The sequence below is a fragment of the Vipera berus genome (assembly GCF_964194415.1).
Source record: "Vipera berus genome assembly, chromosome: 5".
Classification (NCBI taxonomy): domain Eukaryota; kingdom Metazoa; phylum Chordata; class Lepidosauria; order Squamata; family Viperidae; genus Vipera; species Vipera berus.
In genome coordinates this window covers 75,203,359-75,347,537 of record NC_138207.1, presented here as the reverse complement: position 1 = coordinate 75,347,537, position 144,179 = coordinate 75,203,359, and the positions used below count along the sequence as shown (strand labels likewise).

At 41.7% G+C, this 144,179-nt stretch overlaps 1 protein-coding gene across 1 annotated transcript; it reads right to left on the bottom strand.

The window, feature by feature from the left end:
• Positions 1–31,621: 31,621 nt before the first annotated feature.
• On the bottom strand, positions 31,622–101,041 carry KIF20B (kinesin family member 20B). Its single transcript, XM_081328444.1, has 33 exons — positions 99,436–101,041; positions 98,314–98,400; positions 98,098–98,217; positions 97,810–97,948; positions 96,158–96,342; positions 95,788–95,833; positions 95,156–95,350; positions 94,258–94,369; positions 92,121–92,189; positions 91,877–92,023; positions 89,072–89,234; positions 86,762–87,070; positions 83,737–83,876; positions 82,514–82,655; positions 81,403–81,628; positions 80,247–80,308; positions 79,644–79,763; positions 73,888–74,017; positions 70,026–71,145; positions 66,918–67,056; positions 60,890–61,012; positions 60,460–60,517; positions 59,979–60,104; positions 57,099–57,238; positions 55,774–55,929; positions 53,218–53,385; positions 50,766–50,918; positions 47,723–47,821; positions 45,453–45,653; positions 40,969–41,058; positions 39,926–40,073; positions 35,116–35,258; positions 31,622–31,809 (listed from the first exon to the last, which is right to left on the bottom strand). The coding sequence occupies exons 1-33, from the start codon at positions 99,580–99,582 to the stop codon at positions 31,741–31,743; spliced, it is 5,472 nt and encodes a 1,823-aa protein (XP_081184570.1). The 5' UTR covers positions 99,583–101,041; the 3' UTR covers positions 31,622–31,740.
• Between the last annotated feature and the right edge of the window lie 43,138 nt (positions 101,042–144,179).

Genomic DNA, 144,179 nt, shown 5'->3' with positions numbered 1-144,179 from the left:
CATTTTAAAAAATGGGTGGGATGGTAGAAAGGAATATGCAGAGCAGAGTTGGCTAGAAGAATAATTGGGTATGGGATACACTAAAAAAAATGTAGTTCCCATGTTTTGTTGCAGGATCTAACAATGCCTTCCAATGCTGTCCTCGCCAGCCATCTATGAAATATTATAATCATCATCATCATCATCATCATCATCATCATCATCATCATCATCATCATGGCTTTTTTTGTCATAGAACGCCCAGAACGGAGTTCCGGCACCTTTTTTGGATGGAACCTTGTAGGGTAGGCAAGGCATGTATGACATGTGTGAGTTCCGGCACCTTTTTTTTTTTTAAAAGCAATGATGATGATGATGATGATGATGATGACGACGATAACAATGACAATGACAATGACAATGACAATGACAATGACAATGACAATGACAATGACAATGACAATGACAATGACAATGACAATGACAATAACAATAACAATAACAATAATAATAAAGTTGGAAGATAACTTGGAGGTCATCTAGTCCAAACCCTGCTCAGGCAGGAAACCCTATACCTGTGGTGGCGAATCTATGGCACGCGTGCCACAGGTGGCACACAGAGCCCTCTTTGTGGGCACACGCGTTGTTGCCCCAGTCCTAGGCCTTCAGCTGGTTTTTATAAAACCTTTTCACTTTAGGCTTCCACTGCCGTGTGCAAAAAAAAAAGGTTCAATCAATCAATTAATTTCAATTTCTCACGGGAAAAAAAAGATCTCGCAAAGTTGGAATTGATTGAACTTTTTAGTCCCACCCAGTCTGCTGTTACCACTGAAGCCATGCCCCCTAATAGGCCATGCCCACCCAATGGGCCACACCCACCTGGCACTCGACGATACATAAGTGGGTTTTGGGTTGCAGTTTGGGCACTCGGTCTCTAAAAGGTTCACCATCACTGCCCTATACCATTTCAGACAAATGGCTGTCCAGTCTCTTCTTAAAAACTTCCAGTGTTGGAGCATTCACCGCTTCTGGAGGCAGGTTGTTCCACTGGTTAATTGTTCTAACTGTCAGGAAATCTCTCACATTCTGCCTTCTGCATCCTTGTTCTGGTCTTGGTTTGAGGGGCTACATGATTTTCTGGTTGAGACCTCAGTTTCCTCAGTTCAAATTCTATCCCTATTTGCATAGGACAGGGGAAAAAAATTAAAATATTTTAGTTTCAATTTTTTTTCTTACTTGCTTTTTTTGCACCACCACATGCTTCCTTGAAAATTTGCTTCCTAGCTGCGCTTGTAGAAAAGCCCAAGTTGTACCGTATTAAAAATCATTCAATAGCAAGAAAAGGCATTGAAATACATTTGTTTTAGGAAGAAGAGAGAGAAAGAGAGAGAGAAGCTGAGCTAAAATGGAAAAAGAGGAGGGGAAGTGGTTAAAAAAAGAAAAGAAAGTATCTTCCTTTTATTAAAAAGGTAAAGGTAAAGGTTCCCCCGCACATGCGTGCTAGTCGTTTCCAACTCTAGGGGCCGGTGCTCATCTCCGTTTCAAAGCCGAAGAGCCAGCGCTTGTCCGAGGACGTCTCTGTGGTCATGTGGCCGGCATGACTAGACACCAAAGGTGCACGGAACACTGTTACCTTCCCACCGTAGTGGTCCCTATTTTTCTACTTGCATTTTTATGTGCTTTCGAACTGCTAGGTTGGCAGAAGCTGGGACGAGTAACAGGCGCTCACTCTGCTATGCGGCACTTGGGATTCGACCCGCCAAACTGCCGACCTTCTGATCGACAAGCTCAGCGTCCTAACCCACTGAGCCACCGCGTTCCTTTTATTAGCATGCTACAAATCATTTAAACTAAAGTAGCTGCAGTGCATGGAGCAACGATTAAGCATTAATACTGTGAGAACATTTAGAGACAAAAAGTCCATGAAAGTTCTCTTGAAATAGTAGAATTGTATTCTACTCCTTCTAGCTACAGCAAAATTAATTCTTTTTTCCAAATATTATGTGTGCTAATGCAAAAATCACAGTGTGAATATTGAGAGCAGACATTTGTTTTTCTGTTTCTTTCTCTGAATGAGTTATATACAAATTACTAACCCCACAAAAGAAACAGAACTGACATTTTTTTTACACCTATTAGTACAATTCTTCCTCTAACTGGGAAAAAAAAGCTTTAAAACAGCAGCAGCTGAAATTCGGGGTAGACAAGGATCTTTTTGCCAGGCATTTCATAAAAATTAGAAAGAAGTTTTGATAGCTCCTTTAATTTATGTCCCTGCCAATGGGGGGCTGACCCTAATTGAAAAATTGCTAGTCTTAAATTGAGATCAGGAAAAGGTCAAGAACAGTTTGATGCTGAAAGTCTTCAGTGCTGGGACTGTTCAAATGATATATTTGACAGGAAATAGCTGTGTGACAAGCTACTGTTCCTTTCATTTTTATTCCATTCACCTAGGTATAACTGGCTTTAAAACATGCAGAGAATGTGGTTTCCACCCTAGACTGTTCTATTAATCTTGCATACATTCACTCATTGATTGTTGTTTGTTTTCCTCCTATAAGGATTGGCTTTGATGTAAGGAAATTTACTTATTTGTTTATTAACTCAATTTATATAGTGGCTGTTGTGTCAGTAGTTAAATGGGAGTGGTTTTCCATCGGCGGGAAAACCCTGAGCAGGGGTTGGATGTTGATTTCTCGGCGGGAGATTCCCGGCCGGGGGTTGGTTAATATTATTTTGCCATTAAGCATATATAGGGCCTTACTGACGGGGTTCCTCAGTTGACTGTTTGTACAATAAATAAACGTTATCATTGATTCACCTCGCTGTGTACGCTCGTCAATCCGAACATAACAGTGGCGACGAGGGTGGGATCGACGACGGAACAGCGAAGGAAGCGGCGAGAAGCTAGTCAACCGAAAGCAGCTGATCGCTGCAAACAAAACAGAATGGCGCAAGTCGGATCTCTGAAGGAATTCGACCCGAACTACCCCGAAGATTGGGAGGAGTATGTCGGCCAGGTCGAGGGGTTTATGCTGGTAAACGACATAACCGACGACCGGAAAAAAGCGGCTGCACTCCTCACCATCAGCAGCACACCAGTTTAAGGGGTGCCGTTGGACTGTGTCAACCGCTGCCAGTGTCCAGCGTTTCTTACGCCGATCTGCTGGCCAAGCTAAAGGTCCATTTCACACCAAAGAGATCGGAATTATATTGGAGGCGAATATTCGAGAAACGGAGCCAAAAGCCCGGCGAGTCGATAACACAGTTCGTGGCTGCAGTCAGAGAAGCAGCCCTGCGCTGCAAGTACGACAACCTTGAAATTAGAATCCGCGACAGAGTGGTCCTGGGGCTGCGAGACGAACAATTACAAAACAGGATAATCGCAAAGCCCACAGGAAATCTGCAAGAAGTCCTAGACGAACTTCTCACTTACGAGTCGACTGGTAGACGAGATCCCCCCCCCACAACAGCATGGGCGCCTCAGCAGAAATTAACCTAGAGAGCCATGTGGACGGCGGGGAGGTGGATTTCCAGTGGGAAGCCGACGTTGATGAAATTGCCCGAAGGTTCGGAAAGATGGCGGCGAGACCCCCGCGCACAGACAGCTCTGACCCCGGAAAGAGACAACAACCTCCACCGCAACAAAGATCCCAGAGGGACAACCAAACCAGACCTCGAGACTCAGAAGCAAGATGCGGTAGTTGTGGTGGCAACCACCCCCAAGCAACCTGCCAATTCCGCAATGCTAAATGCAGGAATTGCGGAAAAACGGGCCACATCCAGGCCATTTGCCGTAGCCGACCGCGCGACAACCGACTCCATGACATTGACGCATGGCCCACAGGTAAGGTAACCCCCAAACGTAGTGGCAGAGAGACCCCCAGACCTTTGGCACGCACTTCCAACCGCGGGGAGAGGGTGGGAGTCAACCACGTAGGGAACCCCAGGATCAACCACATACTAAGGCCTAAATTAAAAATAGAAGTCCTCATGCAGGGCATTCCCTGCAAGATGGAAGTAGATTCGGGGGCCTCAGTATCAATCATTTCGGGCAGTACCTTAAAATACATAGAAAGCAGAAGCGGCCAAAGAATTCCCCTGAAACCGACCCGAATCCAGCTAGCTGATTTTCAGAAAACTCCCATAAATATAAAAGGGAAGGCCACAGTCAGCATTAGCTACAAAGGATTTAGGGGCCCCTTAGATATCTTGGTTACCGAAGGCCAGAGAACCAGTTTAGTAGGCCTCAATTGGTTCTCGGCACTCGGAATTTGGGTGGGGGGAATTAACACTATACACCGTCGGACCCTCAAATCCGTCTGCGATAATTTCGCAGATGTATTTGATGGGTCATTAGGGAAGTACAAGGGCCCCCCCATTAATTTTAACTTGGATCCAGCAGTTAAGCCCATTAGGCTTAAGGCCCGGAGGGTGCCTTTCACCCTGAAGCAAAAAATCGAGGCCGAACTAGATAAGCTAGTAGGCCAGGGCGTGCTGGAACCTGTTGAAGGAGGGCCCTGGGAGACACCAATCGTCACTCCCCTCAAACCGAACGGGGATGTGAGGATTTGTGCCGATTATAAAGCTACCCTTAACCTAGCAATGAAAAAACATGCTTACCCGGTCCCGACGGTGAAACAGGTCCTCGCGACGATCCAGGATGGCGCCATCTTTGCCAAGCTTGACTTGGCGCAGGCGTATTTGCAACTTACTGTGTCTAAGGAAGCCGCCGAGGCTCAAACGATAGTTACCCACAAGGGGGCGTTCCGTGTTCACAGACTTCAATTCGGCATAGCTGCAGCTCCAGGCATCTTCCAAGAGGTGATGGAGAGGACCTTAAAGGGCATACCTGGTGTATGCCCTTACTTCGATGATGTCCTGATCGCTGGAAAAACTGAAGAAATCTTAGCTGACAGGCTGGAACAGGTACTGGAAAAATTTAGAGATGCAGGGCTTAAGTTAAAAAGGGGAAAATGTTTTATAGGTGTTAAATCCACTGAATTTTTAGGATACAGAATTGATGCACAGGGCATACATCCCACTGAGGGGAAAATAGAAGCAATTAAATTAGCACCAGAACCCAGAAATAAGGCGGAGCTCCAAGCTTTCCTTGGTCTAATAAATTTCTACCACGCATTCTTGCCACATAAAGCAGCCATAGCTGAACCCCTCCATAGACTGTTAGACAAAAAGACCCCTTGGCAGTGGCAAGAAAAGCACAAACACAGTTTCCAAACCTTAAAGGACATATTGTCCAGCAAGTCCACTGTCACTCACTTTATTGAGAACAAGCCAATTTATCTTGCCTGTGATGCCTCACCTTATGGGGTGGGTGCAGTCATAAGCCACATGGATGCCCTGGGACAACAGAGACCAATCGCATACTATTCCAGAACCTTAACCAAAGCTGAACGGAATTATGCGCAAATTGACAGGGAAGCATTAGCCATAGTGGCTGGTGTTAAAAAGTTCCATGATTACCTTTATGGTAGGGACTTCACGATATTTACTGACCATAAATCCCTGCTAGGCCTGTTCACCACAGACAAACAGACACCCCAAATCATGTCGCCTAGGATGCTCAGATGGTCTATTTTTTTAGCAGCATACACATTCTCCATCAAACATAGGCCTGGGAAGGAGATGGGTCATGCTGATGCCCTCAGCAGACTACCACTGTCAGATACTGGACCAGACCCAGCACCTGCAGGGCAAATCCTTTTGTTACAAGAATTACCTGAATGCCCATTGACAGCTAGGAACATCGCATCAGCCACTAGTAAGGACCACATACTTAGTAGAATATCTGCTTGGGTCCAAGGTGGGTGGCCCAACAAAAATCCTGACCCCAAATTCACACCTTATTTCAGGAGGAAGGACGAATTGTCATCACACCAGGGGTGCCTTTTGTGGGGCAATAGGGTTGTCATTCCAGAAGGACATAGGAAGGCAGTTATTGGTGAACTGCATGAGGGGCACCCAGGGATTGTGCACATGAAAGCCCTAGCCAGAAGCCACGTTTGGTGGCCAGGGTTGGACACGGCTATTGAGGAAAGAATAGCTGGGTGTTACCAGTGCCAGAGGTCTAGGCCTGAACAGTCACACAAGCCCGTACACAAGTGGGAGGTGGCTCGAAACCCATGGTCCCGCATTCATATAGATTTCGCCGGACCATTCCAAGGCCTAACATTCTTGGTTGTTGTTGACAGCTACTCCCGGTGGTTGGAGGTCGTGCCTGTAAGGTCCATGACTTCCGCCAAAACTATACAGGTTTTGAGGGGACTCTTTGCCACCCATGGGTTACCTGACGTGATTGTCTCGGATAACGGGCCCCAATTCACATCTAATGAATTTCAGGATTTCCTCAAGGCCAACTGGATTAGGCATGCGACATTGGCACCCTTCCACCCCTCCTCCAACGGATTGGCTGAGAGAAACGTCAGGATAACAAAGGACGCACTAAAAAGAATCATCCAAGGCGATTGGCACCAGAGACTGGCCCAGTTCCTGTTGGCCCAACATACGACACCCTGCACGGCCACAGGGAAAAGCCCGGCTGAAATGAGGTGGGGCAGACGGTTAACAACCAAATTAGACAGACTCCACCCAGACAGACTACCTGTGGAACCCGAACTGGACAGTTCAACCCGGTCTCTCAACATCGGAGACTTAGTATGGGCCAGAAACTATGGACAGGGGGAAAAGTGGACACAAGGGGTAGTCATTGACAAAACTGGGCCTCTATCTTACATTATTGAGGGGGAAGGGGACCGGCTGATTAGGAGACACATTGATCAGCTGAGGAAAAGGTCTCCTGAATTTTTGCAGGCCACAAACGATAGGGATGTCCAAAACCACAACAACATGAACAGACAAGACCAGTGACTCACAGCACCTGGTGGGGAGGGGGTAGGAACACAAACCAGAGAGGCGGAGCCATCACCGCAGGGAAACACCACCTCAATGTTTGCGGCACTCTTTGTAACACAACAACCCACAGGTGCCACAACAACAGATACACATATACAGACAGCAAGGCCTGAAGGGGAAACAAACAACGGAGCGGGTAGTACGTCTGGCAGATACCCAGCCAGGGTTCATAAGCCACCCGATTACTTAAAGGACTATGTTAAATAATAACACTTATCTGGGGGGGAAGGGGTGTTGTGTCAGTAGTTAAATGGGAGTGGTTTTCCATCGGCGGGAAAACCCTGAGCAGGGGTTGGATGTTGATTTCTCGGCAGGAGATTCCTGGCCGGGGGTTGGTTAATATTATTTTGCCATTAAGCATATATAGGGCCTTACTGACGGGGTTCCTCAGTTGACTGTTTGTACAATAAATAAACGTTATCATTGATTCACCTCGCTGTGTACGCTCGTCAATCCGAACATAACAGTGGCCCATCTTGCTTTTATGTGACAATCCTAGAACAGGCCAAATCCAAAAATGCTAGGGAATTTCTAGAAGTCTAGCACTCTGACAAATCAGCCATCAATAGACACATAGACATTAACAACATCTATAGACTACGCAAAAGAGACAATCAACCAGCCCGCCCCCCCAAAAAAGATTCCAGCATCTCACCACCAGCAATCAGCATTCAGATCACCATAGATTAACTCCATAGTCAACTTCAGACCAACAATCAAGTAAACAATACCCCAATGAAGAAACTACCAAAGAGCCATTAGTAAACAGCCCAGCCAAAGAATCTCACCCACCCACTCAGACAGGAAGACATCAGAATATAAACAGACAGCAAACAGCACTCCTTACTAGCACTGGTGATGTTTCCTAGTCAGGGTAATGAAACATCTGCAAGAAAACAAGCAAGCTCAGAGAGCACCAAGGACCCCTCACTTCAACCCTGAGCTACAAATATTCTCCTTCATAGGGTAGAAACAATTGGGAAGCAACTATCCCAGAAGCAATCCAGTCCTAAGCTGTGAAGGGCTTTAAAGCCAGCACCTTGAATTGAACCTAGAACTGTGGTGGCGAACCTATGGCACGTGTGCCACAGGTGGCACGCAGAGCCCTCTCTGTGGGCACATGCACCATCGCCTCAGTCCTAGCCCTTCAGCTAGGTTTTATAAAACCTTTTTGCTTTAGGCCTCTGCTCCTGTGTGCAAAAAAAAAAGGTTCAATCAATCAATTTCAATTTCTCGCGGGGAAAAAAAGATCTCGCAAAGTTGGAATTGATTGATTGAACTTTTTAGTCCCATCCAGTCTGCCGTTACCACTTCAGCCACGCCCACCCAATGGGCCACACCCACCTGGCACCCGACGATACATAAGTGGGTTTTGGGTTGTAGTTTGGGCACTCGGTCTGAAAATGGTTCATCATCACTGACCTAGAAGCATACCAGAAGCCAATGCAACTGGCAGACCAGTGATGTCATATGCACCAAGCAACTGTCTGCATTGCTGCATTTTACACCAGATTGAAGTATCTTAATACCCTTCAAGGGCAGCCCTACAAGGTGTATGTTCTGAGTGGTATGATAGCCAAACTGATGTTAGTTCACTATTTCTTGACTTGTGAAGCTACTGTGCCAGCAATTCTGCAGGTATCTTTCTCAATAGCTGGCCTTTGTTATATATTACTCCCTGGATTTGGAGAAAGGGGAAAAATAAAGGAGACAGTTTCTAAAACGATACATGTACACGGAGACAAGCTCCAAAAATAGCTCCAAACCTCCTGGGGAAGTGCAAAGAGTATAAAGTTTCATTGCAGTTGTTAGGAAATGGGTGGTTTGAGTTCAGCAACCAGGAGGTGAAAAATTCCTCCCTCAAACAGGAAAAGAGGTGTCATAAAGCTGCAAAGGTGCAGCAAGAACTTCCTGGAAGCTTCATTTTAAAGAGTTCATTTTAAAGAAGCTTCATTTTAAAGTGAGCATTGCTTTACTGTAAATTAGAACAGAATCCACAATAAATTTATTCATCTCCAAATAGCTGGTGAGGTCATGCACGCCATCCACTTTCCTGCCAATTGTAAAGTGCTCCTGTACCAGCTGTTTGTAGGCAGGTTTCTTCTGTTTTGGGTGGGTTGGACAGAGATGGATGCTTATAGACTCAGATTGATTCCTGCTCTATTCTTTTTGAAGTGAAACATATTAACTTTGACATCAGCTGGATTAAATGGAGAGAGCAAGCCAATGCCCTCTTCCTCAGGTTCATCGCTTTCCATTGAGAAAAGATTAGTCCTTGAAATCCATAGCATTTAAAGAGGCTTAATTTTAGGTTAATTGTTTGTAGGGGGCTGCTTCTTTCCATATATGCCTGGTTGGTGAGAAACTGCACGACTTCTTGGCCCAGAAATTTGAAGATGTAGACATTATGCACCCTGAGATGCCTTCCCCAATATGGTTAATAATAAGATCTGGCAACGCTAAAAGCAGAAAAGTTGACAAAAGAGGCAGAGGAACTAATTCTAGAGGCACAAAGCCAAGCCTTGAGAACAAATGCATCCAAAGCCAAAATTGAGAAGAGAGTAACAGACCACAAGTTCCACTTCGGCAAAGAAGCTGAAGAAACAGTGGACCAGCTGCTGCAAGAAGATCACACAAACCGACTACGAAGAATAGCCTGACAAAATCTGCAAGAAATACCATTTGCCTGCAATTAAGCACTGATGAGATCATGAAATAGAGCAAGTAATGCAAAATGAAGATGCTAAACTGCTCTGGGACTTTAGAATTCGAACACACAAGTATCTGCCACACAATACCCCAGATTTAACAATTGTCAAAAGAAAAGACAAAAAAACTCTGATAGTGAACATTGCAGTCTCCGGAGACAGCAGAATAGAAGATTAAGAATTGGGGGGGGATCACAAAATATATCAATGACTGCAAAAGAAAGCAAAGATAATACCATTAGTAATAGATGCCTGGCATGCAATCCACCTGAACACCATCAGCATTGACTGATTCACCATCAGTCAATTGCAAAAGGCAGCCTTAGCTGGTGTTCCTTACATCATGTGATGATCCCTTTCACACATCAAACTACAACATTTACCTATCCTAGGCCCTTGGGAAGGTTCGATAGGTGGATAAAAATGCCAAATCCAGTCTAAATATCTGGCTGATTGTGCAACGAACTATAATAATATCTAGATTTCTTTTTTAAACAAAAATTTTCTCCGAGTCAAAACTTTTTCCTGTTTAAACTATAGTAGCAAAGAGGTTCATTGTATTCAATGCAAGATCTCAGTATTGAAACTGTTGTGCAGCCAGTTCTTTGCACGCATCGAGCGAGATGGAAGGTTCAAAACAGCAGCATGCTTTATTGAAGGTCAGAACAAACAGAAGCAACAAGGGAGCTGCTGCGCAGTTATTTATATGGTTGGCTGATAGGCAGCGACCAATAGGTTTGAAGCTGAGGTTTCCCGCCCAAAGACCTACTTAGCCGGCTGGAGACAACCAGTCTGGGCCAGCTAGCAACCTTTACAAGCATACACAACTAGCACTTAGCAATTGAATTAACAAACAGTGCAACTCCAGCAAACACTTACAACATATATAAAACCCAACACATTACAGAAACAGTTCAATTTCTATATGGATTAAGCAGTGAATAAGAGGGAGGGAGGGAGGGAGGGAGGGAGGGAGAGAGAGAGAGAGAGAGAGAGAGAGATTGCAGTAAAACAGAGATGTGGCTTCAATGTCCATCTTCTTCCCCAGTGTTCAGGACACGTGTCATGTTGCTCTTGTTGACTGGCAGTAAACACAGGTTGAAGAACCTTTTGTGCCAAGCTGAACAGCAACTGTTGCCATGTTTATTTCATTGTAAAGCGAAGCATATTCTCTCTCTCTCCAGAATGCACCTCTTGCAGAAGAAAACTAATTGTATTGCCAGCTGTACCAATAGAAACTGATGGCTAAGCATATAGAGCTAGAGGTTATTCTGACATTTATAAGTTCCAAACTCTCATTTCCTAAGACAGGGGTCTTCAAACTTGGTCCTTTTATGACTTGTGGACTTCAACTCCCAGAATTCTTCATCCAGGCACGCTGGCTGAAGAATTCTGGGAGTTGAAGTCCACAAGTCATAAAAGGGCCAAGTTTGAAGACCCCTATCCAAAAAAAATGATTTATTTGGGGGGGAGGGCAGAAGGATGACACACATTTATCACGTTCCCAGTTTGTTAAGCTAAGAGAAAGGGGGGGGAATCAATTGAAAAAGCAGCAAGGAAGACCATAGGATGAGGGTAGGAGGAAATTGTAGGGAAGGAGAAAGTTAAGCATCTCTTGCTATATTCAGTTCTCAGGAAATGTACAGTTTTTAATTAGCTTATCAATATGGTATATTCTTGAAATCTGCTTGTTTAATGAGTTACCAGATCTGGGCTTTAGACAAGATGCCAATCAAGAATTCTAGTTATCTCCTTGCTGACATCTCATGGACATCGGCATTTTTTGCAGCCCTATTTCTGTGTTCCCAGACCACGTGGACGTTGTAATTACCTCATTTAATAAAATGTGAATATGACTTTCTCAAGACATATCTTTTGATCTTGCTAACCACAGACAAAGACACCCCACTACCCTATCCTATCATTGCATTGCCTTCTTGCCCCAGCTCATGTGCATACAATCTTTAGTTGTTCCAGTTTTAAAGTCATGCTTTCTATTTTTTCCCAATACAGGAAGTCCTTGACTTCTAACCGTTCATTTAACAGCAGTTCAAAGTTAAGAAGGCCTTGGAAAAAAGTGACTTATGATCTGTCCTTAAAGTTATGATGATCTCACAGTCCTGTGATCACAGTTCAGACAACTGTCTTGCTTAGCAATGGAAATTCCAGACTCAGTTGTCTTGGATTACCTATATATACACCTTCTTGTAAACCATCTTTCAGTTCTCACAAGGAGAGACACAGGGCTCCTTTGCTATACCTAAGCCCAATTTTTTTAAAACAACTGAGAGAGGAGTCATCATCTGATTTTGCAGTTTAAGACTTTTAAAATCAGTGTTGTCCTAAGGCTAAGTGTTGTCCTCCCACAATGGCAAACGAGGGAAAATTTGTCACTGGGGTATATTGATTGCTAGGAAATTTGGCAGACAGGACTCATTAAAACAGCAGGCCCCGTATTACGTTTTATCACATACGCAGGCCATTTATTCAAGTGCTATTTACCAACTTAGCTTTCCCTTTCTTCTAAAATATCGGCTTTCTGGGCCAAAAAGAAGGGATAGCCACTATACTTACTTAAAACTTAACTACATGGAGCTGTGCCTTGTGGGAGAAGAAATCTTAATCGAGGGGCAGTAAAGAACAATCTTTCAGGGACGTGATAATGATTCTCCTGTTGTTTTTGAAAGGCCACTGATGAAAGAAAGCAAGTGCATAATGTTCTGTGGACGGCTGGATATCACATTCTGTTTCATGGATGGTTCTAAATGAGCTGAACAGGCTTGTTTTGGTGAACATTTTGACACTAAATTAAACATGGAAAATTTGAGCCCAGCACAGCAATGTATTTCTGATAGGCTTGGATATTATTTGGTAATTAAAAGTGTCTAGGATATTAAACACAATGGCTAAGATTCTACTCAGCTTCTCAGTACAAATCTGCATTCTTTATAGCTGAATATCTCTGCAGAGAAGACTGTCTCTGAACTAATAAGGAACTCCGCTATCAATGTAGCTTTAAGCCATGGCCTGTTTTTGGCACACTGTCACAGAACTCAAACAAAAAAACAAATCATTGCATGTATTTTCGGAATCAGCCTTCTAGGTATTTTTTTTTATTTTTTAAAAAAATAAAATAAAATACAATGCAGAATATTTTCCAGACTGGCAGCTGATGTCCACTGTGGGACTGAAATTAATCAAAACACAGATTGTGAAGCACATGCTATGCATTGCAATCCGTAATTCAGACATGATTGCCATGTCCATTTACTAGAGGGAAACATCTGTTTAATAAAAAGTTGATGTGTGCTGCTCTCCACCACCCACTCTATAGCCTTCTGTGACGCTATCACTAGGGATCTGTTTAGGAATTGCTTCTTTTTCCTCTGGGTGACATCAATCCAGCTATTCTAGGATTGGTCCCTCAAAGTATTTCAAATACTGTCCATTCTTCAAGAAAGTCTGTTATTTCTGGAACACCAGATCTAGAACAGGGTCCCCAACCCCCAGGCTGCGACCCAGTACCCAGCCAGGACCCATTCAGAACCACAGAAGCAGTGGGCAAGCGTGCGCTCAGCTCCATGTCCACGAGTGGTTAGCAAGTGTACACATGCACAGAGCTCCATTTGTGTGAGCTGTGCGCATGTGCGCTTGCCTCTGCTTGCACAGAAACATCCTCTTCTCCCTCCCCCCCCCCCGTCCACAAAGCTGGAAAGGTTGGGGAACACAGGTCTAGAACATCATGAACTTTCTGGTCTGAATTACTAAATTTCCAAAAAATACAAAAAACAAAAAAAACTACCAGGTGGATCCAGATGGGAAAAACTGAATAAACAGAACATTCTTTTTCCAGAGTGGAAATTTTGCACACACCTACTATCTACCAAGGGACGCGATGGTTCAGTGGGTTAGGACGCTGAGCTTGTCAATCAGATGGTCGGCAGTTTGGCAGGTCGAATCCCGAGTGCCGCGTAACAGAGTGAGCGCCTGTTACTCGTCCCAGCTTCTGCCAACCTAGCAGTTCGAAAGCACGTAAAAATGCAAGTAGAAAAATAGGGACCACTACGGTGGGAAGGTAACAGTAACAGGAAGGTAACAGTAACAGGAAGGTAACAGCCTTTGGCATCTAGTCATGCCGGCCACATGACCACGGAGACGTCCTCGGACAAGCGCTGGCTCTTTGGCTTTGAAACGGAGATGAGCACTGGCCCCTAGAGTTGGAAACGACTAGCACGCATGTGCGGGGGAACCTTTACCTTTACCTTACTATCTACCACTTCAGGTTTCCTGTGTGTTTTTTTTTCTAAGCAAATGGGTATACTGTGAAACAATATTTTGCATTGTACCTCTCTACTGTTTATAGTGTTTAATATTTCTGGGCTCTCAAATAAGTCTTAGAAAAAAGGATTCTAATTTTTTAAAAAATTAAATGAGTATCTTAAAACAAATTAAAAGGAAGTAAGGCAGGGAACCTGGCAGCCAACAAAAGAAGTGGTTGCACAACCGAAATAGAATGCACTCAGATACAGATTATGTAATACTGATGCACATTACATATTTTGTGTCATTTGCATAATGATATTGTTTTATAATATCATTGTGGCTTCTCCCAGACACATGAAATCAGGTAGTGAATAGATACTCATTTGAGCCTGGCTAGACACAAATATCCTAATATTAGAGCCACTTAAGTGTTCTCCATTTAGGCTTTAAATCTATCATTAGGGTAACTTCTGCTGAAACCTTTTGTCTTACTACTGCTGTTATATCAACAAAGGATGAAACCAGAAGATACCTGGACCATTTATTATATCATCAAGCCATTGTAAGCTTTCTTTTCTCAAAAATGTAAATTGGGAAAAACAAGGCTCTTTATTTTCATATTTTCATATATATATGTGTGTGTGTGTGTGTGTGTGTGTGTGTGTGTGTGTGTGTGTGTGTATGAGTGTGTGTGTGTATATATATATTGTTTGGGGATGTGCATTGTATGAAAGACAATAAGGAAAAGCATACAAAATTTGTATTCAGCATCTGAGTCTTTGTAAAAGCATTTTTGTTATTCTCTCTTTGAAACTGTGTACCTTTCAAAATATGCCATTCATCAAGAAAAAATTCCACCCGGGTAGATGTTTCAATAGAATAAGCCACCAAACCTCATAGCACTTGGATTCTGTTGTGCTTCTGGCACACATTTGCAAGTGTTGGTAAAGGACAAAAGGCTGCAGACAAGGTACTCCTAAACACACAGCATCCTTTCTATAAGGCAGGGCTTTTCAACGTTTTCACCCATTGTACCACTTTTAGGATATGGCAACATCCGAGTACCACCAGTCGCCTAGCAAGGTGTCAAAAACTTGATGACCAAAAAAAAAAGAAAAGAAAAAAGTGATGAAGTACAGGTAGACCTTGACTTACAACAGTTCACTTAGTGACTGTATGAAGTTACAGTGGCACTGAAAAAAGTGCCCCCCAAGCCATAGCCGAGCAAGACACCTGCCTGCCCGCCTGGCGGCACTCTTCCTCCTGTCCAAGGTTTTCATTGTTGTGAGAATTTCTGTTGAGGATTGGCAGCGGGGGTGGGGTGGGGTGTGTTTTGTTTTTATTCCCCCCATCTGCTGGGTGGTTGCTTCACATGACCCTGGGACACTTTGACCATCATAAATATGAATCAGTTGCCAAGCATCTGAATGTAAATCACAAGACCCTGGAGATGCTGCAATATTCCAGCTGATTGGCGCTTCTTCTGGGCTCAGAAGTGCCAGAATCAGCGCCAATCTCCAGCTGGAGCCTGGTGCTGATCCTGGCGCTTCCGCTGAGCCCTGACAGCCCCAAAGAAGCACTGATTCTGGCACTTCCACTGAGCTCGGACAGCCCTGCAGCTCCACCCATCTCTTGCTCAGGCTTGTGCGGTGCTGCCACCGGTTCAGCTCATTCCCCTCCCCCGTTACCACTTTTCTAGGATGGTTGCATACCACCTGCCAGGTGCCAATGTACCACAGGTGGTACCCGTACCACTGGTTGAAAAGCCATGCTATAAGGGCATGTTTTGCACTCACATTCCAACACAGAAATGAAATACAGTAAACTGAGCTGATGCTTCGCACAATCTCATGAAACTGGATACAATAGCAATTAAAATAAGGGGGAATATCAGCCAAATTTGATATCTGTAAAGTTTTGTACAAATGAACTTAATCTGCATGTTTAAGAGACCCAGATTATCTTCCATCATTTTTGTAGGAACTCATGCTTCCTCTTAGAAGTCTGTAGTCTGCAGATTTGGGGGGAAAGACAGGGAATAAGTGAACCAGGGCTTTGCTGTCTCTTTCATAACATGCTTCTGAATTAAATTTTGTTCAAAGACACTTCCCATGATTGAAGTATGTAATTTTTGCTCTCCATTTGACATCCCTTTCACCAAAGTCAAGCTTTTCTGGATGATTTTGCCTTCCTTAGATCGAAATGGCCCATTAACTCTTTATTTAACAATAACAAGAATAACAATAATAGAATTGGAAGGGACCTTTGAGGTCTTCTAGTCCAACCCCCTGCTCAGGCAGGAAACCCTATACCATTTCAGACAAGTCTCTTCTTAAAAACTTGCAGTGTTGGAGCATTCACAACTTCTGGAGGCAAGTTGTTCCACTGGTTAATTGTTCTAACTGTCAGGGCGTTTCTTAGTTCTAGGTTACTTCTCTCTTTGGTTAGTTTCCATCTGTTGCTTCTGGTCCTGCCTTCAGGCACTTTGGAGAATAGCTAGACTCCCTCTTCTTTGTGGCAACCCCTGAGATATTGGAACATGGCTATTATGTCACCCCTCGTCCTTCTCTTCATTAAACTAGACATACCCAATTCATACCCAATTTGTATTTTACCAGTGCAGTAGTCTATCATTTCACCCCAGTTATTTTCTTTACTGGCGCAGAAATAAAAAGGATTGCAAGGTAAACTCCAACTATAAACCGTACAGTCCTTGCATATTTCAGATCACCTAATGATTAGACAAGGATCACATAATCTGATTGTATCCCTGTCTTGCATACCCAACAGCTAGGTCCATATCTTCAAAGTCCAACGGTGTGAAATAGGCAGCCTGCTTTTAGGATGCAAGTGGGCACAGATGAACGTGCATAATTTAGAACTTGGCACAGTCAAGATTCGAAACAATGGACCAAGTCCATCACTTCATGCCATCTGCTTCCAACGCATAGAGGACTGTGTGGCCAGGTCAAGAGGATGTGATTGAAGAATGGAGCAGCAGGGACAGAGGATCTCTTTTTCTCAGTACATTTCTAACAGCAAAATGACTTGAATATATTTAATTGTGATTGCAATATATGAAACTAAACATTAGGGGATGCATGCTTCAAAAATAATCAGAAATCTTTTGGACTTCATGCAGGCGATTATAGTGCCTCTGTGCCAGTTCTCACAAGTTTTTGCCAGGCTCGTATGCAATCTTGGAGAAAAAAATTGCCATTACTTTTAGGAATCCGCCTACTGAGTTAACCTAGTCTTTTAGCAGTAGCACCTTTTTTTTCTCAGCTTGTGAGAAGCTTAAAACAAGTTGAGCAACTTTGCTGAGTAGCGGTAGACTACATCTTCCAATTATAAATGTCAAAGCATTCTTGGGCTACTCACTTTCTCTAGAAAGGAAGCAATAGCAAACCACTTCTGAAAACTCTTGCCAAGTAAACTGCAGGGATTTGTCCAGCCACTTTCTGAGAATCATTGAACGGAAGAAAAATAAATTTCAAACTAAAATCCAACTGAGTCTGCATGGTGCAACTCAAAAGTCTTGAAAGCCAATATACTTGAAGAAAATTTCCTCTCTCTCCCCACAATTGCTACAATTTAAAATAGTACAGTACGTCCTTTGAAATAATGGGCTGCAGATGTTTGACTCCAGTTTCTCTAATATTTTTCAAGTTTCCTGCCCGGAAACATTTTCACACTGAATCAAAATGTAAGGTCCCAAGCCCTTACTTAAATTTGAGATACCATTAAAAGTCTGATCAGACAACTCAAACGGAGGCTTCTTGAGGAAACAGAACTTTATTTTCAATCAGAATAAGTCCTGGGTGGGAACACAATCTGAAAACTGGCAGAGTTGCCTTCAGAAGTGCCACACCTTAGAAAGTTAGTAGAATTGCTTAATAAACTTTGTTAGCCAATGAAAATGAGACAGCAGAGCTATGACATCATAAGGAAGACATCAATCATTCCTGTGCACTCCCTTATTCCCTCCTTCAGTACATCCCATCCATGTATATACACACACACACACAACATACACACAAAACCCTTGGCTCTGCCCCTTTATCTACAGCATGTTCTGCTTTGCATTTTCAACCATTTCAACATTAGCAATCAGGATCAGTTGCTCAGCCACTAAGACTCCATGTTGCAAGATGCCATTTCCCTATTCAACCAAAAGTCATGGCAGCAACATAATAATAATAATAATAATAATAATAATAATAATAATAATAATAATAATAATAATAATAATAATAACAACAACAACAACAACAACAACACAGCAACATGCAGCAGTGCAGCAAAACAAGGGATCCCAAGAACTGATCGATGTATTCATGAGCCAAAGGGAAAATGTTCTGCTCCCAAGCTCTGCAGAAATCCAGCTCTAAAAGTGGAAACCCAGATTAAGCAGGTTTCCCACTGAAGTGCAACTGAAGCAAAAATAAACCAGCTTAGCTGTTGAACAGCGATAAGCTTGTGGGATCCCATGAAGAATCAATTTGGGGAGCAGGGCAAGCACCTCGGGAGATAGATCCTGCAGGAAGTTTTCTATTTTGAGTATTTAAAAAAAAATACAGTACATCTACAGTACTTTTTCCACCCTGCACTGTGAATGTTTCCATCTTATCTTCAATTAAAACATGACAACAGCTAATGTTTGTGTAGTATTATTTTAAGCAGACTGTGTTTTTCTATTGTTGTGACTTACATGACGTTTAGAGAGCATTTTATGGCCAATTCATGCAAAAAACCACATAATCCCAAAGGGTTCACATACTTTTTCTTGCAACTGTATCATTGGAAAGAGGGCTTGTTTGATATAACTTTGCTTTCTAATTCTGTCTCTTTTATGTAAGAAAGGGAGAGGTCAGCTTGAGTGAAATACTTATGGCCTCCCCACATGCGGTGTTTGAACTAACCCAGCGCAAGGAGATCAAGATTGCTCTTGTCATTCTTCTTTGTCAGCCAAGGCAGTGCTCTTTTGGTGTGGGACAACTCCAATTGGGAAAAAAGAAAGAAGATTATCATGATGGAGCTCTAGGAGGGGCAGGCAGGTGTGCATGCATGTGCACGTGCATGAGCACCTGTTGCTCCTAGGAGTGTGGCTGAGAGGACTCATGACACTTGCACAAGTGAAGCCCCAAGTGCCCGTGACATTCGTGCGAGTGGGGCAATGAGCCCCCGTGACACTTGCAAGGCACAGAGGATTTTATTATAGCTACCTATATACAAGAATCTGGCCAATTAATGGTCAAATTTAAATTGGTTCTAGTTAAGGGTCAACAGAATTCACAAGGGCTGGAAGGGCAAAGGGTTGGAAGGGTTGGGTTTTATAAATCGGTCTTAACTTTTTAATCTGTACTAATTTATTACGGGCATTGCTGTTTAATTACTTTTTAATTTTTGTATCTTGTTTTTTATTATGTATTGCCCTGTTCACCTCCCTGAGTCCTTCGGGAGAAGGGCGGTATACAAATTAAATTAATAAATAAATAAATAATAAAGGGTTGGAAATGCAAAGATTCCAAACTGATGACATGTTTAACCCCACCCTCAGCTCACTTTGCTGTTCTACATTATCTCAGATTTTGGACTAGCATAGAACTCCAATACTAAAACTGCTAAGTTCAACTTAAGGCTGTTTCCGGTATGGGCTGAAATAGAAAGGAAGACAAAGATATCAGCAGAAAAAAACACTGCAAGGTTACATTTCTCCCATCATCGGGGGCAAGGGAGGAAAGGACCAAAATAAAACATGTCAATGGAGATTCTCAATCATCCAGGTCACGATTGTCCCAAGGTGCTTTTTTTTCAAAAGGCAGCTGGACTTCGTTTTTCCTTGAAGACGTTTCATTTCTCAACTGAAGAAGCTTCTCGAATGAGAAAACGAAACGTCTTCAAAAGAAACCCAATTCCAGTTGTCTTTTGAAAAAAGCATCCCTGGGACTAAATAAAACCTGCAAGCAGAGTTCTTTTAAAAACAACGTTGGCCGTGATATTATTTTGTACTGTAAATGGGGCAGAAATCTTGCTTTTCAAGACCATCAGAAACATTTAAACTGAATAAAAATGCCTTTTAAGTACAGAGAGAAATCTTCCTCAATGGCTATTATGAGACATAAGTACTACTATCTATGGCATTGCTATTGCAACAAGGGACCCTGGTCCCTAAAATGTAATTCCAGCAGAAATGTTTATCTTTACTTAAAAATCTGTGAAGTCCATCTTTGCTGCTTCCAAGTTTCAATTGGTTATTTTCCCCTCCAGAGTAGTGAAAAAAGAAATCTCACTTCAGAGAGTTCTATTATAGAACAAACATTCTTACAAGACCCTTGTATCAATTCACTTTAATTTGCTAGCAGGAGAGGCAATGAACTGACTGCTTTTTTGTTGAATGATGACATGCTGCTAATATAGAATGGCTCCATTTGATTTCTCTTTCCCCCAAATTTAAAGAATATAATATGAACTTGGTTTAGGTTTTGACTTAGAGTCCTGAGGGAAGCCAGCCATTTAGATATGTAAACTACAGTTTAGCTCAGAATATTTGGAAAACGGGCTAATAAATACGGCTAAGTACTACTTGGCAGAATGTAGAGAGTACAGTAGGTGACCCTGATGAAAATATGCAGGAACCACAATCAGACTTGCAAGATTCCCTTATTATAGCCAACCTCAATAAAAAAAATAGTTTTAGCCTTCCTCAGGAGTTGATTTCCTGATCTGGTTTACCTAATGAGGCTGACATCAATCTTGAAGATCTGATGTACAAACTTTATGGTCTTGCTTATAATCCAGTGAATTAGTGGGATATCTGCCTGAACCACACTGCCAAAGGCGGTCTTGATGTTCTAAACTTAAAAAATGTTTCAACTCCTTTTGTTTAGGTAATAGTTCCTGCATATTTCCATCAGGGTCCTGTTCCTTACTTACTGCACATAATTAGGAAACCCAGACTTTACATATTTTTAGTGCAAGGTAACTTTCACAGCCATACATTCCCAGTTGCAATGTATGGCTGTGAAAGTTGGACCATAAGAAAAGCTAAGCACCAAAGAATTGAAGCCTTTGAACTATGGTGCTGGAGAAGACTCCTGTGGGTCCCTTGGACTGCAAGGCGATCAAACCGGTCAGTCCTAGAGGAGATCAACCCTGACTGCTCTTTAGAAGGCCAGATCCTGAAGTTGAAACTCAGATACTTTGGCCACCTAATGAGAAGGAAGGACTCACTGGAGAAGAGCCTAATGCTGGGAAAGGTTGAGGGCAAGAGAAGAAAGGGACGACAGAGAATGAGGTGGCTGGATGGAGTCACTGAAGCAGTAGGCATGAGCCTAAATGGACTCCAGAAGATGGTAGAGGACAGGAAGGCCTGGAGGAACGTTGTCCATGGGGTCGCGATGGGTCGGATATGACTTCGCAACTAACAACAACAAGCAGATCTAGATTGCTTTTCAAGGAAAGCCAGGGTCAAGAAACAGACAAAACAGGAAATCTATTGTTGTTGATACTGTTGATGACAGAAACTTGAAAATCTGTCTCAGTGTCTTGGTGCTCCATCTTATACTAAACAAAGTCAAGGCAGAGTTATTTTGAGTTTCTTTCTCACATTTTCTTCTTTGTCAAGACTGGGTGATCTTTTCTAAAATTTCACCCTTGGCATTTAGATCTTTCTTTTCTCTTCCCAAGGCCAAGTCTATCCAGGCAGCCATTAGATATTAACAAAAATTATTATTTCTGCACTCTGAATATTTTCAATCTGACAGCCTTATCTCAGTGGGTCTGGCTGTCTACTACATAAAACCTATGTGGGAACAGGTTTACAACAGACGAGATGGTACTTGGAAATAAAATTCCATGACCTGTTATAACAAGTTTGTAACAATTCATTTTTTTAAAAAATCACTCCTAATACATTGAATGCCTGGTCCTTTTATTTAATCTCTCCTGATTTTAAAAAAACATGTTTTCAAAAGGGGAAAAGATTGATTTGTCCTCTAGGCAATGTTTTGAAGTGTACAAGTTCGGCTAGTGAGCCGAGCTTGAAGAGCGTGCACACCCAGACTCTGCAGGATGACACTTCTTCACAGAATTTAACATTTAAGATCATTCACTAAGCTTTCCTTACTATTTTAAATCAATACTTCGAGCAGTTAACAGAGAAGAGAGATTTTAAAAAGACTTGCTTCAAGAGGCAGCATGTTAGTCCCCAATTTATTCTGTTTTCCCAATATGACGGTTAAAGATTAAATACCCACATCCACCCCTCTTTCAAAGAAAACAGAGTCTTTAATGAGGTAGAAAAGTGATAAGAACGAAGACATTGACTGTGTTTCTCAATCTCATAGTCCCAACAAAAGGCATTAAGACAGCTGAGAGACCAAATTGGAGTATATCTATCATCAGGTCCAGCCAGGGAGTGTCATCTGTTGGAGCCCATCCTGTGGAGCCCTTGAAGATCAGATTAGTCTTGACCCTGCTGGCTTTTTGCAAGTCCCTCAAGACAAGGTTTTGCCAATGGACACGGGGACCCAGAAGCATGGTGGAGACGTTGCAGTAGCTGTACCGATCATTTTGATGAACAGGATTGCCTCAACCATGTTATGTATTTTTACTGACTTTTATATGATTTATATTGTTTTTCTTATTTAAAAAAAATGTTTTATCAGTTTGTAAGCTACCCAGAGTCATATATATGAAGGGGCAACTACATAAAATTTGAATAATAAACAAACAAACAAACCTTGCCTTGTGGATCAGCCTGAAAAATGTCAGGCTGTTTTAATGAATAGCAGAGAGATAACATGAAGCATGTCTTCCTCTCAGTACCATTACCTCATCAAAGAATTGAGCTCATCTCCCTGAAATTGAACTTATTCTACTGCTCCTATGAGTCAATGAAGCTAGTGGAAACACCTGGGACATTTTATTTATTTGATTTTTATGCTGCCTTTATGAGTTTATAAGTAATTCATGGCACCAACCATATCTGGTACTTCTTTCTTCTCCTATTTTCCCCACAACAATAACCCTGTGAGTTGAGTTGGGCTAAAAGCATCTGGCCCAAAGTCACTCATGCTTAGGAAGGACTAGGATTCACAGATTCTTGGTTTCTAGGTCAGCATGTCAACCACAACACCAAACTGTTGGTGACACAGCATGATGGTAGCCACAGATGTTGAGTGAAGGTCTGATGGGATCATCATCCTTTGGAAGGGATCTGACCATGCTAAGCAGTTAAGAAGACAGGCCAACTTGGAATCCTTTTTATTTTGATGGCTAGCCATTTCTGTTGGCAGCCAGCATGTCAGAATCCTCTCTGCAGCTTTGAGGTTTCTAAAGTTGGGGTGGAATTTTGCTGCTAGTTTATTTTCTGGAATGTTCCAGCAGGATGGTGTCTGTTCAATGTGATTGTTGATTGTTGCTGAACCTATTTCCTATTTTCTTTGTTGTCTTTGGTGACTCATTGAACTGTTTGTTCATGTCTTGCAGGTATCCTGGACCCTGCTGGTCAGTGTCATGGAAGGACTCCTCATTCAACTTTTCTGTGATCCAGATCATGACAACAATTTTTATCCACATGGATTTGAAGTATGCCTTCTGCACTATTTCATTATGAAAAGTCTGATAAGATGGATCATCTTCCAGATCTTCTGTTTCGTCTAAGCCTTGGATAGAAAGTATCATATTATGGACAATCTTGCATGTTGCAGTTGGAAATAAGATATGAGATAGGGTCCTTCTCATTGCCTGCTCCAGACATGCTCAGGATTATGGGTATCAGGCTGTTGCTATTCTACGAAATCTGCAGGTCTCTGATGTTCTCAGGGTTGGGGCAGAAAAGGCCTGGGAACTAGTGCAGCTTGTGTTATGTACTGCCTGGATGGGGTATTCACAGGGTACTGTATGCTCAGAAAAAAATCAAGGTGGTGGCCACAGCATGCAATTCAACCTTTGCCCATTTTTAATGTGCATTGCATACCTGTGAAGATTCCAGCTTCCTTGGGTGGTGAGATGGCTGGAGGCTTTTTCAGGGTAATTGATGGGATTTAAATTGCAGGATATAAATTGTAGTAGATAGAATTTAAATTGCAATGAAGCCTACGAGCAGAGGAGTTCTAGTTACCATGCTATGGAATGATCTTTAAAGAGAGGCCATGTGAAATATTGCAAAGAGGCTAGGGCAGAAATTGTCTTTTCCTCAATAAGAGATGGACATCAAAAATGAAGAGAGATGGCCCAATAATTGATAGTTTTCCCCAACACAGCAACATAGCCTTGGTGGCAAAAATCCCTGAAAGAAGCATTTCAGATTCTTCAGAGAGACTCTAATTAAATTCACTAGAAATGAGAGTGGGGAAGTCCTCTTCACCACTTCTAAGATACTCTACTTATCCTAAGGTAAGCATTAAAGATCCAAGAATTGAAATCTCTACAGTTCTCACTTCGTTGACTTGCTGAGTGGCATGGGACTTGACAAACTGACAGCTGCTGGCATGAAATTTAGAAATACAGCTGGAGATGTTTGGGTACTTGGCCACATTTTATTTCAAGTGTTGCTGCTTATTTACTTTTGGAAGCACATAATAGGGTGTGGAATTAGTTCAACCATTTCAGTATAAGTCAGTGTTTTTCAAACTTGGCAACTTTACGTTCTGTGGGGAGTTGAAGTTCAGACATCTAAAAGTGGCCAAGTTTGAAAAACACTGGTGTAAGAGGCTCCATTGATTGTGTTTCCCAATTTGGATTTGTTGCTGGTTATGTTTGCAGGAAGTATGTTGGCGCATATCCTTCCATCTTTTTCTTACCTAGAGAAGACTTAGATGTTGGAAATAGGGGGTCCATATGTGCACACAGTATATACCCTGTTTTTAATTGGAGTCAAACATAGTAGGATCCAATTTCACAACGTGGTAATATTTCAGGCGTGTGTGTATCCATGGTGAGAAATGCTAGCCTTCCTCAAATATTTATTGTTAGTTTTTTGTACTCTCGGGTTAGACAAAGCTTTGTAAATATATACATACACATTTATGGATCAGGTCCTCATCTTCTGCAGAAACTCTCTTGACCAACTTCACAAAATAAGGCAGGAAATTTCAATAAGCTTAGAATATGATGGCCAGATTAGTCAGCTGAGTATTGTCCTTTGTTGTTATCATCCAAGTGCTTAAAATATCTTCACCTTCATTTTTTTTAGAAACATAATTTAAAGTATTATTAATGGCTTAAAACTGGGGCATCTGAAGATGTTCTTAGGAAGAACATTGACCATTTATTGGGATAACCATTTGAAGTCCTGTTCTAGATGTCATTAAATTTGGAATCTGTGCAGCCTTCTCAGATGTAGTACACTTCTGGAATTATTATTGTTGTTGTGTAGCTGGTTCTTTGCAGGCATTGAGGGAGATGGAAGGTTCAAAACAGCAACATGCTTTATTGCAGGTCAGAAGAACACAAGCAACAAGGGAGCTGCTGTGCAGCTATTTATACAGTTGGCCGATAGGTGGCCACCAGTAGGTTTGAAGCTAAGGTTTCCCGCCCAAAGACCTACATAGCCGGCTGGAGACAACCAGCCTGGGCCGGCTAACAACCATTACAAGTATGTGAACTAGTATTAGCAATTGAATTAGCAAACAGTGCAACTCCAGCAAACACTTACAACATATATAAAACCCAATACAATTATTATTGTTGTTGTTGTTTCTATTCCAACTCCAACTATGGGGTACTTTTACTTACTTACCGTACTTACTTACTTACTTACTTACTTACTTACTTACTTACTTACTTACTTACTTGATTTCAGAGAGTTTCTAATTATAAGTGAGAGGATTCATGTGTTGCTCAACCAATCAAATTATTCCTGTATTGCTCCTATTTGCATGCACTGTGTTACTTCATTGTGTTTGTATTGCATTGGGGTGTTTGTGGTTGTTTATAGTAAAAGAGTCAAGATTGTGGCCACAGCCATCTTTAAAGGGCAGGGCTTTGACTGCATAGTTGTGGCCACTCTCCTGACATTTTTGGCCCACTCCTTGCAAACACCCCTGTAGTGTATTCATTTAAGTAGGCTATGCGAGCTGTTTGTTTCTTAAAAGACTCTCCTCAGAGCATTCAAAGGTATTCCCTTCCCAAGAAAATTTCTCAAGCTAGGTACAGAAAGACAAATGGTTATTTGGTATTTGGATGTTTTTGTCTTGTGCCTCCGCGGATCAGAACTGATAAACATCTTTCAATGCTGAAAAATAATTTTAAAAGACTAGATAAGGTAGAAGATGCCCATCCCTCTTCAGTTCTCAAGGCTTGAATTTTGCAAAGAGTAAAGAGATTATCTGAGCTGGCAAGGCTGTAGCAAACACTAAACAATCTGCCACCCTGCTTCTTTCTCTCTCTTTAATCTTTGTTCCATCAAGGAGGTCCATTTTGCCTCTGGGTGCACTTGAGTGACATGTATGTGCAAGAACCTCATCTTATGCCCCATGGTGTAGTTAACATTAACGAGATAACAGCATGGCATTTTAAGAGGTCTAAATATTTGATTAAGGGCAGAAGGAAGGGAACTGAACATATTATGCAGGAGGAGCATGAAATGAAAAAGGGGGAGGTGGACTTTACTTTCCACCTACCCCCCACCCACATTTTCCCCCTCAAAAAAAACCCCCAACAACAATAGGATTAAAATTGCCTTTCGTTGCACGAATACCTCTGGACAAATTAGGGGGGAAAAATCAGGCCCACATATCCACTTTGGGGTTTTGAAGAACCAACCAACCAGATAGGTGGAATGTAGAGCATTGTACAGTGTTACATTTTTCCAAAAGACTTTGAAGAATCCTACTTCCCTGGAGGCATCTTTAAGGAACCTCCTCAAATGACAAAATAATAATACAGCTGTGTGTGGTTGTCAATTCAGTTCTAAAAAGGTTCTTTAGAAAACATGGGTGTGTGAATGCAGGACATGCTGATGACTCATTTAAGCAGCTTTGGGATAGCAAGGAAAAAGATATGGCTGATTTAATGAGTCAACAGAAGTTTCATTTATTTTCCCACACATTCTGAAGAAATCAGATCAGAAGCACAAGACTGCCCTCCAAAGCCATATCCTGCTATTGAAAATCTTTGTAGTACAGTACATGATCTGGCTAGACGTATTTGCAATTTTGAGAACATGACACAGCTGCTGCTACCCCCAGATAGCTTTTACAGTGAGCGTGACTGTCACTTACCAGAAGTCAAACAGATGAAGATGTTTCCCTGCAACTCTCCTGTGTTCTAGCATCGTGTTGCCCAAGGAGCTTGCAGGGTATAGTTAAGAAAGATGGTGCTCATAACAGTGCAGTGGAAACATGTAAAAAAAACAACAACAGGTGGAGCTTCAGGCACAACATCATGGCTGCCACCTTGATATTTTTTTTACCATAACGTGCAGACACACTGCTATTTATTCTGTGCAGGTGTGCAGGCCCTTTCCAGAACAGTCCTGGTTCTAGCCATTCAATACCGTTTTCTTTTGTAGAATGGCTGTAGAGCCAGTGTCTTTTCTGTAACTATTCTTCTAGATCATGACTGTCAAACTCATGATGTCATGTGACGTGTTGCGACATATCTCGACTTTTTTCCCCATTGCTGGCAATGGGGTGGGCGTGGTTTTGGCGTGACACATCCGGCCCATGGGATGCACCTGTTCTAGAGTCTGGTGCTTTGCTTTGCTACCTTCCCACCTGTTACTACTTTTAATTAAGACTCTAAACAGGCATTAAAGTCAACTGGTGCAAAGAGACTACTGAGCACCAATGAAAATGGCTCCAAGCACGAACTTGCTCACCAGCATCATGCTGCCTGTGCCTAATTTACAGAAATGCCTCTGAGTTGTAAATTCCCGGCTAAATGACTATAAATATGATCATCCGCAGCTAAGAGTAACATTTAAAATATAAACCACTCATTCTACTTTCTTGGCTAAGTTTCAATATTTGAATGTTGAAATTAAGCCAACTGTCTTTGTTCCTATAAGGACATACTTTAGAAACCCCATAAGCAAAAAGACCTGTGCTGCCATATGAAAATAACCAATTTATATTAAACAAATGCTTTTCCTTGAGTTAAGGTCAGTTCCTGGGGACTATATTTGTTTGCTTTGGAAACTGATAAAGACTGCTCAACTCTACTATAACTCTGGGTGGCATACAGTATAAACAACCAGGCAATGCAATTAAAATAAAACATCCCTTCCCGATGGCACTAGGGTTGTTTTTTTCTTGGAAACAATCCAGAAATAATTTGCCAGCCTTTTTTTTAATGTTTTCTAGTCTGTAGGCCTGAGATTTCCTAGTGGTCTGCTTTCCAAGCAATAACCACGCCTGACTCTGCTAAACTTTTTCAAGGTTAGCTTGGTGCTGCTGCCTATGTTAGAGAAAGCCATTTTTCTTCTCCTCCTTGGATAGTATGCCAAGTAAGGGATGAAAGCAGTCTTTTGTCTAGAAAAGGACGTAAAGTTTTATTAGACCAACTGAAGTTCACAAGTACGGGATGTGCTTTGGAGTTCTTCCTAACCCCTTAAGCAAAATAAGGAGTAAGGACTACATTTTTTTCTTTATGTGGCAGGAGGCAGAGTAAATTAGATTTCCTTTCTTTAAATTTAAATTTAATTTCAGCTGAATTATTAAATACGGTAGCTTTAATCATTTTCTCCTTCCGACGCATTAAAACATACAGATTTGGCAGCAACTTTAAAAAGGGTCACCTCCATAGGTCATACCCAATTTTTTGAAGACAACAAAAATAGGGAAAAACAGAGCCTGAATTTAATTACAATCTTCAGACAAAACTTGTGTTTGCTTGCAGGCATTTAGAAACAAAGCTACCAACAAGATTTCATCAAGTTCTGGAAAGGAAAGTAAATTAATATAATGTAAACATGTTTATAGATCCCCATCTCCCTGCCCAATAAGGTCAGGGAGAGCCCTTGATCATCAAGCTTCTTATAAAAATACTGAAGATTTATATACGTTGGCAAGAATATAAAGTCATGGTAGATAAGAAGCTCACAAGAAAGTCCCCACTGAACATGTTCAACCCCGGATTTCTAAATAGAAACTCTTTCCTTTTCTCTACCTAAATGTGATTTCTATTTCCTTTATGAATAAGTATCCACGTTTTTGTTATTATGTAAGCATCTTAGAATCTCTGCAATAGTTTGAAAACAGTTCTTCAACATTCTCTATTAAAACCTATCCTCAAAGCTTCTTAAAATAGCAGTGGCAAAGGAATAAGGAGGAATGTGAACAAAGGAGGTAATTCCTATTATTTCTTTTCTTCCTTCCCCCAGCCTCCATTCCTTAAAGGACTCTCACTCCAGCTGGGGAACCCTGTCATTTTGAAAACAAAATGACTATCCTTTATGTGCTAGAAACTGCCTAATGTCACACACCGTGGTTTATTAGCCTGAATGGCCAAGCTCACACATGCTATATCTACAATTGAATAAACTGCATTATGGCTTAGGGAAATGGGGAGCCCAGCAACTGCAGATTTATGTCGCTGCTGACACATTTGTCTTTTAATGCCTTACCATCTAGATTTACAGCCTCCAATCCTCTTACAAATTAGCTAGACAGGACCAGCACTCAAAGCATCCTCCACCCCCCTTTTACTGGCAACTTTCTTTTAAAAAGAAACATTATTTCAAAACAATAAAATAGAACTCCAAAGGCAAGGGATTATTTTTGCTCTTGGACGGGAGTTTTTTTGCCATCCCCAAACTGAGCATCCATTACTTGCAGAAGCTCAACCTGGAGAATATCTTAAAAGAGTGTGCTACATACCATTTAATACTTCCTGCTCAAAGTAGATTGCCAGATGGTGACTAAGACCTCAGCGGTTACCTCTTTGGTTGTTATTACATTGTGCTTTGGTCCAAATAAACATTTCCCACCCCCTTTCTGCAACCTAAACTCGTCAAGATAAAAACATTTGAAAGTGGGATTCTTTTACCCTTCATTTTTACTTTTAAAAAGGTGCTGAAGCGCCATCTAGTGGCGGTTTCTTTATCTCCTAATTTAAACTAAGCCAGAGACCCAGACAAAATCATTCGATCACAAATTCCATTGTAGAAACAAACATATCAGGTCTTATTTGATTGACAATTGCCTGAGTTAGAGAATAGGATGAAGGAGGGCCACCACAGCTCAGTCTGTTTCTAACAGTTAACTATGCATAGAACCAACTAGCTCAAAAATGGAACTGACAACCAACTCAATATCCAAATCTTATTGGTTGACAAGAAAGCAGCAATGGATGGAAACTAACCAAGGAGAGAAGCAATCTAGAACTAAGGAGAAATGTCCTAACAGTGAGAACAATTAATCAGTGGAATAACCTGCCTCCAGAAGTTGTGAGTGCTCCAACACTGGAGGTTTTTAAGAGATTGGACAATCATTTGTCTGAAATGGGGTGTAGTTTCCTGCTTGAGCAGGAGATTAGACTAGATGACCTCCAAGGTCCCTTCCAACTCTATTATTCTGTTAGAATATTGAAATGTTATTGCCACTGAGCTCTGTGGGGGAAAATAAAGTGGAGCAAGTGACATCATAGAGATCATCACACAAATGATGGAATTGATGTTATTTGTGCCAGTTGCAATGATCTATCAAAGGTAACTTTATAAGGCCTATTTGGATATAAGGAAGGTTGGAGGTCCAGGGATCTCCAGTGTTTTAGACTAGTGGACTTATTTGAAATTTTGGGCATATTTGAAATTTTGAAAATATATTATGAATACTGAGTAAGACAGCTCTATGGAAAGCAGTGACCAACTACAAAGCAGACATTCAAGGGCAACTGAAGAATTAGTTCCCCATCAACTTACAATTATGAGCATGATTAATAAAATTTAATAATAAAATTGGTTGGACAATAAGTCTGGGCAACAGAGAAGGCACAGTGCCTCAGGTGCTGCTTTAGAAATTGTTGGCTTTCCAAAGGTAAACGGCAAAATGTTTTGTGTTTTGTTTTTTTTACAAAAATGCCAGACTTTTCCCTTGAATATTTGGAAATACATCTTTGCTCCTATCTTCAGAGAAAACACTGTCCTGAGATTTTTGGAAATTCTTTGTACAAACAAAACATGTATTTCCCAGATACCGCACAGACATCATCCAGAAAGCATGGAGGACAATATGGTACTTCAAAGCTTCTTCTAGAAGATTCAGCAGACACATTTTGCATTGATTGAAGATGAGGGGGAAGAGTACTAATGACCAGACGACTGCAAGGAATGTAAATCCTTCCATTCTCCACCAGTCAGAACTGAAGAAGCTTCTTGGATGAGAAGCGAAACATCTTCAAGGGAAAAGCAAAGTCCAGTTGCTTTTTTTAAGCACTTTTGGGACAACCAGTTTTGGGGGGCAAGGTTTTTCAAAAGTGGTTTCTAAGTGCCCACTTGCTATGGCTGAGAGTGAATAACTGGCAGCTGGCTCTATGTCTAAAGCATGGCTAGGACTCATGATCTTCTGGTTTCTACACCAATGTCTTAGTCACTACATTAAATTGGCTCTCTTTGTGGTTGAGAATGGGCTAAAATCAGATTCACCCCATTTCTACCCCAATACCTTAATCATTATACCACACTGTTAAAATTGCAGATTCAGCCTTGTGTAATGTGGCTTCTGAAGAAACTACATATATAATAGAATGGCAAGGAATCTTCAATGTATTTTAATTTCCCTTCGCTCCTTTTTACAGCGATATCAACAATATCTACACCAATAATTTGAAAATAATGGAAGTAGCAGTTACAGCATCGATAACATCTATTGAACAATTCTATACATGATTCTCCATGAAAAGAATATTGCTATTTTTTTTTCATTCGGAGCCGTCGTTTGATGATTTCATGATCGCTTTCCTTTTGATCCTCAACAATCTAAAAAAGAAATGAAAAAGTTTTTGTAACCAATCAGATAAGCAGATAGTACTTGGTCAAAGTACAAAATCTTTCTCGGAACGATAAAGAAAAAGAAGCTAAACATCCCAAGTTTACAAGAGCTTTCAAGTTATAGAGGCTGGCAATCAAGTATCTTTAGTGCCCAAGTAACTGCATGATGAAGGCCACAATATTTTATATTTTTATAATTAGGGGAGCTTGGTAATGGTTTCAGAGTCTGCAGCTTCCATAGATCTGATGTAAAGTAAAAAAATAATCCAGTGTTCAGTACTTGTCCAACTAGAAGCCAAATGATGTGGGAGAGACATTACTATTTTAGACTATAATCTCTTAAGGCTGATTAGCAATCTGCATTCATGACTCTTAGATGACTAACAAAAGACCTTGAATAAAATAAAATAAAAATGTTTTTAGCACCAAATGCTAAGCAATAATGTATTTTGGTTTTCTGCTAAGTAATATCCTTAGGTTACGCTTGCTGACTCTCAATATTATCCAAAAGGACAAAAAAGTCCCACATGGTCAAGGAAAAGCTATATGCCTCAGAACTCTGACCATCTTATTTTTACATAATGTTTATAGTTTCATTATTGTATGATGGTGTTTCCCATTTGACAAGTTACTTGACCCATGGTTTATGGTTTAGCGTTATGTGCAAACTAACTTAGGACTTTATTTCAATGAAACATAGTTAAAGATAAGTCAATTGCCATGAAACAGTTACCTATGGTTTAATTGGGTGTTCTATTTGAACAAACCAGAAACATATGTGACCTCCTCCAGCACAGGTATAAGACCTATCTGGATACTCTAAACCAAGATAAATTGTCACTAATCTCACCTAAGGGTAGTAAAAACAAGCTAAATCCAAATACTAGTAATGAACGTTGCTTGCTCTTCTCGGCTTTATGATTAAGCGGTTTACTTTTAATTTGGATATAATGCTGCATTCTGGCTGATCCATATCAGGAGATTTTGATTTTTGTGTTAATCTTGCAGTTGAGAAGTGGGGCAGGGTGTAAGCTTAAGGTTTATTGGATATTTATTTATTTATTTATTTATTTGTTTGTTTGTTTGTTTGTTTGTTTGTTTTTATATACCGCCCTTCTCCCGAGGGACTCGGGGCGGTGTACAGAGCAAGGTAGGTATACAGTTAAACAGTAGTAAAAATAAATGAAACCCCAAGCGCTATCAGGCCAGGCCGGACTGCTGGAACAGGTAGGTTTTTAAGTCGTGCCGGAAGGTGCGAAGGTCGGGGGCCATCCTGATTTCAGTAGGCAAGCAGTTCCAGAGGGTTGGTGCACCCACTGAGAATGCCCTCCCCCTGGGGGCCACCAGTCGGCATTCCCTGACCGGTGGCACCCTGAGGAGGCCCTCTCTGTGGGAGCGCACAGGACGTAGGGGTGTTGACGCTGGCAGTAGGTGCTCCCGCAGGTAATCCGGACCCATGCCATGTAGGGCTTTGTATGTCATCACTAGCACCTTGAATTTCACTCGGAAGACGACTGGAAGCCAGTGCAGCTCACGGAGGAGAGGTGTGATATGGGAGTATCGGGAGGCCCCCAAAAGTGTGCGTGCAGCTGCACTCTGCACCAGCTGAAGCTTCCGAGTGGCTCTCAAGGGCAGCCCCATGTAGAGAGCGTTGCAGTAGTCAAGGCGAGAGGTCACAAGTGCATGGGTGACTGTACGTAAGGCATCCAGGTCCAGATAAGGTCGTAGTTGGCGCACCAGTCGAACCCGAGTGAAGGATAACTAATATACAATCAAACACATCCTATTCAAGCCAAAATAATGACTGTCATCAGCTTTGAAGGCAAGACTAAGCTTCTAGACAAAAGTGGAAAATGCTGATTTTGCTGAAATTCTATTAGTAAGAATAAAGATTAAGCCTATCACCTTATGTACATTTACTTTGGCAAACCCACTGGACAGTACAGATTTCAATTAAAGTAGAAGTATATTGTCAGACCCTCAGCATTTATATCTTTCAATCTGCTTCTTTGTTCTGCTTTTGGGTCTGTCATTCTGCTGGGAGGGGGAGGATGGCCCTTAACTCCAAGGCCTGCTAGTCTGCTGGGAGGGGGGCAGAGGGGAGGGAGTTCTGGATTTCCTCCACTTTGTTCATTACCCCTTTGATGCCTTGATGTGAATGGAAGAAGGAATGTGCCATGGGTCATCTGCCTCATCTCCATTTCGATGGGGGGACGTTGAGAGAGAAACAAAACCCCAGGAACGGTGCCTGGAATGGCGCTTATCACTTTGGTTCCCATAATAACTTCGCACCTGGGGAATTGGATGATCTCAAACTGGACATTTAGCCATTGAGATGGGTTTTGGGAAGTGGATGGTTTAATGTGATGTTTTGCGCGGGAAAACTTTAGATCATGCTTTGCTCTCTTGCTATCGCTATCTCTCAATAAACGTTTCTTTTGAGACAATGCCTGTTTCAAGAGTTCTACTTCCTTGGGAGGACTAGTTGAGGCAGGAACTTACATATATAAAATAAACTTAAAGAGAGAGAGAGAATTAAGGAGAACAGACACGGAATGCAATAGAAAATTGCATTATATTCCTAGGAGATGGCTTGGATGGGCCAAGGCAGCCTCTAAGGAAAGCAAATAATAGAAAAAATCCCAGATCTATATTGTCTCTCTACACAATATACCAGTATCATATTCTATGATGTCTATCCATCACCAAAATTGACTTAATATAGAGATAGTCCTCAAATTACAACAGTTCGTTTAGTGAACAATGGCACTGAAAAAAGTGACTTTTGACCATTTTGAGGCTTACAACTGTAGCGGCATCCCCGTAGTCATGTAATCAAAATTCAGACAATTTGCAACCGACTCATATTTATGACAGTTGCAGTGTCCCGGATTTATGTGATTCCCCTTTTGCAACCTTCTGACAAGCAAAAGCAATGGGGAAGCCAGATTCACTTAACAACCGTGTTACTATCTTAACAACTGCAATGATTCAGTTAACAATTGGGGCAAGATAGGTTGTAAAATGGGGCAAAACTCACTTAACTGTCTCGCTTAGCAACAGACATTTTGGGCTCAATTGTGGTCGTACGTTGAGGACGACCTGGTAGTTCTCCCCCCTGCCAAACAAAAACATGGAAAATCCCACCACTGCCCTCATTTTGATCTTCTGAGCATCATGAGCTTTTTTATAACATCTCTGTTCCCCCACCCTCCCAAAAAAATAGGTTCAATTCCCAGCTTTCAAAAGGCTGTACACTACGAGTTGGTCAAAATGCTTTGTGGAATCACTTACCACATGGCCAGAAAATTCAACAGGATTAGAAATATTGACTGAGTGCAGCTTTCGCTTAGCTTTCTTGGGCCTGTCATCATTTTTGGTAACAGTTTCTTCATCAGTAGATTTGGGAGATTTCATTGTTGCCATCAGCTTCTTTGCTGGAAAGAGAGTAGGGAATGTTCTCTTTTATCCAAATTCCTCAGCCAGGGGAGGGAGAGAGGGACTGGACTGGACTAGACTAGGAATATCTTTATTGTCATTATGTAACTCATGAAATTAAGTGCTGTCCACAGTGCACACTAGGATAAAAAGGAGGGAGGGAGAGGGAGAGAGTTATGTCATTTACCAAAATGGCTGCTGGTAAGGATTTATAGTCCATCACAATTGGAAGATGACAAATGGCCAATACGTGGTTTGTGAACTCTGCCCCTCATAGTTTTACGTTGAGCATTACTGATTTACTCTCACCCGACTGCATTTCCTACCCTCCTTATGCTCATCATTATAAATAATTGCATGTACATTCCATTATGTACATGCAGCCCAGCACATTTTCTTTAACATGCTTAATATACTTTTTATTCTCAGACTCATTTTATCCTAAGCAAACGTATGACACAGAGAGCAATGGTGATTTTATAGCAGTCATGCCCAAGGAAGAATTTGAATTTGGATCATCGTCTTACTTCAACAATTTATCACACCATATTTTTAAGGTTTATAGAAGCTTCTAAGAGGAGTGCAAAGATTCTGGACTTAAAATTGTTCAAGCTCCAAACAAACCTTTCTTTCAAGGAGTCTGAAACTTTCTGGAAGAGTCTGAAGTCAAAATGACCCTTCTTTTGAATTCAAAATAAGGCTGCTTTGACAACGGAGATGAGCACCGGCCCCTAGAGTTGGAAACGACTACCACATGTGTGCGGGGGAACCTTTACCATATATATATATATATATATATATATATATATATATATATATATATATATATATATATATATATATATATATATATATATATATATATATATATATATATATATATATATATATATATATATATATATATATATATACACACACATATACATATACACACATATACATATACATATACATATATGGATCTTTGGTTATTCGGGTTTTCCCCGCGTAGAACTAAAGGTGTAGGGGCGACGTTTCGACGGAATCCCATCCGTCATCATCAGGCTGGTGGCTTCTGCTTCCTTCTTCTGGGAGAAGCATGTGGCTGTTTGTTCCTCTTTTTTTAAACTGCCAGAGGGGGTGTGTTCTGTGGGTGGAGGTGTGCTCTGATTGGGTGGGGGAGTGTGTTCTGATTGGGTGGGAGTGTGTTTTGAATGGTGGGTGTGTTCTGATTGGGTGGGGGTGTGTTTTGAGTGGATGGGCTGGTCTCAGCTGCCAGCCTTAGACCTGAGCTGGTGAGTTGTGCTGCTTTTGTTCGGCTTCGTGTTTGTGGTGGTGCCATGTTTTTATAGTGGGTGTCAGTTTGCTTATTGTGTGGTTTGGAGGGGTTTAAAGTGGCTGATGTTGCAGCTGTAGTTAGGTTTCTGTTTTGTGGTTGTGCCTCGTTATCATTGTGGGTTCGGATTTGCTTTTTGAATGGTTGTGTGGTGGTGATGTCATGTGGTGTTATCATGAGTTTGGGTCTATCATTCTTGGTGGTTGGGACTCGTCTGTCAATCAAGGCGGGTTTCCAAATGGTTGGTAGGCGAGAGGTATCATCTCGTTTGTTTATGCTGTGGGGGCGTTTTTCTATCTCAATGGCTTCTCTGATTATTCTGTTGTTAAAATGTTCAATTTTGGCGATAGTTTTGGTTTTTTTAAAATCAATTTCATGTCCCGTGGCTTCAAAGTGTTGGACCAGGGATGAAGTTTGTTCTCCTTTTCTGAGTGAGTTTTTGTGCTCTTCAATGCGTGCACTTATTCTTCTGTTGGTCTGTCCGATGTATGTGGTGGGGCAGGTGGTGCATGGGATTTCGTATACTCCTTGGTTTTCTAAGCCAATTATGTCCTTGGCGTTTCTTAGGATGGTGGATATTTTTCTGTCTGTGTAGAATGCTGTTTTGATGTTGTGTTTTTGGAGGACCTTGCTGATTCTGTCTGTGGTCCCTTTTAAGTATGGGAGGAGGGCTTTGCCATTTTCTTGTTCTCTGTCTTGGGTTTTTGTGGGTGTCTCTCTTCGGATTAAGTTGGTAATCGTGTTTCTTTGGAATCCATTGGCTGTTAGTACATTAGTGAGTGTGTAGTTCGGTTTTTTGGTGTTGTTCGTCAGCTAGGTGTTTTGTTCTGGAGATGAGTGTCTTGGCTACGGAGTTGATCTGTGCTGGGTGGTGGTGTGAGAATGCGTTCAGATAGCGGTTTGTGTGTGTTTTTTTTATGGTAGATAGTGTGTCCTAGGGAGCCGTTGGATTTCTTGTAGACTAAGACATCAAGGAAGGGAAGTTGATTGTTAGCTTCTGTTTCCATGGTGAATTGTATTTTGGGGTGTAGGCTATTGAGGTGTGTGAGGAAGTCATCCAGTTTTTCTTTGCCGTGTGGCCAGATTACGAAGGTGTCATCTACGTATCTGAGCCAGAGTTTGGGTTTGTGGTTGGATTTTTCTAGAGCGAGGGTTTCAAAGTGTTCCATGTAGAGGTTTGCGATGACAGGTGAAAGGGGTGATCCCATGGGTGCTCCTTCCATTTGTTTGTATCTTTGTCCATTGTAGATGAAGTATGTGTTAGATAGGCAGTGGTTGGTCAGATCTAGGATGTGTTTTGGGGGGTTGTATTTATTTAGGATAGCTGTCAAGGCTTCTTTGATTGGCACTTGGGTGAAGAGGGATACGACATCGAAGCTCACAAGTAGGTCACAGGGCTGTAAGTTTAGTTTACTTATGATGTCTATGAATTGGAATGAATCTTGTACGTGTGAGGTGATGGAATTTGCGTAAGGCTGTAGTTGTTTGGCAAGAAATTTGGCTAGATTTTGTAGAGGTGAGCCTATGGAGCTGACTATGGGTCTGAGTGGGGTTCCTTCTTTGTGTATCTTGGGCAGACCATAGAGCTTAGGACATCTGGATGATTTTTCTCTGGGAATGATTGTTTTCTGGATCTCTTCACTGATGGGGGTGGCTTTTATTTTGGATTTTGTGGTTTTTTCCAGGTAGGTGGTGGGATCTGTCTTGAGGAGTTTGTATGTGGAGTCTCGGAGTAGGTTGGATAATTTGGTATGGTAGTCAGATGAGTTCATTACCACCGTGGCGTTGCCTTTGTCTGCTGGCAGAATGATTATGCTGGTGTCATTTTTTAGGTTAAGTAGTGCTGTCTGTTCCTCTTTGGGTAAGTTGCTTTTGGGTGGTTTGCTGGTGCAGAGGATGTTGGTAACTTCGAGTCTGATTTTGTTGGCATCATCAGGGTTAATTTTGGTCAGGCTGGATTCGACTCCGCATATAATGGTTTCCGTGGGAATGTGTTTGGGAGCGACTGCAAAATTAAATCCTTTAGACAGGACGTTGGTTTCGGCTTTGGTGAGAATCCTATCTGAGATGTTGTGCACAGTTTGTTTCATGTGTTGCTGTGAGAGAGGAGGGGTTTGTTTCTGGCGTTCCTTTAGTCTTCGGAGTTTATTGGTGTGTGTGTCTGTTTTGTAGGCAGTCTCTGTTTCAGCTCTCCAGACAGCGATTTGTTTGAATTTGTCCCAAAGTGTGGGGTGGATCTTGTTGCTGAGTTTGAGGTGAAGTGTGAGGAGGTCTCTGTTGATTCGGTCCAGGAGGAATCTTTTTGTGTGGAGTTCATTTCTGATTAGGGCCAGTTCAGTTCTTATCAGGATGCGTTTGATGGCTGCAGAGTTGGAGTGGAATTTCAATTGGAAGGATGTGGGGATTAAATTTTGATCTCGGCAGTTGCGTAGGAATGTGAGGTCACACAGAATGGAAGCTCTTCATACTTCGAGTTTTTCATAGGTCCTAGTTAGCTGGTGGATTTCCTCCCCGTAGAGGTAAGATATTTGTTTTCTGAGGTTTTCGCGGGTGTTCGTATGTGGATCTTTGGTTATTCGGGTTTTTCCCCGCGTAGAACTAAAGGTGTAGGGGCGACGTTTCGACGGAATCCCATCCGTCATCATCAGGCTGGTGGCTTCTGCTTCCTTCTTCTGGGAGAAGCATGTGGCTGTTTGTTCCTCTTTTTTAAACTGCCAGAGGGGGTGTGTTCTGTGGGTGGAGGTGTGCTCTGATTGGGTGGGGGAGTAAGTGTGTTCTGATTGGGTGGGAGTGTGTTTTGAATGGTGGGTGTGTTCTGATTGGGTGGGGGTGTGTTTTGAGTGGATGGGCTGGTCTCAGCTGCCAGCCTTAGACCTGAGCTGGTGAGTTGTGCTGCTTTTGTTCGGCTTCGTGTTTGTGGTGGTGCCATGTTTTTATAGTGGGTGTCAGTTTGCTTATTGTGTGGTTTGGAGGGGTTTAAAGTGGCTGATGTTGCAGCTGTAGTTAGGTTTCTGTTTTGTGGTTGTGCCTTGTTATCATTGTGGGTTCGGATTTGCTTTTTGAATGGTTGTGTGGTGGTGATGTCATGTGGTGTTATCATGAGTTTGGGTCTATCATTCTTGGTGGTTGGGACTCGTCTGTCAATCAAGGCGGGTTTCCAAATGGTTGGTAGGCGAGAGGTATCATATCCAAGAACACAAAAAGCGATGCCCAAAATGGATTTCTTCTGCTCTGTAGTTTAAATATCAACTGTCCCTTTTAAAATATGCAGCGTTCCAGATGGAACAACCGAAATATCTCATGATTGCTTCACATTAATGGAATAGGCTTCTTCGTTTTGCTGCTTACCTTTAGTTTGTATGATTGTAGGGGAGTTCTGCAAGAGGTTGCCAAATTTTTGTAGGGTTCCACCTGGGGATGCTGTGGATTTTATATTTGATGCATGTTTATTTCTTAAGGAATAATTATTTCTGACAGAGGGGTTAGGAGGAGCAGTCTAAAGCAATAGAAAACGATAAAACATATATTTAAAACATTTTAAATATATTTGCTAAATAAAACATTTGCTACGTTATATTGCCCTCTATAAACAGTATACCTGCATCAGATTACCATGTTTGAACATTAGATATTGAACTTAGTTCTCACACATATTTCCAATGTCTTACATATCCCTACTCAAAAGCATAAGGGTTCATTTGTGCAGTCCTTGTCTTATTCCTTAGTAGCTTCACTTTGGCTAGAATCTAGATGGTTTCCAGCTGCTGCAGTGATAATCAGCTTTATCCAATCTGAGCAAGTCTCCAGATATTTGGATTTCATGGCCCAGAATTCTCAGCAAGGGTTTTACTGGTAAGTGAATTCTCAGAAAGTCCAGACATCTGAAGGTCATAAAAGTTGAAGTAGGCTGACCATTCAACTAGGCCAGGGGTGTCAACCTCGCAACATCATGTGATGTGTCGCAACGTATCGCAACTTTTTTTCCCATTGCCGGCAATGGGGTGGGTGCAATTTTGCTATGATGCATCCGGCCTGCAGGCCGGCAGTTTGACATCCCTGAAATAGGCTAAAGGCTTAGATAATGAAGATTGGGTGTTCGTAGGTTAATAAAAAGTACTTTAAAGTATTCTGCATGCGTACTTTGGAGAGGAGAAAAAGATAATTATTTGCTAAAAGAAAAGGAAGAGCTCTTTACACACGTCTAAGGCAAGCTAGTGTCCTCGATAATTTACCTCCTTTTTATCTGCAATATAACAGAATATGTGCTTTACATAATTGCTCAAATCAGGAATGTATGCAATATAATAATTAAATTATTATACCATCAAAATAAAGTTATTCCATGTCAAACTACTGCTGCAGCACTATATTAAAGTTATTAAGTAGCATACCTTTTTTCCTTGTCTCCTTAATGAATCAGACCACACATTCATATTAGCTGGCAATTTTACATTCTTTTCATTTTCATTTTTCAAGGAGTCCTTAGAAAGAGAAAGGTGTGTTTAGTAACTGAACTACAGTCTCCATATTGGCTTGTTAAATATTTCTTAGTGGGAAGTGGGACAGCTTTAACCAAGTCTGCCAATCTTTTCACACATTTGAGACCATGTTACCACAGACATTAAATATATATATATATATTTTAAAAGCCAAACTCTTATGAGATCTCATGGGAAGGCATGTACATCTCATTATATATATGCTATGGTTCATCTTAAATTCAAATTAAATCCAAGGCAATTTTCCAATAATCATGAATTATTCCACCAGGGACAGAGCAATCTGTGCTTTTCTAGATGTTATAACCTCCAGGAACTTCAGTCAAGGAAGAAGGATACTGTCAACTGTATTCTGGGTGTATTCATAACTCTGTCCTGTTCTGTATTAACTCCGTACTGTTTAACCTGAGTATATGAAAGAAACATGCTTCCAAATGAAGATACACTCTTCTGTCATTTTTATACACTTTTATAAATTCTTTTATTTATTTATTTTCAAATAAGAACTGCTTTGCTTTATATTAAATTAGCTTTTGCTTTATATTACAGGAATTTAGAGAAGTCAAGTAGCCCACAGTGAGATAGGCGGCAAATAAATTTAACAAAGATAGATAGATAGATAGATAGATAGATAGATAGATAGATAGATAGATAGATAGAGGATGGATAGGTAGGTAGGTAAACAGATAAGAGTGGAGTGGAGTGGAGTAGAGTGGGTAGGATAGGATAGGATAGGATAGGATAGGATAGGATAGGATAGGATAGGATAGGATAGGATAGGAATATAGAATACAACAGTACCAAAATAAATTATTGCCTGCTGGTTGGGACCAACCTTTGTATTTTGTGCCAGAGGGCTACTGGGGAATGAGAATTCCAGAGGGCTATTGGGGGGAGGGGGGGAAAGAACCATACATAGATTTATTATACTATAAATGATGCCCTAATTTTCTTATTCATATTACATTATTTATATAATAAACTATTTTTTTCTTTTAAATCTAAGCTGACATGAAGGAATGAGCATGTGAATAAAAATACAATGCATTGGTAGTTGTCATCTTGTGGCTGCAATTGGTTCCAACAAAATGGTTGCTAAATGAACTTGGTGACTCTGTTATAAAGATAAAAAACCCCTGCAAAGATTGCCGGTTGCTGCTGTCTCTGGACATATCCTGTGCATGAACCATTTTCCTTCTTTTTCCCCCCATCATAGGGCAGCAAGACTGCTTAGATAAACTTTCTGACCTGCTTTTCTCTGCAACTACAGGTTATCAAGCTCTGGGACCTTAATTAGTTGCTTAGAACCCTTTGGTGGCTGGCTGCTACTGCCTGAAACTGAGCAGACTTTAATCAGTTTCGCACTGAGGACTTTTGTATAATAAAGGAGCACATTGGTTAGAAAATGATTTTTTTTAATTATCATTTTCTACCGTCATGTTTGTGAACAGTTGCTCTCTGAGACAATTGCTTAACAAGGGATACCTGTATAAATATGTCTTTGATAAGGTATTCCGTTCTGATTAAGATAATATTGTGGCCTCAAATGAAACAAGGTTATACCTTTTAACATTTAGGGGGGGAAATCTTTCAATGATTGTATGTGTGACCATAAGTAATGCAATTTACAGTACAGCCAGCCCATCATTTTTTGTTCTAAATATGTTATTCCCAATTATGAATAGGTTTTAGATGTTAATGTGCTGTTAATTTATACTCCAAACATTTGGAATTTATTAGTTTTTGAAGACATTTAGATTTATTGTACCTGCTCCAAAGGATCATCGTGAAAAATCCTGGGTGTATCAGATATCAAAGGCTGCCTTGCTGAAATATGACATTCTAAGCCATTGAATTGAGGTTTTATTGAGATAAAAGAAAAAAGACTCACCAATATAATTCCAAGTTCAATTTACAGTTCAAAAACTACCAATTTTAACTGAGATTATTGTTGTGATTACCTTTTATTTTATTAAAATTTTATCTAATTTTCTCTGTATCTTGTGTGTTATTTGCATACGTACAATTTTGGTTTTTTCCTCTTTTTATTAGCAGTAAAGCAGTAAAATAAAACCTGTTCAAATGAAATTTATTTTCAAACCGACATGATTACTATCTCACAAAAGTATTACTGGATATGAATAAATAGTGGCAGATTTCAGCTAGGAAGCAACAGTTCTGATCAAAAGACAAGAGACAGGAAAACCTCAATTCACAGATTATAATTCAGTGGACTTGATATACTGTAAACAAAATTTTGCTTAGTTTTACCTTTAAACAATGAACATTGTTTCCAAAATAGTAAAAGATCATTTATAAAAATACATTATTTGTGTCTATTTACACTTACATTTTTAAGCAAATGCTATAAATTGACATAAAATGACGTGACTTAGTTTTAATACAAAAATTCAAATTTAATGGGTATTCAACTTAATGGATACCTTTTTCTTCTCAAAATGGTCTGTTAAATTGAGGTTTTATTGTATATTGAAAAAGCAGGCTTGATGACAAGAGATGGTAAGAAATAGTAGATGAAAGATCAGTTGTGATAATTGTTATAATGTAAATGTGGTATTTGACTGAAATGTGAAGAAGGATTAAAGCAGCGGTCCCCAACCTTTGTGGTTTGGCAGGCCAGCTTGGGAGAGAGGGGAACCAGTTTACATGAGCAACGGGCCAGCAGAAATGCGCATGAACACACAGTTTGATTTGCACAAGTTGAGCGATGCGTGTGTGTATACACAGACCTGACCCGCTGCTTGCACAAGTTAAGCTATATACATGCACTGGCCCTCTGGCTTACGTGGCCCGGTTCCGAATAGGCCATGGCCCGGTAGCGGGCCACGGCCAGGGGTTGGGGACCCCTGAATTAAAGTATTTTTACCGTACTTGGTTATCTACCATGTAAAGCTTAAAGAGCCTCAGTACCTGACCCAGATCAGAAATGTCCTTATTTCTAAGTTTGTTTTTCCAGAAACCTGACAGCATATTATTCTTGAAGGAAGCACAGTTGAGAAGACAAAATTATTTTTCCATGCAGTCACCCCTAAGTATTTATATAAAATTTCAAACCTGAAGTTAAACAGTCCCTTTTAGAAATGTGACTTTTGAAAAAAAAATTAGTATTGACAGTTAAGAAATGGTGTTAACATTTGAGGGGACTGATCAAGGTCAGATCTTAGCTGCACATTCAGATTCCCTGGAGTGGAATTTTCTGAGGTTTTTTGGGGGGGGGTGGAAAAGAGACACTCTTGATGTTCAGGCTTGTACATCATAAGATTTAGTCATATACAGATGCTAGAAGACTAGTTATATCTACAGCTCACATTATGCATTTTATTTCTACCATAACTTCAGGGGCAGTTGTCAGCTAGCCATGAAGTAAACATTAGTTAAAAAAAGAGAGTTGTGATAAACTGGTTCCATGTTTTCAGGCTAGAACCTGTTTTTTCCCCAAATAAATTAAACAAAACGACTACCACTTATATAAATATTAGTGCAGGTTGTTAAAAAAAAGTCTTTTGATTTGAGCCCAAATCCTGGTGGCTTCATGGACATATTCCTATTATTTTCTTGGCAACAGTTAAAGTAAGGTGTACCTTAATTTAGCACAAAGCAACTGCCTACCTAGATCAATATTTCTCAACCTTGGCAACTTTAAGATGTGTGGACTTCAACTTCAGTTCTGAGAGTTGAAGTCCACACATCTTAAAGTTGCCAAGGTTGAGACACACTAGCCTAGATTATAAACGTAGAACTATATGCATCCAATTCCTTAAAAAAGCACATACAACTGTATAAGCCAAATCATTAAGAAATCATGACTAATTGTACATTTATAAGGAAGTGTGTCTTACTGAATCCAAGGGGATTTATTCTTTAGTTTGGGATTACATCCTTTGATGATTTAATAATCAACTTTTTAGATTTCTTTCAGAAGTACTATTTTGAGAAGTGTATAAGAAACACAGGGACGCGGTGGCTCAGTGGGTTAGGACGCTGAGCTTGTCAATCAGAAGGTTGGCAGTTTGGCGGGTCGAATCCTGAGTGCCGTGTAACAGAGTGAGCACCTGTTACTTGTCCCAGCTTCTGCTAACCTAGCAGTTCGAAAGCACGTAAAAATGCAAGTAGAAAAGTAGGGACCACTACGGTGGGAAGGTAACAGCGTTCCATGTGCCTTTGGCATCTAGTCATGCCGGCCACATGACCACGGAGACGTCCGCGGACAAGCGCTGGCTCTTCAGCTTTGAAACGGAGATGAGCACCGGCCCCTAGAGTCGGAAACGACTAGCACGCATGTGCGGGGGAACCTTTACCTTTACCTTTTTATAAGAAACACACTAAGAATATTTGCTTTCTTCCAAACTTTGTACCTCATCCATAGTGCAGCTCCTCCTCTTCCTTGTCCTGGGTACCTTAAGGGTCACTGTGGAAGGACTTCCTTGATGCTTTACTTCCATCTTATTGGGCTGCAAAGGTGAAAACTGAATTTCCATTTCAGGTTTTGGAAAGCGGCTAATTTGTTCACTCTCAGAAGACACTTCATAAGAATCTAAGACAGCATCTGGTTGGTCCTACAAGTATAACAACATGACATAAAATGAAAAGCAGAAGAGAATACTATTAGGTTTGCCCTTAAAATGAGGAGCAAAACACAACTTCAGAAAAGGAACAGAAATCTCTAAGGAAAAGTGACTCTGTTGCACACTCTATGTCCCTATTCAAATCTTTGCAATAAGTCTTACACTGTGATATCAAAAACTTGTCCTATCAAAGGAGAAATCCATGAAGTAGTTTTACTGCAAGACAGAACATTGAAAAGCAGCACAGAAGTGCATCAATAAACTTCAAATGATTTATTCCCAGACCAGTTTCATTTGAAAACTAAACATCTTTCAGCAAAGCAAAATCCAACACCAAGAAGCAGAATGCTCGAACACCGGGATGGAGTAAAAACCAAACAGTTTAATATACCAAGCTTTCGCTGGCCAACTGCCAATGTCACCAGAGTAAAATTGCTGGAGGAGAACGCGTTTATATTACTGGCATCTTTGCGCTCTGCTCATAGAACGCATCACAGGTCTATTTACCTCCGCCGGCCGTATTGTCCCGAGCTGCCTTGCACTCACTCTCATGAGTGTGCTCTCGAATTTAGGGCATTGCGCTCTCCTCATAGAGTGCGGATGTGTCCGGATGCCTGTTGTCAGGGGCGAATCGTGAGCCATTCTTTCTGCCACAATCAGTACCCTCGTCATTACCCCACGGTACCCTCGTCATAATCCCACGCTAGATGTTTTTGGGGATTCCTCCCCCCTCCTCCTTTTTGCCTATTGCAATGCAATGACGCCATGCGGCCATAAGGTCCTGATTCTGCCTTCAAGGCACACTCCGTGAGTGCTTGCGTTGCTCGGGCTGTTCTTCTTCCCAGCTCCTAAAAGCTTAATAGGCAGGGAGCAGATCTATGCGGCGGTTAATTGAAAACTGGTCCGAGAACCAGGCTTCTTTAAGCAGCCAGCCACCCTTGGTGTTGTCCTGGGCAATAGCCTCAGCCCCTGCCAAGTGAAAGATATGGTTATGACTGGCCATGTGCATCCACACCTGCGAGTATTGTTCTTGCTAACAGCAAGCTCATGCTCATGCATCCTGGTTCTCAATCGTTTTGCTATCTCCCCAACATAGTTACAACAACAATCCTCACATCTCACCCTATATATCACTGAGGACCTTTCCTCATTGGGGAGCGGGTCCTTTGGACACATTACATTAGCACGCAGGGTTTGGTCAGGTTTATGGGCGATACTGACATTATAGGGAGCCAATATCCGCACCGTGGCTTTGGATACACCATGGATATAAGGCAGCGTTATCCGTACCATTGGCGTGCCCTCATGTTGGTCCTTGAGGGGCTCATGTGGTCTGCTGTATCGTCTGATAAAGTGTAACAGATACCCGTTGCTCCTGCAGATACGGTAGAGGTGACACCTCTCCACCTCCTTTGCCCTGTCCGTACTGCAGTGTGTATCCACCTGCTTGAACAGTGTCTTGATACAGCTGACCTTATGGGCTAATAGGGTGGTTGCTCTTATAATGAAGGATCTGTCAGTATGTGTGGGTTTGCGGTAGATGGATGTGTGGAAAGAACCGTCTAATTGACAGTTGACCAGCACATCCAGGAAGGCCAGGGTTCCATTGGCCTCCTCCTCCGCTGTAAAGCGCAAAAACACCAGTAATATAAACGCGTTCTCTCTTCTCCAGCAATTTTACTCTGACGACGTTGGCAGTTGGCCAACGAAAGCTTGGTATATTAAACTGTTTGGTTTTTACTCCATCCCGGTGTTCATGCATTCTGTTCTTTTATTAACATGCCCGGGATTCGTATTTTTAGCCTAATCAAAGAATACACACACACACACACACATTGGAATCAGTTTTTGATTCCTGCTAACTGTGTGAACCAGTCTCTGCAGTTTTCTCGGCAAGATATTTGAAAATGGTTTGCTATCGCCTCCACCCTAGGGCTGAGAGAGAATGAGTTTGCTTAAGGTTATCCAGCAGATTTGTTTCCTAAAGCAGGACAGACTCACAATCTCCTTGTTCCTAGGCTGAGGCCCTAACCACTACGCCAAACAAGGTGGGTGCTTACCAGAATATTATCTCCTGAAGATACCTTGCTAGACTGTTGCAGCAATGAGCCATTTCCAGTAGTGTTGCACTTTGACAAGTTAGCTTGTTTTTCTTTAAGCTATGGAAGAAAGAATTTGATGGGACTTTAAGATCTCCATTGTTCAGAAATGCACACGGTTTCATTGCCACCAGTGGTGTAAGAGGCCAAGGGGAGGACTCTAATTTCTACCATAATGGTGCTTTGATTTGGGCGTGAGCTTGAATGGACTCCAGAAGATGGTGGAGGACAGGAAGGCCTGGAGGAATGTTGTCCATAGGGTCGCGATGGGTCGGACACGACTTCGCAGCTAACAACAACAATAATATCCTCCTGATAGAACAGCACTTAATTGCAACTTTATCCTGTTTCAAATATCTTGTTTTGTCAATTATATTAATAATATATGCTGCTTTGTCAAATTATGGGCTATGTCTGCTTGAGAAAATGGCACCCAAAGAAGCAATTAAAAAGAAATTAGTTCCAAATAATGTGTCGGGATATCTGGAATCAAATCCACTCTTTGAAAAAGTTTTACGGCAACTGGAAGTTTGCTGTATCAAAAGAACCAGACAAAGCAATCACTTTCTTCTAATAACTATAAAAACAGTTGGCATAAGCAACAGGCAGTTCCCGACTGCATGTGATTTCCAGTATAGGAAATATAGGCCACTTGGGGTAATATTATTTTTTAATTGGGTGGGATTAGGATTGGGAGTCTTCTGGAAGACACACTTCCATTTCCATTTTTATAACCCTCTTATTCTTACCCCCCAAACCCCAAAAAACTGCAGGGCCAAGATTTGGGCATTGTGATGCTCAACATTGGCAACACAATTCTGAGCCATTGGAAGAGATTATAAATGTGAGCAGTTTGCCTCCAAAACTAATTACTTTCTGTTTTCTCTTCTCCACAGATCTCCCACTAAAGTAAAAATAAAAAATAAAGCCAGCTTTAGTGACATCAAATATGGCTTCCCCAGTTGATTGCAGGAGTAAATTGAGGCCCTCAAAGCAAAAAATAAAATAAAAATGGTGGGCATTGTTTCTTTCTTTCACACACACATTCTTTCAACAACACTAATCTACCACCAATAGTCTTTAATTCAGGAATTTAACCAATTTTACAGAGTACAGGCAAAGAAGAACAATTGCTAAAGATCCTAATTGAAAGATGTGTTGTACTGATTTAATCTTTTTAATCCTTCTCTTCCAAACTAAACATAGCTGAAAGTTAACCAGACACTAGAGTCTTGTTCAATTTAGAGAAACTACTTCAATTATTAGATTTTTAAGTGAGTAAGCTCTGGAGTGCTTAGCTCACTGAACTAATACTTCATGCTGGATCAGAATACAAGTAGTACAAGATCAATATTCCATATTGTATATATGTGAGGGTTCAATCCTCAACGAAGATTTATTTTGCCCATTTTAGAAATAACCTATTTTCCGGGAGACAGGAATGGTATTTGCAACCATTAGCTTACCTCCTGATTTGCCTTCCTGCCAATAAGTTCTCTTTTAAATTTATTTATTTTAAGAACTCTTCTCTTTTTGTGCATTACACTCTTTTTGGAAAGGCTTTATGAAACAAAAAGAAAAAAGTATGTGGCAGGATTAGGAAAAGAGAACAACCAGATTCCAGGTTTAATCTTCTAGAGAAAGGGTCCCCACCCCACCCCACCCTGGTCTGTGAACCAGCATTGGGCTGTGGCATGCTAGAAACCAGGCCGCACAAACAAGTGAAGCCCCATCCACGGGATGCAGGTAGCACGTAAAACCATGCCCCCTCCAGTCCGTGAAAAAAACTCTCTTCACGGACCCAGTCTCTAGTGCCCCAAAGGTTTGGGGCCAACTGTTCTAAGGATCTTGCTTTCTTGCTCTACCAATGGCTATGAATTGATTGCTGGAGCCCCACTGGGGGGAAAAAACACTGTTTATGGTATTAGGCTCTTCAAGAAAGCTAATTATGGGTTTGCTTCCCCTCTCTTATAATGCTAAAGCGTAGATACAATCCAGAGCTATAATTCTATGAGCTTCTTATCTATAGAGGGATCTTTGCAAGATGGGCTAGGTCTCTGATAGTTCATGCATACGCCTGGTGTTAGGTCCTGAACTCTGATCCAGCTTTAGATGCTCTCCAGGACAAACTGTAAGAGAGCATGTGAGTCATACAGCTGTTGGGTTCTGCTTGGCTGCTTTGGTTTCGACTCACGGGCTGTTTTTCAACTTACAATCCTAAGTCTTGCAGCAGGTTCAGAGATGACTGCTTCTGGTTGACTGGAAGCTGCTGGTGAGCATCTATCAGCCAAACTGGGGTCCCACATCTGTGGCCCTGGCATAGGATCACTCTTATCACAGGAAAATAGGGCATGTTGCTGGAAGCAGATTAGAAGGAATAAAAGATTTCTTTCATGTTAGCTGTATGCTGGAAAATGTTAACATTAGAGAAAGTTATTGAGCTGCTATAACTAGACTCATACCCCAATAGATATTAACATTTGGGAAGAGCCCCAGGTTGTGCGGAGGCAAGAGAACTGGTCGACGGTCTTGAGTGGAGTGGGAGAAATTTGCTATATTAGCTTCAGTACAGCATACCAAACCAGAGTTACTCTTAAAGGAATGGAGAACTTTGGAATATAACAGATACAAAGCCAAAATTGCCCCATTCTTACCTGAGACCCACAATGAAAGAAAATCTGCATGCACAAAACTTTCCATGTGGGTATTAGAGCAGAACATATTTGCTCTGCCCTAATACTTAAGATCTTTGCTTCACCCTAAGACAGGGGTAGGCAACCTCGGTTCTTTTATGACTCGTGGACTTCAACTCCCAGAATTCCTGAGCCAGCACAGCTGGCTCAAGAATTCTGGGAGTTGAAGTCCACGAGTCATAAAAGAGCCGAGGTTGCCTATCCCTACCCTAAGACCTTCCCCTTCAGGTGGTCCTCAAAATGGAAGGGAAATGCACCAGTCCTTTACCCCACCCCCGCTAAGAAGACTTAAATTTTTAAACTACCATTACCTGCACCTGCTTAGAGTTACCGGACTCTTCCAGCTGAGTTTTTTCTGCTCCATTCGAAATAGTCAACACCGCAGAGGCAACATTCTCGCATCCAATCTCAATTAGTTCCTTGGAATCAGCATCTCGCAATCCTTCAGGGATAGTTTCGTGTTCCTTTACAGGAAAAAGGAAAAAAAGACATTGTATATTTAGCTCAATAGGTTCAGACAGGATCAATAAGAACACAGTTTAAAACGTAGCGATGTGTGGATCAATACGGGGATTTCAGTACATCTTCTGTTCAATAGTATTTAATTTAAACATATTCTTTATTCATTGCATCTGTAGCCTGGTTTTCCTTTGGGAATTTAAGAAGATATACATGGGGATCTCTCTTTGTTCTCTTCCAACATTGCTTTTAAATAAAATAAGCCTACTTGATTATTTGCAAGATTTGTAAACTACCTCAATCAGTGGAGATTCTGGGTAGGTACACAGCAATAAAAACAAAACATAAAACTTAAAAAAAACCCCTCTTCTACTTCCCTGAGAATGTGGTCTAGCACGAATCCGAAAGCTCAGAAGGCTAAACCTCCTGTCCCAGTGACTGACCCAGATTGGATCCTAAAAAAAGGATACTAATGTAATTGGTGCTCGTTATATTTCAAGGTCAAAGGCAAATTGAAATAGGGAGGTCTTAATGGTCTCAGAAGTTGCCCAGGAGAAAAGGATCAATGGTACTTTCAGGAAACCTGTTCCATATCATGAAGGCTATAAATGAAAAGGCCAGCCACCTGGCTCACATCCCCTATACCATGGGTTGGCAACCCACGGCTCTGGAGCCACATGCGGCTCTTTCAGCCTTCTCCTGCAGCTCCCAGTCCGTCCTCTGACATTTGCAAAGAGAGAGACAGAGGCAATTGCGCTTCCCTTCTCCCTCTCTCTCTCTCTCTCTCTCTCTCTTTCTCTCTCTCTCTCTCTCTCTCTCTCTCTCTCTCTCTGTCTCTGTGTGTGTGTGTGTGTGTGTGTGTGTATGTAACTCATGCTGTCCTCTGAGAAGCTGACAAGCTTATTGGGCAGGGCTCCTGCCTTTGCTGCGTCTTCACAGGAAGCAGCAGGAGAGCCAGCCCAATAAAAATGTGTGTCAGCGTGAAGCCAGCTTGCCAGGTGAGGAGGGGGGAGAGAGGGAGAGGAGGGAGGGAGGGAGGGAGGGAGAGAGAGAGAGAGAGAGAGGGAGAGAGAGAGAGAGAGGGAGAGAATGCTTGTAAATCAAGAATAGCCTGTATCAGAATAAATTCACATTTGTCATTATTATTAGTTCCAACAATGACCTGACAGTTGCAAACCAGCCTATGCTGTGGAAGCACTTAGAATTGGAGAAAGAAGAGAGATACGGACTGATGGTGATTTTGCACCTCCAAAGGTCGCACAAGATTCTTGTGAACTTTCAATCAGCAACTTTAAATATCAAGAGCCTGCCCTGCAGCCAGAGGATGTGGAGAATGCAGTGCTTAATTATAGCCACTGATAATCTCTTAAAAGCGATGACAGAAAACACTAGTCCTGTGTGAGGGCTAGATTAAAAGAAAAATCCCCCTTGATCAACCTACCATCATATCTAATTCAGCATTCATCCCCTAATGGCCACCCAGGTGTAACTCGGAAATTCTCTCATGGCCGTTCCCCAGAAATTCTTCCTCAGAGTCACTGTCAAGAGTGAAAACTTGGAAGCTACGTGTGAGTCACACAATGCAAGTGTGATTGACATCACTCTTTCTAGTTGTGCAACTAGGCTACACTTCTCTCTGCGTAAGGCAGATCTCTCCTAGTATCAAGTTAGTTGAAGTAGTGTGTCTATTTCCTGACAAATAATGAGTGCATTGTCTCCAGAAGTTTCCTTGTGAAGGTAAACTTGTTCTCAAAGCTGTCAACAACTCCCCAAAAGGCTTCCATCAAATATGCCCTCTGGAATGAGGTTTCCCACTCCCGAAAAAGTCTGGGTGGTTCCCATCCTACTGGTGTTTTGGACGGGCTTGAAGATCTGGCTCTTCAACCAGGCCTTTGGTTAGGATGGGTATAGCTACCTCCAAGGAATAGATATGTGTTTTGTTGCTACCCAGTTTTCCCATCTCTGCTTTCTCGGTTATCGTCTTTTATTGCTACATTCCTTTGTTCTTTTATAATTCTCCTGTTTTCTTATGAGCTGTCATTGGAAATCAGGTGGTGTGTGCATCAATTAAACAATGTTGCGAAGTGGCAATAGGCAGACGTTGAGTGTTCTTGGAGCACAGATGTCAAAAATGCCAGATGGTCATAAGAACAAGGAAATCAATTTGCATGTACGTACAGATCGACCTTCGATTACCTTGCCAAGACCATCATCATCATTTTTAACCGTATCTGTGCTCCCATGATAGGCAAATTGAGAACAGCAGAGGAAAGACTTGTGAAGGAGTAACAATACTATACAAACCTTCCCAGAAGATTTCAATACCATCTTTTTCAATTCTTCCATTTCCTTATCTTTCTGTACATTACTTGAGATTAGAGAACTCAGCTGAATTTCCAGAGCTGCCACCAATTCGTCTCTTTCTACCCGCCATCTTTGAAGATCAAGGTCTTTTTCTGCCACAAGTTTTTCCTGGAGAAAAGACATGACAGATGTGTTGTTTTCTTTACGATTCCTTGTAGCTTACAAACATAAAAACAAAGTAAAATATAAAAGCCGATAAAAACAGAAACAACCACAAAACATAAAGTGGTAAATATAATGGTGACCATTCCCCAATGGCCCTTGGGAATGGTCTTTAACTGTCTTTAACTCCGGAAGACCAACAATGAGGTGGGTGTGTTCATAGATATGATCAAAATTGTTATGATGGTGGCTCTGGCAATGCAATCAAAGCTTTGAAAGTTTTTCAACTGTGCCAGAAAGACCCAACAAAGACTCCACTTCCTCAGGGTCTTGCGGAAGAACAGGGTAGAACAACGGCTAATGACCTTCTTTTACTGGTCTACTATAGAGAGCGTCCTCTCGCACTGTATTGTGACTGCTGCGGATAGGAAAGTATTACAGAGGGTGGTGAGCACAGCATAAGACATTGTGGGCTGTCCCCTGACACCACTGGATGACATCGCCAGGGCTCGCTGCCTTGGAAGAGTGAGGAAAATTCTCAGGGATGACTCACACCCTGGTCGGTATCTCTTTACTCTCCTACCATCGGGTAGGAGATACAGGAGTATAGCCAGCCGTACCAACAGGCTAAAGAACAGCTTTTATCCATGGGCTGTTAGGCTCTTGAATGGGAAATAATTTTATAATTTTATGTATGATTGACTTGCGAGGCCGGTGTGTTGTGCAATTAGCTCACATGGTGTAACAAGATGGTGGGTTTGTTGTCACAGTGGCCACCATTTTGACTTTTTTTTTTAACCATACCCCATGGATACCCCTGGCCAACAATGAGGGTGCTGGTGTATGCTAAATCTAATATAGAGGAAGATGTTGCATAACCTAGAGACTATCACAGCAAACATTGCTCAAAACCCTCACCTTCCTTATTTGGGAAACCATTAAATAAGTGGAGGATGACTTGAGAGGGCCAACTCAAAGCAAAGGAGGCTATCTTGTAAGCACCTTGGTGGCCAACAAGCATTGGGATTAAAAGACATATGGGTCAAAACCAACATTTTAGACTGCATCCCAAAACGTACTGGTAACCGAAACAGTAACCCTGGAATTTTGATTGCAAGTTGCTGCAGTCATACATCAAGGCACCATGTGACTGCTTTGCTCAATCACTACAAGCCCAGCACTCCGAATTGTGGCTGTTAAGTGATGAGTGGGTCATTAAGCAGAGTGTGCCTCAGGGGATGGGGGAGGCCCTGGCATGATTTGGAGAAAGAAATCTTCTGAAGGACCGCAAGAACGGCACTCGCTTGCAGGATGGCTCAATGCAGGCTTGGTAGGAAAGCCATGCCTCACATCAGCTGGGCATGACTGTAAACAGCTGCAGAACAAACCAAAAGTAAGTGGATAAGGGTGGAGGGGCCGAGGTCTCCAGGATCCAGTTTGCCGCTGGTGAGCCAGGTGGGCAGCTGAGATGGTGAGGAGAGAAAGGTGAGCGGTTGCAATGTCTCTGCAGCAAGTCATAAGGATTTTTTTTATTTTAATTTTTTTTGGAGGGGAGGGAGAATTGCCAAAGGCCTGGATTTTGATCACATGACCACAAGGGCATTGCAACAGCTATTGTTTTGGACAGAGAGCTGTTATAATATTCAACAGTCATGAGAATATTTTGTGCTAACTGTAATTTCTGTGTAATTTTTAGAGGCAGCCTTGCACAGAGTGTCCTGATAGAAATCCTTGGAAATTATTATGATCGGTCACATAGTCAGCCCGATGTTTAGACTATCACAGGTAGTCCTTGACTTGCAACAGTTCATTTAGTGACCTTTGGAAGTAACACTGGCACTAAAGAAGGTGGCTTATGACCGTTCTTCACACTTATGACCCCTGAAGCACCCCCATGGTCATGTGATCAAAATTCAGATGCTTGACAACTGACTTGTATTTATGATGGTCGCAGTATCTTGGTGTCATGTGATCGCCTTTTGCGACCTTCTGACAAGCAAAGTCAATGGGGAAGCCAGATTCATTTAACAATGGTGTTACTAATTTAACAACTGCAGTGATTTACTTAACAACTGTGGCAAGAAAGGTTGTAAAATGTGGCTAAACTCACTTAACAACTGTCTCACTTAGCAACAGAAATTTTGGGCCTAATTGTAGTCGTAAGTCAAGGACTCCCTGTATTTTTTTTTGTTCTTGTTGAAGGACTTTCTAGTTTTTAAAGCTACAGTGCATTATAACATGTGCATGTGTGTGTGCATGTGCTCTTACATACATAATTTGTCTACGTACACATGCACAATAGTAAAGCACAGGATAAATTGGAAGGCATTCATTCACAAGTCTTTCTCTTGGATTTTTTCCAGAGATACAAAGAAAAAGCAAAAATTCACTTACTGCTTCTGTGAGTTGCTTGGCATAATATTCTTTATCTCCAGCAAATTTTTTCATCTCCTTGTTTCGGAGAGTTTCTGCTTCTTTCGCCTGAGTTATGAGGAGCGTTTTTTCTGCCAGCCACTTCCTATGATCCGTTTCATGCAGTTCTTTGCATTCCTGTTTTAAAAGGAATCAGAGTTACACCTTTTCTTCTAAAGGAAGTGAAAATGCTCCATTGAAATTTGAAAATCTCCACTCCCCTTCCCCAAATCTCTCAAAGCATCCTTGCCTGCCTGCCAAAAGAGTAAGCGTTTAAATATCAAATTCACATGTGACACTGAACTCTGCATTTGTGAGCTCTATCTTCATTTCTCTCGTCTTGTTTCATGTGGATTTGAGAAACACAGGCTTTATACAAAGCCATTTTTTTTCATGAAAATTGCTTGTAATCAAGGAATCACAGGTCTTTTCAGTCTTGACCATTATTTGGTGCCAGATCATCCTTTTTCTCAAGGTAGGGTCAAAAGAGGCAAGATGGAACTCCAACGGTATGATTCGAGGTTTGCAGGCCCAACATACATAGAAACAAGCAGAGCTTTGACTGCACCACTGTAGCTGCCATCTTGAATTTTTTTTTGACCACTCTGTGGATACCCCTGCTGTATATGCATCCATTCATGTGCATAAGGTGCATATACATTCACTCCTTTCATACTGGAAGGGGAAATAGGTTTTATTCTATCTCCCATTTATTTGCCTTGAATCCGCTTGTTTTCCTTCATGATCCTGCTGACAGACTCAATATTCAGCTGAATAAGATTAAGGAGTGGGTGTCCCAGTCCTTTTTTTTTACCAATTCTGTTCAAAATGGTGGCTTCCTTCTTGCCAATAGCATTGGATAACAATATGTTAGTACAAACCGATTAAGCCCTTCTCTTCTAGAGCTGACACCATCCAAAGCAGGGGTCTTCAAACTTGGCCTTTTTATGACTTGTGGACTTCAACTCTCAGAATTCCTCAGCCAGCGTGCCTGGCTGAGGAATTCTGGGAGTTGAAGTCCACAAGTCATAAAAGGGCCAAGTTTGAAGACCCCTGATCTAAAGAAATACATTTTTCCATATATTCTACCCAAGAACCTAAGTGTAGTTAGTGGGGAACTGAAATTCGCAAAAATTAGAATCATGCTGTTTTGATCATATTGTTGTAAAAATCCTTGTTCCTTCTGTCAAGACTACCGATGCTAGTTTATTAGGGGAAATTTTTTGAGAAACAAACAAGACATGCACATCATCTCCACAAGTAATTTGGCATGAAATCCCATATTGCCACAGGAATTGACGCATTACCTCCAATTTCTCTTGCAATTGTTTTAATTGTTCGTGAAGCAAGTTTGTGTCTTTTTCACAGCCTTCATTAATGTCTTGTGACCTAGGATCATTCTTCTGCTCCTTTAGTTCATGGTATCTTTTCTCCCATTCTTTCAATTCTACAGCAAAATATGTGCATTAGCAACATGACATATAATTGCAAGAGACCAAATGAATCCCATTAGCAGCAACCGAAGATAGTCACAATTTGCATACCAAGATTACAGCAGGGGTCTTCAAACCTGGCCCTTTTATGGCTTGTGGACTTCAACTCCCAGAATTCCTCAGCCAGGCACGCTGGCTGAGGAATTCTGGGAGTTGAAGTCCACAAGTCGTAAAAGGGCCAAGTCTGAAGACCCCTGGATTACAGAATTCAAGGAACTGGTGCAAGTTGAAACTTCAGAGGATCAAGAGAGACTGGATTGGTCGAATTCCCTGCCCTGTGAAACCAAGGGTGCAACTTTCATGATTACACTCTCCTGTAAAGTGCTGATATATCTATATAAGTAGTCCTCAAATTACGACCACAATTGAGCCCAACATTTCTGTTGCTAAGTGAGACATTAGTTAAGTGAGCTTTGGCCAATTTTATGACCTTTCTTGCCACAGTTGTTAAGTGAATCACCGCAGTTGATAAGTTAGTAAACCGGTGAATCTGGCTTCCCCATTGACTTTGCTTGTCAGAAGTGGGGGGGACTGAGAGGGAGAGTGAGTGGCCCAAAGGTGGGACTAGAATTCAGTCTCCCAGTTTCTAGGTCAGCACCTTAACCACCACGCCAAACTGCCTATCCAAGAACACCAAACTGGCTCTAATATTATTATTGCGGTTTATTTCACAGTCAGCCAGATGTTTAGACTGGATTTTGCATTTTTGTCCTCCTACTGAATCCTTCCCAAGGTCCTGGGATAGGTAGGTATTGTTTGATCATGTTAAAGGTATCATCAGAGGATTAACTTACTTATCCTGTAGTATCATTACTGTAATATTACAATAATAAAAACTCTTGGATGGCATTTAGGGAAAAAAATCTTAATTGGTTTTTTCTACATTTGTACACCACTTGAGTTGGCTGGCCATTAAATTTAAAATAATCAAAATCACCATCGTTTGAAAAAGCAAAAGCAGCTTTATTTGGAATAGATTACATCCTACAAGAATGCCTTTAACTCCATCAAAAAGTAACACACACCCCTCTCCCAGGCCATTAGGAAGGACTCTATAGGTGGATAAAAATGCCAAATCCAGTCTAAATATCTGGCTGACTATGTGACCACCTATAAAAACAATTTGAACCTGGCCAAGATGTTGAGACTCTAGAAAGAGTACAGAGAAGAGCAACAAAGATGGTTAGGGGACTGGAGGCTAACACACATAAGGACCGGCTGCTGGAATTGGGTATGTCTATTATTATTATTATTATTATTATTATTATTATTATTATTATTATTATTATTATTATTATTATTATTATTATTATTATTATTATTATTATTATTATTATTATTATTATATTATTTAGGGGACTGGAGGCTAAAACACATAAGGACCGGCTGCTGGAATTGGGTATGTCTATTATTATTATTATTATTATTATTATTATTATTATTATTATTATTATTATTATTATTATTATTATTATTATTATTATTATATTATTTAGGGGACTGGAGGCTAAAACACATAAGGACCGGCTGCTGGAATTGGGTATGTCTATTATTATTATTATTATTATTATTATTATTATTATTGTTGTTGTTGTTGTTGTTGTTGTTGTTGTTGTTATTGTTATTATTATTATTAATCATTAATTATTATTAAAGTGTGGAGATTAGTTAATAGAATCATCTTTCTACTCTAATGAAGAGAAGGACGAGGGGTGACATGATAGCAGTGTTCCAATATCTCTGGGGCTGCCACAAAGAAGAGGAAGTCAAGCTATTCTCCAAAGCACCTGAAGGCAGGACAAGAAGCAATGGATGGAAACTGGTCAAGGAGAGAAGCAACCTAGAACTAAGGAGAAACTTCCTGACAGCTAGAACAATTAACCAGTGGAACAACTTCCTCCAGAAGCGGTGAATCCTCCAACACTGGAAGTTTTTAAGAAGAGACTGGACAGCCATTTGTCTGAAATGGTATAGGGTTTCCTGCCTGAGTGGGGGGATTGGACTAGATGACCTGCAAGGTCCCTTCTAACTTTATTATCATTATCATTATTATTTCTGCCTTGAGTGAGAACTCTTTGCTCGATAGTGCATCAGTTTGTTTTCTTGCCTTATCCATGGCATTCCCAGTTTTCTTCAATGCAAAAGGTTTAAGGATGCCAATATTCTTTTTATCCTGATTCAAATAGAAATAAATATGTAAGTTTCTGTCTCTCCAGAAAATTCCAAAGATACAGCCCTGTAAAGAAGTTACAAGCAAAAACAATCCTATAACATTTTTCATGGATGAAAAACATCTTTAGGACAAACGTATTTAGCTGGGTGGCATGCCTATTTAGGTAGTCCTCGTTTAGCAACTGCCTTGATTAGCGATTGTTTGCAGCTACAACAGTGAGAAGGTCGCAAAAGGTGACCCTGTGACCTTGGGACACAGCAACGGTCATAAATATGAAGCAGTTGCCAAGTGTCTGAATTTTGATCACATGACCGTGGGGATGCTGCAAAGGTCGTTACTGTGAAAAATGGTCATTAGTCGTTTTTTCCAGTGCCCTTGTAACTTTGAACAGTCACTAAATGAACTGTTGTAAGTCAAAGACCGCCCATAGTTGAAATCTACATCTCAGCTTCAAAAGGCCGCCTGGCATTTGTGCAAGGGAGCAGAAGGGATAACGCACATTATCCTCCATCGTGGCTTACCTGCTTTACATTTTTCATTCTCTTCCAACGTTGCCTGAAGCATTTGCTCTTGTTCAGACTGAGTCTGTTCTTGTTCCTCTAAAGTCAGTCTCATGTCTTCAATGATTTTCTCTTGGCAACGTACATCTGAAGTTCGAAATAAAAATGGCTGCTCTGTAAACCTTCTTTTGCAATCCTTCCATGAAATAGAATTCATTGAGGAACAGGGAGACGCGGCTCTTCCTGTAGACCTCAGGACCATTTTTCTAACCCGAGTGATTCCCCGCTTCAGCTTCCTGCTATAGGCAGAAAGGAAGCACGCTAGTGGGAGGAGCAAGGATTTTACTCATATAGTATTTCATATCAACACATATATAGGTTAACAAAATGATAAGATCCAGGGGGAATAAGAAGCAGAAACATTTAAAGCATGCACACGTGCACCCCACACACATTCGCATTCTCATTCTCTCTCTCTGTCTCCTTCCTAGTTGTTACATACCTTCACATGATTTCTGGTACTGCTGTGTCAGGTCCTCCAACTTCTTACTCAGATCATCCTGATTTGGACACAGAAATAAAAATACCAGACATAAGACACTAAACATTTTGTAAAAAAAAAAATTACCATAAAAACTGGTAATTCTAAAAATCAGAATTGCCTATGTTCAATTGCAGGTAGCAGTCCTAAATACGCATAGCAGTAACCCACGTTAAATTCAGACTGTCTTTGAGTGAATCTCTCTGGACCTTCACGGTCTTGGCAAGCAAAGCACCGACTGTCTTCACTAGGAACTTCACATGCAAAGCACAGGCGGTCTTCACTAGGAAATTCACATGCAAAGACTGGCTGCACTCCCAGGGCCATCTTACGCCAGTCATCGTCAACCCCGCTTCCATAATGTTACCAAGATCAAAATATTCTCTGGCACCTTCTTAAATTGCTGGATCGTCCTCTGCTTGAGATCTAGTTCTTCAGTTAGCTGGCCTTTGGCCTTCTCAAGTTCGTTAACTTTGCTCCGCAACAATTTCTCTTCAGCACGCATGGTGCTCACCTGTAAAAAGATTCAGTGGGGGTAGATGATACCCAGTTGGGGAACGCTACTTTTTCCACATATCTGGGTTGCAATTTGAAATACAGAGAAGGAGGACAAATCAAGCACCGATGTGAGCAGATAGATGACTTCCAGCAGGAACATCTGTGCTCTTTTGAAAGAACAAATGGAGTGTCAGCGCTGCTAACATCGGATGTTCTTGCTTTGACAATGTATGGAGATGCAGCCATTTTCCTTCTTATGTTTTACTCTTAGAATTAGAGTTAGAATTAGATGATACTGAGGGGGAGAAGGAGGAATGTGAATGGGAGTTAGTTAGACATAACAATACTGGAACTGTGTGAGAATCAAGGTTTTTTGAAATAAGAGATGATAAGAAATGGGTTGGAGAACTGGAGGGAAGCCTGCATTTCAAACTAATTGAAGAATGTGATTTATGACTGTTCATTAGAGGAGGGAATTGTGCTTGATACTATGTGCTCAGGGGAGGGGAATTCAGATTTTGGCTTTGCCTATGTACGTGCGGATTCTATGCTACTCGAATAATGATACTTTAAGATAAACAATGCCTCAAAGTTCTTTGAAGAGTTTCATCTGTCAGAACCATGACATTGAGCTTCTAATAGCAGGGAGGAAAAAAGACCTTGATCTAGACTAGACATGTCAAACACAAGGCCTGGGGGCCGGATCCGGCCCACGAAGTGGTTTCATGTGGCCCGCGAAGCCATCCTGGAAACAGTGAGGGAACGGCCCCCACTGCCTTGGCCCTGGCCCAGAGACCCTCCTCCTGCCAGAGACCCTCAGATCTGCCCCACTCCTGCCCAGGCCCCCATAGGCACCCTTGATGCAAACGATGTAGAGCTGGCCACGCCCACCCAGTAGGCCACACCCACCCTAGCCATACCCACCCGGCCCCTTGAGGGCAACCGCAATGCTGATGCGGCCCTCAATGAAATTGAGTTTGACACCCCTGATCTAGACTTAGGTGCAAGAAAAAAAAGGAAAGAGCCAGAAAAATCTGGAAGTTAATGATAGTTCTGTTACCCCAGTGGGAATGGAAATTCTCCAGTGATGCTGGCCTAAACAGGCTTTGAACAAAATCCAAACAAAAGATATCCACCGCCATCAATAAACCTTCAAAAGAGGTTCTCAACTGATGACCATAGAAGGCCAATCTGTTTAGTTTCTTCCTGGAATGCTGCAATTTAACCCGATTTTACATCTTCAAGCATGACTTGAAGACTTCCGGTGGCTGCGCGGCGCCGGAGACAGCCTCCCCGGGCTGCCCGCGGCTCAGCTGAGTGATTTTCGCCCGAAACAGCGCCGATCAGCTGTTCGGGCGAATTTGAAGCCCCCTCCTCGGGAGAAGAGGAGGGGGTGAGGCCCCAGGTAGGGGTAGAGTTCTCCGGGGCCGCCTGAGCTTGGAGCTTGGGCGGCTGAAGGATTGAACTCCCCCGAAGCCTGGGTTGCTCCCAGCTGGCTGCGTCTCTGCTCCGGATTTCTTGGAGCAGAGCCAGGCGTCTGCGACCACCCCTGCCTGAAGGAAGGACTATGGATTAAAAGGAGCAGGCAGAGCGGTACAAGAGGGAAAGGTGAAGAGGATTATTTTATTTTACTCTCGAGCTTGATGGACTTTTTAAACTAAGTGAAAGTGCGTCACAATTGAAAGTAGAAGATGGCGGCTAAACCTCCCCCTAAAACTCTTCTGAGTGGTGGATCTTCTCCGGTGCAACAATCATCATTACAGGCGTTGCACCCTCCTGATGTATTGACACCGAAGGACTTACGAGATGCTCTTGAAAAACATGCCCAGGTAATTTTGGAATCAATGGGTGATAAATTTGCACAGATGGAGGAGAAATTGGAGAAACTGGAGGAGAGAATAGAAGAGAGGATGGAACAGAAGTGCAGCGTGATGAAGGTAGACATTTTGTCTAAAGTGCATAAAGTGGCGGAATGTGTGGAAGATTTGGATGAAAAAGTGGATGATTTGATTCAAAAGAATGCCATATTAGAAGCAAAAGTACGGGAGAATGAAGATTTAAGAGATAAAATGGAAAGAGAATTAAGTCTTGCTCAATATTACCAGATGCAGTTTGCTGTTAGAATTAGAGGCTTAAAAGAGAATACTAAGGAAGATCTAAAGCAGCTGGTTTCTGAGGCTCTTGAAGTGGTATTGAATCAGCCAGCATCTGAAATAAGAGAAGCTATGGATAAAGTGTTTCGTGTGAATTCATGGATTGCTAGACAGAGAAAGTTGCCTAGAGATGTGGTGGTTTACTTTGCTAAAAGAGAAATTAGAGATGAAGTTATACAAGCTGCCTATGATGCTAAAGTTGTGATTGCTGATCAAGAAGTCTTGGTTTTAAAAGAAATTCCTCCAAAGATTTTAAGGAGAAGGAAGGACTTTACATTTCTTGTGCAAGAGCTCAAGCAACGAGATATAAGGTTCAGATGGGAGATTCCAGATGGGCTGATGGTGATGCATGAAGGTAAAAGGTACCGGCTGATTACTGTGAAGCAAGCGCGTGACTTCTACAATAACGTTTTAAAAGCAACCCCATTAACACTTCTGGAAGCTGCAAAGGGATCTGGAGAAGGAGAACATCAAGAGGTTGAAATAGAGGAAAACGGTGCTGGAGGAGATCAAGCTATAACTTCTTTGGATGATCCTAGAGAGCAAAGGGTAACGCGTGCTGCTTTAAAACGAGCAAAGAAAATAAAAGAACAAGACCAGCAAAAGTCTTTGGAACTTCCACAACGTACTTACAGCCAAGCAGTGGGAGGAGCACGGCCTAAAGAAGATAGTCCTGTCAAAGCAGCGCTCCAAGAGCTTTGGGAGGATATACATGGCAACTAAATTTTTAACTTGGAACGTTAATGGACTAAATTCAGCACAGAAGAGGAAGAAAGTTTTTCAATATTTAAAACAATTCAAGATAGATGTCATATGTTTGCAAGAAACGCATATTAGAGTTTTGGATCAAAAGTATTTATCGAATTCAAGGTTGGGTACGCAATTTGTTGCTTCTGCAATGAATAAGAAAAATGGAGTGGTTGTTTATGTTAAAAGTACCTTAACAGCAGACTTAATTGAAGCAGATAAGCATGGAAGATACGTTATGATAGAGCTGCTGTTAGAAGGTAAAAAGACGCTTTTAGTTGGACTATATGCACCTAATCAACAACAAGCTGACTTTTTTAGTTTACTTCACACAAAGCTTACCCAGTTGGATTATAGATCTTTTATTTTTATGGGGGATTGGAATGGTGTTTTGGATGTACAGATGGACAAGGCTGGAGCTTTTAAGCGCATTCCAAGTCATGCTAGACTGCCTAAATCTTTTTTTGAAATGAAGGATGACTTGGAACTGCGAGATATTTGGCGTGAGAGACACTTGCAGGAAAAGGATTACACTTTTTATTCTGATAGACATCAATCTTTTTCGAGGATTGATTTTATTTTGTTGACTAATGATTTTTTTTGAGGACTAAAAAGGTGAAGATTTGCGCAAGAACTATCTCTGATCATAGTCCAGTTTGGTTAGAGATTGATAAGGAGAAAAGGGATAGGCGCTCGTGGCGCGTCAATGAGAATTTGTTTAGAAATCAGAGAAATGTGGAGGAATGCAAACAGCGGATGAAGGATTTTTTTGAAATTAATATGAACAAGGGTACCTCTATGGATATGGTGTGGGATGCTAGCAAGGCCTACATGAGAGGGGTGTTGATATATATGAATAATAAACACAGACGTGCTGTGGAAGCTAGGAGGAAAGAACTGGAGAATGAAATAAAGGAAAAGGAAAAGGCTTTGATTTTGAACTCAGAGGATGTGAAGATTAAGGAGGCTATTAAACTGTTAAGAGGACAATTTGATAAATTAATGGCTGACCAAGTGGCAACCAATCTGCGGTTTGCCAGGCATAATACTTTTTGTAACGCTAATAAACCAGGTAGATGGCTAGCTTATAGATTGAGGAAAAAACAAAGGGCTTCTAATATAGATAAGATTGAGCATAAAGGAAGGGTTGTGTTTCAACAGGATCTTATCAAGGACGCTTTTGTGGATTTTTATTCTAAATTATATGCTAAGGAGAAAATTAATGAAAAAGACATTGATATATATTTGGAGAATGCTAGCATCCCGGTTCTTACGCAAGTACAAAAAGAGGGGATTAATCAATTGATTACAGAAGAAGAAATTTTTTACAGCAATTAAGGAACTGAAGGTGGATAAAGCACCAGGTACGGATGGTTTGACTGCGGCCTATTACAAAAATTTACAATTAGAGATGATAAAACCGTTAAAGGAACTGTTCCAGACAATCCAGAGGGGGGGAAAGGTGCCACCGTCTTGGAGAACAGCTTTTATTTCCTTGATTCCGAAGGAAGACCAAGATGCTACTCAAGTTAAAAATTACAGACCGATATCGCTTTTAAATACAGATTACAAGATATTTGCTAAGGTTTTGGCTAATAGACTGATGAGGGTTCTGCAACAGGTGATTCATGGGGACCAAGCGGGATTTATTAGTGGTAGGCAAATGAAAAATAATGTGAGGCATATAGTTGATGTGTTAGAGTTTTTGGAAAGGAACAACCAGATCTCTGCGGCGCTAATTTTTTTAGATGCTGAAAAAGCTTTTGATCAATTGAATTGGCAATTTTTGTTGAAAGTTTTAGACAAAATGGATTTTGGGGAAAATTTTGTGCAACCGATTAGGGCATTATATCAAAAACAAACTGCCCGAATTATAGTTAATAATAGTTTGACAGAAGCATGTAATATTGAGAAGGGCACAAGGCAAGGGTGTCCGTTATCGCCCTTGTTATTTGTATTAACATTAGAGATATTATTGGTTAAAATACGGAATTCGGGAAAAATTAAGGGGATACAAATTAGAGATCAGGATTATAGATTGAGAGCATTCGCAGATGATCTGGTTGTTACAGTGACTCAGCCAGAGAACTCTGTTGTGGACCTGATGGAGATAATAATGCAATATGGGAAGGTTTCTGGATTTAAAGTTAATGCACAAAAAACTAAAATTCTGGCCAAAAATATGACAGTATCGCAAAAGGCTCTTTTAGAAGGATTAACTGGATTTGAGATTGCTAAAAGGGTCAAATATTTGGGGGTGTTTTTGTCACCCTCTAATACAAAGTTATATAAAAATAATTATGAAAAACTATGGGGGAAAATTCAAAAAGAATTGGAGAGTTGGGAAAAATTGCAATTGTCTTTGTTGGGACGGATTGCAGCAGTGAAAATGAATGTCCTGCCTAAATTTTTATTTTTATTTCAAATGATACCGATTCTTAAGAAAGATTCTAATTTGGAGGAATGGCAGCGAGGTATCAATAAATTTGTGTGGGCAGGGAAAAAGCCACGAGTTAAACTTAAGATTATACAGGATACTCGTGAGAGAGGTGGGCTTAAAGAGCCCAACATTTCTGTTGCTAAGCGAAACATTCGTTAAGTGAACTTTGCCCCAATTTACAATAATTAAGTAACACCGTTGAATAATTGAATCTGACCTCGCCATTGACTTTGCAGGTCAGATGGTCGCAAAAGGTGATCACATAACACTGAGACAATGCAACTGTCATAAATAGGAGTCAGTTGTCAAGTGTCTGAATTTTGCTCATGTGGCCATGGGGATGCTGCAAACGGTCGTAAGTGTGAAGACTGGCCATGTCACTTTTATGAACCAGTCGCCATGCTGTAATGATTGCAAGTGTGAAAAACGATCATAAGTCACTTTTTTTCAGTGCTGTTGTAACCTTGGACAGTCACTAAATGAACTGTTGTAAGTCGAGAACTTACCTGTAAGTACAGAAGACAAAAGGAGAGTTGCATGCAGAACGACAGAAAAATACTTTTTTTCCCCCTCTTACAGACCTGTTTTTGAACCTGTTCGATCTGCTTTTTCGTATCAGCCAACTTCTCCTTCAGGTCTGCATATTCTTCATCTTTCTGCTGGATTTCTGCTTGCAGACGGGAAGAGAGATCAGTACTCTTTAATAGCTCTTCTTTCAATCTGAAAGAGAAACAAAGAACACCCGCACATGAGTGTGAGAAAGAGAGAATGAACTCTTTTAGGAATTAACCCCCTAAGCTGCAGAGTTCTAGTTTAACAAATCAGGAATAGAATAGAGCCAGTGGTGGGATTCAGACGGTTCACACCACTTCAGCAGAACCGGTAGCTAATTTTGTTCTTCTCAGATAGGAACAAGCAATTATTTGTGCCTTTAATTTTTCAGTTTGGTCTTTGCGTCCAAGAGCCCGAGGACATATGGGGCCCACTCCGGTACCACTGACTCATGGCAAGCAGTGTTACTAGAATGGGCCCAAAGTGTTCATCCCCAATTTTATGAGTTTTGTTAGTTATGTCCACAGGGTTTATAAAAGAAATAGACAGGAGAAACGTAACACACCTATCTGGTTTTTGATCAGAACAAAGAAATAATGTCATTTATGGGGAACGTAAAGAAAACCAAAAGGGGTCAAAAGCTATATGCAGACTATCTATGAGGCATTAGTTCAGGGGTCTTCAAACTAGGCCCTTTTATGACTTGAGGACTTCAACTCCCAGAATTCCTCAGCCAGGCACGCTGGCTGAGGAATTCTGGGAGTTGAAGTCCACAAGTCATAAAGGGGCAAGTTTGAAGACCCCTGTATTAGTTACACTAAAGCTATGATAGACTGTCAACCATGGGTAACAACTGTTAGGAAAAACACACTAAGGAGACTAATTTAGATTTCTAGAGAAATCTTCTATTTTTCTCTTTCACAAACACAACCGCTTTTGGATTCCAAGCAATGTTATATGGGAAGTCCAGCCAAATCAGCAAAATGTGCAATTTTTGTTATCACTACTTGTGTTCTGTGTAGTTCCATGGAGATCTTCTTGCACATTTGATGACGTTCCAGACAGGTCTAGACAGATTCCTATTGAGAAACAGCCTCTCTAAAATTGCCTAAAACTGTTCAGGGATTTAAAAGTTAAAACTAGCATCTTAAATTATGCAGATACAACAACTAGCAGCCTGTAGATCAGGGGTCTTCAAACATGGCCCTTTTATGACTTGTGGACTTCAACTCAGAGAATTCCTCAGCCAGTGTGCCTGGCTGAGAAATTCTGGGAGTTGAAATCCACAAGTCATAAAAGGGCCAAGTTTGAAGACCCCTGCTGTAGATCTTTTAACATGGACCATACCTTAGCACCTAGCTGCTGCAATTTGCATCTTGGGAATTCTGGGAGTTGAAGTCCACGAGTCATAAAAGAGCCATGGTTGCCTACCCCTGTTCTAGACAATGGCCAGAAGCAGAGTGCATTAATTTTCTCTTCTAAATACATTCATCCTCCCCCATTCAAGATGTGGCACACTGATCTTTTTTCCCAGACTAAAGAACATGACATTTATCTCTGTTAAATATCATTGTTATTTTCAACCTATTTCTCTAATCTAGCAAGATCTTAACTGTATTTTGTTCCTGTCTTGCAAGGCACTAGCTATTCCTGAAGGAGAGCCTTATGCCTTCTTCAGATCTGGTATGCATCCCCTCACTTCATCATTCAATCGTTTAACAAAAATACTTAAGATTGCATGTTCCAGAAAACTGACTCAATACCTTCCTCCAGTTGAGGCAGGAGCCATTCATGAGTATTATTTGAGCATGAGTCTTGAGCTCCTTTTAAGCTGCTCATTTAATTAGTTTGCTAAGCATGATGTTCTTGTAGAGCAGGGCTTTTCAACCAGTGGTACGGGTACCACCTGTGGTACATTGGCACCTGGCAGGTGGTACGCAGCCATCCTAGAAAAGTGATAGCGGGGGAGGGAAATGAGCTGAACTGGTGGCAGCACCGCACAAGCCTGAGCGAGAGATGGCTGGAGCTGCAGGGCTGCCAGGGCTCAGCAGAAGCACCAGGATCAGTGCTGCTTTCCAGCTGATTAGTGCTTCTTCTGGGCTGTCAGGGCTCAGCGGAAGCAGCAGGATCAGTGCTGCTTTCCAGCTGATTAGTGCTTCTTCTGGGCTGTCAGGGCTCAGCGGAAGCAGCAGGATCAGCGCCAGGCTTCAGCTGGAGCTTGGTGTTGATCCCGGTGCTTCTGCTGAACCCAGAAGAAGCGCCGATCAGCTGGATTGTTCCAGCATCTCCAGGGTCTTGTGATTTATATTCAGATGCTTGGCAACTGATTCATATTTATGGTCAGTGTCCCAGCATCATGTGAAGTGACCAAAATCTGTTGCAATCACCCAGCAGATGGGGGGAATAAAAACCAAACACCCCCCACCCCATCCCCACTGCCAATCCTCAACAGAAATGCTCACAACAATGAAAACCTTGGACAGGAGGAAGAGCACCACTAGGTGGGCAGGCAGGTATCTTGCTCGGCTGTGGCTCGGGGGGCACTTTTTTCAGTGCCATTGTAACTTCAAACAGTCACTAAGCAAACTGTTGTAAGTCGAGGACTACCTGTAAAATGAGCTTTGCCCCATTTTACTTTTCTTGCCACAGCTGTTAAGTGAATCATTGCAGCTGATAAATTAGTAACCTGGTTGTTAAGTGAATCTGGCTTCCCCATTGACTTTGTTTGCCAGAAGGTCACAAAAGGTGATCACTTGACCCCCGGGATATAGCAACGGTCATAAGTATGAACCAGCATGCCAAGCATCTGAAATTTGATCACATGATCATGGGGATGCTGCAAAGGTCGTAACTGTAAAAAACGGCCATAAGTCACTTTTTTCACAGCTTTGAATGGTCACTAAATGCACTGTCGTAATTCCAGGACTACCTGTAGATAGTCAATGATTCCAATTACTGAAGCCTAGAAGTGGGAGTTCAACTTCCAGAAAACATCTGATTGAAAAACTATCCTAAATTAAACATTTCTGCTCCCTTGGGAAAAGGGAAGGTGGTAAACAGAATATAGATGGTCTAATTTCACCTGATATTTATATTTGTACCCTGTGCTATTTGGCAGGAAGATAATAAAAACTTACTCTTTTGTGGCTTGCTTTGACTCCTCTCTCTTCTTTCTTTCAACTTCATTCAGTCTCTTCAGGTCTACAACTTCCACCTTCAGCTGTGATTCCTGATCCACGAATTTTCCGATTTTAGCTTCTGAAATGCTAAGCTTCTCCTCCGTGTCCCGAACAGATTGTTTCATCACTAAAATGGCCGAATCTTTATCTTTCACCGTTTGCTCTAAAGAAGCTATTCTGACATCCTTTGCCCTACACTCTTCCAAGAGGTCCTCATCTGTTTTTAGCCTCTCAGAAAGGACGAGTGCTCTATTCTCCTCTTCCTTACATTTTTCCGCGTAAGAAGTGTTTTTCTGTTGCAGGTCCCCTAGCTGTTTAAGGAGGGAGGTCTTCTCCTGCGCAAATGCATCTTTCTGACGGATAGTTTCGCTCAATTTCAGCTTCAGCTGAGAATTCTCCTCATCGGCCTCCAAGATTTTCCTCTGTAACTGCTCAGCCTGTTGCACGAGGCCTGCAATACAACTGCTTTTTTGAGATGAGGCATTAATGATCTGCTGGCTTATTTTCCAGATACCTTCAACGCTACAGTGGAATGAGCTCTTTTGAGCTGCACTAACGCGAGTTGGCAAAGGCCCACCTCTTGACGTATCTTCTTGATTTGCCAAGTCAACATCTACCACAGGGCAAGGTGTCCCAAACCTGCTCAATAAACCCAATTCTGCTTCAAGTGTCTTTACCTGTGATTTTCCTTCTACGGTGATCTGGCTAGCAGCGCCTATCTCTTGAAGCAGAGTCTGAATTTTCTCCTCTTGACTCTCATGTCCCTCTTTCAGCATCGCTACTTCAAGTGTTGCCTGCTCATAAATTGTCTGCTGTTGCTGGAGCTCCCTGCTCAAGCCAGAAGCTCTTTCCTTTTCTAAAGAAAGAGCTTGAGACAATCTAGCTATTTCACTGGAAAATCCCTCCTTCTCCTTTGCCTCTTTTACTAGCTTTTCTCTAAGTAAGGCCACCTGAGCTTCTAGCATTTTATTTTTTTGCTCCAAGGTCACCATGTCTCCCTTCTCCTTCAAAGGGTGGGGTCGTGTTTCATCAGCTTTCTCTGAGTCTGTGGCATCTTTAGAACTGCTGTGAATGAATCCTACAAAGATTAAAAAGATTAATTTTATTCAACGGCCAGCGGCCAACACGTCTGTAACAACATTTTAGAACATTTGCCCACATGAATATAGGATCTGAAAAACGGTATTTAGAGACCATTTTTAGTTCCTTATTTTCTTCAGGTCAGTTTGGGAAAACCAGAAAAACTGACTGCCTTACAAGTCACTAGTCAATTCTAGTTTATTAACTAACCCTGGGCAACCGTTTAAGAAATTGACACCGTTGTGCAGACTACCTTGTCTGCAGTGATAGCACTGCTTGAGGCAGAAGTCTAAATAAATATACAGTTTAGATATCATAAAGCTTCTTGAAGTCTTTCTTTCCTTGTTGCTCTTCAGCCGAACATATTAAGGATATGAAACATTATATAGTTATTTTGATTTATAAATGCATGGTTATCTTGCAGTAATATAATTTCAAATATATTGTTTTTTATTTATAACTTTTTTTTTGAGGCTGAGGTAATTTTTTTTAAAAAAATTCTACTGGGCGTACAATTTCATTAATAAAAACTTTAGCTGCAAAAAATTAGCAAACTTCAAAATGTCTACAGATCAGGCATGAATAGCATCAATTGCAAAAAGGAGTATAGGGTGCTTTTATATAGCAGTGTAATGTTGGCCCACCAAAAAAACGTCTTCCTAGTCAAGTAGAATAATGTGGTTAGGCACTCTAGTTAAAGTCTGAAGTAGTCAACTGATAACTGAAACCTGGAATTGCTAGCCAGATGTAGCCAAAAGGTATTTAGCACACATCTGAAGAGTGGAATGATGAAGAAAAGCTTACATAGGCATACATACATACACACACACAAACCACAGATTGTATTCAATGACAAAATAGAAGGGACAAAATCTTTTCTCATAACCATTGTGCTTTCAAAAGATGCACATTTCTATGTACCAAATGATAAGTCATGCTTCCTAACAGGCCAAAAGAAAAGAACTCATTAAAGGAAAATAACTAATACTATAAAACACTAGATATTGGAATATAAGCATTTATGAAATGTAATTTTGCAGAGGCGTGAAAATATATAGTAGTAGAAAGCTACTTCAGCTGCAGGATTCCAACAAACTTCATACTGATCCAGAAGAAGCGTTCCACTGTACAACAGAGTCCCCCAACATTTCTGGCTTTGTGGATCGGAGGGGGGTGGGAAGGGAGAGGGATGGTTCCACATGAGTGGCAGCAAATACTCGAGCTCACAGTTCCATTTGTGTGAACGCTCATGCAAATGGAGCGTTCAGGCAGGTGCATGCCTGCTGCTCACACAGGTGGGGATGCATGCATACACCTGGCGCTCACCTGCCACTTCTGTGGCCTGAACAGCTCATAGCCCAGTAGTGGGCTGCGGCCAAGGAGCTGGGAACTCCTGCTGTGCAATGCAAGCATACAGAGTACTACAACACACAGACCCCACTCCCAACTAGCACTGATGATGTTACCTAGTTTGATACTGAAACGTATGCAAGAAAACAGCCAAGCTCCAACAGCACCGGAGATGCCACAGTACAACACACAATCAGATATTTAGCTATACATACATGACTTCCTTCTTTTAATCCAGACACCTGATATATGGGAAAGAGAAAGGACTAAAAAGAGGGGGAGATTTATTTTTAATTTATGAAAAAGTGCAACAGTAAATTTCATCTTTTTATTTTAAGGACCAATTTAGCATTTTAAACCTCATGGGGGAGAACATACTTGAATGTTGAAGGCATGGGACGGAGGTTTTCTCTAGTTGAAAAAATTAAGAAAAAAAATAATGGGAAAAGAAACAAATAGAAAAGCAGATATAATGTTGCGTTGAAAATTTATTTTTATTTCTTTGTAGCTTTGAAAATTGGCATAAGTGGGGGGAAACCAGGACAGAATACTTGGCACATTAGTGAAGAAATGCTTAATTTTAATTTCTATCCATGCAATTCTTACTTTAGGATTTTTGATGTTCTATGTACAAGGCTTATCTACATGATAGTCTCGATTTTCAACTGTGACAAATTCAAGATGTGTGAACTTCAATTCCCTAGCCAGTAATAGCTAGAGATTTTGGGACTTATCCATACAACTTATAGTTGCTAAAGTTGAGAAGGACTGATCCAGATAAATGAGGCAGAAATTAATCTATTCATATACCTGGCATGTACTACAGAGTAATAGGTTTTATTCTGGTGACCTTTAAAGATTCTCTAACAATGATTTTTTGCTGCATGAATCCCAAACCAAAAATATTAACTACCATGTAAATTGTTGACTGTAAAAAAAATGGGAAGAATAATTCAGATGGAAAATATGCAGGATTTTGCAGAGCAAGCCAGCATTCTTACTAAAGGAAGCATAACATTTTTAGTAGACTCACGAAGACAGGATCTTAGAATTTCCACTGACTAGATTTAGGAGAATCAAAATTATATGCATACATACAGAGAGACACACACTTCAGCAGACCCAGCAGGTTCATAAAACAGAAGATAGTTCACGACATCAATCTGATGAGAAATGCACGTACTACATGGAAAAGATGTTCCATTTAAAAATATTTATTTTTGATTTTTATAAAATAAAGATAATAAAGAGTTCATGCAAGATGCAAATCTGATGTGACAGCCGTCTTCTGGTTCTCAACATTAATTCTGTACTTAAACTTTTCATTTTGATATACAAGTAATTTTTGACCTCAGCAGCCTTTCGGTATATGCAGAAGAGGAAGTGATACCTTGCTTTGAAGGGGGCCCTTCTTCATCCCTTTCTAAATATCGTTTCCTTCTTGAAGCAACATTTTCTTCCTTGGATTCACTGCAGTTTTCCTGTTTCATTTGCTGTTTTATAGTTGCAGTGGCCATCTCCTGTATTAAAATAAAGAAGCCAATTCTTAAAGGGCAGAAACATTAAGAATTTGCCTGCTTTGCCATTTCTAGTTTAAATGACTCCTACAATAAAAAAATAGGATTTTTTTTCCATTGCTACTGAAACACACTGGAATGCAGTGTTCCAGTCAATATGTCCGTCAAGATCACTTACCGTATATACTTGAGTATAAGCCGAATTTTTCAGCCCACTTTTTGGGCTGAAAAATTCCACTTCGGCTTATACTCCAGTCAACAAAAAAACTTACCGAGGACTTGTGCGCGGCCGAGGCTTTGGTGCTTCCGGGATCGCGCGCACCTCTCCCAAGCCACCGCCATCCGGAGACCTGCCGAAGTTTGGGGAGGTTTGGGGAGGTGCGCGCGCACCTCCCCAAACCTCCCCAAACGTCGGCAGGTCTCCGGACCTCCGCGCCTTGCCTGCCTGCTTCTTTCCGCAGCGGAAAGAAGCAGGCAGGCAGGGCGCGGAGGAACGGAGACCTGCCAACGTTTGGGGAGGTTTGGGCGCCTCCCCAAACGTCGGCAGGTCTCCGTTCCTCCGCGCAGACCTGCCGACGTTTGGGGAGGTTTGGGCGCCTCCCCAAACCTCCCCAAACGTCGGCAGGTCTCCGTTCCTCCTGCCGTTTGGGGAGGTTTGGGCGCCTCCCCAAACCTCCCCAAACGTCGGCAGGTCTCCGTTCCTCCGCGCAGACCTGCCGACGTTTGGGGAGGTTTGGGCGCCTCCCCAAACCTCCCCAGGTCTCCGTTCCTCCTGCCGACGTTTGGGGAGGTTTGGGCGCCTCCCCAAACGTCGGCAGGTCTCCGTTCCTCCGTGCAGACCTGCCGACGTTTGGGGAGGTTTGGGCGCCTCCCCAAACCTCCCCAAACGTCGGCAGGTCTCCGTTCCTCCTGCCGACGTTTGGGGAGGTTTGGGCGCCTCCCCAAACCTCCCCAAACGTCGGCAGGTCTCCGTTCCTCCTGCCGACGTTTGGGGAGGTTTGGGCGCCTCCCCAAACCTCGGCAGGTCTCCGTTCCTCCGCGCAGACCTGCCGACGTTTGGGGAGGTTTGGGGAGGCGCCCAAACCTCCCCAAACGTCGGCAGGTCTGCGCGGAGGAACGGAGACCTGGGGAGGTTTGGGGAGGCGCCCAAACCTCCCCAAACGTCGGCAGGAGGAACGGAGACCTGCCGACGTTTGGGGAGGTTTGGGGAGGCGCCCAAACCTCCCCAAACGTCGGCAGGTCTGCGCGGAGGAACGGAGACCTGGGGAGGTTTGGGGAGGCGCGCACCTCCCCAAACCTCCCCAAACTTCAGCAGGTCTCCGGACGGCGGCGGCTTGGGAGAGGTGCGCGCGATCCTGGAAGCACCGAAGCCTCAGCCGCGCGCAAGTCCTCGGTAAGCTCTGGGCGGTCACTTGCTTCGCGTCTCCTGAGGGAAGGGGGGGCGACTGGAGCGGGCGTGTTTCCTCGCCTGCTGGGCGCCGCGATTTGCCCGGGGAACGCGCGGGCCCCGAATGGCAGCGTGGAGCGAGGAAGCGGACAGCCAGGGCTTCCCCGAGAGCCGCGGCCACACAGGGTATTCCTGTGTATTCAGGCTTGCAAAATGGCGGATCGAGCCTCTGCTGGCGGCAGAGGCTTGCAGAACGGCGGATCGGCTTATACTCGAGTCAATAACTTTTTCCAGTTTTGGGGGTGAAATTGGGGGTCTCGGCTTATACTCGAGTCGGCTTATACTCAAGTATATACGGTACTTTAGATACTCTGCTAATTCACTAACTCCTTACCTTGGGTGGCTGGGTGACTCAGTGGTTCAGACCCTGGGCTCGTTGGCGGGAAAACCGACAGCCTAGGTTTTAGACCTAAGCACTGCATGATGAGGTGAGCTCCCAGTCTCACTCTAGATCCTGCCAACCTAGCAGTTTGAAAGCTTGAAAATGCAACTAGATAAATAGGTACCACTTTGGTGGGTAGGTAACAGCGTTCCTTGATGTCATGGCTGCGGAAATATCTTTGGACTGTGCTGGCTCAACAGCCTTGAAATGGAGATGAGCACTGTCCACTAGAGTCAGCAAGGATTAGCGGAGTAAAATCTGCAGGGCCTCCTTTACCTTACCTTACCTTTGGTAGTCACCAAAACTATTATTTCTGCATGAAATATTAGTCACAGCGATAGATATAGACACTGAGTAAGTCTGATAACTTCTTAGTAATCTGGCAATTGCTCCCGTCCAATGCCATAAGAATTTGAGCACTCTCATCTGAAACTTGATGCAGACAAATAAGAAAAAAAAATACCCTATTCCCTAAGTTCTTCCCTAACTTTATGCATATTATCAGGCAACTTTTGTAGGATCTTATATGGAAAAGAAAAACTGAGTTGGCTGCGGGATAGAAAGAGTGTCCTTATGCTCCTTATAACCCTCTTCTATAATTGTCTGTCCCTTCATTACCATAAAATACATTACTTCATATTTTATTCATAAAACACCCAAAGTAGATTATTGTTCCCAGTTATCCACTTCAAGGAGCAGGCTAAAATTTAGATAACTGCTTTACCCAGTAACACCAAAGATAAACAGAATGCCTTTCCTTCAAAAGGTATCATGATCTATCTATCTATCTATCTATCTGTCTGTCTGTCTGTCTGTCTGTCTGTCTGTCTGTCTGTCTGTCTGTCTATCACGGAAGTTGCTTTTTGAAGTTTTAAATCATGTGTGCCAGTGGTTCTCAATCTTTCTTTCATCATGGACCCCCTTTAAATACCCTTTTTGGCCACAGATCCTCAAGACCTCACCACTTACGTATGCCATTCGAATGAAATCAAGAGAACATCACCTTGCCTGGGAAAACATTCCTAGGTGTGAGAATCAGCCTCTCTCAACACTTCCTACACTGCTTAAGAAGTTGCTCCCTAAAGCTCCTTATGTTTTAGGAACAGCTTGTCTTAATGACATAAAAGATGAGGACATCACAAAGGTTTTTCTGCCTACACAAGGTTGCATGCCTTTTTCAACAAGGCCTTAGTTTGGATCATTTTGTTATTGTCCACTTGCTTTTAAATCTTTGTACATTACTTCAATGGACATTATTTTAATGGGATTGTCGGTCAGGAGCTGTTTCATTGAATTCTTGTAGGTTGAAGTGTGAACCACACTGATAGTATCAACCTGGCTTGTCTTCTTTGAATTTTTTTCAAGCTTCAGGGTTTTCTTCATTGACTCTGCCCTTCACCTTATGTGCCAAAATTATTTAAGCTTTAGCTTCATTATTAGGGCTTCCAACCAGCTCTCTGGATTTATTTCATCCAGTGCTGAATTCATTAGATTCTAGTCCAACGTATTCTGAGCAATCTTCTCCAGCACAATTCAAAAGCATCCTTTTTTTCATTACTTTTTTTCCTGATGGCTTAGTTTTATACCTATACATTACAGTTAGGAAAACTGTGATCTGGGCAATGTGTAACTTTGGGGACATTCAATTTCTCGGCACATTAATTGTCAGAGCTGTCACCTCATGGTCTGACGTTAATATTTTGACCATGTTTGTCACTGATTGTCTCCCAAATAAATCGTAAGTGGTGCCCTGTTGGATCAGACCCCTGGACCATCTAAGTCCAGAAGTCTCTCTCACAGTGGCCAAACAACCCCACAAAGAAACCCACTAGTCTTCTAGCAGATGGTTTCAGAAATGGACACACTGCGATCAAAGCTAAGAGCCATTGATCCCCCTGACTTCCCTGAACTGATCCAACTCTTTTCTGAAGCCAGCCAAACTAGTAGGCAAGGACCACATTACATGGTAAACATCTCTCTGAACATCTTTCTTCAGCCTTCAGCAGTTTTTGTTTCATTTGATTTTTTTTTCATTTTTGTTAGTTTCATCTTAAATGATTTCACAGATTTCAATCCAAAGTTATTCAGGCACTTGATTTACCAAATCTAAGTCATTAAAAGCAATTATTTGTGTCTGCCACAGATAAGGGAATACTGCTGAAGGAATATCTTCTTGGTCAAGTGACTTGGTTTCCTTTAGTTTCAGTTATAATTTATAGAGGTTGTATCAAGGACTCCAACTTTGACATTTTTTTTTCTTTTGTTAATGATGCCTAGTCTATAATCTGATGCTTCTTTGATGTGAAGTGGTACGTTCAACTTCATCTCAATTTGCTGACTCCCAGAATATCAGTGTAAAATCCCTGACATCAGGGGACATCAATCCCTTTACAGCATCAACCTTTCCTTTTGCTATCACCATGTTAGCTGACAAATGCCGTTTCAGCATTGCTCCAGCTATAACATAATTGTCATTGCTACTCATACTTGGTCTCTGCTCTTCCGCAGTGCCTTTTTGAATACTTTCTGATCTGGAAGGCTCATCTTCTAATCGCATGATGATATCCTAACTGCAAAGTGTCCATTTGGTTTTGGCCCAATACTGGAGGGAGGTGTGATTTCCCTCTTAGTCTAATTCTTCTTTGACATGCCTATGGATGACTCCATATTATGATGTGCACTACTAATGGTGTAGCTCCTTGAGTCACTGGAGAAGAGAGTCTCTTTACCTTTGACATCTTCACCAAAGGAGGATTTATCATAAGGGTGCATGCAAGCTTCCAATCACACAGCCACTATTAAGTCATTCCTTAAGGTTAAGGTGTGAGAAGATGCATAAAGTACTGTTTCTGCTTATGATACAATGGCAATGATCAAGGTATCACCCAAAGAGGTTGGAACTGAAGAGGCTTTGTTTCATTTTGTAAGTGATTTTATAATATAGGGGAAAAGGCTATTTGGTCAGAGCAATCTTTGATCTCACTGAATTAGATTATCTACAAAGAATGAAGCTGGCGTCTTCAAACTTAAGCCAATTGTGCATCATCCCAAGAGGTAGGATGGGATGTGTAGACTGCCTCAAGGACAGCAGACATTTTTCTTCTTCTGTCCAACAGCAAGTCAAACATTACTTTTCTCTGTGCAATTACGTTTCATTACACGGGGGGGGAACCATAGAGTAGGAAACCAAGAAGTAAAGGAACATATTTGGCCATATCAAGTTGCATACCTTTCAAGAAATTAAGCAACAGGCCTTCTTTGCTTTATCATACACCAGGGGTAGGCAACCTTGGCCCTTTTATGACTCGTGGACGCTGGCTTAGGAATTCTGGGAGTTGAAGTCCACGAGTCATAAAAGAGCCAAGGTTGCCTACCTCTGTCATACACTATCTTCAAAAGTCTTTGCCTTGATAGATTGTAAATACAGAGGCTGACCTTTTTGTTAAAATAAAATAAAATAATAAAATAAAATAAAATAAAATAATAAAATAAAATATAAAATAAAATAAAATAAAATAAAATAATAAAATAAATTAAAATAAAATAAAATAAATAAAATAATAAAATAAATAAAATAAAATAAAATAATAAAATAAAATAAATAAAATAAAATAAAATAAATAATAAAATAAAATAAAATAAATAAAATAAAATAAAATAAAATAAAATAATAAAATAAAATAAAATAAAATAAAATTCCAAAGGTTGTTTTTTGGAGCTCAATTCAAGCAAACCTTGACCTTGGCATTAACACACGACAGCTACCTTTGAGTGATCAGGGAGACAAATTAAATACTCACAGAATCTTTTATGGAAGCTTCCAAGTGACCAACCAGAGCTTGTAGCTGACTGATTTCTTTGTCCTTTTGCTGCACAGCTTGACTCAGCTCCTGAATGTGCTTGTTCTGTAGAGCCATTTTCTTGAAAGAAAAAGAAAAAGGAGCCTGAGAAGAGATGTGTCTGCACACAGCTGGCAACTCAGAAACAAAATATAGTCTCAAGCTGGGTTGTGCTGGGCTTCATTAAATCTGGTTTAGGAGGTTACAGAAGATTGTCCCAAATCTTCTGCAGGAGAAGACAACCCACGAGCTGCAGATGATCCCATTAAGCCCTGATGTGAGTTGGTGTTTCCTCAATTTGAAAGTCTATTTCTCTGTATGCCGATATTCACTGACAAAGTACCTTTTAACAACTGTAAATATTTTTATTTTTTCAATAATAACTTTTTCCTGAGGTTGTTTTTTTTTAAACGACAGGGGAGAATGCCGTGGGTGGATGTGAGAAAGAAACCAAGCGATCTTACTTTCCCCCAACTTTTCTCCACAGACCCATCTACTTTTGTTGTGATTTTATGACAAAAGAGGCTATTTGTTCCTGATCTGAATGTAATAAACAAACTTTACCTCAGTAGCATCCTGAAGAACTTTAGCAGATTCACTCAGTTTATCTTCTTGCATTACCGCTGCTGGAATATAAGTAGTTTTTAAATGCCACAAGAAGAATTATTGGATTGTTTAGAAAACTGTTTTAACATTATAGGTTCATATATCGTATAAATAAGGGAACCTTTTTTTTAATAAACTTTCTTGATACCTTACTTTTTGTCTTTTTTGTTAATTTCATAAAATCATGTAAATACAGTACCGCTCAATTAGCTGTTTAGGAAATAGCTAAACAATCTGCTATTAATAAACAAGCAATCATTTTTATGCCTTCTTTATAAACCCAGCCTTAAGAGTAAAATTACTAATTGGTCAAATGGCAAAGCATCTCCTGCCACACTGCTAGGCTCCCCAGTAATTAAAAATCTATTTTCTGTTTTTTAATTAGACCCAAAAGATATCATTATAATAGCGCTTATGTTTATCATGTCTTTAATATTCACTTCTGGTTTTTATTTTCAAACAATGAAGAAACGGACATAATTTGCATACTGATTTATAGAATGCTTTTATTGCATTTTAGAGTTCCTCTGGACCTGGAACCAAATTCATTTCCAAACCTGAATCATACAGATAGTCCTCAACTTACGACCACAATTGAGCCCAAAATTTCTGTTGCCAAGTGAGGCAGTTATTGAGTTTGGCCCCATTTTACAACCTTTCTTACCACAGTTGATAAGTGAATCACTGCACTTAAGTTAGTTACACAGTTGTTGAATGAATCTGGCGTCATGATTGACTTTGCTTGTCAGTAGGTCGCAAAAGGGAATCACGTGACCCTGGCACACTGCAACCGTCATAAATATGAGTCAGTTGCCAAGCGTCTGAATTTTGATCATGTGTCCACAGGGATGCTGCAAGGGCCGTTAAGTGGGGAAAATGGTCATAAGTCACTTTTTTCAGGGTCGTAATTATGAATGGTCACTAAATGAACTACTGTAAGTTAAGGACTACCAGTATATTCTAAGGAACATTCATTTCCCTTTTAAATTGATAACGATATGAAACAAGCTGAAATCCCTCTCTCCACACACACATTCCAGGCATGTGAAACAGGCAGCATGCCCCTTCAGTCTGCAGCCAATCATTTTATTCTTTCTCTTCTTTCTTTATGTACCTTTATTCTGGCTCAAGAGGTCCTCATGAGCTTGGGCTAATTCTGCTGTAACGTCAGCCAGCTGCTTTTCAAGTCGCTCAATGGTCAGTTGAGGTTCTTCCAAAGCATCAAGCATGCTAAATGCCATTTCTGCCTGTTGTTTAATATCAGCAACGTTCTGTTGCAGTGACCCCATCATACTGGGAAGATCAGCCACGTTTCCAGGTTCTCCATCTTCACCTCCTCCCTTGTGGCAGAAAAAACAGGACATTTAAAAGGGAGAGGAAAACAGGAGGTCTACAAAACACATGCAACTACGTTGAAAGTCTCGGAAGCACAAGTTAACAGTATTATTGAAAAACTCCCTATCTATCTGGAGAGGGAGGGAGGGAGGGAGGGAGGGAGGGAGGGAGGGAGGGAGAGAGAGAGGAGAGAGAGAGAGAGAGAGAGAGAGAGAGAGAGAGAGAGAGAGAGAGAGAGAGAGAGAAAGAAAGAAAGAAAGAAAGAAAGAAAGAAAGAAAGAAAGAAAGAAAGAAAGAAGCAAGCCTGTGCTCAGAAATCAAATTAAACCATGGCTTGCTCAAGCACTGCTCACTGACAATAAGCCAAAGATGGCAGATTCACTGGCCATATCTCAAAGCTGATATGCTGACCTAGCAGGAAGAGATAAAATACAGGAAATCCTCCAGTAACTACATTCATCGAGATTGGCAGCTTCATCACTAAGTGATAGGGTTGTAAAGCCTCATCTCACATGACCATGCCAACTTACAACAGCCATTCCAGTTGCGGCAGTTAAGCGAATCCTGTGTAGTTCTTAAACACGATGTCACGTGATCATCATTGGCGACCTTCCCGGATGGCTTTCCCAAGGGCTTTGCTTGTCAGAACCCCGAAAGGAAGGTTGCAAATGGCGATCACATGACCACGGTACACTGCTATCGTCACAATTGTAAGCCAGTTTGCCAAAATTATAATCGTGGAACCGTGGGGATGCTGCAACCTCAAGGACCCACTGTAACTCTCCTTGTTCAGTGCTGTCTTAATTCTGAACAATCTCTGAACAGGTGGTCATTAGCTGAGGACTTCCTGTAACAAAATTGCTTACATTTGCTGGAACAAAACTTACCACTTTTTCACCCTCGTTTAGAGTCTCTTCTGCTCCTGCTTTGCCATCCGGGAGTGCAATACAGTCCTTCACCAACTGCTTGTAAATGCTCATCCGCTCTTCACAAGTAGCCTCCATTATTTCTTCCTTACGGCTAAAAATCTTCCTAAATATATCAGAAAGAGAAATAATTCACATTCTTCTTGGAAACAAATCATACCAATCCACCCCTTCAACTTATTCTTTAAACAACATTTTAGCTGGAGGAGATAAGAGCATTGGATATGAGAAATTGTACTTCACATGCTAGCTCCTTATTATGCACAGTAACTTTATTATCATGAGGAACCAGGAAGAAATGGAGGAGGAAAAACTGGGCGTTCACTTATTGGGAATGGGAAAATCCCACTATACCATTAATTTATGTGAACACAGGAATTTAACTGATGAACAAGGGCTTCCAGTGTCACTCCGTCTAGTATGCAGTATATCTCATACAGGCAAACCAAAACCTAAAAGGTCTTCCTTATAAACTTCCTATTTCTCCATAAATATACTAGACTAGAGCAGCAGTCCCCAACCTTTGTGGCTTGGTGGCCTGGCCAGGAGGAGACAAGGAAGAGAGAGGGGGGAACTGGACCGTACAAGCGGTGGTCTGGCGTGCGCTCAACTTGCGTGAGCGGCAGGCTGGCACGCGCACATACACGCATACACGCACACACACACACACACACACACACACACCCCTCGACTTGTGCAAGTTAAACTACATGCACGTGTGACAGCCCGCCACTCATGCAAGTTGCACCTGCGTGGCCTGGTTGCAAATAGGCCATGACCTGGTAGTGGGCTGCAGCCCAAGGACTGGAGATCCCTGGGCTAGAGAATATACCAGGGCATTTCATCTGCCAGATGGCCATTTTATGTAATTACATAATCAAAATCTATGCACATTTGGTTTGTTCTGTTAAGTATAAGTTTGTAATTCAGTTTATCTGGAAATAGGCTGCTTTGCGGGTTAATGAAAATGCTACCTATCAGTAAAAGTGGCAACTTAACAACCTTTGAATAGTATCTAAAACTTTTCCAATCCTTGTTTTATCTAAATATTCACAAGAAATAGCTTCACCACGGTTAAGTAATTTTCTGCCTGATCTTGACAGACTCTGAAACAATATGCACACACCTTTGTTGTATACTAGAAAACATTCTATAACTCCCAGGTGGCACAAAAAAAAAAGACTTACTTGAGGTCACTATCCTTTGCATTGAAGTACTGGAGACATTCTTGAGTAACTTCTTCTCGAATTTTTAGCTCCATGTACAGTTTCGCTTTCTTTTCACCTATCAACTTATTTTTCAGTTCTTCTATTATGTCTAGTAGCTTCTAAATTGGAGAACCAGGAATAAATATTATGAGACTTTCTGTGTTATGACATGCAAGATGGGTCTCTGGAGACACGATACTCTAGTAATCCTGTCTCTTAGGCAAAAGATGCAGTACTGAATAAGACCGTCTTCTAGTAAAGATGGACAGCTTCCTACATCAATACATTCACGGTACAGCCATATTATCAACAGACGTCACCTGTATAGTTATTCCTCATTTTCTTCATTACCCATTATTACTGATTTAATGTTTCATTCAGGATGTGCTTAGTTTTCTAACCCTGCAAGAAAACTTACATTGGAGGAAGCTGCCTCTTTTCTCCAAGCAAACATGAATGGGTAAAGAAAACCAAATTGCGCTTCCTACACTTCCTCTTGAGTCATATAGCAAAGAGGCACCTGGAGGTGGCTTGCAGGCATGTAAATTGTGCATCCACTCAGCAACCTACACTGGCTGGCATCCTGTTAACGTTCATGGCCCATTTATTGATTGCTAACCATTTAACTGGGAAGCCATCCACTTGATGACTTGACCAAGGTAGACTAGACTAGGAAATTGAAGTCATGCAAGCCAATAGTGCTTTTATCATAGAAGGATAGAATCTTGCAAGTTTGAATGTGCCTCCCCTCCCTTTATTTTTGGTCTTATTTATTTTTATTTATTTTATTTTATTTTATTACATTTACCGTATATTTGAGATGCTTTCTCAGATACAGTTCTGATTTCTTTTTACCTGACCATAGTTTTGGTAGTGGCTCTTTCGCTTGCTCTTCAAGGTCATTTTGGTTCTGACCAATACAGGCAATAATTTGCTCAGCATCTAGGCCAGGGGTTGGTTCCCAACCGGGCGTGCGAGATGATATTCCAGGGGGTGTGCAAAAACTTGGGTTTTCAAAACTATAGTGTATATGCATGATTCGTTGAACTTTTGTAAGGGGTGCGAGAATATATCAGAAGTGTTCTATGCGTGCGGGGTATAGAAAAGGTTGGGAACCGCTGATCTAGGCAATCCCGCTGCTTTCCTTCTACAGTATGTCTTTCAAGAACATGACCTTTTCAGCTGCATCTACACCAGGGAATAGGCATTCCAAAAAGACTAATCTGCAGGAGTCTCACAAGATGTGGTTAAAAAAATCCAAGACAACAGCCACAATGTGCAATCGAAGGCTCATAAAGAAACAGGTGCAGCTTCGATCACGCCATTGCAACCGCCATCTTGACTTGTTTGACCACACCTGGTGGATACCCTTCCAGCTCTCTGCCGGACTCCCTTTTATTTCTAAATTTATCCCTGAAAGCTTTATTATATTCTTTAATTTGCTATCTAGCAGGATGGTTTCTAGGACATTTTTATATTTCTTTATATATATATATATATATATATATATATATATATATATATATATATATATATATATATATATATATATATATATATATATATATATATATATATATATATATATATATATATATATATATATATATATATATATATATATATATATATATATATATATATATATATATATATATATATATATATATGTAAATTACTAACAAAGAATTAAGGGAGACTTTGTTAGTAATTTACATAAATATATATGAGCTGTCCGGTGTGACTACTGCCTGTTCGATGGCCTTCAAGATAGGCTGAAACAGGAAATAAAGATTTGCCCCATGTTTGGGGCCTAGCAAGGTAATCTAAATAGTTTATTTCAAACACACACACACACACATACATACATACATACATACATACATATACACATACACATACACATACACATACACATACACATACACATACACATACACATACACATATACATATACATATACATATACATATACATATACATATACATATATATATATATATATATATATATATATATATATATATATATATATATATATGTTGTCCAATTAGGGCGTTGGAAATCAACTTTAAGTATAGGTTGTTGTAGAAAAGCAAGCTACAGATATGCAGGATAAACACAAGCTAGATTTGCTTTCAAATATAAAATTCTGCTTTTTGGTTGCTAGGCAAAGGCCCCTTTGACTCCAGCTCAGTTCCTGTTACTACCATGGAAGGAACTTGGCTAATAAAGGGAACTATATTAAGCAAGCAGACGATGCAGCCAGTAACAGGAGCAAGATAACCTCAAAGTAAATGTCTTTAATCTTACAAGTTGACACAACCACTTTAGACCTAAATTAAACACAACCGGTTCTCATCAACAAGCTGTCTGTACAGAATGCATGTAGCCTAATGCAATCTTGTGTAGCTATTGCTCATTGATTATATAAATATTAGCTAAATGCAATTATATTTGAAATATATTAATTTTATTCAAATGCCTTTTCTCTTTCTGGAAAAGTGCTCAATGTTCATTTCTCCCCCCCCCCCCAAAAAATACACCTTGTTAACCCTACTCCAACTTATTGGTTGTTCCACTTGGGATATCTCCCATTACTCAGCTACTTCTGTGTAATTTTCTTAACAACAGTTTAATAACTTGACATCAATTTAAACCCTCAGTCTAGTAGTCTATATCCCATATTCTTACTAACCAGACATGGCCCTTCTTAGTTGTTATTGAGATCAGCCAAAGCCAGGAACCTGGTATGACTTTGAAGATAGACTATCTTCTTTGCTAGACTACAAAGAAATGATGTGGAGGGAAGCAGGGCCCCATCCATCAATCTCGATAAAATGCCTGCTCTTAATCAACTGCATTTCTCATTGGGACCAACGCACAAGCTCCCTTTTTTTCCTCTCTCTCTTCATTACCCCATCCTAATTTAAATTGCCTTGATGCTACCCATGCTCATTAGTCTTTTTGGTTGAAGATTGGGACACATGGCAAATGACATACCTGATATTCTTCTTTTCTCATAATGATTTCGCTATCTTCGCCTTCAAGTTGATTTTCCATGTCATCAGTTGCGTCAGCTTCTTTTGCATGTGGGTCTTCTGCCAAACAATCCCCCTGGTGTTCTTCGCTGTCATCTTCCACCAGCTCTTCTTCATCTTCCATCACATCTTCCAGAGTCCCCTCCCAAAATATAGTTGCTCTTTTCATGGGTAAGCAAACGCCATCAACAAGGGTCATTTCGGAGTCTGCTTTGAGGGATAGCTGATCAACCCTCTCTTCTTGGGGAGACTCAGGATCTAGTACCATGACCTATTCAAGGCAGATGTCACAAAATGTGCTTAAAGTCACAATTAATGAGAATGTTTCAGCATTTATGAATATTTTATCCTCGACGTTCAATGCATATAAGTAAAAATAAAAGAGCTCTCCAAAGACACCACGACTACAATTCAGCCCCAAATTTCTGTTGCTAAGAGACATTTGGTAAGTGAATTTTGCTCCGTTTTATGACCTTTCTTGCCAGATTTGTTCAGTGAATTACTGTAGTTGTTATGACAGGAACACAGCTGTTAAGTGAATCTGGCTTCCCCCTCAGCTTTGCTTGTCAGGGTTGCAAAAGGTGATCGCATGACCCTAGGATTCATAAGTCGGTTGCCAAGCTTTTGAATTATTAATATTATTATTATTATTATTATTATTATTATTATTATTATTATTATTATTATTATTATTATTATTATTATTATTATTATTATTATTATTATTATTTTATTAATAATAATAATAATAATAATAATAATAATAATAATAATAATAATAATAATAATAATAATAATAATAATAATAATAATGATGATAATAATGTTGGAAGGGGTCTTGGAGGTCATCTAGTCCAACCCCCAGCTCAGGCAGGAAACCCTATACCATTTCGGACAAATGGCTGTCCAGTCTTCTCTTAAAAACTTCCAGTGTTGGAGCATTCACCACTTCTGGAGGCAGGTTGTTCCACTGGTTAATTGTTCTAACTGTCAGGAAGTTTCTCCTTAGTTCTAGGTTGCTTCTCTCTTTGGTTAGTTTCCATCCGTTGCTTCTTGTCCTGCTTTCAGGTGCTTTGGAGAATAGCTTGACTCCCTCTTCTTTGTGGCAGCCCCTGAGATATTGGAACACTGCTATCATGTCACCCCTCACCCTTCTCTTCGTTAAACTACACATACCCAATTCCAGCAACCGTTCCCTATATGTTTTAGCCTCCAGTCCCCCAATCATCTTTGTTGCTCTTCTCTGTACTCTTTCTAGAGTCTCGACATCTTTTTTACATCGTGCTGACCAAAACTGGATAAGGGGCTGAGAGACGGGGATTATCCTAAAGTGACCCAAGGAGCTTCCATAGCTGAGGGAGGACTTCAATCTGTTTTGTTCTGGATGTACTTCAACCCTTTTATCCCGCACTGATCTTTCTACACTAATTAGCACATCTGAGAGATGAAGGCAGAAGTAAGGGTAGAGATTCCTGTAATTCTCAGGCTGAGAATTGATCTCAAATGACCAAATGACTCTCAGAGGCAGCAACAGATTGACTAAGTATCTGTTAGTTCTGAAAGGGAGGAAGGGGGGGGGGGGAAACAACAACTAGTTTAAACTGCAGTGCAGACCTACTGAAAATTTTGACTACTTTGCGCTACTTGGACAAATCAATGGTGGCTTCATTCTTGTCTTCAGTAAAGCTTCTCATCTAGCCAAATCCTACCTCAGAAGCTTCTGTCAAAACTAGCCCAGTGCCGAATAAAATCAAGTAGTCCTTGACTTACAACCACATTGGAGCCCAGAATTTATGTTGCCAAGTGAGACTTTTGTGGGCTTTTGTCCCATTTTATGATATTTCTTGTCACATTTGTTAAGTGAATCACTGCAGCTGTTAAATTACTAATGTGCTTGTTAAGAGAATCTGGCTCCCTCATTGTCTCTGCTTCTCAGAAGATCGCAAAATGGGATCACATGACCCCGGGACACTGCCAACAGTCATAAGTATAAACCAGTTGCCGAGCATCTGAATGTAAATCATGTGACCGTGGGGATACTGCGACGGTCACAAGTGTGGAAAAACGATCATTAAGTCCCTTTTTTTCAGGGCCGTTGTAACGTCGAACAGTCTCTTTAAAAAAACTGTTGTAAGTCGAAGACTACGTGCTGAGAAACCTGAGATTTATTATCAAACTTTGGTAATGAAGTCTGACAATTTGCAAGTTTTGTAACCCAGCAATTTTGTCATAGGCATTCATTCCCAGCCATTAAGCATCGGGGCGCATTTACCTTTTGAGCAATTGCCGAGAACTTTAGCACATTGAGGGTTTCATCATATGCAGAGGGACTCTGGCTGACATTAACTATCATGCAAACTTTTCCTTTCCCACTGAAGAAACCTTGAAAGAAGTGAGTGAACTTGCTTTCCCGAAAAGGAATGTGCTGTTGCAGCCTAGAACGAAGAACGAGAATTTTTTTTTAATCAATAGACTAGACTAGACTAGACTAGAATCCGGAATGGACCTTGGAGGTCTTCTAGTCCAGCCCACTGCTCAAGCAGGAGAACCTATTCCATCTCAAACAAGTGACTGTCTAACCTCTTCTTAAAAATCCCCAGTGATGGAGCACCCACAATTTCTGGAGCCAAGCTGTTCCACTGGTTAATTGTCCTGTCAGGAGGTTTCTCCTTGCAGCAAAGTTTATTTATTGGGACTTATTTATTATTGGGACTTATATGCCGCCCTATCTCCCGAAGGACTCAGGGCGGCTAACAACAGTAACATATAATAAATACAGAAGTTAAGATAAAAATTAAAATTAAAGGCCTCTGTACAATAAATTAAAATTAAAATTAAAATAAATTAAAAGTTAGAGTTAAAAATTAAAAACATAATTAAAATCCCTGTCAGTCCAGGTCAGCCAGGTGGAAAAGGATTGTTTTGAGGCCGCGGCGAAAGGACCGGAGATCTTGGGCCATCCGAAGCTCATGGGGGAGCTGGTTCCACAGGGCTGGCGCTCCCACAGAGAAGGCCCTCCCCCTGGGGGTCGCCAGCCGACATTGTTTAGCCGACGGTACCCTGAGGAGGCCTTCTCTGTGTGAGTGTACTGGGCGATGGGAATTCATTTCTGGCAGCAGATGATCCTGCAAGTATCCCGGTCCTAAGCCATGTAGGGCTTTAAAGGTAAGTACCAGCACCTTAAATCTCAAAGTTTAAACATATAGAAAGTTAGCAGCAAAATTTTACTGCAGAAATAAGTGCAACACCCGTTCCTACAAATAGGCTTAGGGTTCATACATGTTTCCTGGCTATTCAAGCTAAACTTGAATTCATAAAAGAAAAGGAAGACACATGGCGGAGAAACACAATAGATGTTTCTATGTTTCTTTCTAGCAAATATCCCAAAGTTAAGATGCTGTGCAGGTAGATGGTGACTGAAACAAGCTTTGCCTGCTATTTTCAACTTAGATGTTTATTGTTAAAGAGGTTTTAAAGCTTGCTACTAACTAAGAACTAACAAGAAGAAAAATTGTCCAAACACACATACCTTATGAATCATAGCCCTGCCATTTAAGTGTCAAAAACCAAAACACTATTTCTGCTTGGAAACTGTTCTTTCTGATAAGTAACAGACCAGTAGCCTTGCCACAACTAACAACAGGGTATCTCTAGAAAATCAACATAGAAGGAAAATCTTATGGAAAGATTGCAGAGGTCTACGGTCAACCAAGATCTAGAAGACAGGTAATCTTTCAGTCTTTACAGCAAAGGCCAACAACTTCTGAAAAATTATTTACATGATTCAATTACAAGGCTCACAGAGTGGAAAAATCATTACATTGGGAAGGTGGAGAATGTTGTTTGGGAAGTATATTTGGGAAAAGGCGGGGCAGTTCTAAGACATCGTGCTTTTCATAGGATAATTTTTCCCTGGATAAGCAGACATCTATGCATCTTTGAAACTCAACACATTTAGCCCTCTCAAAGCACAATCACAACTGGCCCCAGAATTTACATTCCTAAGCAAAGTGATTGTTAAGTGAATTGGGCCTGATTTTACTTTTTTTTTGCCAGTCGTTAAGCAAATCACGTTAAGCAAAGCAGTTGTTAAGTGATTCATGTGGTTGTTAAGGGAATCCAGCTTCCCCCCCCCCCAACCTTGACTTTGCTTGTTGCAAGCTGGCTGGCAAATGATCACAAATGGTGATCATTGTTATCCCAGGAAATGGCAACTATCGTAAATATATGCCAGTTGCCGAAAGCCCAAATTTTGATCCCGTGACCGGGGGCGGGGGGGGGGTGTTTGTTGCTGCAATTGTAAGGTGTAAAGACCGCCCTCAAGTCACTTATTTCAATGCCACTGTAACTTCACTGAATGAATGGTTAATAAGTTGAGGATTACATGTAATGAAATTCTGGGGGTTCCTGGAAATTGGAGACAACCCACATAGAAGAGTTGAGCATCTGTTTTACTAAAAAACCTTCCTCTTTTGGTTCTTTCTCTCTTATGCAGGAATGGGGGAGAAGAAACTATCAAGGTTTTTTTTTAAAAAAGGTCCTCATTTGACACACCCACACCTGAAGCCCTTAGAAACAAAAGAACACTGACATTGACATCTCCTAAACTCTGCTTGAAGAAGTTACCCAGCCTGGTAACGAAACGTTCGGAAACCAACCCACAAGATCGGGAGAATGAACCTTCACCCTCATTTTTTTTTTAAAAAAAAAAGGTCACAGGGGTGGGCAACCTTGGCTCTTTTATGACTCGTGGATTTCATCTCCCAGAATTCCTGAGCCAACCATGGCTCAGCTTGGAAATTCTCCCTTTCCCCTCAGCATGGCTGGCTCAGGAATTCTGGGAGTTGAAGTCCATGAGTCATAAAAGAGCCAAGGTTGCCTAGCCCTGGGTTAGAACACTAAATAGGGAATGCATAATTTGTATATTTTTTATAGCTAGAAAGAAAATGAAGAGTCTGTAACAAGATAGAAGAAACTTTTCTCTGCTATTTAACATTTCCTTTCCCTTTCTATGAGTGGGTGGCTGAGATGGCCAAGATTTGCCTACTCTGAAAGAAACTCGCCCTCCAGTTCCTACTTTGTTTGTTGATTAGATTTCAGGGCACCGATGCATTTGCCCAGAATAAGCAGCGAAGTATTAATGTTTCCACTCTCTTTTAATCTTTCCCCTTCGTTGCAGGTTCTCGTGCAGCGCTCGGAGCCAGCCAGGTCACAGAGAAATAATCTACGTGGAAGAGAAAAGCACACCCCTTCAGCACAGACACAGATTGCACGGCAGTTTTGAAAAGATAATGATTTCCTGAAATATTAAGACCGCTTACTCATTGACCTGCATCACCCGCGTGGTTTCTGAATCAATTTTTAGCATTTTCACAGTAAATATGCTATGGCTGTAAGAGAAAATGAAAAAGTTACCTCCAAGCATGTCTGGGTACAAACAGTAGTTTGCTTGCCTGTATGTATCTCAAAAGCCAACGAATTCAATTCTTACATAACGAATTTCCATTCCCAAATTGTGGTACACAAAGTCCTTGCTTAATGAGCAGCAACTCCCATTGCTAAGTGAAGAGCACTCATTAAGCGAAATATCACATGACTTCCTCACTTAGCGATGGCACTTTCGGCAGTCCCATTACGGTCACTAAGTGATGTAATCACAGAACTGTGATTTGTGACCTCCGACTACTACTTCCCCATTCGCTTTGCTTGTCAAAAACCAGCTGGGAAGGTCACAAGCGATCACCAGGTGACTGTGGGATGCTGTGACAATGATAAATGTGCAATGGTTGCCAAGGACCCAAATTGTGATCACATGACAGCAGAGACACTGGACAGTCTTAAGTGTGAGAACAAGTTGTCACTTTTTCAGTACTGTCATAACTTTAAATTGTCGCTAAATACATTGTTGTTAAGCGAGGACTATCTGTACTTCTGTTTTCAAGTAAGTTACACCCAACTTGCTACCAGCCAATAAATAAATTCATTCACCCAGCCAACATTCTGGTTGTAATTCCTTGCACATGAATTCCTTGCTTCAGAGTGGATAGATTGAAAAACCATGCCATTCTATGGTTCAGTGAGACACAAATAATTCTAGCATCCTGGGATATTTGCACACTGACATTCCCAAATATGCTCAGAACTACAACTTTTAGACGTTTTTACTTTTGATTTCCTGTGGATCCACAAACATTAATCATTGTATGGATTGCATGACTTAGTTCCTAGGTATCTGTGGGGCCACCATCTCCCAAGAATATCTGCCTCTCTAATAAGATCAGTTTCTTTTTGCATGTCCTTGCTCCAACTTTCCTATCTAGGGCTGTGGAAGCATGCTTTGCTGTTCCGTTTGTTTTAGGTCAGCATTCTTCTGGACATTTGAATGGTGCCCTCCTGACTGACATTTCCAAAGTCTACAAAGCCTTAGCTATTCAAATTACTCAAGTCCTGCAAAGTTGAATGAGGTATTTGCCCCTCTACTAATTGAAATACAAGGGATACATATATGAAATAATGGGGGTGAGGTAAGGGTGGACTGCAGCTATTCCCAAACAACTCTTGTACTTTTATAGTTTTGTTTTGTTTGTTGCATTTTAATCTGAGCTATGGAGGCAGACTTGTAGGATGATAAGAGTTCATTGTGACTGGAGTGGTTTATAAGCTCTGTAACAACTTAATAGGTCTTAGCTTTAATTTCTTTAAACGGAGGGTTTAAAGATTACCTGAACCAGTCAACTATTAGTTAAGGCAAACACAGGTTGATCAGAAATGAAAATTTATTTTATTTTATTTATTTTAATTCCATTTATATCCCGCCCTTCTCCGAAGACTCAGGGCGGCTTACAAGCTTAGCAGTAGCCTTCATTCTATGTATATGCCTGCTTATTAGGGCTTTCACACACACCCCAAGCGGCATTATTAAAGTCAGCTTAATTGCCCCCAACAATCTGGGTCCTCATTTTACCTACCTCGGAAGGATGGAAGGCCGAGTCAACCTTGAGCCTGGTGGGATGCGAACCTGCACTAATTGCAGGCAGCTGGTGTTACTTAAAGATGCATTAGCCCACTGCTCCACCAAGTTAAAATCTTAAATGGATTTCTGAGTTAAGTGCTATATTTCAGTGAATTAATATAGATCTGCTTGATTATGTATAGATCAAAGCACACATAGTCTTACAATGATGGAGTGTTACAAACATCAAGCCAACATTTTTGGAATTACATATATATATATATATACAATATATATATATACAATATACAAATGACAGCTTGTAAGCTCCATCTTGGTGGTTGTTCGTGGAAGGAAACATAAAACCAGAATATTTGGGTTGATAGATCAGGAAACATACTATGAACAAGAAGATTTGGGAGCATTAAGTCTAGACTGGATAAGATTTCCAAATTAAATACAAAGCAGACATTTGTCCATTCCATACCAAGCACTTGCTGTTTTACCTTCTACTTGAGTTGGCATTCAGTTTTGTGGAAGCATAGCTCTGATGTCTCAAGCCTAGTTTCACAAGTTTATAAGCTTCTTTGGAATTTGAAACTTGAACCCATTGTAGATCTTTCAAGAAACAGAGTATTTATTAGTTATTGAACAACAACAAAACCCTACAAGGTATATAATCCTACCAGATAAATGTAATTGGAAAAACAGAATTCAGAAATAGTTAATCTGATTTAGCAATATTTTGCCTTGGAAATTAAGTGTTACTTCACACATTGGCTGGTCTAGATTAAACATACATGGGGGATGTAAATAAGTCTCAAGAATTGGTACTTTTCCCACACACAGCTAATTAACCCTTTGGAACCTCAGATGTATGTGACTAAGATCTTACACTTTTTAAAGCGGAAATAATTATGGAGGAAAATTAGCAACACAGGATATACTTCCAAGCCCATCAAGACACCCTACAGGCTCATGACATATATTACAAAATATATGTCAATCTGAATGAATTCTCTTGGAATCTTATCTTTGAAAGCAGGTTGAACAAAAACTATTACGTAAGCAGTGACCTGATAAATGTCAGTGAACAGTTAATAATTGTTAGCAGAGGTACTTCTAAGATAATAGCAGGTATCTCTGGATTCCTAAATAGCAAAAATTGGTAGAAAAAATGGAACAAATTAAATCTACTGTTATATAAATTCCAAATAAAGTGAAATAGGTGAAGGTAAGAGCCAAGGATTGAAAATACTAACCTGTATATTATAAATTTTATAATGACATTTATATAGCATAATTCCATGCATAATTTTAGTCAAAATAAGCCTATCTCACATTGAAAAAGGAGGGTATTTCTAACTTATCGAAATTATGGTCAATTGCTAAAATTTTCATTACCTTTTACATAGGAATAGCCTTTTATGTCCTGCGCCAGGCGTAGCATTTTTCTCCTCTTGTCATTGGATATTGGAAGCAATAAGTCATAAATGCACTCATTGTAAATTTCACAAAAAGAAACCCAAACAGAGAATTTAACGTTTCTCTGCTCTTCCAGGTTAGACTGGTCTGCTTCTTTTTCTGGTTCTTTCATATCTGGCAGAACATTGGAATTAAATAAGTTATAATGTAAAACCATATTATTCAGTAGCAGGCAGTTGGTATGGAGGATACAACCCCAGCTTGGATATATCACAGAGTTAGCTGTTAGACTTTGCTAGCTACAGCAATGAAGTCAACAATGTGACAAATAGCAACATTCACTTTTTACAGCAATATCAATAATGCTTGATTTGGGTTTTACATGTTATGCAGACCCAGATTTTGTGGTTGGCAAAGTACAATATATGCAGAAATTGTCTAGATTCTGTTCACTTCTTTGTCCTGATCCTATCAATCCCTTGAAGAATGGTTCCATCATACTACTCCAAAGTTGAGAGTGGCCCTGGTGACACTAGCTGATCATTATTTTTGAATCCAACCCTCTTCAGTAAACAATGGTTAAGCAAACAAGTATGAACAACCTAACTTACCTTCACAATTATCTGTTGTTCTATTACTGCTGCTGTTGCAATCTACCTGAAAATTAAGTCAAGAACAAAATTTGGATTACCACAAATATTTTGTTAGAGGTTGCTCTCCATCATCCCTTGTATCTTAATATTAGAAGATACAGATGTGCAGTTTCTCTGAACTTGTTCTGTAACACCTGAACATCACCCAAACTGACAGGAGGGGCGGGGCATATGCGTTAATCTACCAATATTATATTCCTTATCCTTACATTCCATTAAATGTTTCCTTATTGTCAAACCCATGATTTTTCTGTTCTGGGTTTATTCACTAAAATCTGTTTAAAAGTTTGCTTTGGTTTTGTTTTTTTTAAAAACAAACTCATAGTACCTCTTTCAGGAGCCGAAGCAATGAATTTTTTAGAGATATTTCTTCTCTCACTTCTTCTTTAGACAGATTTCTATGGTCTTTACATCGATGGGGCTTGAGATTCATGTCTGGATACAGTTTGTTTTGAATGCTTTTAAACAACATGTCCAGTGCCCTGGGGAGAATGCCTTTATCTTCCTCTGTACCTGGCATACAGAATTTAAGACTTAGATAGAGTTCCAAGCTGTTGGAGCAGAGATTAAGAAAGGCTGAAATTTCTGAACTAAATATATTTTTGAATGACTGCCATTATCCCCCAATCTGTTTCTGTCCAGATATGCTGGACCCTAGCCTCTATAACTGCTGGCCAAGGAAATCCAAAATATTTGCTGGACCCAGATTACAAGAGCTGAATTGGAGCCATCCTTCAGGTAAATACAATACAGTTTTACAGCAGGCAGCAAATATGGACTTGCTTGTCTTGTATATTGACAAAGTGTTCTTACAGCTTAGAACTTACTTAATTCCTCACAGTAGTGAGCCCTATTTGCAGTCAGTGGGACTTACTTCAGTTTATATGTATAATTTCTTTGCCACCAAAAAACAAAAGCAATGTAAAGCATTCAATGAATTCAGCTCATTCATCAGCATTATATTATTTATATGGAAAACGCTTCCTTGTTCTTTTCTCTCCCTCCCCCCCTTCTATTGAAAAATACTTGTGGGTTCTGGGATAGCTTTTTTAGCTATTTGCATTTTTCTTGACCAACTGTATCAGAATTGACATGGCCAACATGGGGAAATGGAACACACTAATGGGCACCCTTGATTCCTGGATTTATCCATTCCTTATTACAAATAATGCTAAAAGATGATCACTTGATGTTTATATAAAGCACCATACAGAGCAAACAAAAGTACAGTCACCATGTGCTTTACTGCTCAACTATTAACTGTAACAAGAAACAGGAAACCCTACTTAGAACAAAAGAGTGAACAGTATATACCATAGATCAGGCATGTCAAACTGCCAGCCCACGGGCCGGACGCATCATCCCAAAAACGCGCCCACATTGCCAGCAATAGGGAAAAAATCGTGATACGTCACGCAACGTCACATGTTTGACGTGCCTGCCATAGATCCAAACTTGTAAACACTGCCGTCTACTGGGTGAATGAATACTAGTGTAGTTGTTGCATAAAAATATTCTGATAATGAATTTCATCACTTGATTAAGACACCTGAGGAGTTTAAGACTAAAGTACCATTACTATGTTAGATTCTGGCTTTTCATCTTAAGTACATCTTTTTCATCTTAAATACACACTAGCACATTTATTGATTTCAAACAGGGTACCTTGCTTCAGTGAAAGGACTCGGAATAGCAGAGGACATATTTTTGCATGCAAGAGGACCCAATCTCTGCCCTCTGTTGTTTGAAACTCAGGTTGCAGGGATAGGAAAGATGGCTTAAGACTTTAAAGCTGCTGCCAATAAAATATAGAAGTCTTAACTAGAACCAATATAAAAGTGACTTTTCATCTTCTCAAATCTAAATATCTAAATATCTCCAAAACAGCTGGAACTGTGAAATTATGTTGTGCTACCAAGAGGACAAAAAGCAACCTTAGCTGAAACGTGTAGCTTAGATAAATCAGTTTCTCAGATGTACCATGGTAGGTGTGTGTTTTCCCAGCATTTGTAACACCGTAAGTAAATATTAGCCGACTGTGTCCCCTTAGGAAATCTAACATAGGCTGCTTCACAGCACCATCAAAGAGTTCTTCTTGTGTTGTTTTGGGCCCAAATACCTAAGAAATATACAAGAAGGGTCTTTTTCAATTATAAAAATTGCAAAAAATATATTGACTCTCAACTTTTAAAAGCTAATAATAATAATAAATAATCCTGTTAAAGATGCATAACATTTTCATAGTACCAATAAGGAAACTGGCTATACCTGGGAAAAAGTAAATTTCTGCACCAATTGTCGCAGGTTTTTTTCACTAAGGCGAAATGTCTTGGAGCCTTTAGGAGCTTTTAATAGAACACTTGTTGAGTCAACCACAGAAACACAACCCTATAAGAAAAATAGGGTGAGGGTCGGGGAATCCTTTAGAGCCAGGCAGATAATTTTAATGAAGTTTTGCTTTTAATTCTTTTAGCTGAATAATACCTGAACATCATGTTCTTTTTCCAACTCTAAAATTGGTCTGACCCGAAGGCAAACATGAATTCGTTCTTTGGATTCCAGGCTCTCTCTCTAATTAAAAGAAAAAGTGATAAAAATCTGGTTTGTGGCCAATAATTTTCAAATGCCCCAGACTTACAATTGCAGAGAACATTTTTTCCCCTTAGTCAAGACTTTTCCCCGTCTTTTCTCTCCATCTCTCTCATACACAGAGAATTAGCATCTCACTTATTACAGCAAAGCCTTGTGGATAAAAAAGCCCACTAGCTATTCCTAAATACACCAGACTGATACCTCTCACTTCTGTGTAACATAAAACTACGTAAGATGGCATGTCAGCTGTTTTTAAAAATGACATTACATTACTGTCTCAAGAGTTCAAGTCTTTGAATTTAGCTCAAGACTTGACCACTGAAAATGGTGCTTCTACCTTAACAACAAACTATCATATGAAGCCCCTGTAATCCCCATCTAAAGTACCTTGAAGTAACATTGGACCGGACTTTCTCCTATAAGATAACTTTTAAAAAAAAAAGATTAAAACCATGTTAGACTCTGCTGCCAACTACTGACTAGTTAGATCAAATTTTTAATTTGGAGGAATTTTTAATTTGGGGTTCTTTTTAACTGACTACAGGGTTAATTTAATATTTTTTAATTTGGTTCTTAATTTTTGTATTTTGGATTTTTAATTCCCTGTAAACCGCCCTGAGTCCTCAGGGAATAGGGCGGTATATATAAATATAACTAAATAAATAAATAAATAAATTGTGGAATTCATTCTACCATATTTACTCAAATTTCCTAAGCCATTTCCAAAGCCGTTATTTTCCTAGTTATAATTTTTAAGAATTTTCTTTTTAAAAAAAAATATCTTCCTCTGATTGTGAAACAGGATCTTTGAGCATTAAGGGCCCATTTCCAGGTTATAATAACATCTATTAATTATAATTTTTTCTTGGCTGCTGTATATTTATTGTATTTATTGCATTGTGTTTGCAATTGATTTTAAGTGATTTATGATTGTTCATCAGTCCAAAGTCACTTGCTTGATATGGGTGGTCATAGAAACTAAATAAATAAATTTCCACTGTTTTATTCTGTTACCTGGCTTATATTGAAACTTGAAGAAAAATCACTGTATAGATTTTTTTTAACATCACTAGCATCCACAGGGCCAGTTCTTGGGGTTAGCTCAACTGCTGAAAGAAAGGAAGGTCTGGAAACTGATGGTTTATTCAGATTTGCCTCCATTCTATTAGAATACAAAAAAAGAAAGAAAGAAAGAAAGAAGGAAAGAAGGAAAGAAGGAAAGAAAGAAAGAAAGAAAGAAAGAAAGAAAGAAAGAAAGAAAGAAAGAAAGAAAGAAAGAAAGAAAGAAAGAAAGAAAGAAAGAAGAAAGAAAGAAAGAGTAGGTTACAACTCTATAATTGTAAACAATTATAGCAAAGATTATTTTTACAAACAACTCAAGGGGGCAAACACATCCAATACACCTTCCTCTTCTCATTTTTCCCACAACAGCCCTAATCACTGGCAATACAAAGAGCAAGTATAACAACAACCATTTATAATACCCCTAAGCCTAACACTAACGCTATATCATTTCAGACAAGTGGCTGTCCAGTCTCTTCTTAAAAACCTCTACTGATGAAGCATCCACAACATCTGAAGGCAAGCTGTTCTACTGGTAAATTATCCTAACTGTTAAGAGGTTTCTCCTTAATTTCAGGTTGCTTCTCTCGATTAGTTTCCATCCATTGTTTCTTGTTTTGCCTTCTGGTGCTTTGGAAAATAAATTGACCCCCTCTTCCTTGTGGCAGCCTCTCAAATACTGGAATACTGCTATCATGTACCCCCCCTAGTCCTTCTTTTCTCTAGACTGGCCATACCCAAATTCTGCAACTGTTCTTCATATGTTTTAGTCTCCAGGCCTTTAATCATCTTAGTTGCTCTCTTTGCACTTTTTCCCAAAGTCTCAACGTCTTTTCCAGGAAACCAAAGGCTCAGAATGAACAAAGACTTGCAACAAAAGTCAAAGATAATTTTTTAAAACTTTCTTTCAACATATAAATAACAGGAAAAAAAGTCAAGGAAACAGTAGATCCACTTAAGAGAGAAGATGGCAAGGAAGTAACAGGCAGCAGAGAGAAATCAGAAGTGCTTAAATCACTCTTTGCATCAGTCTTCATGCAAAAAAGAAACTATTGCCCAAGCTACCAAAAACCTAACCGTAAAAGACTAGAAATAAAAAAAAAACAAAATAAACAAGAAAGTGGTTAGAGAACACCTATCTGATCTTGACGAATATAAATCATCGGTATCTGACTGATTACATCCCAGAGTTCTGAAGAAGCTGGCAGATGTTATCTCAGAATCTTTGTACTATATCTTTCAAAAATCCTGGAATACTGGGGAATAACCTGAGGATTGGAAAAGAGCTGTGAGAACATATGGTTCCCATCTTCAAAAAAGGAAAGGGGGAAAAAAACAGATCTGCAAACAACTAAAAACAAATAAAGTTATAATTAAAAGCCAGCACGGGTTTGTTAAAAACAGATCATGCCAAACCAATCTTATTTCATTCTTTGACAAAGTGACTAAATTAGTAAACCAGAGAAATGCTGAGGACATAGTATACTTCAACTTCAGCAAGGCATTCAACAAAGTAGACCACAACCTACTTCTTGGTAACCTAGAAAAATGTGGGATAGACAGCATCACCACCAGATGGATTTGAAACTGGCTGACAAACCATATGTGATAAGTAGTCCTTAACGGTACTACATCTACATGGAGGGAAGTAAGCAGTGGGATACCACAAGATTCTGTCTTAGGCCCAGTTCTCTCCCATATCTTCATAAATGACTTAGATGAGGGAACAGAAGGGGAACTCATCAACTTTGCAGATGACACTAAGCTGGCAGGAATATCCAACACCCAAGAAGACAAGCTCAGGATCCAAAAAGATCTTGACAGACTTGATCAATGGGCCCCATCCAACAACATGAAATTTAATGTGGAAAAAAGCAAGGTTTTACACTTAGGCAGGAGAAGCTAAAGGTACAAGTACAGATTAGGCGAAACCTGGCTAAAAAATAGTAACTGTGAGAGGGACCTTGGAGTCCTAGTGGATGATCACTTAAAAATGAGTCAGCAATGTGCGGCAGCAGCCAAAATAGCTAATAAAATCCTTGGTTGTATAACCAGAGGCATAACCAGAGGCATGAAGTATTAATACTGCTTTATAAAGCCTTAGTAGGACTACACCTGGAATACCGTATCCAGTTTTGGTCACATTACAAAAAAGATGTTGAGACTTTGGAAAAAGTACAGAGAGCAGCTAGGATGATTAAAGGTCTAGACACTAAAATATATGAACGGTTGCAGGATTTGGGTTTTGCTAAAAAAAAAGGACTGGGGGGGGGACACACATGATAGCAGTATTCCAGTATTTGAGAGGCTGCCACAAAGAGGAGGGGGTCAACACATTTACCAAAGCACCTGAGGGCAAAAGAAGAAACAGCGGATGGAAACTAATCAAGGAGAGAAGCAACCTGGAACTAAGGAGAAACTTCCTAACAGTGAGGACAATTAGTTAACAGTGGAACAGCTTGCCTTCTGAAGTTGTGGGTACTTCATCACTGGGTTTTTTTTAAGAAACTGCACAGCCACTTGTCTGAAATATATAGGATCTCCTGCTTGAGCAGGGTATTGGACCAGATAGACCTCCGAGGTGTCTTCCAGCTCTATTCTGATTCCGAAGTTTTGTAGAAAAGGATCCATAAGGGCAGAAAAGATGAAATACAGAAGTTTAATATGACTTCTAGCCTTGCCTATGAGTGTGGAAGAAAACCATTAATACTGCAGAGTAGTGTTTCCATCAAGGTTACATTAAATTTGATTATATGCACATTCTTTGGGTAGCACAATGTTTAAATGAAGGTGTCCCGTTTGTAAGTCTGGCACCTTCACTTTGCTTGCTCTTGCTGCAAAAAGTTAACTAAATTGTTCATTAATCTAATGTGCAGGTTAAACACAGATTTTATTTAGTACCTTGTTTTCTAAATCTTACCTAGCAAGGGTTAACTAAATTAAAGCTTGATGAGCTTTTTATTTTCTTAATGAAGATGGCCTAGCTCTTTGACTATGAGCTAACTCAAAGAAAACCTGGTCCTCTGTGTAATGTTGACAGTCACAGAAGGAACTGCTTGGGGAAAATCATATATACCTGGATACCAAAACTTCACACAAAATGAAAGCCATGTGATGGCAGGACTAAAGGTGCTGACTTAGGGAGACCCACCCTCACTCATAGTAACTCTTTGGCTGACCTTAGGCTGGTTCCTCTCGTGTTCCAACTTACCTCACTGTTCTGGAGAAAAGAAACAGCATTATGGATGTTGCATTGAGCTTTTGTACAAAAAGTGCAAACTAATCTAACAAATAAATACAATACCTTACAAGGTTAAAGACCTACCAACTACAACTGAATCACAGGACAAAAATCCGTGAGAAGAGCTTATTTCTGCCTTGCCCATGTTGCTTTTATCTCCAGAAAGGCTTAAGTCATCTACCCCTATTCAACTTTGCCAATAGGAATACAAAACTTGTATGTTACTTAACTCTTAACACCTCTATTATTAAAGATGCATTTCTCCAACCCCCTTTTAATTTCGATTAAGTATTATCACACATTCTCTTCAAGACCACAGGGATTGGGAGCAGAGGCCTAGAATCAGGACAGGAATCAGTGGGGGGAAAACGTCATACTATTTTGTGTTAGGTTTCTGCCAAGTAAGAGGTGGGTAGAGAGTATTTCCATTTAGCAATTAGGAAGGAACCTTAGTGTGCAAACCTCATTAGTTTGGTTTATAAGTCAGTTAGTTTATAAGTAACTTTATTGGGAACAGTTAATCAGCTTGGTGTAGTAATGGTTAGATTCCAGGTTAGAAACCGGAAGTCAAAGCCAGTTGGGTGGCTTTGGGCCAGTGATGTTCTCTACGCCCTAGGAAGAAAGCAAGAGCAAATTACTTCTGGAAATACTTGCCAGGAAAACTGCAGACTCGTCCAGGGAGTCGCCATTGACTCGAAGTCCCACCCCCCCCAAAACGGGGAAACTTAAAGAGTGTTATGCTGTAATAAAGGAATTTATTTCCACAAAAGAAAATATTTCAAGATTAGAATATGGTTTCAAATATTCAAAACAATGCGTGTGAACCTAAGGAGGGCGAGAAAAGGGTTCAGAAAAAGTTCCGACTCAGTTTTGGACTTCACCGCCCTGAGTCCTTCGGGACAAGGGCGGTATACAAATATAATAAAATAAATAAATAAGACTGGACTGAACGCAGTGAATCCTGGCTATATCTTTCCGGTTGTTGAAAAGTAGCGTTTCATTTACTTACTTCCAAATCTGTTGGAGTGACTGACGATAAGAGAGGATCGAGTCAAGAATCTGGGCTGGGGGCTCCGTTCTCCCCACTCTAGAAAGCGGAAATCACGTCCGGGATCATTTGCGTCCCATTACAATCCACTCTCCCCCGAGAAGTCACGATAAAAAATATTCTCCGCTGCAATGCACGCTTCAAAACTGGGGAAAAAATAGGGTCACAGCAGACCCTATTTTCAAAGCCGCCAGCGCAGCAAACTCATTACTCACTTTAAGGATCCTGACTCGCGGCGTTTTCAAATTCAGGCGCAAAGACTGATGGGATGAGCTAAACGCTTACGCCGAAAAGGATCTTGGGAAGGATAGTTTTTTTTTTCCCCTCCAAAACAAACGCTGAAGCAGGTCCTCTGAAGTTCGTGGTATGGAGCTTTTCGTCGATTAGTACGATAATTTTAAGGACTGGCCTGAAATTATTTTAGATAGTATATAGAGAGGGGCAAAAAACGGCGTTGGACTTTAAACGGCGCAAGACGCTTGCTTTTACTGAGTGCAATAGCACTCCCCACACCTCCGCTCACGCGCACGTGTTGGTACTTGCCAGAATTCTCCGCAGGTGTTGCACGTTTGTAAACCGTTCCTATTAGGTTCTGTAGGATTTGATTCTTAGACGGATTTTAATGCAGTGTTAACTGTGAGGCCACCTCATGTCAGAACTTACAAGCATCTATTCAAAGTAAATATGAAGACATTCAAGAAAGACGCAAGAAAATGTTCCTTTATGTACATTTTGGGTCAGTTCCCATAACATCAAACAAGCAAGTCCCATTTTGTTTCATTTCAGTCATTTAACCTTCTCAAAACTAATTTAATAAAATGAACATTGCATCAAAATCCCAGGAGGCATCGCAAAACATTGGAGAGATTTCACAAATTGTGGGTTGGCTAATAAAGTTGGCAGCTTTTGCTAATAGTACACTAAACACGTTGTGTAACCATTGGTAAAAACACACTTCATCCATGGAGAAGTCAACACACATTTTAAGGAGCCACAGTACCAAGAATGTGAGATGGCCTCACGAGATCGATGGTTCGTTAAGGTGCTTCCAAGTAAAAGCCAGCACGCAGGGATGCAATCAGTCAAAGCTTTATTTAACGATAAAGTAAATAGAAAGAGTTCCCTGGCATGGAGGCATCCATGCCTGGATTGAGCTCATGGATCAGCAAGCAAGCAAGCAGAAGAGAGAACAAAGAGAGCAGAAAAGAGCAGCCCCTGAGCAGAGGTTTTTATAGGGGGTCCTCAGCCCCTCCCTTACCAATTAACTCACCAATGGGGCTGCAGGGGCCGGGGACCCCTGACCCACCAGTGGGAGCAAAGATGCCTCTTTGCTCCCATCTGATGACCTTTTTGGGGAACTGCCATGGCTGGCACAAAAACATCTAACAAAGAAGAAAAGAACAATCCCACAATAGGTTAAAGCAGAGATCCCGGGGCAGACTCTTCAGGTCATCAACCTCATCACAAAGTTTCAGATTGTTCATCAATCACCAAACATTTATTACAGCATGTCTCTATCTTGGGAACTTTAAGATGTGTACACTATCTCCCAGAATTCCTCAGCCTGCAGACTGACTGTGAAATTCTGAATACTGGAGTTGACACATCTTAAAGTTGCTAAGGTTAAGAAACACTTACATGAAAATAATTTAAGTACATTAAATAATAGTACTACAAACATTTTTGAAAAATATTCCATCAGCCAATTGCAAAAGGCTGCACTGAATGCATCTGCGCATATATTACACTAATAATTAGATTCTTGGGAAGAAGTCAATGTATACGAAGGCAGCTGTGACTTCACATTGTTATGTATATACTAATAATAGAGACAACTCAAGGCCACTAATGCTGGGAGCTGACCATCCAATACTGGGTAACACTTCACCTTCAGGACTGGCATGGAACGCTACAGAAAGTCCCCAAAATTAATTAACCAGCATTTATCAGGCACTCCTTGAGCCACATATTTACTGATCCCCTTTTGACTTCCAACCATTTATTTATTTATTTATTTTATTGAAAAGTTTTTCAATACATTTTATCTTTAACAATCCCTCCCCCCTCCCCCCACCCAACCCTTCCTAACCCTCCCTAACCCTCCCCCTCCCCTTCCCCCCTCCCCCCTCCCCGACTTCCCAGAGCTAAATACAAGGTATAAAGGTAAAAACAATCATAAACAACCATATGTTAACAACAATAAACTATTAAGTCTACCGCACTCTAGCTCATGTAAAATGACTACAAGCAATACTAATATCACATCAAAACTTATACAAATGCTAAATGAAACTTTTTAGTCCCATATTTGTTCTGGATATAATCAATCCACTTTTTCCACTCCATAATATAACGTTGTTGCGAATGGTCTTTCAAATAAGCCGAAATCTTTGCCATTTCTGCCAGGTCAGAAACTTTTAGAGTCCATTCTTCTATAGTCGGCAGTTCCTCCTTCTTCCAATATTGACCTACTAAAAGTCTTGCTGCCGTAATTAAGTTCAACATCAACTTAGTGTCCACAACAGTAGTATCCGTGATTATGCCCAATAAAAACAATTGCGGACAGAACTTTATCCTTTGCTTAAATATCTTCTGCATATTCCACCAGATTTTAATCCAAAAAGCTTTAACCTTTTTACAGGTCCACCATATATGAAAATATGTTGCGTCTTCGCCACCACATCTCCAACATTTAGGTTGATAGTTCGGATACATACTTGCAAGCTTTTTAGGATCTAAATGCCACCTATAAAACATTTTATAAAAGTTCTCTCTTAAATTTTGAGCTTGCGTAAATTTTACGTTCCTCACCCAGATCTTTTCCCAAGTGTCCATTGTAATAACTTCTTGAATATTCTGGGCCCACTTTATCATACAATCTTTAACAAGTTCTGTTTCTGAATCAATTTCTATCAATGCAAGATATATCCGTTTGATATGTGCTGGACCCTGATTTCTAATTTGCTTTACCAGATTTTCATCAGTCATTGAGAAGCCAATTTTCTGATCTTCTTTCCACCTGGCCCGTAATTGACCATATTGAAACAAAGTTTGAACAATCTTCTCTTCTCGTAAAAAATTGTACGGCTTCAAACACCATACGTTCCTCTCCAAACTTAAGATTTCCTTGTATGTAGTCACATCATGTTTGAACCCAACATTTATGTTTTCTATTGCATGTTTCAGTATTGCCCATAAAGGTATCTTGTAGTTTAGCTTATGTCTGTACTTTTTCCAAACTCTCAGCAATGCCTGTCTTAAAATATGTACCTTAAACACATTATCTACCTTCTTATCATACAATAAATATGCATGCCAGCCAAATAACAAGTCGTGGCCTTCAAGATTTAATAATCTCCCTTGTGTTAAATTAATCCAGTCACTTATCACTGACAACGCAGCAGCTTCATAATATAATTTAAAGTTGGGCATTTTAAGACCACCTCTTTCATGCGTGTCCTGCATAATCTTAAATTTAACTCGTGGCCTTTTCCCTGCCCATACAAATTTATTGATACCTTTTTGCCATTCCTCCAAATTTGAGTCTTTTTTAAGAATAGGTATCATTTGAAATAAGAATAGAAATTTAGGCAAAACATTCATTTTCACTGCTGCAATTCTTCCCAATAAAGACAATTGTAATTTTTCCCAACTTTCCAATTCTTTTTTAATTTTTCCCCATAATTTTTCATAATTATTTTTATATAACTTTGCATTTGAGGGTGACAAGTACACCCCCAAATATTTAACCCTTTTAACAATCTCAAATCCAGTTAACCCTTCTAAAAGGGCCTTTTGCGATACTGTCATATTTTTGGCCAATATTTTAGTTTTTTGTACGTTAACCTTAAATCCAGAAACCTTCCCATATTGCATTATTATCTCCATCAGGTCCACAACAGAATTTTTTGGCTGGGTCACCGTAACAACCAGATCGTCTGCAAACGCCCTCAGTCTATAATCCTGATCTCTAATTTGAATTCCTTTAATTTTTCCCGAATTCCATATTTTAATCAATAATATCTCCAATGTTAAAATAAATAATAAAGGTGATAACGGACACCCTTGTCTTGTGCCCTTTTCAATATTACATACTTCAGTCAAACTATTATTTACTCTTATTCGGGCTGTTTGTTTTTGATATAATGCCCTAATTGGTTGTAAGAATTTATCCCCAAAATTCATTTTATCTAATACTTTCATCAAAAATTGCCAATCCAGTTGATCAAAGGCTTTTTTGGCGTCTAGAAAAATCAGCGCCGCAGGGATCTGGTTGTTCCTTTCCAAAAATTCCAACAAGTCAACTATATGCCTCACATTATTTTTCATTTGCCTGCCACTAATGAACCCAGTTTGGTCCCCATGAATTATCTGTTGCAAAACCCTCATCAATCTGTTAGCTAAAACCTTAGCAAATATCTTGTAGTCCGTGTTCAAAAGTGATATTGGTCTACAATTTCTTACTTGAGTGACATCCTGATCTTCCTTCGGAATCAGAGAAATAAAAGCAGTTCTCCAAGACGGAGGCACCCTTCCTCCCCTTTGAATTGTCTGAAACAATTCCCTTAATGGCTTTATCATCTCCAATTGTAGGTTTTTGTAATACACCGCAGTCAGTCCGTCCGTGCCTGGTGCTTTATCCACCTTCAATTGTTTAATTGCTAAAAGAATTTCTTCTTCAGTTATCAATTGATTAATCTCTTCCCTTTGTTCTTGTGTAAGAACCGGGATGTTAGCAGTCCTCAAATATACATCAATATCTGCTTCGTTGATCTTATCTTTAGCATATAATTTAGAATAAAAGTCCACAAAAGCTTCCTTAATAAGATCCTGTTGATACACAACCTTACCCTTATGTTCTATTTTATCTATATTAGAAGCCCTTTGCTTCTTCCTTAACATGTAAGCTAACCATCTGCCTGGTTTATTGGCATTGCAAAAAGTATTATGCCTAGCAAACCGTAAGTTAATTGCCACCTGGTCAGCCATCAACTTGTCAAACTGTCCTCTTAACAAATTAATAACCTCTTTGATCTTCACATCCGATGGATTCAAAATTAGGGCCTTTTCTTTTTCCCTAATTTCAGTCTCTAATTCTTTCCTCCTAAATTCCAAGTTACGTCTGTATTTGTTGTTCATATATATTAACACCCCTCTCATATAAGCTTTGCTAGCATCCCAAACCATGTCCATAGAGGTACCCTTATTCATGTTAGTTTCAAAGAAGTCCTTCATCTGTTTTTTGCATTCTTCCATGTTTCCCTGGTTTCTAAACAGGTTCTCATTTAGACGCCAAGAGCGCCTATCTCTATTATCCTTGTCAATCTCTAACCAGACTGGACTGTGATCAGACATAGTTCTTGGACAAATCTTTATCTTCTTAATCCTGGAAAAAAATCATTAGTCGTTAATATAAAGTCAATCCTGGAAAAAGATTGATGTCTATCAGAAAAAAAAGTATAATCCTTTTCTTGTAAATGTCTTTCTCTCCAAATGTCTCACAACTCCAAATCATCCTTCATCTCAAAAAAAGATTTAGGCAGTCTAGCGTGGCTTGGAGTATGCCTAAAAGAACTACACTTGTCCAATTGTACATCCAAGACACCGTTCCAATCTCCCATAAAAATAAAAGATTTATAATCCAACTGAGTGATCTTGCTGTGTAATGAACTATAAAAATCAGCTTGTTGTTGATTAGGAGCATACAGTCCAACCAAAAGCGTTTTTTTGCCTTCTAACAACAAATCTATTATAACATATCTTCCTTGTTTATCTGCTTCTATTAACTCCGCTGTCATAGTATTCTTAACATAGATAACCACTCCATTCTTCTTATTCATTGCAGAAGCAATAAATTGTGTACCCAATCTAGAGTTCAATAGATATTTTTGGTCCATAGCCCTAATATGTGTTTCTTGCAAACAAATAACATCAGTCTTAAATTGTTTTAAATATTGAAAAATTTTCTTTCTCTTCTGTGGTGAGTTTAAGCCATTAACATTCCAGGTTAGAAACTTAATCGCCATCCTTAGCGACCTGGAGCTTCTGGAACACGTCTGTCAGGAGTCCCTTAACTTCCTTAGGCCGCGCCCCTCCCACAGCTTCACTATAGGTACGCTTTGAAGGTTCCATAACTTTCTGTAGATCCTCCTCTTGCTCTCGTCTCGCTCGTCTCGAGGCAGCACACGTCATCCTCTGATCTCTGGCATCTTCCGATGAAACTGTAATTTGATCCACTCCAGTAGCTTTCTCATCTGCCTGCGTTATTCCTTCAGCATCTTGAGGCTTTCCCTCGCCATTCTTCTTTGTAGATTCCAAAAGTGGTAAAGGGGTTACTTTTAAAATATTGCTGAAAAAATCTCGTGCCTGCATCACTGTGACAAGACAGTGCCTCGTACCTTCATGCATCACTACCATACCCACTGGTATCTCCCATCTAAACTTGATATCACGTCTCTTAAGTTCCTGTGCCAGAAAAGCAAAATCTTTCCTTCTCCTTAAAATTCTTGGAGGAATCTCTTTTAAAACCAAAACTTCTTGCTCAGCAACCACAAGCTTAGTATCATAAGAAACTTGAATAACTTCATTCCTGATTGCTCTCTTTGTAAAGTAGACAACCACATCTCTAGGTAGCTTCCTTTGCCTTGCAATCCATGAATTCACACGAAAGATTTTGTCTATATTTCCCTCAATTTCAGCTGCTGACTGTCCCAGTACCCCTTCCAAAGCCTCAGAGACTATCTGCTTTAAATCTTCTTTAGGATTCTCTTTTAAGCCTCTGATTCTGATAGCAAACTCCATCTGGTGGTACTGGACCAGAGTCAAATCACCGTCCATTTTATCCACCACATTTTCAGTCTCTAACACTTTTGCTTCTAATCTGGAATTATTTTGGCCAAGATCTTCCATTTTTTCGTCCAAGCATTCAATACATAAAGCCATACCTTGAAGTGCAGGCAAGATGTCTGCCCTCATTGCTGTAAACTTCTCCTCCATCTTTTCCATCTTTTCATCTATAATATCTGCTATTTGTTGTGAATGCTTTTCCAAAGCGTCCTGTAGGTCTTTAACCGTCAGTGCCGGAGCAGGTGCAGGAGGCAATAAGGCTTGCAGCGAGGACTGTTGCACCGGGGAAGCCCCCGCACTCCTGAGAACTTTGGAAGATTTAGCCGCCATCTTCCCCCACTTTCACTTGCTACGTACTTTCACTTTCAGAGTCCATAAAATCTGTTGAACTAAAGAACAAAAATCCACTTTCACCTTGATCTCCTGTATCGCTCTGCCTGCATCTTCACACTCCAAAGTCCTTTCTGCTGGCAGGTGTGGTTGCTAACGCTTGGTTCTGCTCCCAAAAACATGGAGCAGAAACGCTGCGCAGCCTGGAGCAAACCCAGGCTTCGGGGGGGCTCGATCCTTCAGCCGCCCGAACTAAAAGCTCAGGTGGCCCCGGAGAGCTCAACCCCTACCTGGGGCCTCACCCCCTCCTCTTCTCCCAAGGAGGGGGCTTCCGAACCGCCGAAACAGCTGATCAGCGCTGTTTTCAGCGGTTCTACGAAGACGCGGAGCGGACAGCCCAGAGATGGCTGTCTTCAGCATCGCGTCGCCACCGGAAGCCGACTTCCAACCATTTATTAATCCCTCCGGCAGTCCATCAACTCTTGGAGCCAATACTGACTACTGTTAGGACCTCTGAGTCCTTGAATATTCTTAACTTTACAACTGAAGGTAAAGGCATCAGGAAGAGCAGTCATCTCTGAATGTCATAGATGCTTATGTTTGCCTAACAATTAAATCCTGAGTTTTACTCCTCCCTGCTATCATGGATTTATCTTGGACTACACCTCCATTACTAATCATCTTACTTGTTCCTCTGTGCCTTTGTATTTTCTTTGTATTTCAAAAGGTTTCTTTGCAATTTACCAACTTTGTACACTTAAGAACTTGATCTTACTGCTTTTGCCACCAAACTGGGGGGGGGACACATGATCATTCAGGAAGAGTTTTCCACAGGCTACAATTTCAGGAAAGTAATGTAACATGAATACAGTATGTATTACACAACTTTTGCCTTGGCATTCATTATTGCTGCATATTATAAACACAAAAATGTGCTTTAATTTCTACAGCTGTTTATCATATTTATATGCCCACCTATCTCATAGAAATGTCAACTCCCCTCTTCCTTCCTTGGAGGGCAAGAAATAATCTGTAAAGACTCTTCTTACCTCCCTCTAGGATTGCACAAAGAAGTGGTCAGCCCTGTTTCTTCTCATCACAGCACTCCTGCCTCTCCACCACCACGTACCTACTGCTGCTAAGGGAAGAATGAAACTGTTCTTTTAGAGAACTTTCCACTTTCCTTCCTACCTGAAAACTCTGCATTTTCTTTAAGAAAACTGCATGAGGAGATGGCTCTGTCATCCTCTTCTCCTGTGAGATGCTTTTCAAGACTGTGGACTCCCTGCCACTATCACCAGGAGAAAAAAATGTGTGTTGGTGTCCTTCCACCTTCTGAGTTGGAAGGAATGCTTTGGAGATTCACACAGTTCAATTTCACTTGTTCAAAAGCATGCTTGAACAGACCTTAGTTTCTTCCCCCTTCTAATGCTCGATGGACTACATACAGTAGGGGTTCCCAACCCTCAGGCCACAGCCCATTCGGAACCAGGACATACAAGTGGTAGGTAAGCATGTGCGCATGCAGCTCCATTTGCACAAGCAGCAGGGGCTCACACTTGCATGTGAAGCTTCATTTGTGCAAGCGGAGGGCGCACATGCCTGCCACTTGCCTGGAACCATTCTGTCTCTTCCCCCCCCCAAGCCAAAAAGGTTGGGGACTGCTGGACTACAGATTCTGAGCTAACTGCAATTGGCCTCAGTCCTCAGAAAGATTCAGTTTGTAATTCATTTTTCCATTCAGAAACTACACCGCAGGGTTTTTTGTGTCACCTGTTTCATGTGCATGGAGAACAAATGGAACAGTGGACCAAAGAGCACCCAGGGGTTTGGGGAAGCTTATCCTTCAGAATTGGCATCTTAAGGGCTTTCCTCTTGGAGTTGGCATCCAAAGGATGCAAATGAAATCTTAAGAAGTACGGTAGCAGCTGCCTTTCTTGAAGGGATGGCAATAGGTGTGGTCCCTTGTTGCAGATGAGACACCTGCTCAGCTCACCTTCCTGCAGGATCAACTGATAGGAAAATTCTCCACCAACAGTCCTTTGGATGATTTACTAGCAGAGCTCTCAGAAGCTGGTAGATCCTGCAAGCATCAGATATGGTGGCTGAAAAAAGAGTTTGGCTAATGGGAGCCATCCATCCAGCAGAGCCAGGCCTCAGACACAGGCACAGACAAGTGTGAGCACCAGGGAAAACATGCTTGGAAGATGCAGGCTTTGGGCTTCAAATGTTACACTTAGCTATGGATTACTTAATTACTGAACAATAAATAATTATGGCTGGATTCCCACAACATGCTGAGCTGTAAATTAGATCAAGAAAGCATTTTGAGGAGAATTACATTGTGGTTTTGGGTAAACCCAGCCACTAAGTAAGATAGCCTCCTGCATAGATTTGAGGAAATTCTAACTTATCTTATCTGAGAACATCTTTCTACAGAGATCTGACAGTAGGATTCAATACAAAACTACAGTGTTTACCTAAGCAAAGTGGTGATGAGTAAATAATTAAAAAAGGATTTCCATTTAATTGAACCTTTGCTCTAGGCAAGTTGCATTAATTCAGCCCCTTCACCCATGTTATTGGAATATAAATACGGGCTTGTTACACAGGATTGTTTTAAGATGACTGCAGTATAAATGCATGGGAAGCACTTTGGACTCCACCCTCTCTCACAGCACTACCAGAATATTAATAATTATTTAGGTTGCACCTATTTGCATGCTGAAATGACAAGTGGAATATGGGAAAATAAGCCTTTTCTCAATATTCTTCGTTGGGGGAGCATCTAATCATACCACTCTCCTGTCTGCCGATGCTGTTTTTGATGCACTACATGAACATTTCACCCCTCCAAAATGTTCTTATTAAAATCCCCTCTTTTGACTTGAGCCAAGGAAATTCCTATCACAATATTAAAATGGAGCCTTGTAGATTAAATGTGTCATGTAAAGGCAATGCTTGAATCGAGAGCTATTGTTATTGAGTAATATTGTGAAAAATTCTTTTCAGAAACCACACTGTTGCTACAAGAGACTCTGAATGAGCCAATTTGTTGGGCTAAATCATAATGTGGATTTGGTTTGGTTTATTATAATAATAATAATAATTGGCAACAATGGTGCACTAGAAGATCTGCAAGAAATATCATTTGCCTGTAAGCAGGAACTGGTGGGCTCATAAAATAGAGAAAGTCAAAGAAAATGATAAAGTTAAACTGCTCTGGGACTTCAGAATTCAAACAGACAAGCACCTGGAACATAACACCCCAGACTTAACAATTGTCGATAAGACAGACAAAAATGGCTGGATAGTGGACGTGGCAGTGGCTGGAGACAGCAGAAGAGATGAGAAAGAAATGGAGAAGATGACAAAATAGAAAGACCTACAAATAGAAATAGAAAGACTGTGGCAAAGGCAAGCAAGGGTAGTACCAATAGTAATAGGCACCTTGGGTGCAAACCCAAAACAACTGGAGCACCACTTGAACACCATTGGCATTGACAAATTCACCATTAGTCAATTGCAAAAGGTGGCTTTACTAGGAACTGCTTCCATCCTGTGACGATATCTATAATACCATCAAACATCCACATCTGCCTATCCCAGGTCCTTGGTAAGGACTCGATAGGTAGACAAAAATGCCAAATCCAGTCTGAACATCTGGCTGACTGTGCAATGATCAATAATAATAATAAAGTTGGAAGGGACCTTGGAGGCCATCTAGTCCAACCCCTGCTCAGGCAGGAAACCCTATATCATTTCAGACAAATGGCTGTCCAATCTCTTCTTTAAAACTTTCAGTGTTGGAGCATTCACAGCTTCTGGAGGCAGGTTGTTCCACTGATTAATTGTTCTAATTGTCAGACATGGCATGAACCAGGCTGCCTTGTAGTCATCCTACATCCCAAAAGTGGAGTTTAGATACCTTTAACTTCAATTCCTGTAAATCCCTAGCCCAGCAAGCGATAGACTTGTTGCCTGGAGCAGGAATCTACAAACCCTGGTCCGTAAACCACTACAGTCCACAGCATGTCAGCAAGCAGGCCTCACAAACAAGCAAAGCGCCATCCTTGGGATGCAGGCAGTATTCACACCACCTCTGGTCCATGAAAAAAAACTGTTAAGTCGTGGGTACCACGTGTAATGAATAGGAGATGACACTTAGAGTTTATATGTTTATTGCTTACTACATGGAACTAAGGGACGCGGTGGCTCAGTGGGTTAGGACGCTGAGCTTGTCGATCAGAAGGTCGGCAGTTTGGCGGGTCGAATCCTGAGTGCCACGTAACAGAGTGAGCGCCTCTTACTCGTCCCAGCTTCTGCCAACCTAGCAGTTCGAAAGCACGTAAAAATGCAAGTAGAAAAATAGGGACCACTACAGTGGGAAGGTAACAGCGTTCTGTGTGCCTTTGGTGTCTAGTCATGCTGGCCACATGACCACGGAGACATCCTTGGACAAGCGCTGGCTCTTCGGCTTTGAAACGGAGATGAGCACCAGCCCCTAGAGTCGGAAACGACTAGCACGCATGTGCAGGGGAACCTTTACCTTTTACCTTTACCTTACATGGAACTAGGGCGCTTCTCCCCCCAGGTGCCCTCTTATAGCTTGCCCAAGCCCCACAGTCACCCAACCCATTTGCTCTATTCTCCCGCCAGCCAGGAGACACCCAACCCGATGTCCTATATTTCCCGCCATTCAGGTTGACCACTCAGGTCGCCTGACCGATGCCACCTAGTGCTAATGTGGCATACACAACACCCCTTTCGCCCCAACGTGAACACTACTACACTTACATTTTACTAAACCCTTCTAACCTCTACTTTTCACTTCCTCACATAATCCCTCAGGTATGCCGGGGTTTTGTGAGTCCTGGCCAGGTACCTTCCCAGTTGCCTTCCAGTCCCTGCTTCACTCCCTTGAGCTGCTTCTCTCAACTCTGCTTGACCCCCATCCCGCAACTGCTCTGAGGTAGACTGCTCTGAGGTAAGGTCTGTTGGTACTGAGTTATCGTTGGCTTCTGTTGGCATTGTCTTGTGTGCTGTTGTTGGCCTTATCTCTGGTTGATGCAATATTGGCTCTGCTCCCTGAGCTGCTGACGGTGGTGGACGAACTGGTAGTGGATCAATACTCCGACCCTTGGGTTGTTGCTGTGTATGGCCTTCTTTTTGTTCCTGTGAATGGTTTGTACGGCCTTCTTTTTGTTCCTGTGAATGGTTCTCCAGTGCCCGGTTCCTTAGTTGGTCAATGTGTCTTCTGACCTGCCGGTCCCCTTCCCCCTCAATGATGCAAGATAAGGGTCCTATTCTGTCCACTACCACACCCTGCATCCACTTTTCTCCCGAACCATAGTTCCTGGCCCACACTAAGTCCCCTACGGCCAAAGTCCTCACTGTGTCGGCCTGTTCTGCCTCAGCTGCCACTCTATCTGGATGAAGTCTGTCCAATTTGGTTATCAGCGCAGCTCTGCTGGGCTCTTACCCGTCGTTGTACAGGGTGTGGTGTGATGACCCAACAAGAATTGAGCCAGTCTGTGATGCTAATCGCCAACAATGATTCTACACAGCGCATCCTTTGTTGATCTTACATTCCTCTCAGCCAACCCATTACTAGACGGGTGGAAGGGTGCAGCCATTGTGTGTCTAATCGAGTTGGCCCTGAGAAAGTCCTGAAATTCAGTAGATGTGAATTGAGGGCCGTTATCAGATACAATTACATCAGGTAACCCATGTGTGGCAAAGAGCCCCCTCAGCACCTGTATGGTCTTGGCAGACGTCATACTTTTCACAGGCACCACCTCTAACCACCTAGAATAGCTATCTACAACCACTAAAATGTTTGTACCTGGAACGGTCCAGCGTAATCTATGTGTACTCTGGACCACGGGTTGTGTGTTGTTTCCCACCTATGCACAGGAGCATGTGTTTGCTCAGGTCTGGATCTCTGACATTGATAGCACCCTGCTACTTGTTCCTCAATGGCTTTGTCCAGACCTGGCCACCACAGATAACTCCTCGCAAGGGCCTTCATGCGCACAATCCCCGGGTGGTCCCCATGCAACTTCCTTACAACCCTGCTTCTGAGTTTGTCTGGCACTATCACTCTGTTACCCCATAATAGGCATCCTTTGTGTGAGGACATCTCGTTCCTTCTCACAAAATATGCCTGAAATTGTGGTCCAGGGTTCTTTTCCTGCCAGCCCGACTGAACCCATATTGCCACTCTGCTAAGGACTGCATCACTGCTTGTGGCAGCTGCAATGTCCTTTACCGTGAGAGGGCATTCAGGGAGTTCTTGTAAGGCTAAGATTTGACCCACCAGTGCAGGGTCAGGTTCGGTTACTGGTAATGGCAATCTGCTTAAGGCGTCTGCGTGACCCATCTCCTTGCCCGGTCTGTAGACTATTTTGTACGTGTATGCAGAGAGGAATATTGACCATCTTAACATCCTAGGGGACATTATTTGCGGTGTTTGCCTATCAGTGGTGAATAGTCCCAGCAATGGTTTGTGGTCAGTGAAGATTGTAAACTCTCTTTCATATAAGTAATCGTGGAATTTTTTAACACCTGCCACGTTTCCCAATGCTTCTTTATCAATTTGGGCATAATTCCTCCCTGCCCTGGACAAGGTTCTGGAATAATTTTTGTAATTCTGTATTTTTATTCTTGCCCTGTTCACCGCCCTGAGTCCTTCAGGAGAAGGGCGGTATAGAAATATTAATAAATAAATAAATAAATAAATAAATAAATAAATAAATAATATGCAATGGGTTTCTGTTCCCCATTAGCTTCCAGATGGCTGATTACAGCCCCCACCCCGTAAGGAGATGCATCACATGCTATGCATATTGGCTTGTCTTCAATAAAATGTGTAACCGTAGAGTCACTAGACAGTAGCTTCTTGAGGTTCTCAAAACTCCTGTTATGAGCCTCTTGCCAATTCCATGGTGGTTTTTTTGTCAAGCAATCTGTGCAATGGTTCAGCAATTGCAGCCTTATGTGGCAAGAATGTGTGACAAAAATTTATTAGCCACATTTTTATAGTTTATTACACAGCAAGATCACGCAGTTGGATTATAAATCTTTTATTTTTATGGGAGACTGGAATGGTGTCTTGGATGTACAAATGGATAAGAGTAGTTCTTCTAGGAGTACTCCAAGTCACGCTAGATTGCCAAAATCTTTTTTTGAGATGAAGGATGATTTGGAGTTGCGAGACATTTGGAGAGAAAGAAATTTACAAGGAAAGGATTATACTTTTTTTTCTGATAGACATCAATCTTTTTCCAGGATTGACTTTATATTAACCACTAATGATTTTTTTTCTAGGACTAAGAAGATAAAGATTTGTCCAAGAATTATGTCTGACCATAGTCCAGTCTGGTTAGAGATCGATAAGGATAACAGAGATAGGCGCTCTTGGCATCTAAATGAGAACCTGTTTAGAAATCAAGAAAATGTGGAAGAATGTAAAAAACAGATGAAGGTTTTTTTTGAAACTAATATGAATAAGGGTACTTCTATGGATATGGTTTGGGATGCTAGCAAGGCTTATGAGAGGGGTGTTAATATATATGAACAATAAATACAGACGTAATTTGGAATTTAGGAGGAAAGAATTAGAGAATGAAATTAGGGAAAAAGAAAAGGCCCTAATTTTGAATCCATTGGATATGAAGATTAAAGAGGTTATTAATTTGTTAAGGGGACAGTTTGATAAGTTGATGGCTGACCAGGTGGCAATTAACTTACGGTTTGCTAGGCATAATACTTTTTGTAATGCCAATAAACCCGGTAGATGGTTAGCTTACATGTTAAGGAAGAAGCAAAGGGCTTCTAATATAGATAAAATAGAACATAAGGGTAAGGTTGTGTATCAACAGGACCTTATTAAGGAAGCTTTTGTTGACTTTTATTCTAAATTATATGCTAGAGATAAGATTAATGAAGCAGATATTGATGCATATTTGAGGAATGCTAATATCCCGGTTCTTACACAAGAACAAAAGGAAGAGCTTAATCAATTGATAACTGAGGAAGAAATTCTTTTAGCAATTAAACAATTGAAGGTGGACAAAGCGCCAGGCACGGATGGATTGACTGCGGTGTATTATAAAAATTTACAGTCGGAGATGGTAAAGCCATTAAGGGAATTGTTTCAGACAATTCAAAGGGGGGAGGGGTGCCTCCATCTTGGAAAACTGCTTTTATTTTTTTGATTCCGAAGGAAGACCAGGATGTCACTCAAGTAAGAAATTATAGACCAATATCACTTTTGAATACGGACTACAAGATATTTGCTAAGGTTTTAGCTAACAGATTAATGAGGGTACTGCAACAGATAATTCATGGTGATCAAACTGGGTTTATTAGTGGTAGACAAATGAAAAATAATGTGAGGCATATAGTTGACTTGTTGGAATTTTTGGAAAGGAACAACCAGATCCTTGCGGTGCTGATTTTTCTGGACGCTGAAAAAGACTTTGATCAATTGGATTGGCAATTCTTGATGAAAGTATTAGATAAAATGAATTTTGGGGATAAATTTTTACAACCAATTAGGGCATTATATCAAAAGCAAACAGCCCGAATAATAGTAAATAACAGTTTGACTGAAGTATGCAATATTGAAAAGGGTACAAGGCAAGGGTGTCCGTTATCACCTCTATTATTTGTTTTAACATTGGAGATACTATTGATTAAAATACGGAATTCGGAAAAAATTAAGGGAATTCAAATAAGAGATCAGGATTATAGACTGAGTGCGTTTGCAGACGATCTGGTTGTTACGGTGACCCAGCCAGAAAATTCTGTTGTGGACCTGATGGAGATAATAATGCAATATGGGAAAGTTTCTGGATTTAAGGTTAACATACAAAAAACTAAAATATTTTTCTGGACGCTGAAAAAGACTTTGATCAATTGGATTGGCAATTCTTGATGAAAGTATTAGATAAAATGAATTTTGGGGATAAATTCTTACAACCAATTAGGGCATTATATCAAAAACAAACAGCCCGAATAAGAGTAAATAATAGTTTGACTGAAGTATGTAATATTGAAAAGGGCACAAGACAAGGGTGTCCGTTATCACCTTTATTATTTATTTTAACATTGGAGATATTATTGATTAAAATATGGAATTCGGGAAAAATTAAAGGAATTCAAATTAGAGATCAGGATTATAGACTGAGGGCGTTTGCAGACGATCTGGTTGTTACGGTGACCCAGCCAAAAAATTCTGTTCTGGACCTGATGGAGATAATAATGCAATATGGGAAGGTTTCTGGATTTAAGGTTAACGTACAAAAAACTAAAATATTGGCCAAAAATATGACAGTATCGCAAAAGGCCCTTTTAGAAGGGTTAACTGGATTTGAGATTGTTAAAAGGGTTAAATATTTGGGGGTGTACTTGTCACCCTCAAATGCAAAGTTATATAAAAATAATTATGAAAAATTATGGGGAAAAGTTCAAAAAAAATTGGATAGCTGGAAAAAATTACAATTGTCCTTATTGGGAAGAATTGCAGCAGTGAAAATGAATGTTTTGCCAAAATTTTTATTTTTATTTCAAATGATACCTATTCTTAAAAAGGATTCAAACTTGGAGGAATGGCAAAAGGGTATCAATAAATTTGTATGGGCAGGGAAAAGGCCACGAGTTAAATTTAAGATTATGCAGGATACGCGTGAAAGAGGTGGTCTTAAAATGCCCAACTTTAAACTATACTATGAAGCTGCTGCGTTGTCAGCGATAAGTGATTGGATTAATTTAACACAAGGGAGATTATTAAATCTTGAAGGCCACGACTTGTTATTTGGTTGGCATGCATATTTATTGTATGATAAGAAGGTAGATAATGTGTTTAAGGTGCATATTTTAAGACATGCTTTGTTGAGAGTTTGGAAAAAGTATAGACATAAGTTAAATTACAAGATACCTTTATGGGCAATACCGAAACACGCAATTGAAAACATAAATGTTGGGTTCAAACATGATGTGATTACATATAAGGAAATCTTAAGTTTGGAGAGGAATGTATGGTGTTAAAGATAAAATGTATTGAAAAACTTTTCAATAAAAAAAATTATTAGCCACAAAAATGCTTGCAGCTCTGCCTTATTCTTTGGTGCTGGAGCTGATTTAATTGCTTTTATTTTTTGATTCAGTGGGGTGAATGCCCTGAGCATCAATTCTGTATCCCAAGAACTCTGTGGATGCCACTCCTATAGACCACTTCTCCTTTTTTAATTTAAGGCCAGCTGCTCTGAACCTCTCCAGTACAGTCTCTAGCCTGCTAGCTAATATTTCTTCATCCTCCCCCACAATTAATACATCATCAAAGTAAGGGCACACCGCAGGGATACCTTTTAATGTTCTCTCCATCACTTCTTGAAAGATACCTGGGGCTGCTGCTATTCCAAATTGCAATCTGTTGACTCTGAACGCCTCCTTGTGGGTGACTATCGTTTGTGCATCCGCAGCTTCTTTATTTACTGATAATTGCTGGTACGCCTGCGCCAAATCCAATTTGGCAAAGGTGGCGCCCTTCTGAATGGCGGAGAGGACCTGCTTCACCATCGGAACGGGGTAAGCATGCTGATTCAAAGCTTTATTTACTGTCACTTTGTAATCAGCACAGATTCTTATTTCGCCATTGGGTTTGAGGGGGGTGACAGGTGTCTCCCAGGGTCCCCCTTCCACCGGTTCTAGTACTCCCTGGCCCACTAACTTGTCCAGTTCGCTCTCAATTTTGTGTTTGAGAGTGAACGGGACTCTCCTAGCCTTAATCCTGATAGGGAGTACTGCTGGGTTTAAATTAAATTTAATTGGGGGGCCCTTGTACTTTCCCAACGTTCCATCGAATACGTCTGCAAATATTTTGCAAACGTATTTGAGATTTTTGTTTTGGATCGAGTTAACTCCCCCTACCCAGATCCCTAGTGCCCCGAACCAGTTGAGCCCTACCAAACTAGCTCTCCTCCCTTCAGTTATCAGCAGCTCCAAAGGGCCTTTAAATTCCTTAAAGCAGACTTCAATGGTGGCTTTACCTTTAATTTTAATCGGTGCCCATTGGAAGTCTGTTAACTGAATGGGGGTGGGTTTGAGGTGAATTCGGCAGCCGCTCCTTTCCTCAATTCTGGACATTTCCCCTGAAATTATTGAAACTGAAGCCCCTGAGTCAACCTCCATCTTGCAAGGGATTCCTTGCAAACGGACATCGATTCTGATTTTTGGGCCTAGCATATGATTAATTGCGGAGTGGCCTATGGATTGCACCCCCCCGGTTAGAGGTTCGTGCCTGAGGCCAAAGGAACTCAGTGCCGCGACTCGAAGGGGTTACCGTACTTGGTGCCCATGCTTCTAAGTCATGTAGGCTGTCCCGAATTCAGCTCCTGCAGATGACCTGGATGTGGCCCGTCTTGCCACAGTTTCGGCATTTTGCATTTCGGAACCTGCACAAAATCCTGGGATGGTTTCCTCTGCAGCTGCCGCATTTTTGTTCCATATCCTTGCACCTGTTGTTCCCATCCCTCTGGGATCTGGTTGTTGTCAGTCTCCTTTGTCTGTCTGTGGTGTCACGGCGATCATTCTTAATGGATGTTCTTTCAAATTTCTGTGTGACCTCGTCTATGTCCGTCTCGAAATCGTAGTCTCCCACCCCACCGTCCACAAGGCTTCCTTGGTGGATCGAACTGCTTACGCCATTGCTATTGTGGGGGGAATCATGTTGGCCGGTGACCTCATACGTTAACAGCTCATCCAGGACTTCTTGTAGGGTTCCGGTGGGCTTCTCAATTATTCTATTTTGCAAGTGTTCGTCTCTGAGCCCCAGAACCACTCTGTCCCGTATCTGCATGTCTAAATTATCATATTTATTTATTTATTTATTTTATTTATTTATTTATTTGTTCTTATATACCGCCCTTCTCCCGAGGGACTCGGGGCGGTGTACAGAGTAAGGTAGGTATACAGATTGAACAATAGTGAAAACAATAGTAAAAACAACTGAGACCCCAAGAGCTATCAGGCCAGGCCGGACTGCTGGAACAGGTAAGTTTTTAAATCGCGCCGGAAGGTGCAGAGGTCGGGGGCCATCCGGATTTCGGTAGGCAAGCAGTTCCAGAGGGCTGGCGCACCCACTGAGAATGCCCTCCCCTGGGGGCCACCAGCCGACATTCCTTGAGCGGTGGCACCCTGAGGAGGCCCTCTCTGTGGGAGCGCACAGGACGGAGGGGTGTTGACGTTGGCAGAAGGTGCTCCCGTAGGTAGTCCGGACCCATGCCATGTAGGGCTTTGTATGTCATTGTTAGCACCTTGAATTTCACTCGGAAGGCAACCGGAAGCCAGTGCAGCTCACGGAGGAGAGGTGTGATATGGGAGTATCGGGAGGCCCCCAAAAGTGTCCGTGCAGCTGCACTTTGCACCAGTTGAAGCTTCCGAGTGGCTCTCAAGGGCAGCCCCATGTAGAGAGCGTTACAGTAGTCTAGGCGAGAGGTCACAAGTGCATGGGTGACTGTACGTAAGGCATCCAGGTCCAGATAAGGTCGTAGTTGGCGCCCTAGTTGAACCCGGGAGAAGGCCCCCTTGGTCACAGCTCCTATGTGATCTTCCAGGGATAGCTGCGAGTCTAGGAGGATACCCAGGTTGCGGGCCCTATCAACAGGGGGTAATAACTCATCCCCGATGTTAAGGGGTGGAATGATCTGAGTATCCTGGCTTGCCGGTACGTACAGCCATTCAGTCTTGTCCGGGTTGAGTTGAAGCCTGTTCCTCCCCATCCATTCCCAGACTGCTTTCAGGCAGCGGGACATCACGTCGAGGGCATCACTGATGCTGTTTGGAGTTGAGATGAAAAGCTGGGTGTCATCAGCATACTGATGGTACCCTACTCCAAAACCACGAATGATCTCACCCAGCGGTTTCATGTAGATGTTGAACAGGAGAGGCGAGAGGACCGACCCCTGAGGGACTCCGCAAACGAGAGGCCTCGGGGTCGACCTCTGTCCCCCTGCCAGCACCGACTGCGAGCGACCCTGGAGAAAGGAGGAGAACCACCGCAGAACCGTGCCTCCCACTCCCAGTCCCCTGAGGCGCCGCAGCAAGTTACCATGGTCGATGGTATTGAAAGCCGCCGAAAGGTCTAATAAGACTAGGACAGAGGAATGGCCCCTGTCCCGGGCTCTCCAGAGATCATTCATCAGAGCGACCAATGCCGTCTCCGTGCTGTAGCCCGGCCTGAAGCCCGATTGGCACGGGTCTAGATAAACCGCTTCATCCAGGACCTGAGGAAGTTGATGCGCCACCACGCTCTCAACAACCTTCGCAAGGAAGCGAAGGTTGGAGACTGGACGAAAGTTATTCAATGAGGTTGGGTCCAAGGTGGGCTTCTTGAGGAGAGGTCTCACCACCGCCTCCTTCAAGGCGGTGGGGAAGTGACCCTCACTCAGAGAAGCAGAGATGACCGCCAGAAACCAGCCTCGTGTCCCCCCTCGAGCTGCATAAGCCAGCCAGGAAGGGCACGGGTCCAGTAAGCATGTGGAGGAGCTCAACCTCCTCATAATCCTGTCCACTTCCTTCGAAGTCACAGGATCAAATTCCTCCCAGATGACGTCGACAAGACTGTCCATGTCCTGTTCCTCCAACTCTGCCCAGTTGGAGTCCAGGCCGGTTCGAATCCGAGCGATTTTATCCAACAGATATTGACCGAATTCCTCGGCTCGACCCTGTAAGGGTTCCTCCCTCACCTCTTGGTTCAGTAGGGAGCGAGTCACTCTGAACAAGGCAGCCAGGCGATTATCTGTGGACGCGATGAGGGTGGAAAAGTAGTTGGATTTCGCCACCCTTATCGCTGCGAGATAAGACCTGGTGAGGATTCTTAGTCGCAATCGGTCGGATTCGGATCGACTGGATCTCCAACGGCTCTCTAGGCCCCGTCTCCGACGCTTCATCTCCCGGAGCTCCGCGATGAACCATGGGGCTCGCTGGGATCTGCGCCGGGTCAGGGGCCGCAGGGGTACAACTCGGTCCAGAGCCTCCGTGTCTGCCCTTTCCCAGGCTTCCACTAAGGCGTCCGCCGAGCTGTGAGCAGGGAGTGCATGTGGGTTCCCAAGCGCTGCCTGGAACCTATCAGGGTCCATTAGGCGCCTAGGGTGGTACCATCTGGTTGGTACCGTGCACCCACGGCGGGGGGTGGCAAAGGGGAAGTCTAGCCATAGGAGGTGATGATCGGTCCATGACAGGGGCGTAACGGTCGTGGCGCCCCCACCGATATCATCACGCCACCGTCCAGACAAGAACACCAAGTCGGGGGTGTGGCCTCCCTCATGAGTCGGTCCAGAAATTATTTGCGACAGGTCCATGGCCGCCATGGAAGCCATGAACTCCCGAGCTAGTTCGGACGATCCTCCCAGGGACGGTAGGTTAAAGTCGCCCAAGACCATGAGTTTTGGGAATTCAACCACCAACCCTGAGAGGACATCGAGTAGCTTGGGCAGGGCTGCCGCTGCACGATTAGGTGGTAGGTATGCCAGCAGCAGGCCCAACTGCGCCCCTGGGCCGTATCTCAGAAGGAGAGACTCACACCCGGCTATCTGAGGGACGGTGGTCTCTCGCGGGCTAAGGGTCTCCCTGATGATTACTGCCACTCCTCCGCCCCTCCCATGGGCCCGAGGCTGGTGCAGCACCTGGAAACCTGGCGGGCAGAGGTCAACCAGAGGGACACCACCCTCTGGGCCCAGCCAGGTTTCCGTGATGCAAGCCAGGTCCGCGTGCTCACTCTCCACTAGGTCACGAACAAGGTGAGCCTTATTAGCTACGGACCTGTCATTTAGGTAGACCAGCCTGAGCATAGGAGGCTGCACACCTTCGCTCCCGGGTCCTCGGGGGAAGTACAGAGGGTTGGAGCGTCTCACCGCTTGTACAGAGTGGAGATGACTCTCCCGGTGAGTGGTATGTGGCTTCTCTCATGGCAGCCACAAAATCCGTGATGGATTTGCCCTGTTTCTGGTTCCTACGCTCAAATATTTGCCTCCAAAAGAGCTCAGAACGTTTGGGCATAAAGTTTTTCTTTCAGTCTCTTTGTGAGTTCTGTGTACGAGATGCTGGTGACTGCATCTGGTTGGCACAGGCCCGCAGCTACTCTGTAAACCGCCGGTCCGCTGAGGGACAATAAAGCTGCTGCCTTCTTGCGGTCTTCTGTGATGCCGTTTACCAGCAAGTAGCCTTCGACTTGCCCCACATGGTCTTCCCAATCTTCGGGCTGCCTGGTATTGAATTCCCTCACGATGCCTATCTGCGCCATTCTCCGCCTGCGATGCTGCTTTTCGCTTTCTCCGCATTGTGCGCTGTCTTCTGCGGCAGGCGATGACGGCTTTTCGAATTTCCCGCATTGCGCGCTGTCTTCTACTTCTGCAGCAGATGCTCTCCAGCTTCCCCGGTCCTGTTTATTCCGCTTCACGGGATCCCATCCTCATCGCCACTGTTAAGTCGTGGGTACCGGGTGTAATGAATAGGAGACGACACTTAGAGTTTATATGTTTATTGCTTACTACATGGAACTAGGGCGCTTCCGCCCCCTGGGTGCCCTCCTATAGCTTGCCCAAGCCCCACAGTCACCCAACCCGTTTGCTCTATTCTCCCACCAGCCAGGAGACACCCAACCCAATGCCCTATATTTCCCACCGGACAGGTTGACCAATCAGGTCGCCTGACCGATGCCACCTGGTGGAGCACCACTTGAACACCATTGGCATTGACAAATTCACCATTAGTCAATTGCAAAAGGTGGCTTTACTAGGAACTGCTTCCATCCTGTGATGATATCTGTAATACCATCAAACATCCACATCTGCCTATCCCAGGTCCTTGGTAAGGACTCGATAGGTAGACAAAAATGCCAAATCCAGTCTGAACATCTGGCTGACTGTGCGATGATCAATAATAATAATAAAGTTGGAAGGGACCTTGGAGGCCATCTAGTCCAACCCCTGCTCAGGCAGGAAACCCTATATAATTTCAGACAAATGGCTGTCCAATCTCTTTTTTAAAACTTTCAGTGTTGGAGCATTCACAGCTTCTGGAGGCAGGTTGTTCCACTGATTAATTGTTCTAATTGTCAGACATGACATGAACCAGGCTGCCTTGTAGTCATCCTACATCCCAAAAGTGGCCTTTAGATACCTTTAACTTCAATTCCTGTAAATCCCTAGCCCAGCAAGCGATGGACTTGTTGCCTGGAGCAGGAGTCTACAACTGTTCTGTACCAGTCTGCTACCGGCCTTGCAGAAAGGCAACCCCTGTACAAACGGCAGAGGCTGGAAAACATCTGAGGCTGGAAAACGTCTGCCAAGTTTAATTCACAAACAAACAACAGAACATGAAACAAGATATCGGAACTTTGATCCTCAAATGGAGCGGTTGCTTTCAGCAACCAGCCCTTCCCCAAACACTCCCTTTATTAGAGTTCAGGGCGTGGCCTCCCTGTGCCTCCTTCCGAGGAGTCCCACAGCCTTTCTCTGCTTGCTCCTGCTTGACTGCCTCCTGCGTCGGGCGTCCTTGAACAGGGCCAGCTGTGGGTCATCATCATCCGCACTGTCGGGCTCGCGCAGCTGAGAAGAGGGGCCTGGCTGGGGGCTCTGCGAAGCCTCCAAGCCATCATCAGCAAGTTCGTCTTCAACACCCTCCTCCTCCCCCTCGTCTGAGTCATCCGAGTCATCCGACCTGGCTGCCGGACCCACAGGCTGACCCTGAATCACAACACTATCCCGCACCGCAGGGCCCTTCCCCCGGGGCTTAATCCGGATGCGGTCGGGATGGGAATTGTTCGTGAAAAGCAGTCACCAACGCAGGGGCATGAACGGCGGTCGCGTCTTCCCAGGTGAAGTCCTCCGGCCCGTACCCTTTCCACTCGATCAGGTACTGAAAACGACCTTTCAGCCAACGGGAATCCCTGATGCTGGCGACCTCGTACTCGGGGGTGCTGCCTCCATCACGAGGTCCTGATGGGGGAGGTTCTGCTTGGTGGAGTGGACAAGCCGGTTGCTCGGGGACCAACAGAGACCGATGGAAGACGGGGTGCACGCGCAGGGAACGTGGCAGAGTTAAGCGATAGGCGACCGGATTGATGACAGCCTCGACTGGGAACGGTCCTAAATATCGGTGGTCTAACTTCCTTGCCGGCCGTGTGGACGGTAAGTTCCTGGTGGACAGCCAGACCCGATCCCCCACCGATAGTGGAGGCGTATCCCGTCTTGACCGATCAGCAAACCTTTTGTAATCGGCCTTGGCCTTCTCCAACTGCCGTCGCACCAATCGATGGATCGCCTGTAACTCTGCCATGAAGTCGTTCGCTGCCGGCTCCGGTGAGTCCACGGGAGAAAGGGGGAAAAACCGGGGGTGATAACCCACATTGGCCAAGAACGGTGTCATCTGTGTGGAGGTGTGCTGCGAGTTGTTAAAGGCAAACTCGGCTATGGCCAGATAGTCCACCCAATTGTTCTGCTGCAGGTTGACGTAGCAGCGCAGATACTGCTCTAAGATGCCGATGACCTTCTCGGTACCCCCGTCAGTCTGAGGATGATGCGCGGACGAGAGGCAAACCTTAATGTCCAACGCATGCATCAACTCCTGCCAGAAGCGGGCTGTAAACTGGGCCCCCCTATCGGAGACGACTCTATCGGGGAGGCCGTGCAGCCGAAACACCTGTTGGATAAACATACGACTAGTGGCGCGAGCTGACAGTAAGCCGCGACAGGGGATGAAGTGCGCCATCTTGGTCAGCATGTCCACCACCACAAACACTGTCGTGAAACCAGAGGATGGGGGTAAATCCGTCAGAAAGTCCATGGACACAGCCCCCCAGGGTCTCTTGGGTGTTGGCAAAGGCTGCAGTAATCCAGGCAGGGCCCCTGTCGCTGACTTGGCCTGCCTGCATGGGATGCAGGAGGTGACATAAGACTGGACATCGTGTCGGACTCGGGGCCACCAGAAGGTACGGGAGACCAGGTTCAGAGTCTTGAACAGGCCAAAATGCCCCGCTGCCGGATTATCGTGACACTGGCTGAGGACGAGTCCCCTGAGTGGCCCTCCCGGAACATAGAGCCGGTCACGATAATACAAGAGTCCATCCGTGACCGTCCAAGGCGAATCTGGCCCCACCTCCTCCTTCCGCTGAGCCACCCACGCCTCCTGCTGCTGTGCCTCCCGGATCCGAGCCCGTATATCCACCGGCTCCCGCACCGCAGCAAAAGACTTGACGGGGATCACTGTCCTGGGCAGAAGCTTGTCTTCCACTCGGGTATATTCGGGCTTCCTGGACAGAGCATCCGCTCTCTGATTGTGCCCGCTTGGTATGTACCGAACCCGGAAGTCAAACCTCGCAAAGAAAAGAGACCACCGGATCTGGTGTTGGTTCAAATTCCGAGCGGTCTGCAGACTTTCCAGATTCTTATGGTCCGTCCGGACCTCGATTTGATGCCGCGCTCCCTCCAGATGATGCCTCCAAGCCTCGAACGCCGCTTTGATGGCCAGCAGCTCCTTCTCCCAGATGGTATAGTTGCGCTCCGAGGGGTTCAATTTTCGAGACTGATACGCGCAAGGGAAAAGGGTACCGCTGGGCGTCGTTGCCTGGAGTAACACTGCCCCAATGGCAATGTCGGAGGCGTCCGCCTCCACGACAAATGGCCGTTGCGGGTCAGGATGCTTCAAGATGGGCTCCTTCATGAAGGCTTCCTTCAAAGCCTGGAACGCCTGTTGTTCTGGTGCGTTCCACTGGAACCGAGTCTTCTTCTGCAGGAGCCGGGTGAGGGGGGCTGTCAAGGCAGCAAAGCCAGGGATGAAAGTGCGGTAGTAGTTGGCAAATCCAAGAAGTCGCTGAACATCCTTCACGCGACGCGGGGGTTGCCAACTCTGCAACGACTCAACCTTACTCGGCTCCATGGCGATGCCCTCAGGAGAAATGCGGTGACCCAGGAAATCGATGGTCACCCGGTAGAACTGGCACTTCTCCAACTTGGCAAACAGCCGATGTTCTCGGAGTCGCTGCAGGACCTGACGGAGATGCCGATGATGCACTTCACGCGACGGGGAGTAAATCAGGATGTCGTCCAAATAGATCACGACAAACTGGTCCAACAAATCCCGGAAGATGTCGTTCATAAAATGCTGAAACACAGCGGGGGCATTGGTCAGGCCAAACGGCATCACCGTGTACTCAAAATGTCCATAGCGAGTACCAAACGCCGTCTTCCACTCATCACCCGGCCGAACCCTGACGAGGTTGTAAGCTCCACGCAGGTCCAGTTTCGTGAAGATCTTAGCCTCCCGGAGTCGGTCCAAGAGCTCGGGGATGAGGGGCAGCGGGTAACGGTTGCGCACCGTGATGGCGTTGAGTTTCCGGTAGTCGCAGCAAAGCCGTAATTCGCCCGACTTCTTTTTGACGAAGAGCACGGGTGCAGACACTGGCGAGGACGAGGGCCGGATGAAACCGCGAGCCAAATTCTTCTCCAGGAAGTCCCGCAATGCAGCCAACTCGGGCTCCGACATGGAGTACAAACGCCCCACTGGGAGAGGCGCATCAGGGACTAAGTCAATGGAGCAGTCATAGGGCCTGTGCGGGGGTAATTGATCCGCCTCTGACTCGCTGAACACATCAGCAAAGTCGGCCAGTTCGGGAGGCAAGGAAACCCCTGGGGAACCCTCCACCTGGCCGGCACAGATATGGCGGGAGTGGTCCACACACTGCAAGCTTGGGAAGGTGACCAAGTTCTGTGACCAATAGATCTGTGGGTCATGCGCCCGGAGCCACGCCAGCCCCAAGACCACGGGGAAGTGCAGATCCGAAGTGATGTAGAACTGAATGGGAACTGATGGCCATACATACTGGTTGCGTGGCGGCCGTAATAGGCCCGGACAGGAGCACTCGACCATCAATAGTCTCCACTAACATGGGCGGATCCACCGGACACTGGGGAACAGCCCATTTGGCCACAAAGGCTGAGTCCATAAAGTTTGTGGTGGCCCCAGAGTCAATTAAGGCATGGACTGGAATCCCCTCTGGCTTGCCAGGAAGGATCAGACGTGCCTCCAAAATCAAATGCCGTGGAGGTTCACAGGCACCATCGGAACGGCGTCGCTCGGTGTTGTTGTTGTGGGACGCCCGATCTATCACACCGTCTAAATCGGGCTCGGGGCGTTTCCCGACAGCAAAGTAGGGGACTTTCTCGGGGCAGGCTTGGTCACTGATGCCCGCTGACGCTTCTTTGGGCAAGAAGCAGCCAAATGTCCAGGGTCCCCACAGTAAAAACACAACCCCCCCGATCGTCGTCTGTTCATTTCCTTCACCGATAGACGAGACCTGGCGGCACCCAGCTCCATTGGCTCCTCCCTTTGGACTGGGGGCTCACGCACAACAGGGGCAGCAGGGGTCTGTGGGGTGGCACGGCGACTCTTTCGCTGCTGCAACCGGGCATCGATCCGCAGGCAAAGATGGATCAGCCCATTCAGGTCTGAGGGAATGTCCACACGGGCCAGCTCATCCAACATCTCCTCCGACAATCCATCCTGAAAGGCATCCACGAGCGCAGCCTCATTCCAGGCGGAATCCTGGCTAAGCAGCCGGAAATCGCTGATATAGCCCTGTAGGGGGCGTTGACCCTGCCTCAGAGCTTTCAGGCGTCGGGTGGCAGTCTGTGTCTTAATTGGGTCCTCGTACATTAGACGCATATGGTCACAAAACCCCACAAAGTTGTCCAACAATGGGCTAGGTTGTGCCAGCAGAGGCGTGCCCCAACGAGCTGCATCCCCCGAAAGAAGGCTTAACACGAACCCCACCTTATCCCGGTCAGTGGGGAAATCAGCCGCTCTCACGCTGATAAAGAGCTGGCATTGTCCCAGGAAAGCAGGAAACAGTTCAGGAATACCTGTAAATTTGTCCGGCATTGCAACTTGGCATTTTCTCCTGGGTGGGGGTGCAGCAAGAACCTGTGCTTGCAGTTGAGCCACCTGAGCTGCCAGCAAAGTGAGTTGCTGAGTGAGCTGAGCATTCTCGGCACGAAGCTGCTCCATAATAGTTGTAAGGGGTGGGAGGCTGAAAGCAAACTGTTCTGTACCAGCCTGCTACCGGCCTTGCAGAAAGGCAACCCCTGTACAAACGGCAGAGGCTGGAAAACGTCTGAGGCTGGAAAACGTCTGCCAAGTTTAATTCACAAACAAACAACAGAACATGAAACAAGATATCGGAACTTTGATCCTCAAACGGAGTGGTTGCTTTCAGCAACCAGCCCTTCCCCAAACACTCCCTTTATTAGAGTTCAGGGCGTGGCCTCCCTGTGCCTCCTTCCGAGGAGTCCCACAGCCTTTCTCTGCTTGCTCCTGCTTGACTGCCTCCTGCGTCGGGCGTCCTTGAACAGGGCCAGCTGTGGGTCATCATCATCCGCACTGTCGGGCTCGCGCAGCTGAGAAGAGGGGCCTGGCTGGGGGCTCTGCGAAGCCTCCAAGCCATCATCAGCAAGTTCGTCTTCAACACCCTCCTCCTCCCCCTCGTCTGAGTCATCCGAGTCATCCGACCCGGCTGCCGGACCCACAGGCTGACCCTGAATCACAACAACAACCCCTGGTCTGTAAACCACTACAGTCCACAGCACGTCAGCAAGCAGGCCTCACAAACAAGCAAAGCGCCATCCTTGGGATGCAGGCAGTATTCAAAACCACACCACCTCTGGTCCATGAAAAAAAACCTTTCTCCATGGCACCGATCCATGGTGCCCCCAAAATATATCAGTAAACAGAGAGCAAATGCACATTGTTTGCTGATTTTCCAGAATCTAAGCATTATTAAAATGGGGGCCAGCATCAGGAATCAGCCGGGCCTTAAAAGTCATAAGCAATATAGGCCATCTCCATCACAGTTAGTACAAAATTAGAAACAATGACTAGCTGCTGCCTGGCTGACTCATACTGTCAGGGAATTAATTAACAAAGCTAAGTGACTCTAAAGCTGACAGGTGTTGGTGGTTGTTTTCCTGCAATTTTTCTAAGACAGCTGTTGCAAGTTAGCATCCTTGGGGTTCACAGATTAGGACCTAGACTGCTGAGATATGCAAAAATTCTTCTCGTTGATTTGATGGGGTGGCGGAAAGCTCTCTAGACAATTTCTGCCAATTGTCTCATTCTGTTGTACTACTTTCCTTTTTTTTCTTGTTCTTAGTCCATTATTTATAAAAAGGTATGTTTTCTGAAGATGTGCTTTTGCGATTCTTTTTCTCCAGGACATATATCCATTTTTGACAAGAGTTGTGGGAAATACATTCACAACTGCTCCTGAAATATTCATTGCTGGTGATTTCATTAGTAGAATTTAAAAAGGAGCCGTTTCTCGTTGACTTTCCTGCCTTTTCTGTCCAAACTGTTCCCATTTTTTTTTCTTACTATTGTTCACCACAGTCCAGTTTCTCTTTGAGGAAACTATGGTTCCTTCTTAAGAGAATTCAGTCCAGAGTGTGAAACATTCCATCTCATAATAGTTTTATATAGAGGCCCTCTCTTATAGCCATCTCCCTTATCTGCTCTTCTAAGCCTTGAATGATTTGGGACCAGGACTATTTCAGCGGATATCCCCTCCTTTATGCACTGCAATTATCCAGGCATTTTTGGAGAGCCTTCTCTGGATGTCTCTATCAAACAAAATAAAGAAGAGGTTCCTTTTCAGTGGGTCAATCTAGCTTCTGGACTGCCTTGTCTTTTACATCCCCAATCATTCTTCTGTAATTGATTTGAAATGGTTTTCATCTTGATCCATAAATAATAAAAATAAATAGATGATCTGAAGTGTCAGAATTCTATTGGCGTATAGGTGGTCCTTGACATACAAACACAATTTGTATGTGGAATTTTGGTCATACGTTGTTGTGCTGAACAGAAATAATAGGAATAGGAATAGGAATAGGAATAGGAATAGGAATAGGAATAGAATAGAATAGAATAGAATAGAATAGAATAGAATAGAATAGAATAGAATAGAATAGAATAGAATAGAATAGAATAGAATAGAATAGGAAGGGACCTTGGAGGTCTTGTAGTCCAGCCCCCTGCTCAAGCAGGAGAACCTATACCGTCTCAGAAATGACCATAATCCCAGCTCTCCCTGTTGCAGGATGTTAAGTGACCGCAAGGGGACCTCAGGGGATGGGGGAGGCCTAACATCCACCAGCGCATGGAAAATTGCCACGGGTCAGGAGGCCCCAGTCAGCTTGGCCTGCAGGCCTCCTCCTTTTCCCCATCCCCTCCCCAGAGAGGCCTGGGGCTTTTTTCTGCCCTTCCACACCTGGGCCCACTTACCTTTCCCTTTCTCTGTTGACAGGTGCACCCAGCTAAAGGCTAGAAAGCTAGCAAAGGCAATCTTTCTCAAGGCTGGCTAGGAACAAGAAGGCAGCCAGCAAAATCCCTGTTGCAAATCATGGTCATATGTCTATGGGATGCTGCAAGTTGTCATAAATGCAAGCTGGTTGCCAAGCACCCAAAATGCGATCATATAATTTGAAGTCCATTGTACATTTGAGCAGTTATTTATTTATATTTCATATTTCTGTCCATCTCCCCCACTACCAGTAGTCCCGCAATGGAGCCTAAGATTCGCAGTCGGTGTTGGCAGGGGGGCAGAGGTCGACCTTGAGGCCTCTCATTTGTGGAGTTCCTCAGGGATCGGTCCTCTCGCCTCTCCTGTTCAACATCTATATGAAGCCTCTGGGTGAGATCATTCGTGGTTTTGGAGTTGGGTATCATCAGTATGCTGATGATACCCAGCTTTTTATTTTGACCCCAAACCACCCCAGTGATGCCCTCGATGTGATGTCCCATTCCCTGGAGGCGGTCCGGGTCTGGATGGGGAGGAACAGGCTTCGGCTCAACCCTGACAAGACTGAGTGGCTGTTCGTGCCAGCATCCCGGGAAATTCCGATTATTCGATCTCTGGCCATGGGGGGTGAGCTATTACCCCCCGTAGATAGGGAGCGCAACTTGGGGGTCCTCCTAGACTCACAGCTCTCTTTAGAAGAGCATATTGGAGCTGTGACTAGGGGGGCCTTTGCCCAGGTTCGACTAGTGCGCCAGTTGCGGCCCTACCTGGACCAGGATGCCTTGTGTACAGTCACTCATGCGCTCGTGACCTCTCGTCTGGACCACTGTAATGCTCTCTACATGGGGCTGCCCTTGAAGACCACTCGGAGGCTCCAACTGGTGCAGAATGCAGCCGCGCGAGTTGTGTTGGGAGTCTCCCGATACTCCCATGTTACACCTTTGCTCCGTGAGCTGCATTGGCTGCCGGTTGTCCTCCGGGTGAGATTCAAGGTGTTGGTAATGACTTACAAAGCCCTACATGGCATGGGTCCGGATTACCTATGGCAACACCTGCGGCCGGCGTCAACTTCCCTCCGTCCAGTGCGCTCCCACAGAGAGGGCCTCCTCAGGATGCCTCCGATCAAAGAATGTCGATTGGTGGCCCCTAGGGGGAGGGCGTTCTCTGTGGGCACGCCAGACCTGTGGAACCGCTTGCCAGTCGAGCTCCGGATGGCCCCCGACCTTCGCTCCTTCCGGCGGGATCTAAAAACTTATTTATTCGAGCAATCCGGCCTGGTTTGATGGGTTAAGGGTTGGGTTTTTAACATGGTTTTAATTACTGTTTATATCGGGCATAATATTTAATTGTTTTTTAACTTTTGTACTTTGTTTTTAATATTTATTGCCCTGTACACCGCCCTGAGTCCTTCGGGAGAAGGGCGGTATAAAAATTTTATAAATATAAATATAAATATAAATATAAATATAAATATAAATATAAATATAAATATAAATATAAATATAAATATAAATATAAATATAAATATAAATATAAATATAAATATAAATAATATAAATATAAATATAAATATAAATATAAGCCGAGCATTTGGCAAGTGACTTTTGCTCCATTGTACGACCTTCCTTGCCACAGTTGCTAAGTGAATCAACTGCAGTTGTTAACTTAATAGCTTGGTGGTTAAATGAATCTGGCTTCCCCATTGACTTAGCCGGTAAGAAAATTGCAAAAGGTGATCCCAGGACACCGCAACCATCATAAATATGAGTCAATTGCCAAGCATTTGAATTTTGATCTTGTGACTATGGAGAGGCTGCAATGGTTGTCAGTGTGAAAAATGGTCGTAAGTCACTTTTTTCAGTGCCGTTGTAGCTTTGAACAGTCACTAAATGAACTGTTGTAAGTCGAGGACTACCTGTGTCAAGCAAGACCTACTTGTAATGTGGTGGAAAAATAATGGAATAAAGCTGAAAACTCTTCCCTCCTCCCCTTGCCTCTTTTTCTGCCCAATCCCTGCTGCCTCTATTGTTTCAAACTCTTTTCCCCATTCCCCTCTGGAGTTTTCTGATCTCCCACTTGCATATGTGAAATAGGATCAGCCCCAGAATGTTGTATGTCCAAGAACGATCGTGTGTTCCATGCCAAAATGGCTCCTTTAGTCCTAAGAACAGTGAGAAAGCCCTCAGCTGTATACTTTAAGGTTCAGCTAGGCAGGGGTGGGGAACCTTGGCTCTTTTATGACTTGTGGACTTCAACTCCCAGAATTCCTGAGCCAGTCATAAAAGAGCCAAGGTTCCCCACCCCTGAGTTAGGAGGTAACCTTAACAAGGAAGCTGTTCCTACATTCAGGACAAGTAGGTACATGTGCATTTAAATACCTTGGTTTCAGTGGTGGGATTCAGCCAGTTTGCACCAGTTCGGCAGAACCGGTAGCTAATTTTTTGTTGCCCAGGCCCAGAATGGACGTCCAGAAGCGACATCCACACAGAGAACCGGCTGTTCACCTATTTGAATTCCACCACTGCTTGGTTTTAATAGGATGTGGGATTGGCTTGTGCTAGTAAAGAATTTGTATTTATTGACTCTACTGCTATAGAAACTAAATTGATGCTGAATTTAATAACGGCAGCAAGACTTTTGGTTGCGCAATATTGGAAGAAGAAGGATTTGCCTACCATAGAAGAATGGACTTTAAAAGTTTCGAACCTGGCAGAAATGGCGAAAATCTCAGCATATTTGAAAGACTATTCGCAACAAAGATATATTTTGGAATGGAGAAGATGGATTGATTATATCCAGAATAAATATGGGACCAAAAAGTTTCATTTAGCATTTGAATGAGTATTAGATTTAGAAGATTTGTTATTATTTAGTTATTTTTAAGGAGAGTTAAAGTGCGATAGGATTCAAAGTGTTATTATAGTTAGTTTGCATATTATAGTTTAAGATTGTTAGGGTCAATACCCTGTATTTGCTCTGGGAAGTCGGGGGGGGAGGGAGAGGGAGGGGGAATTGGGGATGGGTGGGGGGATGGGTTTTTATGTTTTTTATGTTTGAAATGTATTTGTAAAACTTTTTAATAAATAAAAAAAAGCCCATCCAGGCCAGACAGTACAACTCGTGGGCCACCAACCTCATCAAAAAAAAAAAAAAGAATTTGTATTTATTATTTTTAATGTATTGCTTATTTGTTTGTTACATTTAGAAACAGCCCATGGCCCTCACAAGGGGACTTTGGCTGGTGTACAAATAAACTGTTAAAAACCTAAAAACTGAACATTTAAATTTTTTAAAAAGAAGCAAGTATAGTTGAAAATTGGCATTAAAGGTTAATTAAAAGATAGGGGGGAGGACCTTCCAGGCACCCTACAGCCCCAGGCTGTGTGCTCCGCAATGGGCCCCAAGTAGATAGGATGCCTTGAATATTATATATATGCCCTTCTGCTTGTACAGTCTCGGTTGCAACAACTAAAAGTACAGAATGTGCCACATAACACTTACGCTCAGAGCCAAAATTTAAAATCTATATTATAATAACTAATAAAATCTTGGTGAAAGCAGTGGATATTTATAATTTTCCTAAATACTGAAAGACTGGGATGCATTCCACAGTGTGGCAGCCATGCCGGAGAAAACCAGTAACCAAATATTTGACCTGGGGTACCTCAAGGCTGACCTCACTGGAGAATTATATGACCTTTGGTAACCATATGGACCAAACATGGAAGTCTTTAAGTTGCCTGGAGGTTTGGAAAAGGGTGAGGTACTCACATGGATCATTATTTATCATCAGAAGAGTAATGGGGTAGCAGATTACTTTGATAACAACCATAGTAGTAGCTAGAAATAATATTGGTTATTATTATGCTGCTGCAAGGTTTATAGGCATGGTCAAATTTTATTAATGGCACTAACAGTCTTAGTTGGAATTAAGATTGCCGGAAGAAATATCAACAACCTAAGATACGCAGATGATACCACTCTAATGGCAGAAAGTGAAGAAGAACTAAAGAGCCTCTTGTTGCGGGTGAAGAAGGAGAGTGCAAAACTTGGGTTGAAACTTAACATTAAGAAAACCAAGATCATGGCATCTGGCCCTCTCAATTCCTGGCAAATAGATGGGGAAGAAATGGAGGTAGTGACAGATTTTATTTTCCTGGGCTCCAAGATCACTGCAGATGGGGACTGTAGCCAAGAAATTAAAAGACGCTTGCTCCTGGGGAGGAAAGCCATGGCAAATCTAGACAGCACACTAAAAAGCAGAGACATCACCCTGTCAACAAAAGTGCGTATAGTCAAGGCTATGGTCTTCCCAGTTGCAATGTATGGCAGTGAAAGTTGGACCATAAGAAAGGCTGAGCGCCAAAGAATTGAGGCCTTTGAACTATGGTGCTGGAGAAGACTCCTGTGAGTCCCTTGGACTGCAAGGCGATCAAACCGGTCAGTCCTAGAGGAGATCAACCCTGACTGCTCTTTAGAAGGCCAGATCCTGAAGCTAAAACTCAAGTACTTTGGCCACCTAATGAGAAGGAAGGACTCACTGGAGAAGAGCCTAATGCTGGGAAAGATCGAGGGCAATAGAAGAAGGGGACGACAGAGAATGAGGTGGCTGGATGGAGTCACTGAAGCAGTAGGCGTGAGCTTAAATGGACTGCAGAAGATGGTAGAGGACAGGAAGGCCTGGAGGAATGTTGTCCATAGGGTCGCGATGGGTCGGACACGACTTCGCAGCTAACAACAACAACAACAACAGTCTTAGTGAATTTAATTAACAGCTGCACATCAAAACAAAGGGTTGCCTCAGCTATTACTTAATTATGTTGGAATAAATGCAGATATTGCAAGCAGATGGGTTGACTGGGGCCCACAGCAAAGCTCTACCAGTTGAACTTGTTTACAATTTGTGTTTTACTTTGGCAAAGAATGTCAAAACACCTTTGAACATAGCCAGCAAAAATCTCAGCACTGAACAGAGGAAAAAAAATACCACCTTGGACTCAAGGACTGTACAGTATATTTCTCTGTCCAAAGCTTTCTGGAAGAACATGCACAAGGACAAACATAGAACATTCCATTAATTATCTTATGCATATTACAGACTTTCTCTATGGGGATTGGTTAAAACTTCTGTGGCAATTAAGTTTGTTCATCTCTTCTCAGATGTCAGTGCCATTAAATTAGGAAAGTTTGCTTGTAGGTAAATGTGTATCAACTTGTAGCCTTTGTGGAATGTTGCACAGCTACAGAAGAATGAGAAATGAACCAATGCAATTGGCAGAGATTGAGATTTTGAATGATTAAAGCTACCTCCTGCTGATTAATTTTTTTTAGTAAAATAATACAGAAGAAAAAATCCTGTATTGGATTGTTTTTTCTGGGCTTGTCCTTGTAAACCTAAAGTTTCCATTGTCTTCCTGATTTTGTTCAATCTGGCTGGAAGTGGTGATCATCCAGAATATCTGGCAAATACCAGATTAAGAACACCATGGGCTGGGTTCACACATTATGCTAAGCCATAAAACGGTTTATAGAGGTTTTTGCTCAATGCTTTATAGCTTAGCACACTATGTGAATACAGCCAGGTTTGTCCTTATTTAAACTGTGGCTATGCAAACTGTATATTTTAACAATATGGAAACTTGATCATAAAGTTTGCTGTTAAATTCTAGGAATAATTCACCAAAGTATTTGAGTTATTGTTTCATGGAGAACTAGAAATCCCTGAACAACTGCTTTATAGCTCTTGCGAACTTTTGCAATGGCAAATTTTAGAGCACTGAATGAGTCTCCTTCAGTTTGTAATGAACTAAGATTTAAATGCAAGTTTAAGGAATTAAAAATGTTTTTTTAATAACCAGCAAAAGACTGATTCGAACTGATTTGAAAATTGCAAACTGATTCCAATTTGGATTTCTCTATGTGAAAACCTCTTTTTTTATCCATTTTATACACTTCATTCATTTGGTAATATTGAAACCAATCATCAACCTTATCTTTCAACTGCTCATATGTTTTTATCTTAAATTGGTCTCCTTCTTGTATCAATATATCCTTATATTTCAGCCACTTGGTTTCCATATTTGACCTTTTCTGGGCCTTAGCCTCTAGCGGCGAAATCCACCTGGGTGTTTTACTTTCTAACAGGTCTTTATATCTCATCCACACATTAATCAATGACTTTCTAATTATATGATTTTTAAAGCCTTTGTGGACCTTTGTCTTATCATACCATAAATATGCATGCCATCCAAATACATTGTCAAAACCTTCCAAGTCTAATACATCTGTATTCTCTAACACAAACCAATCTCTCAACCAGCAAAAAGCAGCAGCTTCAAAATAAAGTTTCAAATCTGGCAGGGAAAAGCCCCCTCTATCTTTTGAATCTGTTAATAACTTGAACTTAATTCTAGGTTTTTTCCCCTGCCAGATGAATTTTGATAATACCTTTTGCCATTCTTTAAAACAATTCAACTTTTCAATAATTGGAAGTACTTGAAATAGAAACAACATTTTTGGCAATACATTCATCTTAACAACTGAAATTCGGCCCATCAAAGACAATTTCAAATTTGTCCAAATATCTAAATCTCTCTTAATTTCATTCCACATTTTATCATAATTATCTTTATACAAATTCAAATTTTTTGCTGTCATATTTACACCCAGATACTTCACCTTTTTTACAAACATCAGACCAGTGGCTTCCTGTAACTTACTTTTTTCCTCTAATGACAGATTTTTCCCTAAAACTTTGGTTTTATTCTTATTCAATTTAAAACCTGCAACATGTCCGAACTCTTGTATTATTTCTAGTGCTTTAATTGCACTGGTCTCTGGATCTTGTAATGTTAAGACCAAATCATCAGCAAAGGCTTTTAGCTTATATTGTTTCGTTACTGTTAGATACAAAACTAAAGAACCTTTCCAAGATGTATAATTTATTGCTGGAGTGGCACACAGAAGATGAACAAGTGAAATCAGTGATGATTGATTGGGCTAATGATGTGGGGCATAACATTATGATTGAGGACTGGGAGAGGATGTGGAAAAAGGGTATTAAGTTTACAGCATGCAATGTTTTGAAAGAAAATATGATGAAGATGATGTATAGGTGGTATTTAACACCGGTTAAGCTTGCAAAAATTTATCATACATATGATAACAAATGCTGGAAATGTAAAGCTGTAGAAGGAACCTTTTACCACATGTGGTGGACTTGCCCCATAGTAAAAGACTTCTGGGAAAAGATTTATAATGAATTAAAGAAAGTTTTTAAAAATACATTTATTAAGAAACCAGAAGCCTTCTTATTGGGTATAGTCAGAAAAGAAATTCCCAAAAAATGTTACTTTCTTTCTGTATGCCACAACAGTGGCGAGAATTTTGATAGCCAAGAATTGGAAGACACAAGAAATACCAACGGTGGTAGACTGGCAGATGAAAATGATGGACTATATGGAACTAGCTGAACTGACAGGGAGAATCCGTGACCAAGGAGAAGAGTTGGTGGAAGAAGACTGGAAGAAATTCAAGGACTATTTGAAGAAATATTGTTATATCAACTAGTTTGAAATGGACTTGGAAGTGTTTATAAGTTGTAGTTTTAGTTTAATGTTTAATATTAAGGACAATATGAAATGATGATTGTTAAATGATAAGAAATTAAATATAGATATTAAATACTATTTAAAATTATGAAATAGAAATTGCTAATGATGATTAATGAAGAAACGCAGATAGGGGGGACTCGAGGAAGTCACCCGAAAATGATTAGAAAGATTAGGAATAACGGAAGCTAAGTATTCTTGTTGTATTTTTGTTGATTGTATTGTTTATGTTATGTCTTGTTTTTGTTTTTTTAATATGTATATATTTTTTTTGTTTAAATATATGTTTATATAAAAGCAATAAAAATTTATATTAAAAAAAAGAAAATTGCAAACTGATTAAGGATCCAGATGATTTGAAACAAGATTTTGAAATTAATTATATGATCTTTCCCATGGGAAAATGCTGTCGTTTTGAATTCTTTTTTTTTAAAGACTTAAAGAAAAAAAGAGATTTAAAATTGGACACTAGAGGAAATATGTTTGAACTAAAGATGACAATTAAAGGAGAACACTTAAATTTGACTTATTAATATAGAATGGAGCAAAATAATGTCAGATATATTTAAGGATATTTATGAACAGTGGACCCAGAAGTTAATTTTAAAAGAGTCTGCCATTATAGATTGACTATGTTTAGAAGATGTTATGGAAGAGAAACAAGTTTTACCCAATAAGACTGAGACTGGTTGGGGAGTTTAAAAGAGACAGACCAGAAGAATGATGTGGTAACAGATGCAAATATTGGAGAGACACTGAGTGAGTCAGGGGGAAAAGTCAAGTGGGGGATTAATCTGGAATATCTACATAGGCACAAACAGGCAAGGTCCAACACTCCCCCCCCCAGAATGCTGTTGAACCTTATCTAGTCTGGCCCACAGGCAGACTGCCAGACTGAGAAGATTCCTGTGTTGTAGGCATGAACAATAAAATAGCTAATTGATCTTTTCATGTGTGGATCTGATTGCGCCTGACAACAACACTGGATATACATATGAAACTGGCTTGCATCTTATTAATTAAAAGGGATATACAAGTAACAAACCAAAAGAGTTACCTGGATAATTTTCCTATATTGGATTTACAAAAGAATTTTGTTAAAGTTTGGAAGGATTTTGTGAGAAGAGACTTGAAAAGAAATCAAGTTCTATGGCAGTATCTGAAGAGACTAAAGATCAAGAGTGAAGAAGAGATTATTTATTCTATTTTAGTAGAAGGTGATAAATTACCAAAATTGTTTATACAAAGGCTCATTCAATACACTAAGCAAGACATAAGAAATCATATTGTGGCTTAGTATAATGGGCAAAGCCAAAATTGAGTTCGCTGCAAAATTTTAGAGAGAATATGACAGGCTTGCTTCACTGTGATTTATTGTTAAAACCACAGAAGATATGATAACAGACTGAATCCCAAACAAACGCACCAAAATCAAATCAAAATACAATCAAAATCAAGTAAAGTATTAGTACCGCTTTATAAAGTGTTAATAAGGCCACACCTGGAATGCTGCATCCAGTTTTGGTCACCACATTACAAAAAAGATGTTGCAAAGAAGAGCAACTAGATGTTTAAAGGCCTGGAGACTAAAACATATGAAGAACGGTTGCAGGATTGGGGTATGGCCAGTCTAGAGAAAAGAAGGACTAGGGTGATATGATAGTAGTATTCCAGTATTTGAAAGGCTGCCACAAGAGGAGGGGGTCAATTTATTTTCCAAAGCACCAGAAGACTAGACAAGAAGCAATGGATAGAAACTGATCAAGGAGCGAAGCAACCTGGAATTAAGGAGAAACGTCCTAACAGTGAGGACAATTAACCAATGGAACAGTTTGCCTTCAGATGTTGTGGGTGCTACATCACTAGAGGTTTTTAAGAAGAGACTGGACAGCCACTTGTCTGAAATGGCATAGTGTCTCCTGCTTGAGCAGGGGGTTGGACTAGAAGATCCCAAGGTCCCTTCCAGATCTATTCTGATTAATGATTAATGACACCACCATTTGGCTAAGTTTCCTTTGAAAACTTAACAGTACAATAATTTTGGCTTCCACTGATTACTGCACTACATAATTCATTAACCACTGGGGTATTTTTATATTCACTTAAGCTTTCAACCGATCAGCTTTATGCCTAATAATAGATGCAACTTTTTATTTCTTTTTGAATGTTTTTTAAAAAATTTGTCAATTATAGATGTATCTCATACTTTGCAATAAATCATGTTTCTTTAACTGGTTGTTTGAACAAGCTCAAGGATTGGGTTTA

Bases quoted from the DNA above. Each gene is read 5' to 3' on its own strand.
- KIF20B (XM_081328444.1), bottom strand. From the start codon at position 99,582: ATGGAGGCAAATCTGAATAAACCATCAGTTTCCAGACCTTCCTTTCTT. The intron at 80,309-81,402 runs GTACATAAAGAA...CTTATATTCCAG, and splicing joins CCTCTTGAGCCAGAATAAAG to CAGCGGTAATGCAAGAAGAT. The intron at 61,013-66,917 runs GTCTGTAAGAGG...ATCTTTTTACAG, and splicing joins TCGAACAGGTTCAAAAACAG to GTGAGCACCATGCGTGCTGA.